The sequence below is a fragment of the Emydura macquarii genome, unplaced genomic scaffold (genome assembly GCF_026122565.2).
Source record: "Emydura macquarii macquarii isolate MOO-44397 ecotype Brisbane River unplaced genomic scaffold, CSIRO-AGI_Emac_v2 contig_1305, whole genome shotgun sequence".
Taxonomy (NCBI): domain Eukaryota; kingdom Metazoa; phylum Chordata; order Testudines; family Chelidae; genus Emydura; species Emydura macquarii.
Genome location: NW_027131442.1, coordinates 881,726 through 1,018,791, shown reverse-complemented (window position 1 = coordinate 1,018,791; position 137,066 = coordinate 881,726). Strand labels below are relative to the sequence as shown.

The following is a 137,066-nucleotide window of genomic DNA, read 5'->3' as shown; positions in this document are numbered from 1 at the left end:
ATTTATTTGCTTCTAGAGGGCGAAACACATCCAATGTCCTGCCTACTTAATGATCATTAAAGGTGAATGATCATTTCTTCTGGACCTCTTCATTTAAGGTAACAGAGGAGAGATTTGCTGATTGTTGTGCTGGAGACAATCAGGTGGTCTGTAACTATACAGATTCAGAAAAACAACGTAGGTTTGTGTCTACAAGGAAACATAGCAAGTGGCAGCTACTGCTGCTTTTGAGAGACGCTATCCATATCACCCCAATGAACAGGCACATGTGAAATGCTAAACTCTGCTCTTTTAACACAAAATCACACAAAAGTTGCCAAATAATCAAAATATCCTTTTTATTCACTGTCTTCTTTCCTCTTAAACCTTTATTAAAAATTTTAACTTGAAGAGACTTATCTCAATCAAGATAATAAACTATCTGCAAGGATGTGTAATTAAGAAGATTTTCTGTCTTTGGACAGTATTTACCTCTTGGGTTAATTAATGTCAATGTCCATCTCAAAACACGCCAGTGTTTGATTACTGTCCCTATGCTGCAGATAAGGAACCAGAGATATTGGCGAAGTGATTTAAGAACATAAGAATGGCCATACTGGGTCAAACCAATGGTCCATCTAGCTCAGTATCCTGTCTTCTGACAGTGGCCACTGCCACTTCAGAAAGGAATGAAAAGAACAGGCAATCATCAAGTGATCCATCCCCTGTTCTCCAGTCCCATATTCTGGCAATCAGAGGCTTACGAATGCCCTAAACATAGGATTGCAGCCCTGACCATCTTGGCTAATAGCTATTGATAGACATAACCTCCATGATCTTACTGCATTCTTTTTTTAACCCAGTTATATTTTTAGCCTTCACAACACCCCTGGCAATGAGTTCCACAGGTTGACTGAGCATTGTGTGAAGAAGTACTTCCTTATATTTATTTTAAACTTGAAATTGTTTATCAATTTCATTTGGTGACCCTTGGTTCTTGTGTTACGTGAAAGTGTATTAACTTGCCACGGTCACATAGGAAGTCAGTGGCAGAGTTGGCCCAAGAGCCATGACTTCCAGCCCATGACGCGAGCCTGCTCCCTTCCAAGGTAACACAAAACAGATTAAAGAGGACTGGTGATAGGACAAGATAAAAGAGGAAGCAACAAGTCAAACGCCCTCCTTCAGACCCATCTCCTTTCTGCCAGACTAGATGATGAAAACAGCTGAGCAATGCCAGAGGTGATCACAGAGTTGGGGAGACACAGGAACGTCACCCCTTTACTCCCCAACGATCTATTCATGTGAGTTCAGGGCTAAGTAAATGTCTCAGCGTGGGGCAGTCACTGCTTTTCCCCACCCATGTGTGTGCATATGTGAATCCACTTTGCTGTATTGGACTAGCCTGGGGAGGACGGAGATGCCCATACCATTCCCTGGTATGAGTGGGGTATGCACATTGGAATTCCCCTTCCAAAATACATTGGATTGTGGAGAAGGTGCCTGCCTCTCCTTTTCTCTAAAGGGATCAAAGTACACGTATGAATCAGCATCCCATTTCCAAAGGGCTCTGCTCCATGTACAGCTTCTTTACCTCTCTCTCAATCGGAATCAGATGCTCTGCTAATTAAAGGTCGCTGTCTCCAAAAACAGCTGTGCATGTGGGAAAGAGCCCTGGGTATCCTTGAATTCCTCCCCCTCCCTCCCAGATATGCCTCTGCTCACCTTGTTATAGAGTTTGATGTTGGTGCCGGGAGTGGTGGAGCCAAAGTGATAGACCAGGGGGGCCTGGACAGAAAAACTCTCCTCTACATCAGCAGGCCGCTCAATGTAGAGTGCTCCCATGGTGCCAGGGATGGAGACTGAGCCTTGACCCACATCCAGCTCCACGAAGGTGGGTCGGCGCCCCAGCCGCACGGCGTAGTTCAGCAGCAGCCGGCACACTGTCGACTTACCCACATCCGTAGGCCCCACCACCATGACCCGGGGCCCCCGCTCATCCTCACGCTCTGCCTGCCGCCGCATCTGCTCCAGAGCGGTGTGGGTGTTGAGGTACAGCAGCATGGGCGTGTCCTTCGATATGTAGGCCACCTCAGTGCGGCCGCTCAGCTGCACCGTGCAGCCATGCCACGTGAACACGGCCACCTTGGCACCAGCATCAAAGGTGAACTTCTTGTTGCGGGTCAGCTCAGTGCCGAAGATCTCTGCCATGCCTGCCAGCAGTTCCAGCTGGACAGTCTGCGAAGCCTCCACCTCAAAGCGAAGCTCCGTCTCCCGCTCCAGCTCAAACTTGGCCACCTGCTTCTTCTCATCCCCGGCCTCTTCTGTCATCTCTACCTCCGTACAGGCCTGAAACAGACACAAGGAAAGAGGTCACATCAATGGGAGTATAACGCTCCCCCATCACCCCGCCCCAGATCCTGCTATACTCAATACCTATCTCTGGTCCCCGAGGCCAGTACTTCTCAACGACTGGTCCGTGGACCGGTGCCAGTCCCTGGGATCTCCCTGACACTGTTTAAGAAGGCAGCAAGCCAGTCGCTGGTATCAGAAAGGTTGAGAAACACCGGCGGAGGCCACTGACCACTAGAACACTGGGCCACAGAAACAGGGCGGGAGCAGGGATGTCCCCGCTTTGCCACCCCAGATACTGCCAGGGGAGAGAGCCCTGGGCACCGCAGCATCAGCTGGGAAACCAAGGTCCCTCCCCCCGTCCCGCTGTGGCCAGGCCCCTCCTCCCAGAGCGCCCCCCCCCAACCCGGAAATGCCCCACCCCGTGGTGCCCCTCAATCACCTTAGAGACGGCAAAGGGCGTTATTGGGTGTCGTCATGACAACAGCACGGCGCTAAGGAGCGGGCGCGAGAGGGGCCAAACTCAGCGGGCCCCCAGAGGAGTCACCCACCTGCTACTGCTGGCTCCCTGGCTGTGGGGCGATATTAAACCGACCAACCACAGCCCAGGACAGCTGAAGTTACGCGCACGTCCGGCGCGCGGCGCCGGAAGTTCGGCGAAGCATAGTGGCACAGTGCCTGACGGGACGGGAGAAATGGCCGGCCCCGGAAGTTCCAGGGAAAGAGCGCGATACCTGCTGGGGGATGTAGTTCACCTGTGTAGGCCGAACCCGGAAGTAGGGGTTGGGACGGCGGATGAGCCCAGGGCCTGCCGGGAGATGTAGTTCCCAAGTGTAGGGCGAACTACACTGGGGCTAACAGCCCTGAGTCTGCTCTGAGGCGGGGAGCGTAGGGTCCGGCTGAAGCCCAGTGGGCTGGTCCCTGGTAGGGCCACGCGTCTGCCCAGCTTTGCGCAGCACCAAGAGTGAAATTGTATGCAAATAATTTAAGGATTGATTTGCATATACGCAAATAACATGCAGGTGGCTGCAAATTTTAGCCCAAGTTCGACACCCCCTTGCCCAAGCAATTACAGGGACGGGACATGGAGCCCCACAAAACTTGATAGCAGTGAGGCGGGGGTGGGCCAAGCACATGGGGGCGGTGCATGATTGTGTATGTGGGGGGTTGCTTGTGGGTGGCTGAGGTGTTTGGGTGCAGCCTGGGCCGGGTGGGAGCTGAGACATCTGGGTATGCTGAGGTAGCTGAGCAGGGGCTGGAAGAGGAAGGGGGTCTCTCTCAGGGCTGGACTCAGTCTGGCTGGGGCCTTTCTGAGAGCCAGAGTCTGGCTGAGGTGTCTCTCTAGGCGTCTAGGCTCTGTGGAGGGTGATGATTGTCTCTGTGGGGCTGGGCAGCCTGGGACTAGTGCTGAGTCCGCCACCTGCTCCATCTTCTCTGCTTGCTACCTGGGCCAAATACCTAAAGTCTTGTGCCACTGTAACCTCCGGACCAGGGTGCATGACATTCAGGGTAGGCTGTGTGCAAGCATGGCAGGAGGGCTGCCTGATGCCCGAGTGTCACACAAGATGCCAGATACCTGGCAGCCTTGGGGATGTGCTAAGTTATCTGCTGTTGTCCCTGGGGGATGTGGGGGTGCAGGAGACGTCACCCAGCTGCTCATCCCCAGGGCCTGGCCCTGGCCCTGGTGAGGAACAGAGGGTGTGCATATCTGGGGGTGTCTCTACTGTGGGAGGGGGCAATGGATTTGGGGCCTAAATTGGGGTTCTGGGCCATGTCTGGAGGGGCACAGAGCAGGGGTTGGGGAGAAGGGGCACAGACCACAGATATTTATGGCCTGGTCTCCACTGGGATTTGCCCTAATCTCAACCACAGGTGCAAACCCAGATGCAGACAGCCAAAGCTTCTATTTGGCAGTGATTGGGAAAGCCTCCACTTGGAGTGTCCTGGATTGGGGCACCCCTGGCTTGTGATTTGCCACAGATCCAGGGTGTCAATGTTCTGGGGGAGCAAAAACTATATGAGTCAGTCTTGGGGCATGTTGCAGATCAGAGGGTGCCAGTGTTTGGGGGAGTGGCATGCTGTGTGCATGCCACTGTTTGGGGCTGTCACAGATTTGGGGTGCTGGGGTTTGGGATTCTTATTGTGCAGCTGGGTGTCTCCAGCCAAGCAGATCGCTGTTGCTCTGCAGTGGGGGGCGCCCGGCTGGGGGCGGTAGGGGGGCGCATGCTGGCGTGAGAAGCCTGCAGCTTTGCAGCCCGTGACCCCGAGCTGTCTCTGGCTCCCCTCTCTGTGCGTCAGAGGCGCATTACATGATTTATTACCTGTGCGTCCCCGCGCCTCCCTGGGGCGCTGCTGGCCCTGCGCCCCCTCCTCCTCGCTCCATCTCTCCCCCATGTTCACCCTTTTTCCAATCACTGCGCCCCCCCGCCCCCCACACGCAGCCCAGCCCCAGTGCCCCCGGCCCGCTCCCTCTCCGCCCCGTGCTCCCAGCCCCTTTCTGACGTAGTGGGAGGTGGGGTGGGGGGGGCGGATGACTCAATGTTATGATGCGGTTCCACAACACACAGCCACATTCAGCTCCAGCCCCAGCCCCAGGGCCCCATTCGCCCCCCAGCCGCGGTCGCCCGGCCCCCTGAGCCGGCCCCCTGAGCCGGCCCCCTACGCCCCGCACTGCCCCAGGGCGATCCGCCCCCCCCGGAGGAGCAGCCGCAGGACAGAGGGGCGAACAGACGGACGGGACTCTTGGGACGAGATTTCAAGGTGAGGGGCGGCGGTGGGAAAAGGGCTGCACGGAGAAACTTTGCCCTCCCGCCGCAGCTGGTCCCGCATTGGGTCTCTCCCCTCCTCTGCATCATCCATCAATCCAGCCTCCGCCGTGACAAGAGCCCAGACCTCCCGTCCCCCCCCTCGCCCCATCCCATCCCACTCGCAACTTTCCCACGCCAAATCCTCCTTCATTTCCCTTCTGTGCGGGGAGCTCATCTCTGGGAACCCCTGAGATCCCCCCCCTCCCCCAGAGGACACCTTCCTCTTCACACCCCCATCGGGTCTGTGTCCCATATGTTTTTCCATGGGTAGGAAAGAGGGGAGGGACCATGGGGGGGTTTGCCACCGGGCCGTCCCAGTTTGTTAGCCCGTTGTCCACTCGGGAGGAGGGAGCATGACAGTCATGCGGCCGTTGGGGGCTCTCCCTCAGCCTGCTGGGTCAGGCTGGTGCCAAACTCAGGCATGGGTTGTTTTGAAAGAAGTTCCTGGCTGCTACCAGCATGGGGCGCTGTCTCTGGGCTGGGGTTGGGAGCTGTGGAGCCTTGGGGCCCAGTGCTGGGAATGGGTTTGTCCCCCATCCCAGCAGAGGGTGCTCTCGTCAGGGCAGTGACAGTGGCATTGGGAGAAGAGACCCCATGACTAGGACCGTCCCCTTGTTCCAGTGGGGAGATGCTATCTTCAGCACAGGGGCGTAGGTGGGTCAACCAGAGACGGGGCTCCCCAGGACTCTGCATTTCCACTCTAGCTCCAGCAGGGAGTGTTTTCTGGGTTGGGGGGCAGTGTGGGGGAGAAGAGAGCTAGTACTGAGGGCAGAACGTGGGGATGTCTTCCCTTCCCCAGCAGAGGGCATTCTCCCCAGTCTCCCAGGCCAAGGGAACCAGAGGTGGCACTGGCCGAGGGGTGAGGGGGCGGTCCCCCTTCATTGCCATCTTTTCTCTTGCTCTCTGCAGGTGACTCCCCTTTCGGCCTGGTTCTCATCTGGGGGGGCCCCGGCTGTGCAGCCCCCCCAAACTCTTCCCACCCTGAAACACGGCTCTAGCCAACCTGCTTCGCTGCTTCACCTGCGACCGACTGTGTGGGGGGTGCACGGCGCCCGCCCCCCCGCCCCGCCAGGGCATCGCCCTCCAGCCCGTCATGCCCAGCTGTGACCCGGGACCGCCCGCCGCCTGCCTGCCCGCCAAGACTTTCCGCAGCTACCTGCCGCACTGCCACCGCACCTACAGCTGCGTGCACTGCCAGGCCCACCTGGCCAGGCATGATGAACTCATCTCCAAGGTACAGCTGCTCCTGCGCCAGCCACCATGCTTCCCACACGGCCATGCCCCTGCCACTGTGAATTTCCACAGGGCCATGCCCTGCCGGTGCCCAGCTGAGGACCCCATCATTGTGAGCTTCCTCACAGGCATGCCCTGCCGCTGCCCAGCTTCCCCACTGCAGTGCCCTGTTGGTTCCCGGCCAGTCCCTGGGTGCTGTGAGCTTCCCCACAGCAGTGAAAGAAGGTGGGTGGTGGGGGCCAGGGTTGTTTGGGGGTGGGGGGGGCAGGGTATAATTCCTGTCCTTTGTCTCTGCAGTCTTTCCAGGGGAGCCATGGCCGAGCCTACCTGTTCAATTCTGTGTGAGTGCCCCTCTGCGATTCATCCCTCCATCAGTTGCAACGGGGGCGGGAGTACGGGCGTGGGGAAGGAGGGAGTCTGCAGCCAATCAGAAGAGAGCAGGCAGCAGCTAGAGCTATATTATCAATCGTTATCATTTATTAGGTGTATTACAGTAGTGCCTCGGCCACCCAGCTGTGCAGCAAGACCCTGTTGTGCTAGGCGCTGTACAGACCCAGAACAGAGATGGTCTCTGCCCCAAAGAGCGGATAATCTAGGCCGTCTCTATTCTACACGACCCAAGAGGGGGTGACTGTTGGCATCTGAACTCAGAGGCAGGAGGGGCCCTGCCCTGTCCCGAAGGTGGAGTCTCTGGAATGGGGTCTCCTTGGTGGTGAGTCCCAGGGTAGAATCACAGCAGTTGTCAAGGTGATACATAACTCCACCTCCATGTGCCTCACTCTCCGGGCCCCCCTAGAGCACACCCCATCCCTTGTCTTGGCACTGTTCCCCTGCAGAGAATTCCCTGTTCAAGCTGGCAGTAACTTGTCAGGCCCCCTCCCCAAGACCTCTTGCGCTGGGGTCTTTCCCCCTAAAGATTTCTCGTGTGGGTTGGATCATTGTCTCCAAGCCCAGGGTCCTCTCCAGGGCAATCCCAGTTAGGGGCTGAGATTGTAATGGGCAGGTGATGAAAATCCACCAGAGCCACATCACTGTCAACTCTGGCAGGAGGTCACAACCTCTATCACTCAGCCAATGGGCCACCCCATTGCCAAGAGCAATGGCTATTGACCTGAAGTATCTAGGAACCTTCTCCCTTGTCTGGTCCATGGCTTTCAGGTGGCCATAGCCAATGACCAGACATGACCGGGCAATCTCGAGTAGGAGTAGGGAGGTTATTGTACCTCTGAATTTGGCTCTGGTGCAACTGCTGCTAGAATACTGTGTCCAGTTCTGGTGCCCACGCTTCAAGGATGTTGGTAAATTGGAGAGGGGTCAGAGAAGAGTCACGAGAATGATTAAGGGATTGCAAAACCTGCCTGATAGTGATAGACACCAGGAGCTCAGTCTATTTAGTTTAATAAAGAGAAGGGCTTGATCACAGTCTATAAGTACCTACCTGGGGTCCAGAAACTCTTCGGGCTAGCAGACACAGGTCTAACAAGATCCAGTGGCTGGAAATTGAAGCTAGACAAATTCAGACTGGAAATAAGGTGCACATTTTTAAACAGTGAGGATAATTACCCATTGGACCAATTTACCAAGGGTGCTGGGGGATTCTCCATCACTGACAATTTTAAAATCAGGATTGAATGTTTTTTTAAGAGATCTGCTCTGTGTCGAACAGGAATTAATTCAGGGACGTTTGCTGGCCTGTGTTACGTGGGAGGTCAGAGCAGATGCTCACTACAGTACATGGCAGAGAGGCACCAGAGCTGGGCAGACTAGGCCCTAAGGATTTAGGGTCCCTGGGACCATGGTTTGGGTGCTACCTCGGGCTGTGGTTGGCTCCTTGCTGCCATGGCTCAGTGGCGCAGCTGAGCTGTTCACTCTGCTGGGAGTTTGTCTGCTTTTTGCATCAGAGACTGATCAGGCTGGGCTGCGGACAGTTTCCTCCATTGCATAGAGACAACAGACATGCCCTGTATTTGCTGGCTAGTTCTCATGCAGCTTTGCTTAGTGATGGGCAAGGAGCCTGTGGGAAATGCAGCTACCTCTTTGCTGGCCAGCAAAAGGCACAAGGGTCTATTTTTGAAAGGGGTTGTTAGCGCCTTCCTTTGGGAAGGGTCAGCTGCCTTCCAAGCACTCCCTTGTGGCCAGGGGTGGCTCTGCAGCACCATCCCTCACTTTCCCCTCTTGCGGGCTCTTCAGTAAACGCCACACACAGGATCCATTCTGTTCAGACACCCCTCCTTAGAGGCTGTCTTTATTAACATCAGTGTGCAAACCAAAACTCACCAAAGTCCCAGAATAAAGTCATCTCTGTTCCCTGCTCTTAGCAGGTCACTCCCAGGCCTGCCTCGCCAGAGGGATCTTTTTTTCTCCCCTGGAGCATACTCTCAGCAGCCTTTTCCCAGACTTCAGTCTCGCCTGGCTGGAGTCTTTTTTCGTACCCAAACCCTTCTCCTGGTCAGGGGCCGCCTGCTCATTGCAGCTCTTCTGCCATCTCTACCACAACATCATCTCTGTTTTTGGCTCCCCCTTTAGCTTCTTACAGAGACCAGCTGCCCTCTAGCAGGCCCTGTTAATGAGGCACAGATGGGCTGGACCAGTTGCCTCTTAAAGGGCCCAGTCCAACCAGTGACAGAGGCTGAGATGCCAGCTGGCTAGGCTGTGTGTTAGGAGACCCTCTTGAGAAGTTAGCAGCCTCCCCAGTTTTCATGTGGGTCTGTGGTCAGGAAGATTATTGGTGGGGGGGACGGATGACAGGGTGCAGCTTTACCCACATGTAGATCCGACACCCAGCTCTGCTCCTGACTGGTCTGATTTCAGGTTGGGGTACAGAGCTGGACATGCTCAGCTCACCATAGCTGATCCCTTCCTAGGGAAGGCTGCTCCCATTAGATCTTACCATTGACCACATGGTGGCACTGTCTCACATGCTGGTGTTGGGCTGATGGCTGGAGGGACCCTTGGGTGAGTTCACTTCCTCCCAGACAGAGCTCCAAGAGGCTGCTCCTACCCAGAGCCTGCTGCACTAGCTAGTTCTCCCCCCACCCCCTCCTTCCCTCTAAGGTCTACATGAAGCCACGGGGGGAGGGGGAGGAGAAGGGGCTGCAGCGTCCCCAGTGCATCAATGAGACTCGGCTCTGCCCCGCATCCCTGAGCCTGGCTTCCATAGCCATCCACCCCTGCTGGGGTCTGACCCAGTGAGGCAGGGAAGGGGAATGGTCATTGCTCAGCCTAGATCAACTAACCTTGGATGTGGGGCTAGGAGGGGCCTTGGCCAGAGAGGCAGCACCTGCCCCATTCAGCAAAGGATGTGTGTTGTGGCAGCCTTTTGGCACAGCGACAGTCTTGAGGTCCTGTTGGATCCTCCTTAATTCCCTGGTCACCAGTGCTGGCTGCAACCATCTAGACTGGGCCCTGGATGAGCAGGTGGGCCCAGGTCTGGCTGCAGCACCGGGCCGCCTGGCAGTTGGCTCTCCAAGAGATGCCTCTTGCCAGAGACCCCAGCGTGGGGACTAAGATGTGCCAGATGGCGGGTGGCTGGAATGGGAAGGTCACGATGGGGTCAGGGCTCTCTTGGCACTGGGGCATACCCATGCCGGCTGCCCTCTGTGGGTCTCTAGGGCACCCCGTGTAGTGGGTCAGGCTTGTGGTTAATTGCCCAACCCAGCTGTGGTTATGGGGCAGGTTGCCAGATTGCAGTGGGGGTGTGGGAGCTTGCCTAGGCCCATGGCGCAGGGACAGTGTCTGGGGACAGTGGCAATAGGGCCACCATGATGATCTCCTGGGGAATCTCCTTGCAAGATGGCCAGAGCCAGCCCCAGCTGATCTGCAGCGACTCAGCCTGGGGTTCTCCCTCCAGCTCTCCGGGCTCTCCCTTCAGGTGCACAGGTTTGTGTGTGGGTAGAAAGTTAGGTGTTGGCAGCAGCTGGCTCCCCTAAGGAGCTCATGGGGGGAGAGAATGGGGGAGGACTGGGACCTTCTGAACTCTGGCATCCCCCTGTCCACCCTCAAACCTCCACAGCCTCTGCCCCCACTCCAACCAGTCCTTTCTGATTTCCTCTGGAGCCCATCCCATCCCAACCCTCCACAGCCTTTGCCCCCTTGAACTCCTGCCCCGCCAGCCTGTCTCCTCCAATTCTCCCTTGAACCCTTTCCTCCATTGAGCCCCTGCCCTCCAGCCTGTCCCCTTGGAGCCTTACAAGTCTCTCTTCCCCCACCTGGGTAAGCCCTGAGCACAGACACCAGCTCAGACCCCCCACCCCACTTCATTGCAGCGTCACCAAATTGCACAATATTTTCTTTTAAAGCCCCAGCTTCTGGAGTCCTGGGATTATGAGGATCTCAGCCTCCTTTTTTTTTAAAAAAAATGGGCACTCCTAGCTCTGCTGGGGAGGGATAAAAGCTGGGGCAAGGGGTTTTTAAGGGGTCCAGCCAGCTAGTAAAGAAAACCCGACAATGGCTTAAAACCAGGCAATATTTACCACTCTCTTGATTTGCTTTGACACCCAGTGCCTGGTGTGTGAACACCTGAGGCTGCTCTGGCTTTGTGTACATAGCACAAAAGCATGGATGTGTATGGAGATCGTCCTCAGCACACAGGAAGGGCTGGGCTCCTGTGCTTTGATCACAGCTGGGCCTGGGGATTAAGCCTGTACAGTCTGGTTTTGTACGGGCGTATGTTTGCTAGGGCACCGTGGGACTCCCCCACAGCTGCCAGAGGTCCTGGCAGCTGAATTCCACCCTCCCCCCCGAGGTGCGGCTGTGGGGAGCCAGGTGTGGGAGGCAGTGTGTGACCCTGTCCCATGCTGCTGCTCTTTCTGGTGCCAGGGTTAACGTGGGCTGCGGGCCAGCTGAACAGCGCCTCCTGCTCACTGGGCTCCACTCCGTGGCTGATATTTTCTGTGAGAGCTGCAAGACCACCCTGGGGTGGAAATATGTGAGTACTGCCCCAGCCCCGCAGGAATCCCTCACATCACAGCACCCCTTGCTGAGGAGGGTGGGGCTGGGCAGTACAGGCTCCTCCCCCTCCCTGGTGTCACAGCGCCCCGTGCTGGGAAGGGCAGGGCTGAGTAGTGCAGGCTCCTCCCCCTCCCTGGCATCATAGTGCCCCTCTGCTGAGGGTGGGGCTGGGCAGTGTGGACTCCTCCCCCTCACAGTACCCCCTGCTGGGGAGGGCAGCACGCCCATGGGGACAGGGCTGGCTTAGTCCCTCATCTCTCTCTCCCCTCCCCCAGGAACAAGCCTTTGAGACCAGCCAGAAGTACAAGGAGGGGAAGTTCATCATTGAGATGTCGCACATGGTGAAGGACAACGGCTGGGACTGAGGGGGGCTGCAGCCGCGCCCCTAGCAACATGGCCTCCCCCACCCTGATCACGCTGCCACCTTGCCCATCCCAGTACGAGAACCCCCCTGCACAAAGATCAGCCTCGGGGAGCAGGGGAGGCAGGGCCCTCGCCCCACCCCCAGCCTATCGGAGTGTGCACAAAGCACGGGGCCCCCCAATCCTCCTGGGGGGTCAGCACCAGGCATGGATTGTGAGGATGGCCCCGGGGTGGGCATCCTGCTGGGCTTTGAGCCTGCAGGCACCCACCCCCACTAGCACCGTGGGATGTAGATTCCACTTGGGAGCATGACTCCTGCTGGTAGTGCCACCCTCTCCTCCTGTTGGGGGGACAGGGAATGTCTCCCCCATTAGCCAGAGCCTGCCCTTCCAGATGGGGAGCAAGGAGACAGCTCCTTCTGGCATGGCGCTGAGGGGAACCTGGTGGGGGGGGGACAGTGCCCACCCAGGTGTGAGTTGAGCGGGGGGGGGGGAGGAGGGTGAAAGCAGGCCCCCTAGTGTGAGACATTAGCTTCAGAGAGCTTCCCCACTCTTGGTGATTAGAATCAAAGCCAGCCCCCCTTGGCATAGGGTGTTGGGGTGGACGGGGAAAGGTCAGAGTTGCCCCCCCACAGCATGAACAGAGGGGCAGGGGAACAGGCTTAAAGCTGGCCCCCTTCCCCATGTGAGGCTCTGGGTGGGAGGTCAAGGGAATCAGGGCAGCCACCCCAGCCTGGGGCTCAGTGGGAGGCAGGGGGGCAGAGGGTTGGAGCCAACTCCCTGGCCTGGAGCTTGGAGTGGGGACGGGGGGGGGGGAGGGAGACAGAGGTGGACCCCTGGCCTAGAGCTCGGGGATGAGACAGTCAGAACTGGCCCCCTGGCTTGGGGTGAGAGGGTGAAAGATGCCCCTCTCCCCTGGATCCTGAGGCTCAGAGTGGAAGGTGAGAGGGTTGGAGCCGGGCCCTGGCCTGGGGCAGGAGGGTCAGAGCTGGCCCCCTCCCTGTCCAGGGGATTGGGGTGGCGGGGTCGGAGATGGCCCCACTGGGTCTGGTGCTGAAGGTCAGAACCAACCCCGCTGGCCTGGGATCTTGCTGTTCATTTCACTGCTGATGCGTCCCAACCCTGGGCCTTCTACTGCACTCCTCCATGTCTGCTCTGGGCCATTTGGTTTAGGCCTTGGTGATTCCTGGGCACTGTTGGCCTCTGCTCCCCCTCATTGCTGCCACGGGGCCCGACCCGGGGACCCCACCACTGTGGCACCAGCACCAGCGCACGCGGGTTTTGTATTATAAATAAATGTGTGTTTTTATAGAAGGTGGAGAGAGTCTGTTATTGGGGGAGGAGGCCTATTCCCCGTCTCTGTCTGTCCTTCTGGGCTCCAACACCACCCCTCTTGAGTGCTGGTCCACAGAGCCTTGCCCAGGAGCGGCACCCATTAGTGGGTGAAGCTCATCCCTGGCCCTAGTACCTGGGCCTTTTTGGGGAAGGCTCCTGCCTGGTCTCTGCCCCACAAGAGATGGGGACACTATGCTGCCCCCTCTGTGCCCACTAGGGGGCACCAGCACCTCATCCCATTCCACCTGGGAGCATGACTCCTGCTGCTAGTGGCCTCTCACTCTGCGAGAGGGGAAGCAAGGAGACAGCTCATTTTGGTGCTGAGGGGGACGGGAGAGCAGGGTGGCCCCTGGGATGCAGGTCTCCGCCTGGCTCATCCAGCAGCGCTGCCACCGCCTGCAGGCCCCACAGCCCCAGCTTTGCAGCCTGGCGGGTTGTGGGGGTGGGTGCTGTGGTGTCTGAGGAGGGTGGAGCCCCAGTCACCTCCAAGGGCATAGGGGAATGGGCCTGAGAGAATCATAGGGGAAGATGGATCAGAGCCATCCTACTGGCAACACAGCCCCTCCCATTCCTATCAGAAACCCACACCCAACCTCATCCCAGCACCCGTTTCTGGCATGTGAGGCCCCTCCCCACACCCCAAGCACCGTAGCCCCCACTGGTGTCAGAGAAGCCCCTGCTGGCATCAATGGACCCCCAACCTCACCACCCCCTGCTGGCAATAGAGCCCCCCCCCAACCTGAGCACAGCACCCAGCATCAGAGCCCCTGTCACATACTAGGGTGTAGGTAGTGCAACCTAGTAGATGGAGCAGGAGTCTGGTTTAGTGGGCAGAGCAGAACCAGAGGCAAAACCGGACTCATGGTCAGGAAACAAACAAGGGCTCAGAGCCAGGAATCCGAACAAAATCAAAGATGGCACAGCGCGGTAGGGAATAAAATGGGGCAGCAGGCTAACTGACTGCCCTTGGGGCACAGTAACTCAACAATAAAGTCCATGGAGAGGGTGGAGCAAGGACGTGAAGGTGTGGGGAAGGGCTCAGGGTTTGGCTCATGGTTTCTTCGTATTGGTGCAAAGGTTGCCCAACTATTGTTGGTTTTAACAGTGGTTCATAAGGTCGGCCATCAGAAGTACCCACCCATCAGGATTGAAGTTTTAAATTGTTTGAAATGTCCAGCCATGGGTGAGTCAGGGCACAACTTTAGCATCCTCAGGCATGGAGAAGCAAACGCTGCAATAAAGGGGGTTCATGTTGTAGATGAAACTTTGAATCTGGGGAAGTATGGGTGGTTCTTAGAGTTCAGCATATTGGAAGCAAGGGATGGATAGTAGTCATCAGGTGATCAGTGAGAGTTCCACCGACAACGAGGGAGGATTTAAGGACGGGTGAAAGCTTCCTGCTCCACTTCATGCTATTCATCGTTGTGGGAAAGGCAGCTGCCATCATTCTTAGTCCCTGGACAGCACATAACCATGAAGTCAAACTGGGGGAGAAAAGGGCCCAGCAATTCTGACATTGGCTGAGTTCTTGTATTGCTCCAAATTCTTGTGTTTGGCCCAGACTTGGACAGGGCTGGAGGCCTCCTAAAGGAGGCGCCTCTATTTCTCAACAGCAGCCCTGATGGCCAGCAATTCTTTGTCCCACATCATAGATTCTCTCAGCAGGAATCAGTTTCTGTGAGAAAAAGGTGCAGGGATTTGCATTTTTCAGGTTTTGCATAAAGTTGATTTTAGTGAAACTGATCAAGAACAGTGCATACTTGGTGGTCATGGAATTCTTGAGTCTCTGAAAAAACAAGAATATCATTTAAAAAGTCAATGATATTCAGACAGAGGCTCCCAAGCCACAAGTGGCTTTTTAATGTGTCTCCTGCAGTTATTTACAGCACGTGATATTAAAACACTGTGATTTAATTAACCAGTCTAACTTATTAACCAATCAAGATGCTTTTACTATGTTACTAACCAATTGTAGTTGATAAAATAAAAATACTTTGTCAGTCATTTTGCTGTGAGAATTATATATATATATATATCAACTAAATATTTCCCATCATACTATTTAAATATGAATACTTAATACTACAGTAAATGAAACAATGAATTCACACTACTGTGGCTCTTTTGGGTATTGCTGATCGTTAATTTGGCTCCTGAACCACTGAGGTCTGAGTATCACTGATCTAAGTAAAACAGCAAGAGTTTTGTGGCACCTTAAAGACTAACAAATTTATTTGGGCATAAGTTTTCATGGGCAGAAACCCACTTCATTGGATGCAAGTATTGATCTAAGTAGATGATCATGAATTGGTTGAGGAGGTCTCTGAAGTCATCATTCGTGAAATGCTGGAAAGTAGCAGGGGCATTCCATAGACCAAACAGCATGACCAATTATTCAAAATGGCCCTATCTGGTTCAAAATGTCTTTCATCTCATCAAGGTGTCCTGCAGTGGCTCAGGAGCATGAGTATCAACCACAGGGCAAACTGTTAAGAAGCAGGGCAGAAACCATAAATTGGCTGGGAGTTCTAAACTTAGATTTCGCCAACCATCAAGTGTAAATTCCTCAGGCACTATAACTGCCTTAACATGGAGTCACCGACAGTCCCCTCGTGTACTCTGATAATATCTTGTCACCTCTGTAAGCTTGCCTTTGTGAAAGATGGTTCCTTACACCAAAAATCACAACAATATTCAGGTTACTCCTATTCCCAGAGGACCAGTCACTTACCCAAGGTCAATTGTACCTTAGATCTCACAGCAAAGACAACCTAAAATAAACTATCTGAAGATTTATTAACTAGGAAAAGGAAATAAGAGTTATTTACAAGGTTAAGGCAGGTAAACACACACACAAATGAGTTACTATCTTAAGTTTTAAAAGGTAAAAGAGCTTGCTTATTACAGAAGCTTCTATGTCCTTAGGGCTAATCCAGACAAACCACTGGAGACCTTTTGCTTATGTTAGTAATCCTTGCCACCTCAGACTCCAAACAGAAGATACAGTTCCTCCTTCTTAGGGCTTTTTACTCCTTTTCCCCCTTCTGCTTCGAGTTGCAAATTCAGCAGCAGGTCTCCTCTTCCTGGGGTGGGGGAGAGTAATCAACAAAGTCTTTTGTTCTCTGATGTTCCACAACAGTTCATCTGGTATTTCACACTTGGTAATGCTTCTCTCCTGTCTGGTGATTTACAGTTATGGAGAAAACACTTAAAATAGTGCCTTATAACATGGGATACAGGTATTATAAGTGAGATTACTGCATGTAGCACCACATTTTTATGATTTTAATACCTATTTTAACAACAATAACATACAGGTGAGCCAAACTAGTTCCACCTATGTATTTGTCAGTGTTCAGTTGAGACCTAGGGGTCTGGGCATGACCTGGCACCTAGTCTGCCAGCGTCACACATCCCCCTGCCAGATTCTGACAGGATTTATGCCCCATGCAAGTCTAATTTTGTGAAGACCCAACCCGTACGGACTCTTTCCACAAGTTCATTTATGAAAGGGGGCATCGATCGCAGACTGTGATCTCGTTAAAGGATCAATAATCAACACATGGTTGAAGGGGGACATACTGCGTGGCTGCGAAGAAGGTAAGTGCTCCCGCTGGGAAAGATAAAGGACAATGTACCCACAGGCGGTGGATATAAGAGACTTAGGGAGGCTAAGCCTCCCCAAACAGCCACCGCCACCAGAAGCTCCTGCTCAACCTCTCTGCCCTGCCCTGCCCACACTCCACCCTGCCCCTGCTCCCACTTGGCCCCATCCCCCAAAAGGTGCGAGTGGCAGATGGGGGGATCTTGGGGGATGGGTCCTTGGGGGGACCAGCCTTTTCAGGGGTTGGTGCTGGGTGGCCACAGAGCATCGGCTGTCCGCACAGGACCAGAGGAGTGTCCCACCCTCAGGGGCTATCAGGCCAAGCAGCTCTGGGAGCAGCGAATGAGGCTAGGCCGTGACAACACTTGAGGCAGGGCACTTCCTGGGCAGCTGCAGCAGGAGAGAGCCAGGGATGCTGGAGCTGCACTGGGGCAAAACCCCTGTGACGCTTGCCTTCCCCGCTGTCTTGGGAGAGCACCTGCAATTGGTCTCTGACCCAGGGTGCTTCGGGAGCACCCTGCCTCCAGAACCATTTGCAAACGCTTACCCTCTGCTGCGCCCCCAGTTCTTTCCTGCTGCAGCTACCCAGGAACTGCCCTGCCTCAAGTGGTGTCACGGCCTAGCCTCATCCCAATGGGTGTCTGCGGCCAGACACTGAAATTCCGCTCCCTATTTGGCGATGGACCCGATTCCCTGCCAGAGGGTGTGAAGAGCGGCTTCTGCGGTACGTTCTCCAGTAGGGTCCTTGGAGACACCCACCATTGCCTGTGCAAAGCTCTCACGCTGGATCCTTTCAGGAGAGGGGACCCCCACTCCAGAGCCCCTCCTCTGAGCAGGCTGAGCACTACTCCTATGTGGGACAGAGCTGTGGGGCACAGCTGTGGCCGCAACACGAACGGGACATGATGTTGGTTAAGGAACCCATGAAACTTGGCACAATCCCCATCGAGCTTATTGGGGAGGGGCAGCTTGGGCTCACAGAAAATGGATGCGAGGGCCACAGGGGTAGGGGATGCTGCCTGGGCTGGTAGCTGGGCCCAAAGAACCACGTTCTGGTCACACAGCCTAGCTACCTGAGCCTGCAGTCCGTGCAGGGTCCCAACAATGCCCGCAAAGGTGGGGTGGGCTCCCGCTGGGGCTGTTCTGGAGGGGTGCGCCAGGCTGCGCAGCAGAGCCCCTAGTGGGTTTCTCAAACGGCCACATGCCAAGGTATAGGCAGTGTGGACTAGTGGTCAGAGCAGGAGTCTGGCCTAGTGGTCGGAACAGAATCAGAGGGCAGAACTGGAAGCATGGTCAGAGCCAGGGACCAGAAGGCAGGCAGAAGGTGGGGCCGGAGCAGAGCTGGCAAACAGCGAAGCGGGCCTGGCGCAGCTGTGGATTGCATTGAACAGCCATTATGCTGCTGTCAGGACAGGGCTTAATTGGTGACCTGTTGGCTCTTCTGTCCAATCAGGGAGCACAGTCCGGGTTTATTGAACCAGCTGAGCTCATTAGGTTGCTAGGCTACTGAGTCCCAGGCCAACTGAGTTCCTGATACCCCTGCCCCGAGCGCAGCACCCCTTCCCAACATCAAACCTCCCCCGCCACAAGCACAGCACCCCCTGCTAGCATCAAAGCCCCCTGACCTCACCAAAGCACCCTCCACTGGCATCAGAGTCCCCCTCATCTCACCACAGCATCCCCTCCAACCCCTAGAAGGGATGGCCTGTGTCCCCCTGCAGATCCCTGCTTGGCCCCACATTGGGAAGGGTGGTATCTGGGTCTCCTTTCCTGGTATCTGGGTCTCCCAGACCCTCAGAGGTGGCGTGGTAGAGGCGCTGGGCCAGGCGCTGCTGGCACCGCCCGCCTGATGCCCTTTTGACATTGCACTGCTTGGCAGGGGCTCAGACAGTAGCACAATGTGAAAAGAGCCCAGGACGACGGCGTGGTGGTCGTGGGGATCTGCCCGCCGTATCCCTCATCCCCTCTCCTCCTCAGCAGCAAGGGAATCACACCTTCCCGCCCACCCCCAGAAGGCAGGGCTGGGGGGCCCAGGGCAGAGAGGGCCTCTCACAGGGGCAGGATGGGGTACTGGAGTGACCCAGGCCAGGAAGGGGTCACAGAAGCAGTAAGGAGCGAGTCTCTGTTTTCACAGCTCTCCGTACGTTCCTTTGCTGGGACTTTTCAGCAGCAATGGCTCAGGAACCAGAGCTGGAAAAGAGAAAGGAGCCTGGGTCATTGGCACCAGAGCCGGAACCCCTTACCCCTGGAAGGCCCTCTGTGCGCCTCAGAGCTGGAACCCCCAAACAATTCCTATGTGCCCCAGACCCAGAATCCACCACCCCCTCTGTGTGCCTCAGTGCCAGAAGCTCCCCACACACCCTTCGGTGTGACCCAGAACTAGAATCACCCCCTCTTGTGTGCTCCAGAGCCAGACACCCCCACCCCTCTGTGCTACACAGCTGGAAACCTTCCCTCTCCTCCCCCGTGTGCACCAGGGCCAGAAGCCCTACACATATATACACACACACACAACACACACACACCCCTCTCCCTGCTCCCGCCTGTGGAGGAGGGTGTTCAGTCCTAGGCCACTCTGCTGAGATCCAAATCCTACTCTCTATTCCCCTGAACAGGCAGTCCTGTTCCCCCCCGTCCCGCCCCCCGCAGGCTGGATCGGAGCTGGCACCCCTAGAGGAAAAAGGATCCATATCCCATTCCCCTCCCCAAATAATCTAATCTAAATTGATGATATTCGGTGGTAACCACTAACAGAAATATTCTTTACCACTCTAAATACACTGAGCAGCATCTCCTCTTCAAGGAGCTCATGTCTCCAAGAGGGAAAATAGCAACAAATCCATTCCAGCCCCCAATCAGACTGGAAGCAAAGAATATCTGCACATCAGCAGCATTATTATAGCAAATCTATGGAGCACTGAAGAGCCGGCCTGGTGTATTTCTTGTCTCCTACTCCCTCTAGTGCTCCTTCCCCGACACTGTATGCTGAACACTACAAATGGAGCGAGATTTCATAGCAATAATCAAATCTAGTTTCAATTCAAAACCCAAAAATCTGTCTACACATTAAAATTTGTAAGCTAAAAAATGTCTCCGAATTGGTTGAGACTTGACCTAAAGGCATCAGATTAAAAAAAAATTAAAATCAACCCTTTTGTCTTCCCATGAAGAAACATACTTACAAAGAGTTTTCACTCCCTGTTTCTTTTGTTAATGTCTCCTAATTGCCCCCAGGCCTAGCTAACCAATACTTTGCCACCCACCGCAGTCCCCTACAAAGCTGTTTCACAGAAGTTGGCTGTTTTCAACTCCTGGTATTTTGGTTTATTTGTTTGGATCTATTTGATGGGGGGGAGGGGGTAAAGCTTCAAATTCTCTAATCTTTGACCCACTTCAGTTTCTCTGATAACAATTTAAAAACAAGGGATTTTCCCTCATTCTCTTTTCCTGAGGTTCTATGATCATTTTCACTGCCAGTTTCTGAAAAACCTGCTGAGAAATTTGTTTGGACCTGTTTTATGTTGTTCTTTTCATTTGTTACTGAACAAAACCTAGGATTTCTGGAGAGATGGAATTCCTCTCAGATAAACAAAAGCATTGAAAAATCACAAAGGAATCTGAAAAAAAGGAAGAGCAAAGAACAACACCTCCCCTCCACACATGCATGTACGCGCACACAAACACACACACGCTTTTGAAACCACATTAATTTCAGCTAGAATCTTTCCTTTCTAAGCACTGGCAATGTCAACATTCTCCCTGGAGACAGAACCTGATTATCCATTTTCTAACTGTAATTAACATCCAGATACATCCCCTAGCGGAAAACAGTCCTGCCTAGAGGGATAGACAAGGGGACTTAGTGGTCTACTTACAGTTTTTCTACATGGGGAAATTTATCAGCATTACTATAAGAACGGTTACATGGGGTCAGACCAATGGTCCATCTAGCACAGTAGCCTGTCTTCTGACAGTGGCCGGTGTGAGATGTTTCAGAGGAAGTGAACAGAACAGGGCAATTTCAAGTGATCCATCCCCCTGCCGTCCACTCCCAGCTTCTGGCAGTCGGAGGTTTAGAGACACCTGGATAATTATCCCAATATAGTTGTACCACTATAACCCCTCATGTCGACACACTCATTTGGAATAACAGAGGTCTTTTTCCAGTTTAGCTCGTATCCCTTTGCAAGTGACATAAGAGCATCCCCATAGGGAATTATACCAGTATAATTAACCCCTGAACCAATTTACCAAGGGCCATGGTGACTTCTCCGTCACTGGCAATTTTTTAAATCAAGACTGGATGTTTTTCTAAAAGACCTGCTCTAGTTCAAAGGAGAATCATTTCAGAGACGGCTTATGGCTTGTGTTGTACTAGGGGTCAGAGTAGATGACCCCAGAGATCCCTCTAGAATAGGGGGATAGGTCTAGAATCTATGACCTAGAACAGTATAATGACACCAGCATAGCAACGCCAGGACCTTTCCCCCTGTAGACAAGCCCTTTCAGCTCTACTTCCTCCCATCCACCCCGATCCTCAGAAGTCTTACCCATTGGTAAGGGAGCCTTTACCAGTAACAGACAAAGCTTGAAGCCACCAATTTGTTCCTTCCCAAAGGTGAGATTTGATGCCACATCTGCTGTTTCCAAGACAAGGAGCAGCAAGGGTCCTAACTGTACAACTGTATTTCACTGAATTCCCCTTCTGGGCCGGTCCTCCGCTGGTGTGAATGGGCCACAGTTCCAAGGGAGTCAATGGGCCAGATGGCCAGCTGGTGTCAATCGGCACAGCTCTGTTGAAGTTAATAGTGCCTTGCTGATTTACACTGGCTGCAGGTCTGACTCACTCTCTTTGTGCCCTGTTTGTCAGCTAGTCTGGTGCAGGCCCCTGCGTCAGCCAGGTAATAAAGAAAATGATATTTTGTATCAACTGATCCAGGGCCTCTTCCATGAGATGCCAGTGGTTTCAATTCCCACCCCATGGGGTCAGGCCTTTGGAGACAACATTGCCCTTAATGGCACCTTCCAACCAAGGAACTTAACACGCTTCAGTGTATTTTGACTCACAATCCCCTTCGGAGGGGGCATCATTTTGCAGCTGGGGAAACTGAGGCACAGAAACGCCTTGCCTGAAGTCACCCAGGGAGCTGGAGCAAGACAAGAGCCCATCTCTCAGCTTGTGCTTTAACCGTCCTTTCCTCCCCCCAAGACACCTTCCTGGGTATTTTCGAACACCTACCTCCCTCTGACTGTTCCTACTCCGATCTGCTGGACTTGGGAGGGGAAACGGGAGAAAGTCACTTTAAAAAGTCCCTTTCCAGGCAAGCTCCAAGCCGTCTCACCATCCCTTCCAGGTCCTCCTTGCTCCCAGGGCCCAATGAGTCAGAATTTCACACCCGGGAGTGGGCTGAGCAGGCAGCAGGAAATGGGATTTCTCACAACGAAATTGACCAGCATCCCTTGGAACTGACAAAAAGACCAGACCAACAGGATCTGTGGGATGCAACATGCAATGTTATCTTCGGTCTTCTGGGGCCAGGTTTTCAAAGATATTTAGGCACCTAAAGATGCAAATAGGTGCCTCGTGGGGTTTTCAGAAGTGCCTAACTGCATCTCCTGACACCTGAACCCCTCTAAAACTCTGGCTCTTGGTTGCTAAGGCAGCTGTTAGTTTAATTACCCCGCCAGCCAAAAACTATAGTAATTATTAATCTCATGGTAACATCTAGCAGCCCCAGCTGAGATCCAGGCCCCATCATGCTGAGCGCTGCAGAGACACACATTGAGAGACAGTCCTTGATGAGACGAGCAATACATGACCCACTGGTCAGTGCGTGTTACTAGCTCAGACGGTCCCTGGTTCAATCCCCAGGTGTGCTGGCTGTCATGAAAGTGGGGACTTAGGTTAGACGCATGAGTCTCTATCGCTTGAGCTAAGGAACAAGCCTCGGTGGTTGCGGCTATAACAGACTCCTATTCTCACTGGATTCTGCACAGTGTGGACGTAGCAAATGTGATGCACTTACAGTCAAGAAGGACAAAGCAAAGATCATTATCCCTGTTCTGCAGAAGGGGAGGCAGAGAGAGAGAGAGAGAGAGAGAGAGAGACTGTGATTTTATCCATGGTCATATAGGGAATCTGCGGCAGAGACTGAGCCCAGCTATCCCAGAGTCCCACCCTGTGCCCCAATCACTTCGTCTCCCAGTCAAACCTTTACACCTGAGCCCCCTATACACTACAGCACTATATTGTATTACAACCTAAAAACTACAACACGAAGCTCAGTTGTTCTCCTTTCTGGCTCTCTGAATAGCCCTTGGCTGCAGAATCTCAGCACCTGGAGGGGATAACCCGGGGATCCAATCTCGCCCCCAGCACTTCCAAGCCAGGGCAGCATGTGAAGCTGATGCGGGTCTGGGATGGGCCTAGAGCTGCTCTGTAATAACTTACCAATACCGTATACTGAGCTGGTTAGAGGGCTGTTTCCCGTATGACTATACTGGGATCGTTTAATAGGGGGCTGCCAGGGAAAACAAGCAGGAAGGGAAGAAGAACGGCTCAAGATGAGCTGCCTCTCAGCTAACACTTGAGGGCTGTTACAGAACAAAGGTGAGTATAGGAGGACAACATTGGCTTAATCTCCTACTGTGCCTCCAGGACGGATTTTGTCCAGCAGAGGCAAAGCCCAGGAACTAACGAGAACAAAGGGACAGTGGCTAGATGAAACGGGAGTCTCTGTCACCAGGGCGGAGTTCTTCAGGGAAGGAGTTCTTCAGGGAGACAGGTGTCTGAAGAAGTTAGGCCTGCCCAGGCCATCCTCCGGGGATGGGAAGTCATTAGGGTGAGACATTTTAAAGCACATTTTAAACCATTCTGTGTGTCCTTTTCTCTAAACGCTTTGCTCCTACCATTGAAGTAACAATCTTTGGTCTGTGAAGGCTGTCCAGGCCCTATACACGCCTGTCACAGCCTCCCGAAGGGAAGAAGCCTGGGTGCTGAACCCAGTCGGACCTGCTTGGTAAGCACGGTTGATCCACAGGGGATTGTGGCCCAGGATCTGGTCTAACATTGAGAGACTCACTGGATTTCACCCCAAGAGAGGTAATAACACAAGGCCCGAGACCAGAGAGGAGGCACCTGGAGAAACTAGACGGGGGCTAGCCCAGCACTCATAACTGTGCCAATCCCTTCTGCCTCTCCTGGGGCAGGATCAGGCCTCCCGGCCCAGCTGCGAGTTTCCCGTGAGCACACTCCAGCCCTCAACCTCCTGGCTGTATTTGTTTGAAGTCCTTGGCACACACATGCCCACAGGTGCCATTACAAACCTGCCTGAGGGGGTGGGGAGGGTAGAATTGGCTGCCCGGCACCTCCAGAGAAAGAGGCTGCGTGAAAGCAGACTCCCAGGCTCCACCGTGATTGGGATGTCCTCCCACCGCCGAGGTCAGCGACCTGCTGGTGAGGCTGGACTTTGCGCTCAGATATGGAGCAAGTGGACGTTGGGAAAACAAAACCAAAAACCACAGCCGGGGGGGGGGGGGGGGGAGCACAGCCACATGTGTTCAACAATCAAATTTATCCTGGGTCACAGAACCAGGCCAGGGATGAGCAGGATTTACTGGGTCAGCTGCTCCTAGGTTTGCTCCCCTCCCTGTCACCTGCCACACACACACATACACACACACTCCAGTGACGAGAGAGATAGAGGCACATTCTAGCTCCACGCAGTCCCCCACAGCAGCGCCTGCAACTCGTGCTCCCAGGAGAACATCATGGCAGTTTTCCTTCAATTTCTAGGGCTCAGACCTGAGCTGGTGTGAATCTCCATTGCTCTGTTGGCTTTAATGCATTCCTGCAGAGGAGCTGGCCTTCGCTTTTAGGAATAATCATCATCAATAACCCCTCTGCCCCCACTGGCAGAGAGTGTGGCTCTATGTCGCTGGTAATGGCTGGAGCAAGTACAGAGGTTTAGGAGTCCCTGCACTCACAGAAAGGGGCAGACAAAGCCAAGAAGTCTTCACAGCAATTCACAGGCTTGTTCCCATAACCCTCCAAATTCATCCTCAGTTTGTCACAAATAAGATCTTCACTTGGAATGCTTTCTGAGGCCAGTACAGAACGGCACCAGGGGAAAAGCTTTCGGAATCAAACCTAAAAAAAAAAACAGTTGTAGCAGGCGGGAATATTTTGAGGTTAACACAGATCCTCCTATCCCACAAGCTACCCTGGTTTCGGAGCTGTCCTTCTGCTAAGATGATTGCTCCGTGGCACACGCTTTCAAAGGGCTGACAATTATACAACCGCACTAGACCCAGATTGAGAAGAAAATGCTAGCAATTGAGTTAGGTCAGGAGCTGTTTCATGAATATGGGCAGAAGTCAGTAACGGTAGGAACAAACCCCAAACCGTTGGAAGCTGTACTTCTAATCTAGGGTCTAGTTCCTCCAGGGTCCTGGGCAGCTTCTAATGCCCTTTGGTCCTGCCACCCATCATTGTTGTATCTGGATGTATTTCAAAGCAATAATGGGACTGAATATTGATCTATGAATCACTGCTGCAGCTGCACTCCTCTGGGCCAGGGCAGATCACATAACCCAGGATACAACGCTTGAGAACCAGGCAGAAAGCATTCTCTGGCTGTGGTAAGAATTTCCAGAGATCAAGCGAATCCAGAGTCTCTGTCTTTAGGAAACACTGTGACACTTTCCTCTTCAACAAAGCCTTTCAGCCAAGATCCAATGGTTGGACGTTGAAGCCAGAAAAACTGAGACTGGAAATAATGCGTACATTTTTAGCAGAGAGGGAAATTAACCATTGGAACAACTTACCAAGGGTCATGGTGGATTCTCCACCACTGCCATTTTAAAATCAGGATAGGAGATTTTCCTAAAAGATCTGCTCTAGTTCAAACAGGTATTAATTCAGGGAAGCTCACTGGCCTGTGTTATACTAGATCACACTAGATGATCACAATGGTCCCTTCTGGAGGTATAGTCTATGAATGAACTGTAAGCATGACATTCACAGCACCGACACCCCCTTCTGTCCCTCCCAACCAAAGTGGAAATGAATAAATTCTTTAAATAAAACTCAAACATCAAAACCAACCCGCTACCCAAACAGTTTTGACATCGTAAAGTACCAGAAAGTCCATGAAAACTATTACGGACTGGGCTACTGTTATTGATTTTATGTGAAAGGCATCCAGATACAACAATGATGGGTGGCAGGATAAAACAGACAGAGACTGGCAGGGTGTGCAAGGCAGCACCGCAGCTTCAGAGGGCAACTGGAAAATTGCAAAGAGCACCTGCCAGGTATGGTAAGGGAAGCTTTCTTTAGCAGAGAGGCTTGCAAGACTGCAAAAGGAGAGTGCTGAAGGAAGAGGCAAATCAAGTCAATGTGGCTCCAGATGCCACGTGTTTCCCAAACCAAATCAATCAAGCTCAAATGGAGAAAATGAGCCAGACTTACAGCAGGTGGCAAGAGCAATTCTAAGTGGGCAGCAAACCAAAACCTCCCAGTCACCTCCATGCATCAAACCTCAGTGGGACCACAGAGATGAATCAGCTGCCTACGGCGGGGCTCCAGAGAGCGTAGGCCGAAAGCAGTAATTAGATATCTGAGAGCAACAGCTATTTGAGGCCTACAACACTGAGATCTAACAAATGAGAGCAACCGTGATAGCTTAACAGCCTGGGACTCTATTACTGTCACTTAAACATCTTAGTATCCTGGGTTTCTAGGGCTGTAATTGTGTTTATAAATGCATGGGAAACATCCTGCATTAACATTCTGAAACACCTTGGAGCTGTTGTTCGTCAGAACTTATGTATGTTTGTTTGGGAACATCCTGAGGCCCTTTCGCTATAACATGTAAGTGTCTGATGCCTATCAAGAACGCATTTGTTGCGTAAATCAAGGAACCTCCATTGTAAATAGGTCTTTGTTAATGAATGTCAGTGGAATCCACGTTGATGGTTAATTCTACCCTGGCCTCTGTTTTCTTTCTAAGATTGTAGTTCTTTTGATTACTAGAATGTAGTATTCGGTAGGTAGGTGATCCCAATTAGTGAATTTGGGAATGTTTTGTTAAAAGTAAAAAGTTTGTTTGTGTAATTGAGAAGTGAATGCAGTTTGAGTTTGTAAAAGATAAGGAGATGGAGAGGCAGCAGCCCTAAATCTCCATGGCAGCAGGAGGGAGGGAAGATGCTTTGTTTAAAGTACTTTTTGCAACCCAGGTGGCCGAAGACCAGGGACCACGATAATCCCGGAAGACAGACAAGTTAACACCCAAGGACAGGAACAAGACAAAGTGTAAAACAGGAACGGAAGGATAACAGAAATCTGTCATGTCTGCAACATCAGGAGTGATTCATAATCACATCAAACGCAGAGGCAGCACGGCATGACAAAAATCCATAGACTTACACGGGGACTGGCTCCTATAAAACTGGAGCGAAGAAATGGAAACTTTGGGTGCGTTCTGCAGGAGTAGTTCATCCAGGAGCATCAGATTCGCGACCGACAGAGCCCGGCTCCACTCTTGTTCAGTTCACCTCGCCAGTGGACTGGCTCGAGCAACTCTGACGCTGGTAAATATATTCTGCTTGCAGAACTCTGTCTGTGTGTGTGTGTGTGTGTGTGTGTGTGTGTGAGTGTGAGTGTGAGTGTGAGTGTGTGAGAGAGAGAGAGAGAGAGAGAATGTGTGTGTGTTGGCAATTGCTTTTTGAAATCTCTGTATTCACAATAAATGCGGCATATTGCCTTGTCCCCCCAAATAAGATCCCGCTGTTTATTTCATTTAGAATTATAACAAGAGCGCTGCGTTCTATTGCACGAGGCCAATTGCGCACTAGGGAGACAATTGCCCCGACCCCTGCAGGCGATCATCCGAAGAGCTGCAGCAGGAAAGTGGATGATTGTCGTCTTAGTGCACAGCTACAGTGAAATTGTGAGACCCCCAAAGAGAAAGGGGTCATCAGGTCACACATCATGACCCCGTGGTGACGCCTCCCCGAGGAGCAGAGACACCTAGTCAGAACCAAGGAGGACGCTGGCTCAGCAGACACTCAGACTGCTACCGACAGGAGTGACGCACAGACGCGGGTGATGAGAAACAGCAGGAGCAGTGAGCAGAGGCTCTAAGTGCCGGATCCAGCTCAGCAGCGAAGGAAGAAGCAGTGGCCGTGTGACCAGGATGCCATGGAGATTCGTTAGGAGCTGCGCAGAGGAAGCCATTTGTAGCACAGAGCAATTCACTTTGCTACCCAACCCAGGAACTCTGCTGGGTGTGTTTGTGCCACCGTCTGGCAATTTGCCTACGCGTTACATACATACATACAGCCACAGAGCTCTCTTGTAACAAGGCTTAGCACAACGGTTCCCACCCTGTGGTCCGCGGACCCCTGGTGGTCTGCAAGGCTTCTACAGGGGGTCCGAGGAAAAGAAAAACAACAGCATCCTCACCGAGGAAACGTACGATTTCAAATAAAACTAGTAGCATGGGGTGGTCAGCGCAATGTTTGAAAAGGGGTCCGGCACACTCGAGAAGGTTACACTGGGTACGCTGGCTTAGAGGTGTCAGCTACTGACACATGGCCTGTACCCTGACTTCCACCCTAGAGGGCTCTCCAGGGAAGGGAGTAATGGACAACGCCCCCTGCCTAACACCATGGGGGGCTCTAGCCCTGCTCATGGCCGCTAGGAGAGTGCCAGGCCCATTCCAGGGACTGCAGGCAGCTATGAACCACTCAGGCTGGGAAGCTGATGGCAGCCAGGTCAAAGGATGCCTCCCTGCAGGGCTTAGCAGTTCCAACTGCAGGGAGCTCCCAGACCTGGTCCTGCGCCATTTGAAATCCCTGCCCAGGCAGTTCATAAACCCCACGGGCACAGAGGGAGCTGCTGGGATGAGGGGAGTGGAGGAATTTATCATCTCTGTGGGGGCTTCACAGGCTACCCAGACCTGGGGGGCTCTCGCCACTCCTGCAGTTTACAAGCTTTGATTGAGTCCTGGCCAGGGAGCTGTGGCATCTAGAGGCTCCAGGAAGCGCTCACAGAGCCAGCCAGTCAGTTGCTTTAGGGACAGGTTGAGGGGGAGCAGAAACCGGCCTGGTCCCTGATATCAGCTAGAGCAATCCTCTACGCCAGGGGCTGGGAGCAGGGCCCTTGGGCCAGCTCCACACCAACCAGGGATACCCCCTGGGAGGGGGGATTCTCAGGGGACTGTTTTTTCCACCTCACCCTAAGACCCTTTATGCTGCCAGAGCAGGGCAACGGGGCCTGAACATCAGTGGAGGGGCAGCCCGAGCCCTCATAAGCCTAAGCCTCCTGCAGCAGTGAAACCCACCTCTGACTTCCCCTGCCCCCTTTGGCAACTAGCTGACTCGGCTGTTGGGAAATTATGGTGGGCTTATCTAAGGTGGTTACTTAGGCAACTTCCTTGCCTGAAGCATCAAGTGGCCCTGTGGGGTGGGGGAGAGCAGCCTGTGCCCCAGGGACCGACAAGGGAGAGTGAAACAGAAGGAAAAGAGCAATGAAAGGGAGAAGTTTTCTGCAAAGGGCTGGAATCAGAGCCTGAGAGATGCGGGGGGGATGAGTGGGGTGGGACGAGGGAGGGAGACAGAGAGAGAGCTCCTCAGCCAGCCTTCATTCCTTCACTTCTCTCCCCCCCCACCACACAGTTACACACTTACTTTGTGGCTCTGGTACAGTAGTACTGACCGAACTGGCTGGTGGCTTGTGGGTGAATGGGGAGGAGGGACAGGTGTGGAGGTGGGGGGATGGGAAAGGGCAGGTGTAGCGGTGGGGGAGCAGAGTGCAGTGTGGGGTGGCAGGCATAGAGGCAGGGGTTGGGAGGGCTGGGTGGGGTGGCAGGGAGACTGGGTGGGGCACAAGAGAGAGCAGAGGGATCCCAACACCTCCCCCACCCAGTGCTCTCCCATTCCCACTCCAAGGGACAGGATGGGGAGCCCCATGGCCCTTCTCCCCCTAGACACATAAAGCACCACCACCCTATTTAAAACACCCCCCCTCGCCCCGTCCCCCATGCAAAGCAGATCCATCCAGCCCTGCACCATTACTCCCCGCCCCCCCCCCAAAATGCAAAGGAGGGATGAAGTCGGGAATGCGGGGGGGGAATAGGGGAGGATGGAGAACGAAGGGGCAAGGACGGGGGTAGGGAAGAGAAGGCAGGGAAAGGAGATGGGGCGGGAGGGAGGCGCAGGGTTGAGGGAAGCTGGGGCCAGGGATATGGGGGGGGGGGTTGGGAGAGGGGGACAGCTGGGGGCAGGGTTGCAGGGAAACAGAGGCAGGAGCGGGGGCAGCGTTGTAGGTGGGGAGCAGCGGGGGGGGGGGGGTCCTCCAACTCAGCGATGCTCGCGCCAGTCCCTACCTCGCTCTCTCCTCTCCATCCCGCGCCGCGCTCCTCCCCCATCACCACAGCGGCCCGTGTGAAACTTTCGGCCTCCGCCTCCCCCCCGCGCTGCCCCTCCCCCACGTTCTCCGCCGTCCATCTTGAATATTTGGGATTCCTGAACTAAGTCTGCGGGATCCGCTCCCATTGGCCGCCCCGGCCCCTCCGGGACCAGCAGCCACCTCCCCCTTGGCAACTCCCCCCCTACACTCTTCGCCCTCCTTCCCACTGCCCATGACCCATCATCTCCCCTCCCAAAGAGATTCCCACCAGCCCCCTCCATGGGAATCGGGGCTACCCACAGCTCAGCCCGCACCCCCAGTACAGAGGCTGTGGGGTTTGGTTCCAAGACGTCCCCTCTCCCCAGCCCGCATCCTGGTTCCGATTCTCCCTGCCTTGCACCAGGGGGCATCTTGCCCCGTCCTAGCACAAGGCCTTTGCCCATGGCAGGCTGGTGACCCACCCCGCTCTGGTCTGGGAAGGCCAGGAACCCAGGCCCAGGGGGGATGCGGGTGGGCTTTTCGGTTCATTGGCAGTTTAGAAAAGTATGGGGGGGATTTTGCATTGGCTCCTAGCGGATCCAGAAATTTGTGGCCCGTCAAAAGAGTTTTGGGCCAAAGGAGACGTTTTGTTTCGACCAAATCGAAAAGTTTCGTTTGTTTCTGCAGCTTGAAAACATTTTTTATTTTGAAAAGGGTTAGAATCATGGAATTAAATTAGAGGGAAAGGATGCCTGGGAACCAAACCTTGTTTTCAACTGAGAAATGAACCCAGTTAATTCCAAAAACTGTCCCAATGAAATGTTTAATTCTTTCAGGTTTTTTCCCCTCTCCCACTGAGCAATTCAGCAAAACCAACACAACTCTGTGAAGCAGTCCAGTGTCATCAAATCTCTATTTTTAGCCAGAAAAAAGTTTCATCTGCAGAATTTCTCTCAGCTGCAGTAGGGACTCTCACACTTGGAGCCTGAATTTTCACAGTGAAGGCAATTAACCACTAGAACAATTTCCCAAGCTTTGTGGCGGATTCTCCATCACTGACACTTTTTAAATCGAGATGGGATATTTTTCTAAAAACTCTGCTCTAGAAATTATTTGGAGGGCAGTTCTCTGGCCCATGTGACACAGGACGTTGGGCTAGATGATCATGGTGGGTGCCTTCTGCCCTTGGAATCTCTTTCCCGGCTCTATAAAATTGCGGTTCAACTCTAAATTCACACCCTACCTTATTCCAGAATGATGTTCCTGGATAGACAAGCCCTCCCTGTCATCCTCAGCCACTCCCTTTAATTCAATGAGACTTTATTGGCACAACGGGCTGGATGAGTATCACCAATGAATAATAAAGCTCTGCTGGCAGGCTGGGGGCATAGTAGGAAAGGTGCTTGGTAATGAATCTCACACACACACACACACACACACACACACACACACACACACACACTCACCCCCTTCCTAGTGATGTTAAGGGATTATTTATGGGGGAGGGAGGGTGTGAAGATGTGGTGTTTTCTGAGGTTGGAGTGAAGGTGGATTGGGCTGACTAATCAGAGGTTGGGAGGGTTGATTTTTCCTTCAAAGCTAGGTCTTGGCTTCATTTTCCAAGCTCCTGCAAAGAGTCCCCCTGAGCCCTCCCCCTACCAGGGCCCATTCCACCAGCTATGTCACCTTGTGCAGGATGTGCTGTAAGATGGAGTTTGCTGGGAGCAGCTGAGGGAAGACACATTGGCTCTGGAGAGGGGGAGCCCGAGGGGTCTGGGGGCATTTGCCATCCCGGCCCCCATGACTTGCTTCTCAACAAGAGACCCAGCCTAAGGAAGAGACTCAGGGGAAGCAGATTGAGGGGCCTTGTAAGTTTGGGCCAATCACTTGTTCTAAAAAGGCCTCCTGAAGCGCAAAGTACCAGCTGCCCTCTGCCATCTCTATCCCAACCACATGACATTGCAGCAAAAGCTGCAGCCACCTCCCCATTCTCAGACACACCAGTTTGAGAATCTCCACTAGGGCGCATCTCTGTTTTTCTCTCATCACCTCTTTAAAAAAAATTTTACAATGACCCTGGCCCATAACTTTTTGGCAGCCGTCTGTCTATCCCTCAAATGATGTCCCCCTTTTTTATTACACTTTAACTGTCAGGTGCCCCCTTTCATGACTACCTGTGCGGCTTCAGAGCCAGGCGCTGGAAAACTTATATTTTTCACTGTATTTATCAAGAGCTTTTGCATTTTTTACATGGTTTCTAGTTATTCTTTCTTCCAGAACCCTGGAGAATACAGCGCCCATCAGCTGTCTGAATGAAGTGTCATATTCGCCTATCCGCTCTCTCAACAAAGCATTCCCACATCTTTTTAGAATACTGAAGAGCTGCGTCAAACATATTGAGGTAGGGACCTGGTTTGTAATAATTCTCAGATACCACAGCATCAGGGGAGCTTTCAGTCCTTGGTTTTTGATTCACAACCCCTAGAGCGCATGCTCCGTGATTATGAATGTGTGTGTTTTCGCTCCATTATCTCAGGGCTTGGTGTGGTGTCAACCTCTGAAAAACTGGAGGTGTGTTGGTGCTTTTTACCAGAGTCCTTGGGCTTGACATATCTGAGCTCGGGACTTTCCTGATGCTTCATCTGGGCTCCTCTGCTGTTTTGAGCTGGCGGTGTCGTTAAAGTCTTGGAGAAGATTTCTGGTTCTTTGGAGGTGTCCTTGGAACTCCAACTACAACAGCGTCAGGAAAGCAGGCCGTGCCTGATTAGGAAAACAGATGTTCCAATTTAGCATCAAATATAACATTTTTAGAAAATGTAACTTTACCACACCAGCTCCATGTTTGTTAAAAATAAAAAGCACATAAATATATTTACTGGACTTCATCTCTCTGTCAGTCACGGACGGTGGTTAATTTTCCTCTTTCCTTTTTCTTTTGATCTTGTTTACCCCCAGGTTTAAAGATCTTTCACATTTTTACCATACTGTAAAGCAAAACAACATTATTATAAAATGGTTTTATCAGCTTTTAAAATAAAACACTCATTGTGGAAAGATTAAACCACTTTTTAAAAAATATCTATTTCAGGCTGTACAACAAACATGGATTTCCATCTCTAGTGTATCCCAGTTTGCCACTAAGCACCCAAAACCAAAATGTGTAATAAAATATTTTTTAAATCCCCCCAACCATAACTATCTCTACCCCAGGCCCACCAACAATTAAAACATATTACCATGTGCTCAGACTAAAAAAAGAACCAGGTAGTTTTAAACACACCATAATATTTTTCAGGAAACCCATTGCTTAACTTAGCTCAAGGCCTGCCTCACAAACAACAATTCAAGCATTAAAAAACACACCACCTTTTGCACAGAATAAAAAAAAAAAAATCCCCACAGTCAATTTAAACACATAAAATAAACCCTGACCTTACCAACTTTTTTTTAAAAAAACCACCAATTTTAAACACAAATTCAAAAAACAATTGCAAATATTTACCTTCCATCACAGGGTAAAGACAAGCTGGCACATGTGTAGCTGCTGCACCTTTTGAATGAAAGAACAAGCATAATTTGAGTTAGTATGATACCACAAATGCATCAAACCCACAACCCCCTGCAACCTATTTAATACCCAGGTTTAAAAAAAAAATTAAACAACATTAAACCCCAACTACATAGTTAAAAATAGGGGGTTTTACCTTGCCCTGGTGAAAGGTTGCTTGAAGGTGTTGTTTCCATGATCAATAGATCACACTGCAATAAAGACATGTATCATCCTTAATAAGGATAGCATGAACAAAAGAGTAACATTATATAATATAGACATTTTTCAGCGTTAAGAATAAGCAACATAGCTAATCCAGCAACAGTTCAAAATAGTGTCTGTTAGGAGAAAGGACAGTCTCCAAAAAAAAAAAAAAAAAAAAGCTGAGGTTTTTATATCATTCTGAGTCTTTCAAAGTCCAGTTAGCAAGGTGATTTGATAACCACACCTCTTAATTAATGGATACCCAACCCCACATGTTCCCTTTTGTAACCCGCACACCTGGTTTTTGAGAGCTGTACAACTGGGGAACTTTTTTTTTTTTAATTTTTAAGTTAAAAAAGCATTGTCCTGTTTGAATGAAACTGTAGGGCCTTCTTATAGTATTAAACAGTTCTTAATGTTACTTTATACCCCCTTGCAGATATCAATGAATGGCTTAGGGTTTTTTGGGGATTTTTTTAATGCTTAAAAGTTTTGAAATAAAAATGGGTGTACCACAGCCATAGTAAACACCCATAGCTTTTAAATGTTTGATTGTTCTTACAACACATTTTTTAAATAAAAAATATGTTGAAACCTTAAAACATTTTAAAAATAAAATGGATGTACCACAGCACGCACTCTACAAATAACATTGATTGTTATTACAACAAATGCTTTTTTAAAAATATGAAAGTATGGTGGAGGCTTTGATTTTTTTTTTATTTTGGTTGTTGTTAATAAAATATTTTAAACTTGTCATGACTTTGAGTTGCTAGGAGAAAAAATGACTTACCAATTCCTGAAGCTTTATTTTTTAAACTGTCCAATCGCGTTCTGCAAACTCCCAAGGTAATATTTAAAGTATCCAATAGCTTTCAGCCATCTCCCTTACTGTGCATGAGGCCCAGCAGACCTAATTACCTGATAACTCTAGCCCCTGGTAGAAACAAAGGTTGGTTCCTTGGAATTCAGTGGTTTGGGGGTGATGAGTTAGAGCTATTGTACTCAGACACATGTCTCAAACATTCCTGTTTTTTACAGATTTTTTTCCTTTTATTTTAAACACTTTTTTTTTTGGTTTGTTTTTTCCCACAGGTTTTCTACTACACACATTTCAGCTTTTTGCTGTAAATACACAAAGACACAATAGCTGGGTTCTCACAAAAGCGTTTTTTATTTAAAAGACATGCAGCCACCTTGAAACATTTATGATATACATATAAGTCCCACACAGACCATCTTACATTAACGCAGATAGTCACAAAACCCCTTTTCAATACTTTTATTTACAGTTAACAAGCTTGATATCACGTGTAGGGCCCCTTGCTAGTCTCTAACAATCCTTTTGGATTTCTTACAAATAATCTGCTTCCTAAGTAGGGCTCTGTAACTGTATGTACGGACCAGATGATCCATATAGTGCTCTAAACAGGCATCCTCCGGTTTGGTCATTTTCTTTAAAACACTGCCGAGGTCTTGACCAAATTGCACAGCCTTTACCAAGGTCACCCATGTGCTAAATGTTCTTGAGTTAAGCAGAGACATTGCGTAACATAACTTATGGCAATAACAGAGTTCAACAAGCTTTCAAAACATAGTTCAGCACACAGGTCCTGAAGCTTGCAGTTTATATCTTCTGAAGTCCAAGTCATGCAGTCATGGTCCTGTTGGCCTGAAGCGTCTATGACACAATCCTCACAATCTTTGAAAAGCTTTTCCCTAAGACAGTGATTAAGGGTAGCATAAACAGCAACATGTACAATAGCCCGCATGACTTTTTTACGTTCACGACGTGGTACTGGCTCAATTCGTTCCATGCCAAGACTCCTCTTAAACTCCATATAGGCATCATCCTCGGGGTCATCTTCTTCATCGATTTGTATCAGTGTTGAGCAGAAGCAAGACGATTCATCCGATTCATCTATGTTGTCTGATGCAACATTGTTTGGGGTCACCTGGAAGGCATCATCAACCTGTCGAGAGATTTTCAGAAAAGAAATAGCTGTAAGTCTCTACTCCTTGGCTTTTGTTTTTGTTTTTAGATCTACATGACCCGAATTGGTTATTAACCCCATTATGCTCCCCACCCATGCTCGTTCCTTTACCTGTGTCTCATCTTTTCCTTTGGTCTGGCCCACTGACGGCTCCTTGGGGACAGACAACATGAGGCCGTCAGGCTCATCGGGCTGGCTCACGGTCACTCGGGTTTCAGGTTCCGGCATGTCGAATAAAGGCAGGGCGGGATTGTATGTCAGGTGACCAGGTGGGGCTGGACTTCTGGTGACAGGTGGGCGGGAGCTTAAGGGTCAGTGGGCGGGGACTAAGGGTCAAGGGGGCAGGGCCTCCCAGGGCGGGACCGGATGTCAGGTGACCGGATGGCGTGGGACTTCCGGTGGCAGGTGGGCGGGTGGGGCGGGACTTCTGGTAACAGGTGGGCAGGGCTGACATTTGATTGATGGTAGGTCCCTTGTACTACTGGTTCGTTTGCAACATGTCAGCTAGCCCATTATTATTATTGGCTGTTTGTATTGTGGTTGCTTTTAGGAGTCCCAGTCACGGGCCACAACCCCATTGTGCTAGGTGCTGTACATTATTTATCAGCAAAACATGAAGAGTCTTGGGAAACCTTAAAGACCAACAAATATATTTGGGCATAAGCTTTCGTGAGGAGAAACCCTAAAAACAGCCTAACACGGCTACCCCTCTGGAACTCATAATTATTTATTAGGAATATTATGGTAGCATCCAGGAGCCCCAGTCATGGCCAACATTGTGCTAGGTGCTGTGCATTATTTATAAGGTGTCTGACTGTCACTCCTAGGAGCCCACAGTCATGGCCCAGGACACTGTGCTAGGTGCTGTACATTATTTATTAGGTGTATGCCGGTCATGCCTAGGAACCCCCAGTCATGGCCCAGGACCCCACTGTGCTAGGCGCTGTACAGACAAAGAGCAAAAAGAGGATCCCTGCCCCTAAAAGCTGACAGTCTACATCCAACCCATGTTCAGACCATAGTGTGGACATGGCAACCAGGAGTTTTAAGAGGTGTTAGCTGGTGGAGGTAAATGCTGGCTCCCCACTGAGGATTTACACTGACCGGCCAACCCCTGTTCAAATTGCAATTGCCTGGCCAGACAAGGGCTTCCGCACACGCTAGCTAACCCGTGCCCCAAGCCCACTTCCCCTCCTCATGCAGACATGGCCAGTGGAGCACCTCAGAGTGTCTCAGCTCCATCCCAGAAACGGGAGGGCCAGAGGAGGTTTTGAGAAGCAGAGGGAGCTCCAAGCACAGGGACGGGGGGTGGAGCTATTGAATGGGAGCTGGGCTCTAGGGCGCAGCCAGCCTCTAAGCCACAAAGGGTACGTCTACACTGCACTAGAACCCCCTCGGCTGGCCCTGGGCCACTGGGTAGGGCTTGGGCTGCTGTGTAGATGTGAAGCCTGGGTTCTGCGACCTCCCCACTTTGTGGGGTCCCCTCCCAGACCCTGAATGTCTCCACTGCAATTGTATAGCCCCGCAACGCAAGCCCGGGTCAGCTGATCCGGGCCAGCTGCAGGGGGTCTATTGCAGCATAGACATATGCAGAGTGGCCCACTGGCCCCAGAGCAGCTCTGGCTTGTGCCCCTTGATGCCATCACCCATGTAGGCACTGCAGTACCAGGGGGAAGGGATCCTCCAGCGTGGTATACCCCCAGCCCCAGTCTGGAATGCTCCTTGCTCTGGGGTCGTCCACCAACTGGGGGGGCTAATGTTCTGTGGGGTAGCTAGCACCCAGGGGGCATGGGGCAGCAACTTGCATACGCTGCACCCCACATCAGCTTCCCAGAGGGCGGCTCCTCTGGCCAGGGATAACAGCCAGAGCCCTTAACCCTGAGCCTGCCAGACCGGCTGGGGAGGGGGAAAGGGGGTCTGCAGACAGAGCCGCGTAGGCCTGCCCCATAAAAACAAGCCAAGCCCCAAACCATCAGCCCCCTGATATCCCAGACCTGCACTCTCCCCACACCCAGATCTGCTGGTGCCTCTCACATCTGAGCCCCAGCCCAGATGCTATCCCAGCTCACTGCAGGCTTGCTCTCCAGCACTGTCATGATCTGAGGCGGGAATGAGTGGGACAGATGGAGACAGACTGAGGGGGGAGGGAAGGGAGGCTGTCGGGAAGAGGGGCCATTTCTCCTTTCCCCTGGGCTGGGGTGGCAAGTGCCAATTTCCTGATTATGTCAGTTGGGAAGAACAGCCCAGCCTCCTCAGGCCTGCCAGTGCCCGTGGGCCAAAGGGGAAGGGCAGCTCCAGATCTTGCCCCACTCTTACCGTCAGAGAGAGCCCCGGGGTACGGTTCTGCTTCCACTTCCTTTAGCAAGGAGGGGAGAGGTCACGGGAGCATTTCAAGAGCCCTGGCCCGGGCTTGGCAAAGGCCTGAGTCTGGACCAGGATAGCCAGGGGCTGTGGGTCAGGACTGAGGGGCACCAGCAGAGTGAAGTGATCGGGAGCCCAGGGCTGGGCTAGCAGGGGGCTGTGGGTCTGGATTAAGGGGCACTGGTAGAGCTTGGGGGGGGGGGGGGGCAGGTCCTTGCATTCATATCCCACTAAACCCTGCACCCCCACCGAACAACTTTTTTGTGAAGGAGAGGGCAGATCCCATCAGGCCCTCCCGCGCCCCCTGTTGCTGTGAGGTAGGTGACGGGCCCCAGCAGCTCCCAGATGGGCGGGCGGGCGGACGGGTGGGGCCAGCACTGAGCTCCCAGCACTGACTCTCTGGTTACGTATTAGGGATGCGTTGGCAGCTGGCCGGGGCCTGCACCCAGAGGCGTGGTCGGGGAAGAGGAGTGCTGCTCAATGCTCAGGGAGAATAGTGCCCCAGGGTCCTGCAGACCCCACCTGACGGCAAGCCCTGCACTCATCGCCCTGGGGAGCTCCAGCCAGCCCCTGGTCTCTCTACTCAGACTGACGCCCCGACACCAGCGGGGACCCAATCCTCTACCCTGGGGCCAGATGGGAGCTGGCGCCCCCTCGAGGGGAATAGCTCCTTCCATGGCCCATCAGCTGCTAGGTTCCCTGGAGGCTATTCGCCCATTCCGCTTGCCTGCCAGCAGAGGGGCAATGGCAGAGGACTAGCCCTGTCTGATTTTCTGGCCCCCAGGAGATGGGTTGCAGAGTGGGTTCTTTCCTGACCACATAACCAGCGGGGACTCTCTGGGTACAACTGTACTGCCTCGCCCAGCTCTGCGCAGGCCGCAGAATCCCCTTTATTATGCTTATCTATTCCCTCGCCAGCTACTATCTGCCTTCCTCCGGCGCCTGGGACAACCCCGTCTGCTCCCCCAGGATCCTCAGAACACCCCTATCTGCTCTCTCCCGTGGTCCTTGGAAGGCCCCCATCTGCTCTCCTCAGCAATGTTTGGGATGCCACATCTGCTCCCCTGCTGGTCCTTAGTATGCCCCCCTCTGCTCTCCACCCAACGTCCAAGGTGCCCTGTCTGCGCCCCCGACACCCAGGAGGCCCTCGTCTTCTCCCCCCGTCCTTAGAATGCCCCTGTCTTCTCCCCCTGACACTTGGGGTACCCCCATCTGCTCCCCTTGGTGCCTGGGACACCTCCATCTGCTTCCCCTGGGTTCTCAGGATGCCCCCATCTGATCCCCGCCCAATTCTTGGGGTGCCACCATCTGTTCTCCCTGGTGCATGGGATGCCCCAGTCTGGTCCCCCTGGTTCTCAGGATGACCCGGCCACACCCCACAAGCACACAGGAAGTCCTCATATGTGCCCCCCAGTGCTCAGGATGATCCTGTCTGCCTCCCCAGCACCTGACAGCACCCATCTGCTCCCCCTGGTCTTTGGGATGTCCCCATCAGCTCCCCCTGGCTCCTGAGATGCCCCCGTCTGCTCCTCGGGATGTCCCCGAATGCTCCCCCAGTCTGTACATTACTGATGCTTGTGCTGTTGGCTGCTGGCTCCCCCGGGACTCTCACACAGTGGCAGCATGTCTGCTGGTGGGTGCAGCTGTGGCCTGATGCCCAGGCTCATCCCTTTAGCTGCCTCCCTGGCTCATCCCGGCCAACCCCACCACCATCCATGGGTGATGCCCCAACAGCTTCTGCAGCTACTTGCTCCACCTCCGCTCCTGGGGCTTTCTTTGTAGCATGGCCCTGATGAACTGGGATTTCTCAAGATTCCGGGGAAACTGGTGAGTCACCTGGCCTGGAGGGTATGATCTGAGCCAACAGGGGGGATATAAGGGCCCCAGCCACGCTGCAGGTAGATGGCCACGGCATTTTCTAGGATTGCCCTGAAGGACACAGGATGAAGCTGCGTGAGTAGGGGCTGCTGCAGGGGGAGGAGGGCTGTGTTCCACTACGCTGGTGGCCAGTGTGTGCCCCAGCACCAGTTGCACAGGCTGTCAGTGTGAGGAGTTTGTCTGTGCTCAGCTGGAGGGGAAGGGTTCACCCCAGTATTACATAGAGGCTGGGCACCCTAGTGGAGCAGGGGCTAAGGGAGGGAGCTTCCACTTGGGGTTGCGGGGGGTCAAACAAGCTCAGCACCATGGAGGCACGGGACTCAGTTCTTCCTTCAGGACGCAGTTTTCTCCTCCTAAACTTTCATGCATTTGATCCATTGTTAATACAGGGCATAGGGCTGCAGGTCTGGTACCAGCAGAGCTGTGAAGGGACAATCCTGGGGCTGGGCTAGTAGGGGGCTGTGGTTGGGATTGAGGGGTGGGAGAGCATCATGACTGTGCTCTGGGGTGGTGCCGGGGCTGTGTTCCTTCCTTCCTTCCCGGTGCAACAGGCAGGGATTGTCCTGTGCAGAGGAGCCAAGGCTGGCACCGCTCTAGGACATCCATAGGCAAAGCAGCTGCCCTGCTCTGGGTAGGTCAAGTGATCTCACCTTGGCTGGGGGAGGGGCTGTGATCATGCAGGATCCCATTGTGGTGGGATCTGCTCTTTTCAGGGAACCCTGCTGTGGTGAGCCCATGCCATCCCTTACTGAGTGGGGCGGGCGTGGAGGGGGGGTTTAGCCCAGGACAATAGATCTCATGGAATAACCAAGAGGTACCTCTCTTACCCCCCAAGGTACAGATGGAGGGCCTGTTCCTGTGGGAGCAGCTCAGAATCAGGCCCATGTTCCTTCCAGCTCCCTGGAGTGGAATGTGTGCTGTGGGGAGGAAGGGGAGCAGGTCTGGTGAGTGAATTCCTCATAGCTGGTGCAAATGGAGCTATGGCACATTCACACCAGTGGAGGATCTGGTCCCATTGACTCCCATGGAACTCTGGGACTCTGAAGGCCTAAGTTCCACCCCAAGCTTTGACCTTGGGCAAATCGCTGAAGCTACCTTGTGCCCCAGTTTCCCCTCGGGTTGTAGAGCGGAGAGAACTTGCTGTTGTCTCATAGACTCATGGACTCTAAGGTCAGAAGGGACCAATATGATCATCTAGTCTGACCTCCTGCACAACGCAGGCCACAGAACCTTGCCCACCCACTCCTGTAATAGACCCCTGACCTATGACTGAGTTATTAAAGTCCTCAGGTTATGGTTTAAAATACTTTAAAGTACAGAGAATCCACCCGCCAGTGAGCCGTGCCCTATGCGACAGAGGAAGGCGAAAACACATGAGTGGCTAACTCCATTTCTGATTGTGTCCTGCTCTGATGCTACAGCTAGGTGGATTGTGAAAGCACCTAGAGGGACATGCACATAAAAATTACCCAGACCAGAAAGCTAAGATGCAGAGAGAATTCTTCCTTCTCTTTCCCAGAATCACCTGAGTCCAGGAGGCGGGGCTTGAATGTAATTCTAAATGACTTAGAAAAATTAACCCAGAATAGATAGATAGGGATAGAAGTAGCTGGCTAAAATCTATTTCTCAGCTGATTCATCTTTCCCCTTTTTGCCACTCAGAAAACCAGGGATTACTGTCTGCATGTGTCTCTCATCTACTTTATCTGACTACAGCTCCATTCCACATTTGTCAGCAGCGTACTGTGGCTGCACGAATCTAATTGATATAGATGATAATAATCACTGCTATTATTTTGACAGCACCCAGCCATGTGCTAGACTAGATGCTGAGTCATTACCTAAATTATAACAACCCCTGAGGTTGCTAAAACCAAATGAGATGGAAGGAAAGGAAAAGGAATTTCTTTCTTTGTTTACTTTATATCTTTCAGGGCTTTATGTCTGCTAGTCAGTTTCACTCCTGCATTGTGAATCAGTTTCACTTCTTGCAGCTGCTTCCCTGTTTGGTTGGCTGTGAATGTTTAGGATCCTCTTCCATGAAATCCCTTCACTGATGAATTTTCCACAACAGCTACTCTGATCCTTGTTGTGGGGGGAATGAGCAAGATGTCTTTTAAAATCAACACAATGAGGTAGCCTGAGTAAAAAGGTTTTCCTAGATTTTAAGGCCAGAAGGGATCAAGCCCAACCTGCTACAGGCCAGAGAACCTCACCCAGGGATTGTGCAATAGGAACCTCATTTGCACTTGCTTTCCTCTGGCTGAGGACAAAGAAATTCCTGGATTAGGGATGGAAGGAATCCACAACATCTGCCTGGAGCAACAGAATGTTAATCCAGGATTAGAAGGAAGGAGGTGGAAGAATCTCCCTCCTACCCTGCAGACACAAGTTATTATGATAGAAATCCACATGAATACATAGCTGGAGCTAGAATTTGCATCCTTATGCCTGTAAATCACAGGCCATAGTTGCAATTCCCTAATTCTCTGTGTACATCCTGCCACTGTGGGCAGGATCCAAGCATAATTTTTTCGGGCCCAGTACAAGCTTGTAACACGGGGCCCTCCCACACACATCCCACAATACCTCATCCCATACATACAATCTCATGAGCCATGAACATTTTTTTTCTCATGGTAATGGGGGTTGCAGCCTGGGGCGGGCCCTGGTAAAGTGTACCCTTTCCCCCCCTCCGCCATCCCCCGCATGTGGGGGCCCTGACTGTGGGCATTTATTATTGGGCTTTACAGAGGGCTTGGTTGGGGAGGTCTCTGGGGCAAACGTAGGGCTGGAAGGGAGCTCAAGAGGTCATCTAGTCCGTTCCCCCATGCTTATTCAGGACCAAGTGTGCCAAGCTCATCCCTGGTAGGTATTGGTTTAACCTGTTCTTAAAAACCTCCAAGGATGGGGATGCCACAGCTTCTCCAGATGACCTGTTGCAGAGCATCACTAGCCTTAGAGGTGGAAAGCTTTTCCCAGGGTCTAACCTGAATCTCCCTTGCTGCAAACTAAGCCAAGTGCTTCCTGCCCTACTCTCCGGGACATGGAGAACAAATAGTCCCCATCCTCTCTAGAGCAACCTTGGACATATTGATGGAAGGGAGCTGCATGCAGTGGGAGGAAGGAGATGTATCTGAGGTCTCAGGGGTAAGGTGTTGGTGAAAAGGATGGCTGGAGGGATCTTTTGGGCCTAGAACCATGGTGGTTAGGGGGGTGCAGGCAGATGGGCAGCAGGACAGATTGAATCAAAACCAGCCTCCTTTAGCCCATTTCCTACTGTAAACTCTAAATGTGGGATATGGATCAACCCTAGATCAGCTTGGATGAGTGGGGGGAAGCAAGGGAGCACTTTTATAGCCCTGCCCTCTTTCCCAGCATTCCTTACTGTCTAGCCTACAACTCCCATCAGTCCTGGGAACTACCCCTCCCATAATTCCCTGGGTACAGGCTAGCCTCCCTTAAAAGGCTAGTTAATGTATCCTGCCCTACTATTCTTCATTCCCCTCCCTGCCTGATTTAATGTGTGTATGCTGGGGGGGGGGGGGGGGGGGAGGGGAAGAGGTCCCTAGGGGCCCCATTTGGGAGTGATGTCATCAGGTCCAGTCAGCCAATCAGAATGTGACTTTGGACCATGTGTGTCCCCCTCTGACAGTACTGGGAGGTGACCCCAGTGTGTTGTCCCTCCTCATGCAGGACGGAGCGATGTCTTCTCCCTGATCTTGGTGGTGGATGTGCTCTGGTCCCTGACCCAGGGACTCCCTGGCCCTGCGTGCAAGTCTGAGAGGCCCAATGCCCAGAACATCGCAGGGCACCTGAAGAATTGTATAGAGCACCTACATAACCTGCTCCTGGTATGAAAGAGGCTGGCCCATCCCCCCATGGGCCCTTCCCCACGGGACCCCCCACGCTGGCCATCTTTCCCCCATGGGCCATCCACTCTACTCAGACCGTCTCCATCCCCGGGACCATCCTGCTCAAGCCCTCTCTCCCCCATATGCTCCCCATCCCTGTAAGAGCCTCCCTGTGAGACCCCTCCACCACCCTTGGCCATCTCTTCCCCTGGTCAGGCCCTCCCCACCCTCATGGGAACTCCATCCTGGCCGTTTTGCCCCCCATGGGGTCCCCACTCAACTCAGCTCCCCGTGGGATGCCCACTCTGACCATCTTCATTCCCATGGGGCCATCCTGCTTAGGCCCTCCCCCCACATTTCCCTCACCCTGCTCAAACCCTCCCAGGGACCCCACACCCAGGCACCCCCATCCCTTTGTCATGCGCCTCTGCTCTTGCAGGAAGAAGGTTACAATGACGGAGAAAAGAGGAGCAGCATCTGCCTCTCCAGGAGCAGCGAGGCCAGTGATAGGGCCACGCAGCTGGTAAGGAGACATATGGACCTTCCCAGCATGGGCAGGAGGTGCTTGGGGACTTGGAGGGGGACAAAGCTGGGCCCCCCTAGAAGGATTGAGATCTTCCAGCCTCCTGAGGGCTTTCTCACTCGGGTAATGCTGGGTCGCTGGGCTCAGGGGGTTGCACCTGGGATCTGCCAACCTGCACGTCTCCTGCCTGAGTTAAGGGGCCCTGCTGCATTGGCTGGGGCAGGCTCACCAACCTGTACAGGCAGCCCCGCCCTCACTAGAGAGGACAGAGCCCTGCACTGCATGGGGGGGTGGGTTACGTTTCCCTTCCCCTGGGTCCGGCTGGCTGCCACACTCCCACCCATGTCTCTCTCCAAAGGAAGGAGGGACTAAACACCCTGGGGCCCGATTCTCCTGTAGGTGCCTCCTCGTATCAGAGCCTGCCATGGGGGAATCGGTCAGAGCCCTGGCTCTGCTTTGAAAGGTGTATTGCCTCAGCGCCTTTGTCACTAGGAGGTCAGGGAGGCCTGAGGTGAGGACTGAGGAGGTGCTGGAAGGCTCAAGACCTGTTACAGCTAAGGAGGCCTCGTTGTGGCATCACCACCCTCTGTTAGCAGAAGGGGAAACTGAGGCACAGACAGGGGTAGGGACTTTCCTGAGGCCACATGGTGAGCTTGGCATGGAACTTAGGAGTCCTGGCTCACAGACCCACTAACTAGACAGCACCTTTTTTCGAACCATAAAGCAGGAGCAAGATTCCCCTGGGCTGCTAGGGCCAGCCAGGGCTCTGCTGTACCAGGGGCTGTACAGACAAAGAACAGGGCTGCGGATCGGGTCTCTTCTGAAGCCTTCTGAACAAGGGTGGGGGCGCTGACCCATCTCCTCTCCAATGCCCCAGGACACGATCAGCACCCAGCTGTGCCAGTATGACACCTGCTTGAGTCACCTGGCAAACAGCGTCTGGGTGACCAACCATATGCCAATCAACATCACCCGCAGAATGGACATCTGCCAGGTCTGGCTCTCCAACCTCAGAAACACCATCAACAAGATGAAGGTAAAAGAGTCCAGCCACACCCCCTCCCTGGGACCATGCTGTCGCCTGCAGATAAACCACAGGAGAAACCATTGCTGCCTTTAGATGTGGGGGAGGTAGATTTGACATGTCTCTGCAGATGGTTTATTCTGCATGTAGTTATCACTCGAGGGTTGGCATGGAGAGTTTTGGTGCCTTGTGGATAAGGCCCAAGGCTGGGATCCACGAGATAGCGGTTCAATTTTAGGCTCTACCACAGACTTCCTGTGTGACTTTGATCTCAGTGCTGGATTAATGCAGCCCAGGATACCCGTCTCCCTGTGATGCAGTGGTGATAAGGTCTTCTCTTGAGAGGTGGGGATATGTCCTGGATTTAATTTAGCCAATGGGGTCGGTCTCCATGGGAGATGGGGAACGTGGGCACAAATAGTCTGTGATCATGTAATCAAAGCCTGTATCAAAGCCAGGCCAATGGAGTTGAATTAAGGATGCAGGGGCAGCTTTAATTCTGCTATTTCCTAACTTTTGAATGATGGACTTTGTGACCTTTATCTTTTTTTAGTGGAGCTTTTTTGGATGTAATTTCCTGTGATCTTTACAAATCCCTGGGGGGCGGGGCGGAGGGAACTGATCTCCCCCAGTGGAAGCCACATCCACCCCAGCCTGGGTCATCAGCAGGGTTGGAACGTTTAGATCCACCGCGCAAAGCTCTGCCTCTGGAGCTCGCGGAGTAAGTGGGTGCCGTCGTAGGCTGTTATCTCCTATGAAAACCAGGCACTAAGAACATAAGAATGGCCCTAATGGGTCAGACCAATGGTCCATCTAGCCCAGTGTCCTGTCTTCCGACAGTGGCCAGTGCCAGGTGCTCCAGAGGAAATGAACAGAACAGGGCACAATGATCCATTCCATCATCCAGTCCCAGTGTCTGGCAGCCAGAGGGTTAGGAACACCCAGAACATGGGGTTGCATCCCTGACCATCTTGGCTAATAGCGATGGATGGACCTTTCCTCCATGAACTTGTCTCATTCTTTTTTGAACCCCATCATACTTCTGGCCTTCACAACGTCCCCTGGCAAGGAGTTCCACAGGTTGACAAGGGGGCTGGGACAGTAGGCCAGTGGGTTTCACAGCTATTGGATGGCAGCAGAGGAATGGTGAGACTCAGGGCACCTTGGTTCCACTGCAGGCTCTGGAGGGAAGTGTGATTCAGTGGTTATAGATCCTGCTGCCCTGTCCTCCTCTCCACCCTCTGACTCCTGCAACTCCTTCACCCTGTCCACTCTCAGGCTGCTTCCGCCTCCCCATCCACAATGCCTAGGCACCAGCAGGGGAGCACTGGGGGTGCAAGAGAGACAGGCTCCCTGTTCTCAGTTCCAGCACTGCAGTGGCTCCTGGCAGCCAGGAACAGAAATTGCCAGAAAAGTGCTGCTGAGTCCCTGCTGCACTGGGCTGGAGCATGCTCAGTGCAGACAGAATTGCTGGAGATTTTAGCTGCCTAACTCTAACAGTCTCTACTGAGCATATGCAAGGTCTATAAGTAGGTTGAATTTAGGTGAGTTTTCTCAGGCACAAAGGACAGCCTCCTGCAAGTGCTGCTCTAACCACTAGACTATCCGCCCCTCCTAGACTCAAGAATAGAAACCAGAAATGGAGATCGCCTAATGGTCTCCCGCTGTGTGACCTGCCGTGAAGGCTGTGCTGTGACAAGAGCTGGGAAGATAACAGATTTTTCAATTCATTGGACACCCTGAAAAGTCAGGGAGGAAAAAAATCTGTGTCAGGTTGGCCCCAAACGAAACATTTCTGAAATTTGGGGTGGATTGAAGAATCAAAAAAGTTTGTTTCAGGTCGAATCATATGTTTCGTTATGACAACGCTGAAACATTTTGTTTTGATTTTGACCATTTTAAAATCTTTTTGAATATTTGAATAAAATGAAAGGGCCTTTTTAAAATGAAAAGTCTTTTTAAACTGAAAAATCAAAACATTTTGATTTTTTGAACATTTTTTGTGTCCCCCTCCTTTCTCCCCCCCAACACACACACTCCCCCGAACAAACAAACTGGTGAAACCAAAATAAATTTGTGAAATATTTCCGGCTCACTGAAACTGCTTTTTTTTTTCCAGATGAAGAAAGTTTAGTCTGAAAAATATCACCCAGCTCCAGTCAATGCCCTTAGAATGGCTGATTTAATGTTATTGCTGTAGTGCCTAAGAAAGGGTTCTGTGGTGGAGATCTAAAGACCAAAGGTTCAAGCCCCCCATTCTAGGAGACTTCATGGGATTCTCTTTTCTGTTAATCTCTTTTCCCTTTTTATAAACCTGGTTTTTTTCATTTATGTGACACAGACTTGCCCTTTCCAAGCAGTTTGATGGTTGGTGGAACGTTATGATCTGTCAGTCATGATGTGCAGCAGAATCCAGGTATTCTGTAGCTTGAGGGCTCTTGGCAGGGAGACCTCCTGATGTTTCATTCTCCCTCTTTCTTTTTGCTCTGCCTAGATGCCCCTGGCGGCACTGAAACCATCCCGTTGCGAAGTGACCTGGCCTTCTGCCAGCACCCGTTGGCAGGAAATCACCATCAGCTCCCACCTCTTCAAGGAGTTCCTTGAGTACCTGAAGAAGCTGCAGTTCCCCTGTGGCTGACGACAGACTTGTGTGCAGCTGTTGTGTGTATGTATGCAAAAGGCAGTGGCGGGGGTGAATGTGTCGACTCAGAAGTTGGTGTGTTTGTGCATAGCTCTGTGTATATGAGTGCATGTGCGCGAAGGAACAGTTATGAGAACATGGGCCAAATTTTCCAAAGTGCCTATGTGACTTAGGCACCCTACGTCCAGACCCACAAAAGTATTTCAGCTCCTGACTGCCATTGATTTCAACAGAAGTCCCCCTTTGTGGCTCTGAACCTAGGTCCCATTTCTGAAAGAGAAAGACACAGGTGCTCAGTTGAGACGCTGGCTCCTGAGGGCCTGAATCACTTTTTGAAAAGAGGATTCAAGAGCCTGGGTCACTCAGCTGCTTTGGAAAATGCACCCAGCGCTCCAAGCCTGGCTGGAAACCAAATGCACATTTGAAGCGAGGAATGTGGCTCACGAGAACAAGAGGAATACCTGCTCCTTTGCCCATGGGCGCGTGACTTTGCATCTCTAGATCTGTGCTGCTAATAATTATATTTAATATCTATTGCCTCTCTCACCTTCCCACCTGGGTGTGGCCCCCCCGAGGTCCCACTAGGTGGCTTTGGTGGTGAGTATATTTTTAAATAAAACACATGCCTTTTCTAGTCCTGCGGCCATTGAATATTTATATCTCATCCCTTTGGCTCATTTGCATACAACATGCCAAGCGACTGAATCGCTCGATATACCACAGTGCAATATACTCAGCCTTCCACTTGGCCGATCCAAGCACTGTGTGCAAATTCCCCCTCTCCCCCGCCCCGAAGCATACCACTGGAAGGCTGGGCCAATGGGTGGCGCCCCCAGCTACTGTTAGGTGGACTATACCACTTGGAGGGTGGGGCGGGGCAGGACATGGGCTGCCCCACTGGATATGGGGATTCCTTAGGAGAAGGAGAAGGATGGAGTGTGGGGCAGTGAGGTGTAAGGGAGGCATCTGCTGGTGTTACGGAGTCTCTCATTTACATGTATGTAGAAGATCACTGTGGGATCTTGGCCTAGGGAATCCTTGCAGTCGGGTCCTCCCAGGGGAATTCAATGTGACAAAAACTTGTGCGGGAATCACTCGATCTGGATCATGACACCCTCACGGCATTATTTACCCTTGTGCCCCTACCTTCCCCACTCAGGAGATAGCTAGATATGGGTACTGACTCCTTCACAGCCTTATTTACCCCCTGTGTGCCTATATTTCCCACACAGGGAGGTAACCAGACCAGTAGAATTACCCCCAACCACTCCATGCCATAGCGTTTGCCTTCATACACACCTTCTGGCTGCAGGCACTCTGGAAGGTGGGAAGGAGAGGCCAAGAAGCCAATGTTTTCAGAATGTATTTATTGTTGGAAGACATGGAGGCTGCTGTGAGGGGGACAGAGTCGAGGGGGTGGGGGGAAGGGACCCCAACAGATCAGCTCTTCCCTGTAAATTTCAGACAGTCCGAGCTGGAGGAGGTTGAGATGGTCACAGACGACAGAGAAGTGGAGAGAGGGAGGAAGAAAGGTCATGAGGGGAGAAGAAAGAGAGGGAGATGGAAGGAAAATCCAGTTTCTAAAGAATCCGAGGTAAGGGAGAGAGGAAAAACTGTGATGATGAACTGACGGGGAGAGTGGGACTCCATATTGGGAGATAGCTAGATAGAGACTACATATTGGGGAATGCATGGATAGATAATAATCCCAGCTCTTCTACCGCTCGTTCCATCACTAGATCTCAAAGTGCTTTACAAAGCATCGCAGGATCATTATCCCTATTTTATGGATGGGGAAACTGAGGCACAGAGCTAGCCGTGCCTTAACCAAGATCACCTAGCAGTGGAACCCAGGTCTCCAGGAGTCCCAGTCCACTGTGCTCACCACTAGGCCACGCTGCCTTCCAGATTTGTCCCTGGATAGATGCTGCGCATGGGGACTGATAACTCAATAGACGGGAGTACATGGGGATGTATGGGCGGTTACATATAGAGGGAAACAGAGAGAGAGAGAGAGAGAGGGAGGGAGATACTCCCCCCACCAAAGCTTCTCAGCCAAGCATTGCTCTGTGGGGTGCTGTGTTCTGCACCCCGTGGCACCAGGGCATGCCAGGCAGTTGGCACCGGGCGTGGAGGGGCTGCGTCACACACTGGGGTCGTTGACATGACCCATGAAGACGGGGAAGCTGAACTCGTCGTTCCACAGCACGAAGAGGAAGGGCTGCTGCACATCAAAGATCCAGGCGGTGCGCGCCACCGACAAGACCGTGGCAGCTGCAGCCTCCACCCCTTCCTCGTTCAGCTCCAGCACAGCCCGGTGCTGGGCGCGTGTCACCTGCAGGTCCTCCGTCTCCGATATGCCACACAGGTTAGCGTCGAAGAAAACGCCGTAGTCTGGGAAACGGACAGAGATGGAGGAGGTAGGAGCCACCCCTCTGTGCCCAGGAAGCTGCCCCAGTCCTGGAGATCTCTCCAAGTAGAGACCCGTGCCAGAGACCAGCCATGGAGATGGGCCGTTTGGAACCAGGGGAGCCCATGATATGTCCAGTGGCCTCATGGGACCAACAGACATGGGATAGCTCAATCAAGGAAACGGGTCTCTCAGAACCAAGGGGCTGCGGGGCGCAGGGTCCACAGTGTGTCCAGTGTCTTCGTAAACCCCCACCCCACCCTGCAGCCCAGCCCCTGCTGTCCCCATCCATCACCAGCCCGGCTCCATACTTACCCATCTCCCCCAGGATGTCCATGAGGTCTTGGGAAGAGTCCAGTTTCAACCTGGGCAGGCTCACCACGGTGGGCTTGAAGGGGGAGCCCATCAGCTTCTTCATCACCGCAGCGAAGGTCTCTTTGGTCAGCTTCTGCTCCACCTCGGCAAGCGTCTGGGCCAGGTTCAGGGGCATGATGACCACCAGACTCATGTTGTGGGACAGCTGCAGCCGGCCAACCTTGGGGGGAGGACAACACAAAGGCTTCTCTGTGCTGAGGTCCTGTCCTGAGCCTGGCTCAAACATCCCCTTCTCCCATCCATCCCTTCATGTGCCACTGCGGGGCCCTCATCTCATCCTCCCAGCCCCCTTTTCCTGGCATCCTTCCAAAGGGGCCTCCAAGCCACTCGTGCACGTGAACCAGCCTCATACCACTGACTGGAGTCTTGGCCAGTGGGGGATCAGACCCTTGTGCTTACCCCTACACTGCTCCACCAACTGAAACCCCAGTGAGTCAGAGAACAGGCCTGTCATGCCTTTGCCATCCCACTCCTATCCCTGGGATACCATCCATTTCACCCACAGGCTTTTGTTCTCCCTTTTGCTTCCCCATTTTTCATTCCGCCTATTCCCACACCTGGGCAGTTAGGGCCAAGCATCACTTTCTCATCCAAACATTTCTTCCAAAGAGAAACAGCATTTTTCAACCACGTTTCCTCCAAAATTTCCCGCCAAACATATTGTGGGACAAAAAAGTGGAACACGAACAATTTTCCAGTAAATGGTTTTGGATTTCAAAAGCCAAAAATGTTTCCCACTGAGTTTATTAAAACTGAAAACCAGTATTTTTTTGCCAAAGCCAATTTTTTAAATAAAAAAGTATTTCAAACCAAAAAACACTTCCTTTTTTTTATGTGCAACTGCTTTTTTTTTTTAACCAAAATCTGTTTTAGTCAAACTGAAAACCAAATGTATTTCTTACTAAAATTTTTCCCCAATAAACAACTGATTTTCGTTTTAACAGAAAACTAATTTTTTAACCAAAAAGTAACTAGATTTTTTTCCTATCAAAAACTTGTTTATGTTCTACCCAAAAATCAGTTAAAAAACGCCAAAAAATGTTCTGAATGAAAACCAATTTTAAAAATTAGTTTCTTATCAGAAACTGATTTTTTTCTAAACAAAACCCAATTGTTCTACAGCACTAAATTCAGTTTTTTAATGCTGAAAAACTTATTTTCTTTCTAACCAAAGAAATGGCTCGCTGAAAAATTAAAATTTGTTAGTTTCTCACTTACAAAAACCAAGACCAAACAAATAAACAAACTGCCCCTGCAAAAAAAATAAACAAACAATTCCTGCCTCCCAAAAAATCCAGAAAAATGTGTTGCCTGAAGTCATGAATAAAACAAACATTTTTGGACATTTCCCACAAAAAATCTTGGTGTTTTTTGACCCGCTTGGTACACAGTGCTAGAGCCTGTTGGAAATGTGGGACAATAAGGAGTTGCAGTTGCCATTCCAGCCATCTCTCTTAGGGTCTTATCCCAGCATCCAGGATGAGCGTATCTGAGCACCTTCCATGTAGAACCAATGCTCTGCTAAAGAAAACACTTCCCAGGCAATGACTGACTGGACACATGCTCTGGGGAGCCATGGATATTGGATGCCACAAGTTGAGAGTCCTCAGCTTGAGATCTCCATGCCCCCCCTGTACCTTGGGCCTGCTATTCCGAGATGCTGGCTTCACCTGGTTGAGATGGGAGGTGGGAGGGGGACTGGGGAAATTTGGGGAGGGAGAGGAATGTGGAGTGCAGGGAGGAGGTGCAGGGGACATCATTAAGTGACGCTATGGAGGAGGTGTGAGGGGGTGGAAAACAAGGAGAAAATGGAGGGGAGAAGGAGGAGGGGGAAAATGGAGCTGCAGTTGGAAGGTGGGCAAGGCAGGGGTCAAGACAGGAGGCGTGTACAGAGCACCTGTAGGGGGTTACCTTGACCTGCAGGCTGTGGTCAGTGAAGGAAGCCAGCGGGTACTTCTTGCTGATCATCATGGGCACCCGGATGGGGTCCTTGCCCGGGCGGTAGAACGTCTCAGCCTTTGTGTTCTTCACTTTAAAAGTCATCTTCCACTTGGCTGGAGGGTGAGAGGGCAAGGAAATGCAGCTGGGGGTGCCCTCAGTGCAGGGATGTCACAGGAGGTATCCCAGAGTGTCCCTCAAGGGCGGGGGACTTGAGGGGATGGGCAGCCTGGAGGAGTCCCTCGGGGCAGGGAGCTCAAGGTGGGCTACCTGAGGGCTTGGATATCTTAAGGGGCAGGTCCCTGGAGGTGCATGTATCACAGGGGAGAGTCTGTCAGGAGGGGGAGGGGAGTGAGGACTTGGGGACAGATGGAGCATGTCCCTGGAGACTCGGCTATTTGGGGGGGAGATGGGTCCCAAGGGGCCCAGCTATCTCGAGGGAATATAGGGGGGCAGGGGAGCGGGTCCTGGGCATGGCACGGCACAGTGCGCCCCTCCCTTACATTGGAAATAGACAGCGTTGAGCAGCACCAGCTCGGCGTGAGGGTCCAACTCCTTCAGCAGCTTCTTGATCTTGCCATGGGTCACGTCTGCCACCCACTTGTTGATGTGCCACAGGTCCTGGGTCTCGTTGCCGCTGAGCACCCTGGGCCGGCTGTTGTAGAAGCGCTTCGACTGGTTGACGAAGGTGTCATTCAGGTGCAGGCCTGCAAGCAGGGAAAGTGCCACTGCTGACCTGTGAAGCCCTCCAACCCGCCTTGGCCACCTGGGTGTCACCAACCTCACCTTACTCCTCCCCCCTAACCATATTGTGAACCCTCTTCCTGACCACAGGAAGTTGGACAACTCCTCGCCCCTGACTGTGCCTCAGTTTCCCCATCTGTAAGATTTCCCCCTCTGCTGAGCAGCATTAGCTGTCAGGAGCCTGCAGGAGAAATTGTGATGTGGAGTCTAGATCTGTATTTCAGTGTAGCTTGTCTATTTACACCCTCTCCACCTGTCCTGGAGTGGGGTGGTCACAAAGAGCACTCAAGCCAATCCCCTCTTTCAGAGATCCCAGTCCAGACTCCAAAGCCCATTTCTCAGGAAGCAAGTCTGTCCCCAGACTTGCTCCAGTTAGAGACATTAAGGCATAGAGCAAACTCTCCTAAAAAGAAGTTGGATTACAAAACTAACAGCAATACAGCATGTCTACAGAGCCTGAACACTTGCTCGCGTGCTAATGAAAAAGGAGCTTGTAAGACTCTGTGCAACAGCACCACTTTGGGAGTCTTGCTATGACAATACTGCCCTCCCTGAAGGCATGCTGCCAGGGGGAGTTGGGGGGCAGGGGGGTGTTCCAGTGCTTTGAGATCCTCAGAGGGAAAAGCAAAGCAATGGTGTTTCTCTGTGGACCCGAGTGCCAATGTGAAGCCCTCCCAGCCACTCACCTTGGCGGACGAAGAGCTTTGAGGCGATGCTCATAGCCTTGGATTTGAGGAGCTGCCCCAGTGGAGCATGGAGGCAGACGAGATCTGGGGGGTAGGCCAAGATGGACTCCAGCCGCTCTTTGGTTTCGCCCCGGGCCCCTGCGTGAGAAGGACAAGAATTCAGATGGGAGGGTGAGGATTGGCAGGACTGGTGATAGGGGCAGGGTCTGCTCTTGCAAGGGGCTGGCATGGGATAATGGGTGTATGGGGAGCATTGGGAGCTCGGCTGGAGACTCATCCCCATGGGATTGCCTCGTCTCGGGTTTCCTTGCTTGGCCGGGCCTCCCCGTCTTGTCAGGGGCTCCCAGTACCATTGGTAACATCATCCCATCCTAACCACCCAGTAGGGTTAACTTGGCCCATGGCCAATGGGAGTGAACTCTCAGTGCACCATCGGTGGGGCAGTCAGAGCTTGGCATGGCCCTGTCAAGATGGGAGTGAGTACTGGGGGAAGATTGAGTGGGTGAGTGAAGGTGTGTGTGATCAGTGTTTGTGGATGTGGGCGACGGCCGTATTTGTGAGGCTGAGTGTGTGGGCGATAGTTGTGTGACTAGCTCTGTGTGTGTGGTGATTTTATGTGTGCAATGGCTGTGTGTGCATGCATCAGATGGCTATGGGTGTGTGAGAAATGGTTGTGTCTGCGCATGCCATGATTGTTGAACAATAGGTGTGTGCATATGATGGATGTGTGCATGCAATGGTTGTGCAGGTGTGTACATGCATGATGCCTATTTGTGCATGTGATGTTTGTGTGCATGCGTCCAGTGACTGTATGTGCAAAAACTGTGCATGTGATGGTTATGTGAGTGATAGTTCTCTGTGTGTGTGTGATGGGTGTCTGTGTGACAGCTGGGTGCGTGTGCAATGGGTGTGTATGAGATGGCAGTGTGCACGTGATGTGTGGATGTGTGTGAGATAACTGTGGGTGTGTTAGTGTGCAGTGTATGTGTGATGGTTGTGTGTGTGCGCATGATGGGTTTGTGTGTAATGGTTATGTGCGTTCAATGGTTGTGTGAACATGGTGGGTGGTTTGTGTGATTGCTTTTGTGAGCATGTGTGATAGGTGTGTGTGCAATGGGCATGTGTATGATGTGTGTGCTGTGTGTGATGGATGTGTGTGCACTCTGGGTGGGTGCATGATGTGTGTGTCTGTGATGGATGTGTATGTGATGAGTGTTTGTGTGACAGTTGGGTGTAGGTGCAGGCATGATGGGTGTGTGATGACTCTGTGTGTGTGATAGATGTGATAGCTCTGCGAGTGTGTGCATAATGAGTGTATGTGTTATAGTTGTGTGTGTCTGTGCTAGGTGTGTGTATGATGGTTGAGTGGATGTATGTGCGTGTGACAGGTGTGTGTGTGACAGCTCTGAGTATGTGTGACAGGTGTGTATGTGTCATGGCTGTGGGTATGCGTGATGGGTGTGTGTGAGTTGTGTGTGATGGCTGTGAGTATGTGTGATGGGTGTATATGTGACAGGTGTGTGTGTGTGTGTGATGGCTGTGGGTATGTGTGATGGGTGTATGTGTGATGGGTGTATGTGTGACAGGTGTGTGTGTGTGTGTGATGGCTGTGGGTATGTGTGATGGGTGTATGTGTGATGGGTGTATGTCTGACAGGTGTGTGCGTGATGGGTGTATGTGTGACACCTGTGTGTGTGTGTGATGGCTGTGTGTGTGATGGGTGTATGTGTGATAGTTATGTGTGTGTGTGACAACTGTGTCTATGTGTGAGATGGCTGTATGTGTGACAGGTGTGTGTGTGATGGCTGTATGTGTGTGATGGGTGTATGTGTGACACCGGTAAGTGTGTGTGACAGCTGTGGGTGTGTGATGACTGTGGGTATGTATGATGGGTGTATGTGTGACAGGTGTGTGTGTGTGTGATGGCTGAGTGCATGCGTGACAGGTATGTGTGTGTCGGCTGTGGGTGTGTGTGATGGGTGTATGTGTGACAGGTGTGTGTGTGTGTGATGGCTGTGTGTATGTGTGATGGGTGTATGTGTGACAGGTGTGTGTGTGTGATGGGTGTATGTGTGACGTGTGTGTATGTGTGATGGATGTATGTGTGATGGGTGTATGTGTACACCTGTGTGTGTGTGATGGCTGTGTGTGTGTGATGGCTGTGTGTGTGATGTGTGATAGCTTGTGTGTGTGTGTGTGTGATGGGTGTATGTGTGTGATGGGTGTATGTGTGACACCGGTAAGTGTGTGTGACAGCTGTGGGTGTGTGATGACTGTGGGTATGTATGATGGGTGTATGTGTGACAGGTGTGTGTGTGTGTGATGGCTGAGTGCATGCGTGACAGGTATGTGTGTGTCGGCTGTGGGTGTGTGTGATGGGTGTATGTGTGACAGGTGTGTGTGTGTGATGGCTGTGTGTATGTGTGTGTGTGTGTGTGTGTGTGATGGCTGTGTGTGTGTGATGTGTGTGTGTGTGTGTATGTGTGATAGTTATGTGTGTGTGTGTGATGGTGTGTATGTGTGTGACACCGGTGTGTGTGTGTGTGATGGATGTGTGTGTGTGTGTGATGGCTGTGCATGCGTGACAGATATGTGTGTGTCGGCTGTGTGTGTGTGATGGGTGTATGTGTGACACCTGTGTGTGTGTGATGGCTGTGTGTGTGATGGGTGTATGTGTGATAGCTATGTGTGTGTGTGACAACTGTGTCTATGTGTGAGATGGGTGTATGTGTGACAGGTGTGTGTGTGATGGCTGTATGTGTGTGATGGGTGTATGTGTGACACTGGTAAGTGTGTGTGACAGCTGTGGGTGTGTGACGGCTATGGGTATGTATGATGGGTGTATGTGTGACAGGTGTGTGTGTGTGATGGGTGTATGTGTGACAGGTACGTGTGTGACGGCTGTGGGTGTGTGTGATGGGTGTATGTGTGACAGGTGTGTGTGTGTGTGTGTGTGTGTGTGATATGTGTGACAGGTATGTGTGTGACGGCTATGGGTATGTATGATGGGTGTATGTGTGACAGGTGTGTGTGTGTGTGTGTGTGATGGGTGTATGTGTGACAGGTATGTGTGTGACGGCTGTGGGTGTGTGTGATGGGTGTATGTGTGACAGGTATGTGTGTGATAGCTGTGGGTGTATATGATGGGAGTATGTGTCACAGAGTTGTGTGTGATGGCTGTGGGTATGTGTGATGGGTGTATGTGTGACAGGTATGTGTGTGTGTGTGACGGCTGTGGGTGTGTATGATGGGTGGTATGTGTGACAGGTGTATGTGTGTGTGTGATGGCTGTGGTATGTATGATGGGTGTATGTGTGACAGGTGTGTGTGTGTGTGTGTGTGATGGCTGAGTGCATGCGTGACAAGTAAGTGTGTGTGTGCTGTGGGTGTGTGTGATGGGTGTATGTGTGACAGGTGTGTGTGTGTGTGATGGCTGTGTGTATGTGTGATGAGTGTATGTGTGACAGGTGTGTGTGTGTGATGGTTGTATGTGTGATGGGTGTGTGTGTGATGGGTGTATGTGTGACACCTGTGTGTGTGTGATGGCTGTGTGTGTGATGGGTGTATGTGTGATAGCTATGTGTGTGTGTGACAACTGTGTCTATGTGTGAGATGGGTATATGTGTGACAGGTGTGTGTGTGTGATGGCTGTATGTGTGTGATGTGTGTGTGTGTGTGTGTGTGTAAGTGTGTGTGACAGCTGTGGGTGTGTGACGGCTATGGGTATGTATGATGGGTGTATGTGTGACAGGTGTGTGTGTGTGTGTGTGTGTGTGTGTGATGTGTGTGTGACAGGTACGTGTGTGACGGCTGTGGCTGTGTGTGATGGGTGTATGTGTGACAGGTGTGTGTGTGTGTGTGTGTGTGTGTGTGTGTGTGTGGGTATGTGTGATATGTGTGACAGGTATGTGTGTGACGGCTATGGGTATGTATGATGGGTGTATGTGTGACAGGTGTGTGTGTGTGTGTGTGTGATGGGTGTATGTGTGACAGGTATGTGTGTGACGGCTGTGGGTGTGTATGATGGGGGTATGTGTGACAGGTGTATGTGTGTGTGTGATGGCTGTGGGTATGTATGATGGGTGTATGTGTGACAGGTGTGTGTGTGACGGCTGTGGGTGTGTGTGATGGGTGTATGTGTGCCAGGTGTGTGCGTGTGTGTGATGGGTGTATGTGTGACAGGTATGTGTGTGACGGCTGTGGGTATGTGTGATGGGTGTATGTGTGACAGGTGTGTGTGTGTGTGTGATGGCTGTGGGTGTGTATGATGGGAGTATGTGTGACAGGCGTGTGTGTGTGTGTGATGGCTGTGGGTATGTGTGATGGGTGTATGTGTGACAGGTATGTGTGTGTGTGTGATGGGTGTATGTGTGACAGGTATGTGTGTGACAGCTGTGTCTGCATGTGCGATGACTGTGTGTGCCACTGCTGTGTGTGCGCTGCCCTTACCTAGCAAGAGTTGCGAGAGCGCCAGTGCCACGCTGAGGGGCGAAAAGACCATGTTGGTTCCAGAGCCCTTCACTTTGGCCGCTGTCGAATAGAACTTCAGTGCAAAATCTGTTAGCGCCGTTGCCACTTCGGGGATCTCCGTGGCGTCATCCCCACAGGTGTCCCAGGGGTTGCTGGGCGGGCACCGCTGGGGTGCTGTGGTGGGTGCCGTAGTGGCCTCAGTGGTGGGTGCTGCAGTGGGCTTCTTGGTTGGCTCTTTGACTGGCTGCTTGTCACATTCCTTGGCCGGCTGCTTGTCTTGTTCCTTGGCCGGCTCCTTGTCTTGTTCCTTGGCTGGCTCCTTCTCACATTCCTTGGTCGGCTCCTTGTCTTGTTCCTTGGTCGGCTCCTTGTCTTGTTCCTTGGCTGGCTCTTTGTCACTTTCCTTGGCCGGCTCCTTGTCTTGTTCCTTGGTCGGCTCCTTGTCACTTTCCTTGGCCGGCTCCTTGTCTTGTTCCTTGGCTGGCTCCTTGTCACTTTCTTTGGCCGGCTCCTTGTCTTGTTCCTTGGTCGGCTCCTTGTCACTTTCCTTGACCGGCTCCTTGTCTTGTTCCTTGGACGGCTCCTTGGCCAATTCCTTGTCTGGCTCCTTGTCTAGCTCCTTTGCTGGCTTCTTGACTTGCTCCATGGCTGCATCCTTGGTACTCTGGAAGCCTGCTCCATGTTTATCAGGGACCCCTCGCAGGTCATGCATGCTGGCAGTGTCATTCACCTCCCCTTCTCCCTCTGCCATGCTGGAGGTGGCTCTGCAGCCTGCACACTCCTCTCTCCCTGGCCCCGCCTGCACCACTCCTTGCTGGGTCTCCTGCCCCTCCTTCTCTCCCCCCTCCTCCGTTCCCTTCCCCAAGGCTTGTTCAGGGCCTTCCCTGGTCTGCAGTGCTTCTTCTTGCCCGGTGTCGTCCTCTTGGTGGGTATGGGGCGGAAAGAGGGTCCCTTTGTTGGCCTCCTCGCCTTCTGTGGGTTCATGGCCAGCAGCTTGTGGGGGGGACTTCGCAGCAAGGAACAGTTTGTCCCCTTTTACCCCATCCATCCAATCCCACTGTGCCGACACCATAGCGGAAAGGAGAAGGCACCATCAGATAAGGAAGACCCAAGGCCCAAGGGGTGTGATGGGCTCAGGGACACCAGCACGCAGGGCAGCATCAAGGGGAATTGGACCTGGTACCAACTAAGGGATCATTCATTGCCACATGCCACTCAGGAGCTGCCTGAACCTCCCCAGCTAGGGATTCAGCTGAGCGGGTAGTCCCCAAGGGGTGGAGCTACAGGGAAGTTTCCAGGACGCAGAACTCTGGGAAAGTTGCCAGGAGGTGGAGTTTCTGGGAGGTGGAGCTCTAGGGGAGTGGGTGTGGCCAGATCACACCACACTAGTCAATATTCTTTGTTCGAAAATGCTTTTCAACAAAAAACACCTCTTTAATCATAATGGACATTTCTGGTGTGGAGGGGGGAATCTCCATTTTTGGATGACATTTTGGGGTGGGGGTGAGGGGTTAAAAACCCAATTTTTCAGTTTTCAGCCACCAAAAACTGAAAAAATTTCAGAGTTCAGGTGACAATGTTCAATGAAACCAAATATTTCTTCCCAGGTGGCTAAAGCTTTTTGCTTTCCAGTTGTCAGAAACCAAAACATATTCCATCACAGAAAGCCATCATTTTTTTCCAGTTTTAGGTTTTTGCTGAAATACATGACATTCTGGAAAATGTTACTGTGTTCGGCAATTAAAACAAATAATATCTCAGGTGCAAAATTTTCAATAACCCCCCCAATTTTTGCCCAAGCATGTGAAAATTTGGGGGTTTCCAGTGCCTTAAGCCCCCGATTTGGGGAAAATGTTCTAGTTTGGGTGGCCAAACATGCAATTTATTTTCCTTTTGTTTGTTTGTTTGTTAATAAAAACCCGAAAGGGTTTGCAGAAAAATGTAGGCAAATACGAAAAATTGTTTTTGACAGTTGTTTAGCTGGTTTAATAAACCAAACACCCTCTGTGTCTAGAGTGCTGACCATCCCCAGAGGGGCATTTAGCAGTTGGCGTAGCTCAGAGCAGCAGCCAACCTGTTCCTGTCTGTGCCAGGGTTGGGGCAGAGCTGGGCAAAGACCCAGCATGCTAAGCTGTGCCCACTGGCTGTGGCCCTGTACTCTGAAAGAGTGGGACTTCAGGCAATGGAGCTGGTGCCTGGCTCTGCTATGGGCTTCCTAGGCAAAGCGGGTGTATGTGGGCAGGTGGTGGCACCAGGCCAGGGGATTCATGACTCGGATGAGTCCCTACTCCTGGCCATTTCCCAGTTGTGCCCACTCAGGAAGCGTCTTTCAGGGCTGTGGGTCATCTACAGCTCCCTCTGACATTAATGCTCAGCACCTCTGTATCTCCAGCCCTAGGGGTCCTTGGAGCATTCATCTCCAGCATTCAATGGGTTAAATTTCCCCCTCCCCCCCAGGAAGGAGAGGGCTCCCCCTGCAGGGAGGATGGACTCACGCCTGCGAAGGTCACCAGCCACAACAGACTCAGCCAGGTCTTCATGGCGCCGACTCCTGCCAAAGCAATGCCCAGAAGCCAGTGAAAACCCTGTCCCCCTTCGCCCTCTCCATGCCCGGCTGCCCACAATGCCGGGCCTGGGTGGGACCCCCCAGGCATCCCCACCGAAGCACACTGCCCCCTCCTCAGCCTGCTCCACCCAATCCCCTTCCCATTGCACCTCCTCAGCTTCTGTCTGTCCAGCCACCCCCTCTGTGCCTGTCTGTCTGACCCTCAGTCTGCACATCTGTCTGTCCACTCCCCCTGCCTGTCCATCCATTCCCTTGTATGCCTGTCTGTCTGTCCCCTATCTGTGTCTATCTGTCCAGCCACCCAGTTTGTGTCTGCCTGTTTCTTCATCTCAGGGCCTAACTGTCTGTCTCCCTCAGCCCCCTCGGTCTCTATGTCTGTCTGTCCATCTGCTCCCTGTGTCTGTCGGTCACCCATCTCCCTGCCTCTTTCTGTCTATCCCCCAATCATCCTGCCTATCTTCCCCTTCTGTGCCTCTCTCAATCTGTCTTTCCCACCCTTCTCTGTGTCTATCTGTCCCGCACTTGTCCCTGTGTCTGTCTATCTGCGCACCTCTCTCTGTGCGTCCGTCTTTCCACCTCCTCCTCTCTGCGCCTGACTCTGGGTCTGCCTGTCTTCCCCTCCTGTCTCTTTCGCAATCTCTCATCACATGGCCTGTGTGGATGCTAGCTTCACTTCCAGCAGCTCCCCACCCCTATCGCTGAAAGCCAGGGGCCGAAAAGCTGAGCCAGGAAGTGGGAGGAAGAGACACCAGATGGAAAAGAGAAAAAAGGCGGCAGACAGAGGCGAAAAAAAGGCTGCTGTATGCCTCATGTCAGACCCCCGACCCAGAACCCCACCTGCTTCCTGCGTTCCGGATCGATCAGTGTCCAGACCCGAACCCAGGCACTCAGGGCGCGGAGGGAGCCTGGGGAAGGAGGGGGGGGGAGCATAGGACAGAGGGGACGCACCCATTGGCTGGCTCTGGCATTGGCTCCGTTAAAGATTAAGGATGATTGATTCCTGGTGTGATTTCCCGTAAATCAGGGGGAGGGGGGGGGGGGGGTGGCACCAGCTAGGCCAGGGGAGGCACTGAGGGGGATCGTCCAACTCCGTCAAAGGTGCCAGCTGGTAACCAGGGCCTTGGCCCCATCCCTTGTGGGCACAGCCCCCTCCCCCGGGGCAGCTACTGGGGTCCAGGCTGCTGGAACTAGAGGTGCTGGGGGTGCAGAAGTATCTCCTGGCTGGAAGTAGTTTCCATCATATACAGACAGGGTTTACAGTTTTCTTCAATGGCTTTCAGCACCCCCATGATAAAATTTATTCCCACACCACTGCTTGGGTCCCATCTCCAGCGGCGAAGCCCTCTGGACAGTAACTGAGCGTGAGGGGGTTAAACCCCTGTCCTTGCTTTACAGCCATGCATGTGTATTTCAATGCTAGGAGCCCAATTCCTGTTCCCCCAGTGTGGAATGGGGGATCAGGATCAGACCTGGCTCTCACACGAGTGAGCCTTTTCAAAGCCAGGGTTTGTGGACAGGGCAGGAATCTCTTCTGCGCCATCCTCCGACACGCTTCCCTCTTTGCCCGTCACTCCCCACTTCTCCATAGCAGCTCAGCTGCCCAAGAACAAAATGCTGACACAGCATCACAGGAGCAGATCTGATCTTGGGGCATGAGACCTTCCTGCAAATTCCAGGCCTGGGCCTAGTTTCGGTTCTATGTGGATCGTCCCAAAAATGGGTTGCTTGTAAACAAACAGCAGGCCCGAGTCTGTGCTCGCTCCTGGCCCTGATCCAAAGGATGATGAGTTGGTGGGAAGGCTCTGGATCAGATCAGTGTCTCTCCAAAGTCAATCCGGATTGAGCTCAGAATCCAATCTGAGGCTGGATCCTGTGTTTATGCCATGGGTCCGACTTTCCCTGTGCACTTGCTACTTTGACCCTAATATAACTACCCTGATTTTGATGGCCTTTCTTTGGATTTACCCCAGTGCAAGAGGGATAACTACCAGGTTGCCTGGACCAAGCTTTCTGTGGACAGGGTGTTTGTAGACTCAGTCTCTGGAGCTTATGGGGAAAACATCTCAACAATGTAAGAACAGCTTGAAAGCAAGCATGAGTGCGATAAGGATTCTGGCCTTATCTAGACACAAAAGCTGCACCCTGTTAGCCGTCCCTGGATAGTTAAAGGAGTGGCTGCAATTCTATCAGCATTAGGGTGTGTATACCAGTATACTGTGTGTATACTGGTATAAAGGTGCATACACTGGGATAGCTCTTCCTGTATAGGAAGGGGAATAAACTACACTAGTATAAGACACGGTTACACCAGTATAATTGTGTTTACACTAGAGGCTATACTAGTATAACCATAGCAGGAGAAAATCACACCCTTAACTGACAGTTATACCCATGCAAACACAACGCTGTATATATAGCAGGTCTTGTTCAGGAGGGAGACATTAGCACATTAAACCTTGTGGAAGCCTTCAAGAGCTCATAGAGAACCACAAGACATTTTTCTTTGGATCTTGAAATAGTTTGTGAGCACCTGAAATATAAGTCCCCTCATGTCCCCGGTTTTATCTGTATACCTGTCTGATGTCTGTTTCTTCTGGTGAAACTCAGAAAGCCTCGTCGTTTCGTATAAGTGCCCACAGTGGAGTACTGAGGGGAGGGGTGGGGGTGGCAAGACCCCCAGCACTGGCCTGCGTGGGTCACCAGGCCCGCCCTTCACCACGCGCAGGAGGCGGAGGACACAGGAGCTCTGAGGGGCGCCTATCAGTACCTTCTCTCTCCCCCCCACCCCCAATGCATCATGAAGAGCTGTCCCGGCACCCCTCCAGGCCACCCTCCCTCCCCGGGGCAGCTGGGGGGGGACAGCACGGGACCCCTCCTGCCCTGCGTGTGAGGGGAAGAGGAGGTGTGTGGCCTACGGTGTTCCAATTTTGTTCTGAAGAACTTATTTATCAATTGGCTCGCCCTGACAGTCCGTCTCAATCACCGGAGTGAAGCTGAAGCAAAATGGTTGTTATGGAAGTATTTTGTGACTTCAACAACATTTTATTTTATTCCTGGAGAAGACATACTTAAGTCTTTGGCTAAAAGATGCATTAAATGGGCACTGCAGCCATATGTTATTAAGGAGCATCCTTCCATTTCTTCTTCTAAGCATCTTCTCATCTTTGCCACATTTGCAGCATTGAGAGAATAATACCAAACAATGAAAATATTCTCTCTGTGCCTTTAAGACAGTGTCTTAACTAACTCCTCTGTCTTGCTTGGCCCAGCTCCACTACCACATAAGCACAGAACAACAACAATCCTGTCTGACCTCTGTCTTTCTTTGCACATGTGACTTTAGTCTGCTGAGAAACAGAAACTGAAACTGAAAAACCAGAACTTTCAAGAAGCAAGAGTTGCAGTTAGGCTGGACAGACTAGAGTCATTAATTCATGTTTATGAGACTGTAAGTGTAGGTTTAGCATGTTTGTGATGAGATTTAATTGTAACTGTTATTTTTTAAACGAGAGAGAAATTTATTATTTTATTGATGATTTTTAAAAAAATTAAAAAAAATCTGATTTAAATAAAAAAAAGTCCAATTTAAATAAAAAAATCCGATTTTTTTTATTAAAAAAAAATCATTGATTTTTATCCCCCGATAGTAGGGCATGCACATCTGCCTAGACTTTTTGAGGCTCAGAACATCTCTCAATAATCTGATTATTTATCTTCCACTTACAAGATGTACTGATTGGAGCCATTTTTAGTCCTCTTACACCTAAAGCTGTTCCCTTTTTGTGTTTCCATGCTAAATAGCAGAAGTCCTTTTCTGCATAAGCATATATTGCTTTCCACCTCCAATAGCTAGTGGATAGGAAAGGGTCACATTTAAGGGGGGGTAGTGGTGACACAAAAGTAGTGTTCCCCTTCACCTACAGTTAAAGCATATATTGCATTCCACACTTTTCCCAGACAAAATATAAGATGATGGAGGTTCATGTTTTATTTGTGGGAAGAACACAATAAAACTATTACTGCCTTCCTTTCTCTGGTTCCCCTTTCCATATCTTGAGCTGGGAGCTATGGAACCATTTTTTTTAGATTTTCTACATTTTTTATCAGAGAGCTCCAGCTCATAAATAGTGGGACCTGCTTTATTAGGGATGGGTACTGGACCCATCTACCTTGCGCTTAGTGCATGTCCGGTCTCAGAGTAAAACCGGTACATCACTCTTTCTCCTACAGCCCATTCTACTGTCTTCAGGTTGTCCCCTAACTGCTTATCCATTCTCTGGATACTGGCTTTTCGTTGGTGGGCAACACATTTCTGAATCTCAGTAATATTGTCCAACAATTTGCACATGAACTCATGCATTTTGAACCTTGTCTGAAGTGAGTCTGGTGGGACCCCATCTTCCACCCACCATAATTCTGATGTCCTCATTTTCCTCCTGGTGAAAACCTGGTGGGGGGTGAACCCATGAGACCCCATGGTCGATCTATTGGCCATAAGAATGAAGGGCAGTTTAAGGTCCCAGTCCTTGCTGGATGTACACACCAGTTTTCTCAGGTCTGTCTTCAAAGTTCTGTTGGATCATTTGACCAACCTGATGACTGTGGGTGTCCGGCGATGTGCAGTCTTTGCCGAATCCCTAAGGCCTGGCATGGGTTTTTCGTGACCTCCCCGATGAAGCGGGGCCCTGGTCAGAGTCTATACACTCAGGGATGCAATACCTGGAGCATACCTCATTCAGTAGGGTTCTCGCTGTTGTCATGGCCATGTTATTTGAAGTGGCGTAGGCCTCTAGCCACTTGCTAAAGGAGTCGATAATCACCAATATATATATTTCTTTCCTCTTCCCATTTGGGGAAGGGGTCCTATGTAGTCCATCTGGATACGTTTCCAGAGACCCACTATTGCTTGATGTTTCAATGGCCCTTTGATTACCTTACTGTCAGCATTTTTGCTGGTGCAGTTCAAGCATCTGTTTATAAACTGTTCAATGTGTCTTGATATAATTGGGCCACCATACCACTGCCAATAGCGTCTGCAGTGTCTTCTCTTTACCAAAGTGGCCTTGGTGGTGTGCCAGCTGGATCATCTCTTCTCTCAAACAGGTAGGTAGGAAAAGGACTGGAACAACCTCTCTGTTTCTTTCTTTACTGCCAGGACTACTCCCTCTTTGTTCTTGAATACCCTCCCTCCCTGGTATTCCTGTCTGTTGAGGATGTCCTGCACTTCTTTATCTTTCTGTTGGAGCTCAACAATGTCTGAGATGTCATTTCCCTTTCTATGTCTTTGCATACATATGGTAATATTATGTCATTTGATTTTTCCCATATTGTCTCCAGGTCCAAACATGCTGCTTCTTTAGCCAATTTGTCTGTTTGCTGGTTTAGTCTAGAAGCCAACAAGTCCTTTCTCACATGGGCCTCCACTTTGTGTAAGTAAGTGTTGGCAGTACAGTCTTTGGCCACTTTCCATTAGAGTGGATGACTGGTTTCCCATCTCTGGTGGTCATGCGCCGTTCCAATCACACTGGCATCCAGTCAACGAGGGCTCGTAGGACCCCTTCTGAATCTGCCACAATAATTAAATCTTTATATGGGTCAGCTTCTAACACCACAGCCACTACTGCCACCACTTCCATGGCCTACACTGATAGTGGTTTTATTGTTCCTTGCAGCATCTTGTCATTTCCACTTACCGTAGCGTCTGGATGGATACAGACAACAAATAAATGAAGCCTCAACTTTTGCCTCCACGATTTGGGGAAGGGAAAGAATCCCTGGGAGGTGGGATTGTTTAAGGGGGCTACGGCATACAAAGATCTGTGTGACAGGTGGGAGGATTTTGTGGCAGGGAAGCCGCGACCCTCCAAAAAGGAAAGGAAGAGGGCATTGTGGTACGGCTTGAACATGGTTGCCCAAGAGCTAACCACAAGCACTGAGGAGCTGATGAGCCAAATGGACCAGCTCCAGGGGAAAGTATCACAATGGGAGGCTTGGATTGCTGAGTTACAAAAGGAAAAAGAAACCCAGGCAGCTGAGCAATTGAAGAGGGAAGAATGGTAGAGGGTGAAAGACCTTACCCAAGCCACCCAACTCAACAAGTTGGAGGCTCAGGTTTCGGATTTTCCTGTCTTGTTTCTGTAGGCTGTAAGCTGTTTGTGGTAAGGGTTATTTCGCTATATGTGAGTACAGCACCAGGCACGGTGGGGGCCCTGATACCTGATTGGGGTCTTTGCGAGCTCCAGAATAGAAATAATGTACAATAGTGGAAAGTGAAGCTAACCCTTACCACAAACAGCTTACAGGCTAGAGAAACAAGACAGGAAAAGGCTGGGAGGAATGCGGAGGTCTAGCCCATCAATATTTCCTTTCCCTGTGATCACTGAGATCAATGTGGGAAGTCTAGCCCCTTAACACCTCCCATCTCAATGATCTTTGAGATCAAGGGGGAAGTCTAGCCCCTCAACACTAACCATCATTATGGTTCCTAAGAGTAATGAGAGAGGTCTAGCTCCATAACATTTCCCATCTCTGTGATCCCTGAGAGGAATGGGGGAGGTCTAGCTCTTCAATACCCCATCTCTATGATTCCTGAAGAAGAACGAGGGAGGTCTAGCCACTCAACATCCCCACATCTCTGTGATCCCTGAGTAGGGTTGACACCAGTTCAGGTTTTCCCAGGATTGTCCCTTTTTTTGGTAGCTGTCCTGGGAAATCTTTAAGTTTGCCCAGAACATTAAAAGTCCTGGTTTTTCTCAGTTGCATGTTGCCCAGCCTGCTCAGAGATGTGGAATGGCATCTGCACCACAGAAAGATGCTGCTGCAAACCAATGGGCAGCCAAGGCCAGCAGTCAGGTAGCCAATAGGGTGGGCTCCAGGGACAGGGCTAGCTGCAGGGATAGACTCATGGTTGTGGTAAGCAGTGAAAATAGCAGAAAGGCTGGGGTGCTGCAGTGTTGGATTGCCCCTGGATCTGGATTGCCCATGTAGTAAGCAGCAGGGTGCCTGGGAAGTCCAGCAGCAGGGGCTGATGGCCTTGGGCTCAAAGCAGTAGGGAGGTAGAGCATCGGCCCCTGGGCCCGTCCTAGCCAGGAGTCCTGCATATCCCTCCCGCTAGGGAGATTTGTCTCTCTTTTAATTTTTTGTACCTCAGAGGTGGCAACCCTCTGAGATCAGTGGAGGAAGTCTAACGCCTCAAACCCTCCCAACTCTATGACCCCTGAGAATGAGTGGGAGTGTTTTAAGCTCTCAACCCCCCATCTCTGTGACCCCTGAGGAGGCCCGGGGGCACTCTAGCCTCTCAACCCCCCATTTCTATGACCCCTGACCCCCCATTTCTATCTCTGTGACCCCTGGGGAGGCCCCCCTCAACACCCATCTCTGTGACCCCTGAGGAGACCAGGGGGCTCTAGCTCCTCAACCCCCCATCTCTGTGACCCCTGATCTCTCTGTGACCCCCCGGGGGCACTGAGGACCCCTGGCCAGGGGGCACTCTAGCCTCTCAACCCCCCATCTCTGTGACCCCTGAGGAGGCCCGGGGGCACTCTAGCCCCTCAACACCCATCTCTGTGACCCCTGAGGAGGCCCGGGGGCACTCTAGCCCCTCAACACCCATCTCTGTGACCCCTGAGGCGGCCAGGGGGCACTCTAGCCTCTCAACCCCCCATCTCTGTGACCCCTGAGGAGGCCCGGGGGAACTCTAGCCCCTCAACACCCATCTCTGTGACCCCTGAGGAGACCAGGGGGCACCGGTGACCCCTGAGGAGGCCCGGGGGCACTCTAGCCCCTCAACACCCATCTCTGTGACCCCTGAGGAGGAGGGGCGCTAGCCTAGCCTAGCCCAGCCCAGCCCCGCCCCGCCCCGCCTCTGGGTGGGCGGGAGGCTCAGGCGGGCGGGTGGCGGCTCTAGCCCGCCCATGCTCGATGGTGCCCGGCCCCGGGGGCGGCTCTTCTCTAGCCGCCGCCCCCAGCCCGGACTCGCTGCTCGGCGCTGGGCTGGGCCGGCCGGCGGCTGCCTGGGCTCGGGCCGGGAAGATGGCGGCGAGCAGGAGAGTAGGCAAGGTGCGGGGTGCAGGCCGGCCGGGCCAGGGGTCTCTGGCCCCCTCAGCGCCCCCGTTTCGGGGCTTGTCTCCCGGGCTGGGTGCCGGGGAGGGGCGGAGTGGTGGGGGGCTGGGTGAGTTGTGGGGCTGGGGAGAGGCGGGGTGAGTTGGGGTGATGGGGGGCTGGGGAGAGGCAGGGTGGGGGGCTGGGGGAGTTGGGGTGAGGTGGGGTGGGGGGCTGGGGAGAGGCTGGGGGAGTTGGGGTGAGGCGGGGTGGGGGGCTGGGTGAGTTGGAGGGCTGGGGCCTAGGTAAGAGGGGCTGGTTGTCGAGGGGGCAAGGTAGGGCTGTGGTGGGAGCTTTGCATTACTTTCACTTTTGTTTGGGTGCCCCCAGCTAGCCAGGGGGGTGCTGGACCCACCCCGGGTCACTGACAGACACCCCATGGGATGCGGGGCACTCCCAATCCCACAATGGCTCCGAAGGCCCCTTCCCCATGGAATGAGGTTAATCCCTTCGTATGTTGCATTCCCCCCCCCCCCTCGTCCCACCTGCCCCTGCCCTTGGCTTATCACGTGCCTGGAACCGGGGGCAGGATCAAAGGTGCTGCTGTGATATCTGTGTAAAAGGGAGTCACCAGCTCCGGTCTGCATCTGGCCGTCCAACCCCATCCAAGTGGAATAAAACCCAGATTGAAAAATGTGACTTGTATCAAAATCACATCTGGGGGTGGAGTGACCTAAAGAGAAAAGTGGGGCTCTGGGTCCCTCTAGGGTGAGGTTTTGGGGGCTGGCACAGAAGTTCACCCTTTGTGCCCTGGCCAGGCTCAGGGACAAGTGCCCCATGCTGACTCTGGTGGTGCCATAAAGGATCCAGCCCATATAGCATCTTTACAGGGGGCGGATTGCCATGGAGGGGGAGCTGTGCATGGGGCAGGGTGGTGTTTAGGGGTCAAAGCGGGGACACACTGCAGGAGTAAAGGAAGCGGTTACTTTTAGGAGTGACATATAAACATAAGTGCTGGGACCAGGCAAGTACTTTTACTTTCTATGGCTGCCTGGGAAAGTCCCTGGCTGGTTTCTCAGAAACCAGAGGCGAGGATGCATAGGGAGTGTCAGGCGGAGCTGCCTGGGGCCAAGGGAGTGGACTCTCTCCTCTGGAACGACCTGATCTAGGAGACATCCCATCACTCCGAGCAACCAGGCCAGGGGCATGGGGTGGGGAGCCCTAAAATAGGGGAAGGCAGGGGGACTGAGTAACCATAGGGTCCCTCCTGCCTCTGGGAGTTGGGATGCCCATTAGGGGGAAGTGAGCAGCTGGGTTGCTAGCAGCAGGAGGCTCCGCAGTGCTGGACAGACACATTTATTTGCCTTTGGGAGCAGGAAATGAGTTTGTGCGCACACCCCGTTCCTCACCCCACCCCATTTCAATGAGTTTCTGAGAAAGGAGCCTGGGCTGGCTGCAGGGATGGGCAGAGGCCAGCTCAGCACTTGGTTGCTGGGGCCCTGCTGTGGGGAAATAACAGATGAGGGAGGGTGGCTTGCAGTGGTGCCAGCTGTGGGGGCTTGAAGGGTGGGGAAATGTCACCTCGGGGCATTTGGACTTGCTTAGTGCTCCATGGGCCCCAGAGCTGGGGGGCCATGGCTGGATCGCTTTTCAGCAGTAGCCCTATGCTAAATCTGTACGGCTGCTGCCAGAGCATTGCCCTGTCTACGGGGTCTCAACACTGCTCAGTTTTGCCCCAGTCGCCCCTCAGTCCTGACGTTTCAGTGAGTGATGTTGCAACCTGGTGCACAGAGTCACACCACAACTCAGATTTGGCCAGGCCGCCCCTCCGGCAGCTGAGTCAAACAGTGTTGCGACCTGGTGCATGGGAGTCTGTTCGTGTACGGCAGAGTGCAGGGCAGTCTGGGACTCCTGGCAGCACCCGTTTATGCACTCTGTGGGTAAGAGGGGAGACTTCCTGGGCAAAGGAGATCCGGGGTCATAGTCATAGAGTTTAAGGCCAGAAGGGACCACTAGCTCTCCTGTGTATCACAGGCCCCCAGCACCCCGCCCACTAAACCCAACAAGCAAAACGAGATCAAAATATTACAGCCCATAGGAGACTGGACTACTAGGTGCCGCAGGCAGAGAATAGGAGGGACTGAGGTGCGCCAGTGTGTGAGACCCCTGCAATGGCAGGGAAATGATTAAGTGAGATATATCCAGATAATCCTAGCAAACAGCTCTCACCCCGCAGTGCAGAGGAAGGTGAAAAAACCCTAAGGTCATAGCCAGTCTGACCTGAGAGGAAAATTCCTTCCTGAGCCCACCCATGGCATTCAGTTAGTCCCTGAGCACGTGAGCAAGAACCAGTTAGCCAAGCACCTGAGAGGGAAAATGCTTGGTGCTGCCTCAGAGCTCTGGCCCTCCCTGCCCCATCTCCAGCTGTGACCATTCCTGATGTTTCAGAGGAAAAAGACATAAAACCCTTTCCAGAATAGATAACACTGGTGGTAGATATGCCAATGGCCTGTGATGGAAAGTTAGATGTGGTGGGTTCTGAGTTACTACAGAGAATTCTCTCTTGGGTGTCTGGCTGGTGAGTCTTGCCCACATGCTCAGGGTTTAACTGATCGCCACATTTGGGGTCCAGAAGGAATTTTCCCCCAGGGCAGATTGGCAAAGGCTCTGGGTTTTTTTTTTTGTCTTCCTCTGTAGCATGGGACACAATTCACTTGCTGGTGGATTCTCTGTACCTCAAAGTCTTTAAACCATGATTTGAGGACTCTAATAACTCAGTCATAGGTCAGGGGTCTATTACAGGAGTGGGTGGGTGAGGTTCTGTGGCCTGCGTTGGAGGGCAGGAGGTCAGACTAGATGATCACATTGGTCCCTTCTGATCTTAGAGTCTATGAGAATACGTTGAGGGAGAGGTGGAGCCCTTCCTGACCCCTGCCAGAGGCTGGCTGAAACCCTGAAGCATGAAAATTAGGGACATGACATAAACCGGAACTGAGCCCCAGGGCTGCTGAAGTCTGTCCCCACCATCAAAAGACCACTGTCATACAACCACACTCATAAATTTACCCAGTGGAGGGGGTGACAAGTGGGGAACAGAGCACATCCCTGCTTTGGTGGGGGTGTCAGGAACCGAAATCCCCCTTCCTCTCTCCCCAAAGAAAGATCTGAATTGGTGCCACTGGTGGCTTGGCTTGTGCTGCTACATGGGGATTGATGGGATTTGCTGGGGAGATGGGAATCTAAGACCTATTGGAGTGGCAACTCTAGGGAGCACAAGGCTGGGGCCGATTGGGGGGCAGCTCTGAGGTGGGGGTGGCGCGTGGTCTCTGATGGCTCGGCTCTGCCCCACTGCAGGAGCTGGATGAATTGAAGAGGTCTGGGTCCCACTGCTTGAAGGACATTGAGGTGGACGACACCAATGTTCTGCTGTGGAAGGGGCTGCTGTTGCCGGTGAGTGTGGGGACTGGGAGCTGGCGGGGAGACATCAAGGGCTGCATGCCCCCACGGGGTCTGTGCTGGGTTCAGGTGGGGCGATGCCCCAATTCTCCCCAGGGATTAGTGTTTGCTGGCTCTGTAACTTCCTGTCCTCTCTCTCCTACCCTGTGTTCAGGACAATCCTCCGTACAACAAAGGCGCTTTCCGAATCGAGATCAGCTTCCCTGCCGAGTACCCTTTCAAGCCACCTAAGGTGACCTTCAAAACCAAGATCTACCACCCCAACGTGGATGAGAAGGGGCAGGTTTGCCTGCCCATCATCAGCGCTGAGAACTGGAAACCCGCCACCAAGACGGATCAAGGTATCTGCCCCCTCGTGACATATACACACCCCCAGGGAGCTAGTGGGGTGGGTCGTCCAGAAGCACTGGGCCTGTGGGGTCTGGGGTGTGACTGCAGGGGAGAGTGAGGATGGCAGTGTGGGGCCATTGGTGTGCCAGGGCCAGCGTGGGTGGGTGAGGATGGTGGGGTGACTGATGGTGCTGGGGGCTAGCGTGGATGGGTGAGGCTGGCACCCTGTGGGGTGGTAGCTGGTGTCGGGGGGGAAGCATGGATGGGTGAGCCTGGTACCCTGTGGGGCAGTAGCTGGTGCTGGGAGGCAGCGTGGGAGTGTGAGGCTGGTGCTGGGGGACAGCGTGGATGGTATGCTGTGGGACAGCTGGCAGTGCTGGGGCCAGCGTGGGGCAGCAGGCATACCCTGCCCCACTCTGTGCCGCGCTGACCCCCTCCCTGCCCCTCCATGCAGTGATCCAGGCCCTCATCGCGCTGGTGAACAAGCCCGAGCCAGCCCACCCTCTGCGTGCTGACCTGGCTGAGGAGTTCACCCGTGACTACAGTCGGTTCCGTCGCAACGCCGAGGATTACACCCGCAAATTCAGCGAGAAGCGGCCCTGCGAGTGACCCCACCCCTACTCTGGCGCCTCCTTCCTGCTCCTGGTGGAGAGGACTCACTGTCCCAGGCAGGGGTGGGGCATATGCACTTAATGGGTGAGATCTAGTGGGGTGGGTGGGGCCAAGGTGGTCCCTTCCACCATTGCATACTGTCATGGCAATGCACCTCATGGAATTATGGGGCATGTGCCCCACCCCTGCCTGGACTGAGGGGGCACCCAGCACCTCACTGTAGCACTGGTATCACTAGTGGGGGCCCTTCAACCGAGAGGGACCGCTGAAGCCCAGGATGGTGGGGCATTGAAGTGTGGGGAGGGGGTTCCCCCTTCCCAGCACTGATTGACTCCTTTCCTCACCCCATCTTCATTGGGGACTCCCCTGTCCTGCCCCCCAGCCCTGCCAGGAGCAGTTGGGCTGAGAGCTGCTCCCCTGGGCAGCGAGCTTTAAGCCACAAATCCTGTCCTCTATGTTGATCTTGTTTTGGTTTGTCACCTGGCACTTTAAAACCTCAACTGCAAAAATCTGAGGGTGGGGGTTTGGGGGGAGGAGCAGCCCCAAATGCCTTCCCTGCACCCAGCCCTATGCAGACCAAGTGATTACAATGTTGGAGGGAGTATGGAAAAATGCCCACAGGAGCCCTGGAGCTGGGCAGATGAATGGGGCTCCTTGCACGAGGAGAGTTCAGGCTGGAGGGCAATTTGGGTTCAATCCTATGACGACAAATGTTTTTAAAAAGAGTCCTTTTGTTTTTCGGGAGGAGCGGGTTGTGGGTGGGTGTGTGTGTGTGTGTGCGCGCGCGCACGCGTGAAATAACATCCTTTTTCTGGCCAATAAAAATGGACCATTAATCCCTCCGCTCCTATGTGTGCTGGCCTGCGCAGATCCCGTCTCGGCTGATTCCAAGGCAGTTGCCTTCCCCTTTGTGGCCCGTGGCCCGGTGTGGGGCCATTCCCTGGGGACATGTGAATATCTCTAGAGACTCTTCCTCTTTCCTGCTCTCCCTGCCCCATGCACTTCCACTCCCCCACCCTCGATGTGGGATTGGTGCAGATGCCTAAGGATAAACCATTCCTATTTCCCCACGTGTTGGGAGCCAGGCAGGGGCGGAGGGAGGGAGGGCGAGCCAGTCAGCCAGCCCCATAGGCGGGTGTGTCAGAGCCCCCGGCAGCTTGTGCGATCACACTTTGCCGCTTCCCCTACCCACCTTGGTATGGTCCACTCCTCCACTTCCTGTCCTAACCCCAAGTCAGCTCAGCACCCTGACCCTGCACCTCCAGGTCTCTGACGGCCCTTGAAAAACTGGTGCCCTGGAGCCAAGGGAAGTAGCTGCTGTGGGTGCCGCCATCCATCTATGCTCCTGGGGGGCGGGGGGGAACAGCAACGATCTGGAGCTAATAAGACTCTGCCACTAGGGGGCAGCCCAGCACTATGGGGCCAGTAATTACAGGCTGGAAGGGGGGGAGGGTGCTGTGCTCAGGTGCATGATTTCTGCTAAGCGCCTGCTGTGGGACCTGGCAGCTCGGCAGAGTTGTGCCAGGGCCCTGAGCAGAGGCCTGCACTCGGGCAAGGCCCTTCACAGCTGGGAAGGTCACTGGCACCCAGCAGGAAGGCAGCCCCTGGTTCAGTCGCTTTGGAGCCGGGCAGCTGTTGTAGCTGACGCTGTGGGGGTAGCCCTAAGTGGAGGGCGCTTGGCTCTAATGGTCCCTGGAGGTGCCAGGGCCGGCCAGGAGACCCACTCCCGCCGCAGCCAGCCGAAGATGCTGGCAGGCATTGCAGGGCCACGCTGCCAGCTGGGATCCCCGAGGAGCGCTGGCCCCGGCACCTTGGTGAAGTGTGCTCATCTGGCGTTGACAGCGGGGCCGAGGTGACTTCCTGCTGCCGGCGGGCATGGATCTGGCCTGGGCTGGGTTGCAGCCGCAGTCTCGTCTGTCGGGCCCTGGTAGAGGAACGCGGCCGGTGCCGATGGACCCCTCAAACTACCCGAGCCAACCCCAAGAAACCGCTTGGAGCAGTTCTGCTTTACTGGATCAAATTCACTGGCAGGACCTCGCGCACTCATGAGCTGCGGGCTTCTGCCCTGCTGGAGATGGCTGTGGAGGGGGACCAGCGGAGGAGATGACATGCCAGTGGCACGGGCCAAGCTGCGAGCTCCAGGACAGACCTGTTGGGGGAGAGGGAGTGGGCAATGCGGGGGTCGGAGGCCCAAGGAGACTGTGTGGCTGCAGGCAGGCTTGCTTCGGGAACTCTGCCTGGGAGGGTTCCCCGCCAGCTACCCCCCCCCCTTCAGTGCAGCGCCGTGTTGGTCACACCTGTGGAAAGCCTGCTCTGCCTCCCACCAGCTGGGGCAGCCTCAGCCCAGAACTGCAGGGGCTGGGAGAGGGGCCTCGGGTATCCTGGCCTAGGCAGACCTGTCTAGCAGCAGGCTCCACTGCTGATTGTTGGGCATGAAGCTGAGCGGGGCTTCGGGGGAAGAGAGGGGAGGCTCTATTGAAAAGGGGCCACTGGAAAGAATCTGTCATGAACCCCCCTCCCTCCCTTCCATACCTTGGCAGGGGAGAGATGATGCCCTGGGACCTGGCCTGCTATGCTGCCCTCCCCATCCCCTGCAGGTTCCATGGAGGGGAGGGCCATGGGCAGCCACGCTAAGCCTCTTGCACTTCTGGCTGGGGAAAGAGAGGAGACAGTTCCTCCCTGTCATGCCCTGGGTTTGGGGGGTGGGCAGGGCCCTTCTCCAGAGCAGGCTGCTCACCTCTGCCCCGCCCCCAAGGAGCATTCAGATGGGGAAGGGCAATGAGGGTGATGTAGGCCAGGCTGACTGGGAAGGGGGTGCCCTGTCCCGCATGGACCTGCAGGGAGATTTCCCTCCCTACCCTTAGTGATTTGAATGGGGTTATGGTTTTGCCCAGGTTGGGGCTGGAATCTACACCCTGGCAAAAGCTCTGAAGGGGCCGGAGTGGGTGCAGTTCCCCTGCCCCCCATATCTAGACTGATCTGCCCCTCCAGAGGGGAGTCCCTTGCTCCTGCATGGGCAGTGAGAGGGGGAATGATGGGAATGCGTAGACCCCTTGGGATGTGGGCGCTCCCACCCCAGGTAGCCCCCCTGCTGTCCCTTGTCCATGCTCCCCCGTGCCGGGCTGCACATCCGGGTGGCCCCTCCTTACCCATGCCGTCGGACGCTCTCCCTGCTTCCCGGGCTGCCCCCGGCCGGCTCCTCCCCCCACCTCATTTCTTCTTGGTCTTCACCAGCCCCTTGTCCACCAGGCTGCGGTACAGCTCCTGGATGTAGGTGTAGACGCACTTGGAGTCCGGGACGCTCATGCGCACCATGTCTTCGACCTCCAGCAGTGGGGCACAGTCAGCATGCTGCCTGTGGGGCGAGGGGCCGAGGCGTCAGCATGGCAGTGCTGCCCTCGGCCAAGGTGCTTGGCTCGGCTCAGCCCAGGGGCTCTTGGCTTGCTCGATGTATCCCCAGGGTGGGGCCGTCCCACTGATCTCCCCCCCACACCAAAGACCCCCTACCTGGAGCCCCAGCCTCTCTAGGGAGCCTGCAAAGCAGGGCATGTCTGATGCCAGGGGGCAAAGGAAATGCCTTGTCCAAGGGGAACTGGCCCAGGACGTGCCTGTCATAGCAGGGGATGGGGTGAAGGGAGAGGAACCTCAGTTTGGTGGCCTGGAGAAGGGCTCGGAGTCCGGTCCAGGCTGGAGGGTGCGTCCCAGGAGCTGCTTCCAGGCCTGTCCCGGCCATGCTGTGCCTTGGCCTGGTCCCGCGTGAGGTGGGGAGTGAGGGGCAGAGCTCCTGGGACCCACAGGGTGGCCAAGCCCCAGAGGAAGAATCCTGCTAATTAGCTAATGGCCTCAATACTGGGTGTGGCACCCAGCCAGGCCGTCTACAACATCTGACATGAGGTGGGCTGCCATACCCAGGCCTGCCTGGCATCACAGCGCCCACTGCTGCTGAAAGCTGGGCTGGGCATTGCAGGTTCCTCCCCATCTCTGGGGTCACAGCGTCCCCTACTGGGGAGAGCAGGGCTGGGCAGTGCAGGTTTTGCCCCTCCCTGTGGTCACTGCGCCCACTGCTGGGGAGGGCAAGGCTGGGCAGTGCAGGCTCCTCCCCCGCCCAGCATCACATGTGCCCCCTGCTGGACAACTGCAGATTCCTACTCTGCCTCCAAGCCCCAGGTCTGACAGGTGGCAGAGGCCCCTCACTGGGGGCAAGGGGGGGAAGGCACTCACTCAGCGGTGGCAAAAGCGAGGGTGAAGTTCTCCCTGCGGTTGGCCGGGTCAAGGACCGCGTAGTCGAAGGCATCGGGGAAGAACTTGTGGACGAGGGCACAGAAGGCCAAGCCGCTGCTCCAGCTGGAGGAGAAGTTCTGGATGTCCACGTGCTGGGAGCCAGGCAGCAAGGCAGGGGCAGAGGGAGGGAGAACCAGTCAGCCCTATGAATGTTGGATGGGCTACCTCCCTCGTCCTGCCTGGCCTCCACCGCCTCCCCAGCCTCTTGGTGGGCACTACAGGGTCCATGGGGTGCCCGTCCCCATGGACTGCCCACCCCTCCCATGCACTAGGAAGAGAGGCCGGGGCAGAAATCCAGTGGCTATGTTCTCTGGCCACCTCCCACGGTTGCCTCTCCTGGGCTGGCCATGCTGGAAGGGCGACAGCGCTGTGGCCCAGCGTGCCAGGCACCTGCAGGGCTCACGGGGCTCTGTCCTGCTCTTCCTCCTCTCCATCTTGTAGTCAGCACTGGTGATCCAGAGCCTTGGCGCAAATCACTGTGGGGGGCAGAGCCGCAGGCCCAGGGATGGCAGAACCCCCTTGTGCTCTGCACCTTGTGCCAGCTGCCCGGCCAAATGCTTCCCGGCTGCTATTCCGGCTGCCTCCCCCCTGCCATCTTGCCCCTCCTCCCCCAGGCCAGGATTAGGCACCACCACAAAGATCTGGGTCGTTGTGTACCCAGTCGGGTGTGCCCCTGTTGGGGTGAGGGATAGTGTCTAACACACACACACACCCTGCCCAGGGCCTGCTGTGTGTCTGAGTGGAGGGGGCTGCAGGTCAAATACCCCCCTCATCCCCACCAACCTCTCACCTCATAGCCACGCGTCTTGGCGCGACACCACTCCAACAGCATGTTCTTGATGGCGTTGACGCCTCCAGTCTTCTTGATGCTGGGGGCAGGGGCACTGGCTGCCCTGCAGGGGGTGGGGGGATGGAGGGGACGGTGTCACGGAGAGAAGGAACGACCTGAATTCTGCTGCAGAGCCCCAGAGCTGGGGCAGAGACTGGCCATGTCCCCTCCCTCCCACAGCCCTGGGTCTTCCCTCTCTGTCCCACCAGCCCACTGAGCCTGTGTGGGGCCAGGAGCTAAAGGGGTTAACTCTCATGGTACCCTTGGTGCCACAAGAGCTGCCCTGGGTGCTTTGCCCCTAATGTGCAGTGGCAGGGAGTTCCACAGGTATTGGGTGCCCCTCCCTACACCCTCTTCTTGACGTGTTGTTCTTTAATGCCAGTAGGCAGTCCCCATTGGTTGACGGACCAGGGCCAATCCTCCAAGCTCTGCCCTCTCATTTGTAGGCCGGCCCATTCCGTAGCCTCTGGGATCACGCACCCCCCGAATTTCTCCACAATGGCCTTGCGGGACTGGGCTCTGGGTGCCAGGCGGGGTCGGGTCAGCTCCCTCCGATCCAGTGCCGGTCTCTTCGGCTTCTCCTTGGGGGGCGCTGCTCCCTCGGGTGGGGGGCTCTGTCCGCTGTCTTGCTGGGCTGTCTGTCCAGTGCTGCGAAGAGAGGGGCAACAGATCAGAGAATGGGTCAGGAAGAGAGGGGGTGGTGTGTGTGGGGAGGAAATCTCCCCACCTCTGGGTGTGTGCCAACCCCTCTCCCCCAGCCTGGCACCATCGGGTGCTCTTACCTGGCACTGCCATCCAGAGGCGCTTCTGGGCTTTGGGAGGCGCCTCCTGAAAGGAATTCACAAAATGTTGACCTTAAAAATAGTCATCACAGTGGGGTCAACTGGGGATCTGAGCTGGTGGGGATGAGCTGGGGGGGGGGTGACCCTGTGTGAGTGGGTCTATGTTGGGGGCTGACCCTGTGTGTGTGGGGGGGCTGTGCTGGGGAGGGGGTGACCCTGCGTGAGTGGGGTGGTGGAGCTGGAGGGTGCTGTGGGGGTGTCCCCTCCCTGAATTCTTCCACCAATCTCACTCCCTCATCCCATAGCCCTTACCTGGCTGAGGGGCCCCGGTCTCCTCCCCAAAGGCAATGTCCCCTGTGGGGCTGGCCAGCACCTCGTCAGGGGAGCTGGGCACAGGCTCACCCCACTCCTGCTCCTCGCCTCCCATCTCTGGGGACAGTGGCTCCTCTGAGGTGCTCCCGCGATGGTCCTGGGGGAGAACAAAGCCCTTTAACAGGACCCACCCCCTGCTCCCCAAATCCCACGAGTCCCAGATGCCCCTGGTGGCCCTAGATCCTGTCCTTCCCACACCATGGCCTCCCCGCCTCCACATGTGAGATTTGAACCCATGTCCCGCCAGGGGCTTTCCAGGGGGCTGAGTCCCCACAGTCCATCCCGAGCCCTGGGAGCTGCTCCCTGCACACCCAACAGCCTGCGCACACTTGTGCCTCCATGGCATTGGGAAGGGCACGTGGGCACCTGCAGCACCTTCTGGGCACACTCGCCCACTGGGGAGATGCAGGGGGAGGGCTTCCCTCCTTCCTCCTCATTGCCCCGTCTGCCCTGGGGGGATACTCACCTCTCTGGCTCCAGCATCACTGGCCCCCTCAGCTCCAGCCTCTTGCTCCTCAGATCTCCGCTTCTCTGGCTCAGCCCCGCCAGCCCCCTCCTGAGGCTCAGACCCAGACGTGCCTCCTGCCGCCTGCCCTTCTGCCCCAGCCCCCTTTCCCTCCTCTGCTCCAGCCCCAGAATCTCCTGCCCCTCCAGCCTCACTGTCCCCCTTAGCGTTGCTCCCAGAAGCCTCTGCTCCCCCGGCCTCACCGCCCCCCTTAGTGTCGCTCCCAGAATCCTCTGCTCTCCCAGCCTCACTGCCCCCCTTAGCGTCGCTCCCAGAAGCCTTTGCTCCTTCAGCTGCACCGTCCTCCTTAGCGTCACTCCCAGAATCCCCTGCTCTCGCCTTCTCCCCCAGCCCATCCCCGCCCCCAGCTGCCTCCTTGTCTCCAGTTGCAGCCGCCCCTTCAGCCTCCTTGGCTGCAGCCCTGGGTGCCTCTGTTGTCAGCACAGGGCCAGGAGCGCCTTCCTGCACCTCCATCTCTGGAAAGAGATAAGAGGCGTGGGGGTCAGAGGGACAGAAGAGACCTGGATCGGGGTTGTGAGAGGCCCCCAACTGGCCAACCCAGGGGCCAGCCTCCCAGATCTCTCCCCAGGGCTCTGTCCACCCCCACATCTGAGCCCCACCATTCCCAGGTCTGGGAGGAAAGGATGGGGCAGGGAGGCATCAGATCACCCTCTGCTGGCCATACCCTGGCGTTGTGGGGCCTGCGATAGGGGGGCTTATATCAACTCCAGTGAAGTTGTGTTTGTCTGGAACGGAGAGTGGGAATGCAGCATGGGGGAGAGATGGGGAGACCCTAGGGTGGGGGCACACAAAGCAATTGGTGCAGGGGAGAGAGATTGAGGGACCCTGGGGTAGAGCGGAAGGGAAATGGCAGGGCACACAGAGCCACTGGTGTGGGGGAGAGAGTTGGGGACCCTGGGGTGCGGTGGAGGAGAATGGGAGGCACACCCGCCCCCGACATGGGGGAGCTGCAGGGTGTCCCTGCAATGGAGGGGGATGGAGGGTCACACCAGGGACCTTGTGGAAGAGGGGTATGGAGAGGTCCTGGGAGCCCCTGGTTCATGCAATGAGCTTGGCCAACACCAACGAGGTGTGACTCTGCAGTAAATACTGCAGGACCTACCTAAACGGGGGAGAGCTGGGGAGGCAGCCCGGGAGAGGACCCTTGGGGTCTGTGCTGTCAACCCTTTCCAGAGGAATGGGAGGCCAGACTGGACCCTGGACCTTTAAAACAAGGGGGCAACCCCGCCCCCATCACCAAGTAAACAATCCCCAAACAACAGAGGCTGGAACAGGCCTCTGACTCAGGCACTAAACCTGCAGGGGGGAGGGTGCTCAGGGAGGGGCCAGGTGACACCCCACCCCCCACCAGCTAAATATACCCCTGACATTTACCACTCTGCCAAACCTGGGGGATTTGCCAGCTGCTGCCCCGACCCCCCCACCCTTCCAGTGGTAAACTGCCTGCAGCCCTGGCTTTCCCCCCAGCTCTGCCAGTGCCTCTCGGTCCTGACTAGCCGCCTCCTGCTAGCCCAGCCCCAGCTTCCCCCCAACCTCCGCCAGTGCCTGACCAGCCGCCCCCTGCTTGCCCAGCCCTGGGCTCCCCCCCAGTGGTGCTCAATCCCGACCCACAGTCCCTGTTATTCCAGGTCTGGGTTCTCACGAGCTGCCTTTGATTCAGATGGTCTCCCCCAGTGCCTGAGGGAGGGAGGGGACAACTGGGGGTGATTCCAGGAGATCCTGAACCATGGGCCCCCCTCTGCACCCTGAGCTCCATAAGCCAGGCCGGTGGTGTCTCCAGTCTGACCCAGCTCCCTGCCTAGAGGATCCACCCCTCCCACTGCTCTGGGCCCTCCCTGGAGTAGGGCTGGTGGTCAGGGCTGCACCCACCTGCTGGCTGCTCCGCGGGGCGGGCTGCTTCTGGGCTCAGTCCCCCGTCCACCCTGCGTTTTGTGTCACTGCTGTTGGCACCTGCCCCAGGCAGTGCAGCCTATTTTTACCAGGAGAGGAACAGGTGCCACTTTCATTCATGCTCTCCGCCCTGCCAGCTCTTCTGGCCATCCCCCGGGGGGGGGGGGGGTCCACTCTAACAAGGTTACACGGGTGAGACCCCCCGCAGGAGGGGGGAACCCCACCAGGCAGGAATTGCAGGGGATCCTCATGCTGAGAGGCAGCAATTGGGGACAAATGGTCCCAGGGAATCCTCCACCCCTCCCCCCCCCAGCACCAGAAGACCCCAGGACAGTGCCCCTGCTTCAGGTGCACCAGCTTTCTAGCTTGTCACCGCAAGGCTGGAGCTAACAGAGCCATGGGAGGTGGCAGGGGGACCCTGCTATCTGGGGGTCTTTGTCCCCTGGGGCTAAAGGCCGCTCCCTAGTGTGGGAACCATAGGATTGTCATCACCCATCCCCCCAGGATTGTCATTGCTTAGGCAGCTCTGCCCCCCTGTAGCCAGGCCAAGGTACTACAGGTGTATCCCCCCCTCCCGGTGGGTCATCCTTAGTGGGGACTGAACCAAGTTCCTCTAGCCCTACATGCATGCACCTCTCCTGCCAGAGCTAAGGGAGTCTGCTCTGTTAGCCAAGGCTGGAGTATCTGGCCCAGCCACCAGTAGAGAGGGGCAGAGCACTGTGCTGCATTGGGTGGGGGTGGGTGGCATTTCAGCCCCAAGCACTGGGCAGGATCTCCCTTCTGACCCTGTGAGCTGCAGGCGTTTGGCTGCTGGATAGTGCAACAGGGATTTGGGGGTCACGCCCCACTGCCCAAGTGAGACCTGGCTTTGCAGCCAATCAGGAAGGAGATTGCCCCCCTCCCCTCCTCGTAAATGTGTCCAGGGAGCATCTAGGCCACTTAATATTGCACAACCGGCCTCAATCCCCAATGGCAGGCACCTCTGGGACCTGGCATGCCAACCTGGCCAGATGCTGGGGCGCTAGATGGTCACGCAGGCATCATCCATGGGGCAGAAGGAAAAGATGGTGTAGATCCCACCTAATCCAGCCCCCCACGACAGCTCCCTCTGCAGCTGTTCCCTGCCTCCCTTGGCATCTCATGCTCAGCTGTGCCCGCTGCCTCCCTTCTAAAGGCAAAGGCTATGCGCTCTAGTGGGTAGAGCCGTGAACTGAGAGTCAGGAAAGCTGGGTTCTGTCCTGATTCTGAGCTTGGGCAAGTCCCTCTTAGTTTTGTGCCTCAGTTTCCCCATGTGTAATATGGGGGTGGGGTGTGACAAGTCAGGCACCCACATTGCTGAAGATGAGCTGCCTAGCTGTGTATTTAGCGGGAAGCTCAGACCATCGTTGGCTCAGGGCAGACGTTCCTTTCCACATGAAAACGGTAACAGAGACAGGCGCTGCCGTGGGGACACTGAGCCCAGGGTTTTCGTAAGTGATGGGCATGTGGCAAGGCTGGCAGCCAGGCTAGGCCATGTTCTTGTGATGTGTTTGGGGGTGATCGGGCAGGGCCTGCTACAGCGCCGCTGGCTGTGGAGTTGGTCCCAGGTCCCGCACTGCGATGCCACTGCTTCTCCCAGGGGCCCTTGGCAGGGGCTGGTGACGCCCAGCATGATGGTACAGGCTGTGCCCAGGCTCTGCTCCTGCCCTATTCCTTCTCTGGGTACAGGGGACTCTGGGCCTATTGCACAGCCCCACCGCCTGACGGCCCTATCACTCCACTGCCTGACAGCTCCCACCCTGGTCACCCCAACCTCCTGCACTCCCCACTCCACAGCCCCACTGCCTGCTGGCTCCCTACAGCCCTTACCACCCCACAGCTCCACCGCCTGACAGCCCCCATCATGATCACCCACCACCACCTGACGGTTCCCATCGTCACCACCTCCTCTGTCATCCTACAACCCCACCGCCTGACGGCCCCCACTGTGATTACCCTCCATCTCCTCCCCTCCCCCCAAGTCCCTGATCACCCCACACAGCCTCACCGCCTGACCAGACCCCGGTGATCACCTCCCACCCCTGGACACCCCCACTCCCAGCTGATGCCCCGGAAACCCTGCTGGGGCCCAGCCTGAGGGGGCTGCCGCGGGTGACCTGGGGGCAGGTTTGGGGCTGCCCCCAGGGGCCGCTCTCCCCGTGGGGCTGAGCCACCCTTCCAGCTACTCTATGGTCATTGTTACTGTTAGCTCTCCCCCTCCCCATCCCGACTCGTCGTCTCCCGGGAGTCCCGGCTTGTCTAGCAACAACACAAGATCTCTATGGTAACATGGCTGCGCGCCCAGCATCCCCGTTTCCCATCCGATATATTCTATCCTAGGTCCTCCACCAGCTCTATGATCTAACGAGGTTTCCCCGCTTTCCCCTCTAGCTCCAGTCTCCTGGCAGATCTCTATGGTTTGGAGCTGGCCCCTCTCTAGCCTCTTGCCCGTTTCCTCCTGCTCCCTTGCGCTAACTCTATGGTAGCTGAGTCAGCCAAATACCGGAAGTGGTTCCCCCCTCCTCCCCGAACCCTGACTCTATGGTAGCTGGGAGGAGAGAAGGGCCCGCCTGCCTGTTCCCCACGTGTTTCCGGGCGGCTGCTGGGCGGGGATCGTTGCGTTACTTTATCTCTGGGCGAAAGGGGCCGGGCCTGACCCCGACGGCTCAGTGACAACCCTCCCCCCCCGGGGTGAGGAGCGGGGTCCCCGCACAGGGCCCTAGGCTGCCCCCGGCTGGGGGGGGGGGTCTCCGCTCTGGAACGTGCCCCCCTTTGGGCCTGAGACTCCCCAGTGCGTTGGCCGTGGTCGGTCGGCCCCGCTCTGGGGTGGCGTCCCCCTGGGTGGTGTAGGGGGAGGCCGACCTGGGGGGTGCAGGTGGGAGGGCAGAGGGCTGCTCTGGGTGCTGTGGGGGATACTGGTTGTTTCTGGGGGCCACCTTGGGTGCCGTAAGGAGGGGTGGGGGTCACGCTGGTTGGGGGGCAGCCTGGGGCGCTGCCTTGGGGGGTGCAAGTGGCAGTTCTGACCGGCTCTCTGTGTTTCCAGGAGCAAAGCGCTGACCCCTGCCTCAAACACCAGGGACTCAGTGCTCCGGGCGTGATGGATCCGCTCAGGGCCCAGCAGCTGGCAGCCGAGCTGGAGGTGGAGATGATGGCCGACATGTACAACAGGTAATGAGCCTATCACTACAGCCTCTTGTCAGGGGCAGGGTGGCATCACCCCAGAGTGCAGTTTGCTGGGTAGTCATAGATTTGAGAGCCAGCAGGGACCATTGTCGTCATCTAAATTGGAGAGCGTCCAAGGAAGAACCATGAGAATGATTAAAGGATGAGAAAACCTGCCTCCTAGGGATAGACTCAAGGAGCTCGAGCTATATTGCGTAAGGAAGAGACGGTTAAGTGATGACTTGATCAGTTTGTAAAGTACCTACGTGGGGAACAAATATTTAACAATGAGGTTTTCAGTCTAGCAGAGACAGGTCTAACACGACCCAATGGCAGGAAGTTGAAGCTAGACCAATTCAGAGTGGAAATAAGGTACCAAATTTTAATGGTGAGTGTAATTAAGCATTGGAGCAACTTACCAAGGGCTGTGGTGGATTCTCCATCATTGACAAGTTTTTAAATCAGGATAGGCTGTTTTACTAAAAGCTTTGCTCTAGGTATTATATGGGTACAGTTCTCTGACCTGTGTTATACAGAAGGTCAGATTAGATGATCACAATGGTCCCTTCTGACCTTGGAATCTATAAACTCTGCTGGGTGGAGGAGTGGAAATGGGGGTGGGAGGTTGGTGTGCTCTTAAAGCATACATGATGCCAGCAGCCAGCTGTTTGATCCATAGACCATTGCAGACATGCTTGAAGCTGTGGCTGTGCTAAACAGACACCAGGAGCTCCGTGTGTCCCCCATTTTCCACCTTTGTTTTCCAAAGTTCCCATAGAATCAGTAGTTCTCTGGCCTATGTTATACAGGACAGGAGGTCAGACTAGATTATCGCAGTGCCCTTCCTGGCCTTGGAATCTATTAATCTAGTCCCAGGGGTTGGCAACCTGAAGTGGCACGCTCATAGTGCCCTGGCTGGAGCGCACTGCTCCGCACCTGCCACAGGCACTGCTGCCAGAATGGGGGCTGCAGACCCGCCGCCGACACTGGCGCCGGCACTGGGAGAGGGGTGGGGGGAAGATTGGGCCCAGCCCTTTGTTAAGGTTGCCGACCCCCGATCTTGACTGACCTCCTGAAGAACACGAGCCATAGAACCGCCCTGAATTAACACCTGCTTCAAGTCCAATAGCTCCTATGTCTGCTCCATTCTTGGACGTACTTCCAGGCCGGGGGTGAGGGGCATCAGCAAAGCCACGTGTGTATGTGGAGCCCAGGGTTGGGCTAGCAAGGGGGCTGTGGGTCACAACAAAGAGGAATTGGCAGAGCTGTGGGTGTGCTGGAGCTGAGGACTGGAACAATAAAGGACCATGGTTTGGGATTGAGAGGAATTGGCAGAGCCCAGGGCTGGGATAGCAGGGGCTGTGGGTTGGAATTCTGGGGCACCGGCAGAACTGTGTTCAGGGTATGGAGGGGACCCAGGGCTGGGATAGTGGGGCGGCGGGGAGGGTCAAGATTGGGCTCACAAGTGCGCCTGTGAATTCTCATGCTCTCCCCCTCCTTTGTGGCCCAGAATGACCAACGCCTGTCACCGGAAGTGTGTCCCTCCCCACTACAAGGAGGCAGAGCTCTCAAAGGGGGAGTCCGTGTGCCTGGACCGCTGCGTCTCCAAGTACCTGGACATCCACGAGCGCATGGGCAAGAAACTGACAGAGCTCTCCATGCAGGATGAGGAGCTGATGAAGAGGATGCAGCAGGGTGCAGGGCCGGTGTAGAGACTTCCTCTTTTTGAATACGGACAGCATACATGATGGTCCCTGTGTCCCCCAACTGCATCCTGGACTCACCCCTGTGGCCCCCATCAATAAAACCTCTGCAGTTGTGTATGAGCTAGGTCCCTGCCTGCAAGGAGATTTCAGAGAGCTTGTGCTGGGCTATACCAATGGGATGTTCCCCACCTTGCTCCATCCCCATGTGGATAGGATCCCAGTTCTACCCTATCCAGCATTCATCAGGCCAGTCCCGAGGGGTCTAAGAGCCCAGTTCTGTCTTTTTACCACATCATGGGAGGAAAGGGTTAATCAAGCTCCCTTCCTGCATAGGGAGCAGTTCTGCAGGAGGCCAGGTTGGCATGTGGGTGCTTTTGCCTGTGCTAGTACCCCAGTGTGGTTCTAGGGGGTATTGTGCTGCTGAGGGAGGGGTGTATCTCCCTGGTGAGGTGTAAAACTCAGCCCCACTTCTGTTGTGCTCACTAAATTCCCTTGGTGCTTTCACTTTGAGTGCTGGTGTGTGAATGGCAGGGTCCTGATCCAGTTTGGAGAATCTCCCTCCCTCTGCAGTTTTCCTTTCACTTCTTGTCCCAAACTCCTGGTGGAGGAGTGTCACTGTTCCCCTTTAATCACCTTCCACCCCAAAGGTGGCTGCAGGTCCATGCCTGTGTGAAGAGTTTGTCTCTTATTTCAATCAAAGCATCCTGGCAAGCACTGTTGGCTGATGGTGCTTTGTATGTCCGCCAGGGGTCGTGCTGTGCCCTGCAGAACACGTGGCCCTTAATAGCCTTGTCTGTCTAATGGCTCCCAGCTGTAGTATTTGTTTTACAATCCAGGATCTTAATTGGGTTGTTTCCTCTTCTTTGTCTCATTCAAAGTGCTGACCGCAGGTTAATTACATGGCAGCTCTATTTAACCTGAGGCTGAATTCTCCCATCCCAGCTATTTAGAGATCAGAACTAGATTAAAAGGCACCATCTTGGAGTTATTTTTAATAGGCCTGACTTGATCTTTTGGATGTTTTGTTCATCTTAGCTGTGTGGTGGTTTCATTCACAGGCCTCTTTGGTGGGGAAAATGCCAGAGGAATGGGCTGTAATAATGAGGAGTCATAGATTATAAAACTGGAAGGGACCGCTGTGTTTATCTAGTCTGATCTCCTGTGTAATCCAGGCCATTGGACTTCCCTGAATTAATTCCTGGTTGAACTAGAGTAGATTTGTGAGGAAAAGCATCCCAGCTGGATCGAAGAATTGTCAGTTATGGAGAATGCATGGCGCCCCTTGGTAGATTGTTCCAGTAGCTAATTCACTTCACTGTTCACATTTTGAGCTTTATTTTCAGTCTGAATTTATTTAGCTTCAACTTCCAGCTGCTGCATCTTGTTAGATCTTTGGCTGCTAGATTGTGGTAACACCCCTGGGTGCTGGGGGCTTCCCAGATATCCAGGAAGGGATAATTCCTGCAGATAGATGGACACCTGCGATAGCGGGATAGCAATACAAACCAGGCACTGTTATTGATAGCAGAAGCAGCTGTGTCTACACACACGCATTTTGCCCCTTCAGCTGTCTCTGTAAAGTTAATCCCTTGCCTCCACTAGAAAGGCTTTGCCGATATAGATAAACTGGTAGGGCTTTAGCTGGGATGGACCTTCTAGCAAAAGCGTTCTTTTGCTGCTATAACGTAATAATAATTCCTAGCTTTTCTCTAGTACTTTCCATCAATAGATTTCAAGGTCCTCTACGACAGTGTTTCTCAACCAGGGATGCCTGTAGCCCAGAGGTCTTCCAGTGGGTACATCAACTCATCTAGATATTTGCCTAGCTTTACAATAGGTTACCTGAAAAGCACTAGCGAAGTTCATACGAACTAATATTTCATACAGACCATGATTTGTTTATTATACTGCTCTGTATGCTATATAAGTGTTCCTCAACCGGGGATCACGATTTATTTTATAATTCTATGATAAAAATGAGTGAGTAATTTTTCAGTAGTAGTGTGCTGTGACACTTGTAAGCAAGTAGTTTTTAAGTGAGGTGAAACTTGGGGTAGGCCAGACATAGCAGTCTCCTGAAAGGGATACAGTAGTCTGGAAAGGTTGAGAACCACTACTCTACAATGTAGATGTGATGACATTATAGGAAACATACTACCACATGCTGAATCCCGACGCCCCTCACACACACAATCTCATACACCCCATGCACAACGGGTACAGACATCCACCATGCTCAACTCCCCCCCCCCCCCCCATGCACAACCATACAACATACACAACCACAAGCAAACCATGAACACCCACAGATATCCACTGTGCACAGCCACACAGATCCAACCACAAACACAGCCATACATGCACAACCCTACCCCAACCATGCACAATGTGTCAGATCCACAAGGATTGGTGGTAGGCCTCCAGGTTTGGAACAATCGCTTGAAGGATCTCACTCTTCTTTCAGGGTAGGTCACATGGCCTCACCGCCTCTTGCGACTCGCCCTTCTGCCTCACCCCACGAGTTCTGTTCAGTGAGTCCAACTGAGATAAATGCCTGGTAAAGACTTGTCCATTCTTCAGGGATGAATGCCCCTCGGCAAGAATTTTCAGTGACCTTTGGGGCAGCGGTGTGAAAACAATCAGCTTTCTTAGTCACCTGGAGAAACTGAGGCACGAAAATTGCTGTTCTGTCAAATCGAAAGAGCATGTGGGCTGTAGGACAGCCTCTCATGTGGCCCCTGCTCACGTCATTGAACAGACCAGACCTAAGAGTGGAGGTGAAACTGCTCTGTATGGTGTATTGGAAACTGTGAGCTTGATTGATGAGAAACCTGTGTGGAAAGAATCTTGACCGTGCCTGGGAGGGCAGCTACTGTGGGGATGAGAAAGGTGCAGTGGCATCTACTGATGACATTGGTGCATTTGAACTTCCCCAGGTCACTGGTTAAAGTGACCCTGGCTCAGTTTAGTCCTGAAGGGGGGAAAAGATGTGATGAAGTGGGAATTTTCTGTAAAGGTTTTTGACTCCCACCATGAGTGCCTCAGTTTCCCTTATACGTTGCATTGTTACCCAGTGCGGGAAAAGGGCTGTTTGCTTTCAGGGCAGGCTGGGTTCACTGCACTTGGCTGGGCTCTGGGCTGACCAGGATGGACCATTTTGACAGCGCTGGGCGACTGTCACTGCAAATACTTAGTGAGAGGCATTAAGCCCTGAAGAGTGGACAGGGATCTGCTGGGAGTCTGTCCTGGCTGGGCTCATCGCACTGAACTCAGGGGGTGAGGCAGGAGGGCTGAAGTCCTAGAGGGTCAGTCAGAGGAGATGGTGAGGCCAGGTGACCTGCACTCAAGGAAGGGTGAAACCCTTTGGGGGTCTGGCACACTGAAGGGTTCCTCCAAGAGACTGTTCCAAAACTGGGGGTGTAGCACTGAGCCCGTGGATCCATGTCACACAACCACACAGGTACAGACACACGCCATGCACAGCCACACCACGCACAACCACAAACAATGCACAGACACATGCCTTGCACAACTACACACACACTACCGCAACTATGTGCACATACCGGACAATCACACATGAGGAACAACCACACACGAGGAACAACCATACATAGGCACAATCTCACACGCCACCACATGCACCCATAGACATATGCACAACCTCACATACACAGCCACATATGCACGTGTACATGCAAACACCATGTACCCCCACCCATCCATGTAAACCATATGCATACACACACTACGCACAATTGTGCGCATACAACCAGTTGCACAACTGCACACACACACACATACAATCACACACACAGCCCTACACCTACAAACTCACAACCCACATCTGTGCATGCACAGCACAATCACACACACAAGCTGGCCAGGGAAGTGGGGCACCTGTGGGCAGCAGCACCTGGGGAGTTAAAGATAGAGCTGTAGATTGTGTTTGCACAGCCCGACTCATCCCAGCAGCTAAAGGCTGATCAGTGGCCAATGGGAACTGGGGATGGGGGAGGGCTCCAATGGCTCCAGGGGGCTGTAGGGAGTGAGAATGCCCTCCCAGAGCGTGATCCTGGCATTTCCCAAGGGCACCTCCCCATTGGTGAGACCTGCCTACTACCAGTATACGCTCCAGCCAGCTGGTCTTCCCCTGTTCTCTCTGCCCCACTTTCTTCTATCCCATTTGGAAATCTCCACTCGGTTCTTCCCCACATCGCTCTCCCTCTGCTCTCTCCTCCATCCACTCCTCTCATTCCTTTGTTCAGTTCATTCTTTCCTTTTGGTCATCCACTCTTTCATTCTTCTTTCTTTCCCCCTTTTAATTGGTCTTTCCTCCTCTAATGCATTCTCTTCCTTCTTTTGGCTGTTCTTTTGTTCATTCTTTAATTTTTTTTCTCATTCATTTCTTTTTTCCTCTTTTCTTTCTTTCCTTCCTTCTTTCATTTATTCCATCTTTCACTTGTTTTCTCTCCTTTCTTAACTGGTTCTATTTTTTGCTCATTCTTTCTTTAATTCATTCTTTCCTTCTTTAGTTTCTTTCACTCATTCTGTCTGTCTTCCCTCCATTTGTTCTTTATTGCTGCTTCTTTCTGTAATTTATTTTTTCACTCATACATTCTTTCCCTCTTCTGTTCATTCTTTCTTTCATTCATTCTTTTTTTGCTCATACTTCCCTTTTTTAGTTTTTCTCTTTTGTGACTTCCGTCTTTTGTTCTTTCTTTAATTCATTCTTTTTTCATTTACTCTTTCTTTCCTTTAGTTCAGTGGCTCTCAACCTTTCCAGACTACTGGACCCCTTTCAGGAGGCTGATTTGTCTTGCGGACCCCCCAAGTTTCACCTCACTTACAAACTACCCGTTTACAAAATCAGACGTAAAAATACAAAAGCGTCACAGCACACTACTACTGAGACATGGCTCACTTTCTCGATTTTAACTATATAATTATAAAATAAGTCAATTAGAATATAAGTATTGTACGTACATTTCAGTGCATAGTACACAGAGCAGTATAAACAAGTCTTGGCTGTATGAAATTTTAGTTTGTACTGACTTTGCTAGTGCTTTTTATGTAGCCTGTAATAAAAATAGCCAAATATCTAGATGAGTTGATGCACCCCCTGGAAGATCTCTGCCTACCTGTAGGGGCACACGTACCCCCGGTTGAGACCCACTGCTTTAGTTTGTTCTTTCATTTTTTCCATCTTTCATCCATTCTTTCTTTCCCTCTTTAGCACCTTCATATTTCCTTATTTTCCTTGTCCCACTCCTGGTCGGTCTCTCTCTCTCTCTCTCTCTCTCTCTCTCTCTCTCTCTCTCTCTCACATACACACATGCAGAGTTGATGCCCTTATAAAGCAGACACACACATGCACTTTTCACTTCCTGCACTGCACAGAAGCGCTCTTTAACTCCTGCTCAACCGTTTGTAACCCCAGTTGTTGGCAAACAGCAGGCAAAAAACAACCCACTTAACCAGTGGATTGAGACAGAGGGAGAGTTTGCACGACCCCTCCCTGCCCCGGGCTCACCAAGCTGGGCCCCTCCGAGCCCCAAGCCCTTTCTCCAGGAGGGTAAGTTTGCACGTGGGGTGCCAAGGGGGAGCGGTGTGAGGGGAGGCGGTGGCTGGGGAGAGGGACAGCTGGGCCGGGGTGACTGGAGCGTGTCACACGTGTGTGACTAGGGCAAAGCAACCCTGATCCAGTCCACGTGGCAGGGTGGCCACGCCAGTCCAGGCCCGGCCGTGTATTGACTCTGGGATATTTTCGGGGAAGGGTAGGGCCATGCTGGGACGGGAAGAGAAGGGGAGGGGGGCTCGCAGAAGCTGCTGGGTGGGGGAGGCTGTGTTGAAGAGGGGGATTAAGGGGATTACAGAGCTGGGATGTTGGGGTAGGGGGCACTGGAGGGGGAGACCCCTGCACCCGGGGTACCCCAGAGTTCTGTCAGCCATTAGGGAAGCTCCGCTCACAACAGGAGAATCCTGGCAGCTGGGGATGGGTAAGGTCCAGCACCTTCACCCCTACCAGGGGTGTCCTGGGACAGTACAGGGGCAGGGAAAGCCCCTTGGGGGCATGGGTCAGTCTAAAGTCTGAATTTCCCCCAGGGCAACAATCTTTGGCTGGATCCATCCCCCTGTCAGGGAGCGATGGGGATCCCCATCCAGGGGGGCGATTCCCCAGTTGGAGATCCATCCCCCTGTGGAGAAGCAGTGGGGCACTCAGCCATTCCCCCGGGAGTCCCCTTTGAGACCCTTTCCCCACCTAAATTCCTCTTTCTTAATGTCCTCTCATCCCCCCCCTCCCCTTTGGGGCTTCCCCGCTTTGGAGATTTGTAAACTCAACAGAGTCCCTAACATAACTTTTCCCCTCCAGTTGGAAGTGAGCCCCCCCTGGGATCAGCCCTGGCACCGGGCCAAAGGCAAGCCTGGCTGGGATGGTGTGGATTTCCAGCCCCTCATCGCTTCAGCCTCTTTACTCCGGCTTCCAACGTAGTGCCTCCTTTCAGGGAGCGTTGCCCATGCCTCCCCCCACCTCCCCTGTCTCTCTCACTCTCTGCCCCCCAGCCCCGGCGTGGGGCGCTTGTCTCTGGGATCGAGTTGCTCTGTTTGGATTGGGCGTTGCTTTCCCAAGTGAAATCCCGTGTTGGTATTTCAGAGAGTCACAGATCCCGAGGCCAGAAGGGCCCACTGTGACCAGCTCGTCAGACCTCCAGGGCCGGCCTGACCAAGTTTGCGTTTGAACTACTAGAGAGACAAGGTGGGTGAGGCAACACCGCTCATTGGACCAGCTTCTGTGGGTGAAAAGGACCCTCTTGTGAGCTCCACAGGGACCAGCGCAGCTCCGGCGACCTTGCAAACGGTGTTTGAATTAGAGCAGATCTAGAAAACCAGCCAGTCTCCATTTCCGGCCCAGGTGGACTAGCTCTCTGGGCCCTGGTGGGTTAAACTTACATCCCTTGCCTCGCTGGGCAGCTCCTGCTGGTTTAATAGCACCTGGGACTTTCAATAGGAAGAAGCATAGCCCAGTGGTTAGGGCGCTAGCCTGGGTCTTGGTAGAGCTCGGTTCAGTTCCTTGCTCTGTCAGAGACCTGAGGCAAGTCACTTGGCCTTTCTGTGCCTCAGTTTCCCCGTCTGTGCAACAGGGATAATTGGCCTGTGTGAGGATACAGATGCATTGGGGTGCTTAGCCACTGTGCTGGTGGGGGCCAGGTAGGTCTCTAAGAGGGACTCTGTGCTGTTTATTCCCTCTTCCAGATTGGTATGGCAGAGGTTAAATAAGACCAGGTCCCTGCAGCATCTCCCTCCTGTGCATTGCCATTTATTGAGAGAGGAGAAGGGCAAGGAGGGAAAGTGGGAGGGGCCAAGCCGGAGAGGGGCGGAGCAAATAGAAGTGGGCGGGGCCAAGCAGGAGAGGGGAGGGGCAAAGAATGAGCCAGTTGCTCTGTGTCCCCAGCCTGTGGCCCATGTGGAGCCGGGATGGCGCTGACACTGCAGCGGGCGTATCACCGGCGGTGGTGGATGGCGTGCACCGCTGTGCTGGAGAACCTCTTCTTCTCTGCCGTGCTGCTGGGCTGGGGCTCCCTGCTCATCATGCTCAAGCATGAGGGTTTCTACTCCCACCTGTGCACAGGTGAGAGGGGAGAGGGCAGGGCAAGGGAAAGTGGATGGGGTGGATTGAGAGAAGGGCGGGGCAAAGAGAGAGTGGGAGGGACCAAATATGGAAGGGGAGGGGCCAAACAGGATAGGAGTGGGGTTTGATATAAGAGGAACCAAGCAGAAGAGGGAAGGGGAGGGGCAAAGAGAAAGTGGGAGGGGCAAAGAGAAAGTGGGAGGGGCCAAGCAGGAGAGGCCGGGGGGTGATATGAGGAGCGGAGGGGCAAAGGAAAGTAGAAGGAGGAGGCAACCAGGGGAGGAGTTGAGATGAGCAGGGGTGTGGCCAAGCAGGGGCGGAGCCTGAGATGAGATGGGGCGAAGCTGAGATGGGGAAGGTGGGGTAGGGACATGTGGGAATATTGGGCATTTGGGCATGGTGGGGGCTGGCTGGGCTGGTTCTGGCCCTTGTCCCAGGCGGGCGGGGCACGCACTGTGGGGTGGTTGGGTCTGATAGGGCCTGGGTTGCTCTGCCTGCCCTGAGACATCTGTGCTCCTGCCAAGAGAGACAGCCAGCCAGGGGAGAGATAGATGGACGGCGAGGGGGATTGACTCTGTGCCATGACATGGGCTCCCCCAGCCCACCCCAGCTGCTTACTGCCAAGCTGAGCCACACCCCCCTCAATGGGGACCGACCTACCAGCCCGTGCTGGGACTCGTCCTGCCTTGGCCCTCCAACTCTCGCCCCGTGGGGCTCCGGGGAGCCTGCCGCTCGGCGCAGACCCTGCCTGGCGCGGCGCTGTAAAGCATTCCTGAGCCGGGGCTGGGGCTGGGATGCCTCTGCCTCACCCTCTGCCCCCCGTGGGATCCAGCTCCCCATGGCAACCCCTGTCCCTCCCATTCCCCCTTGCCCTTTGTCCTCCCATGGGACCCTGACACTGAGGACCCTCTGCTCCCTCTGCCCCCCATGGGATCCCTCCCACTCCCACTGAGAGCCCCCCTGCTCCCCCCTTGTCCCCTGTTCCCCCCATGGGAACCCCGGCCCTCCCCCTTTAGCTCCTGTCCCCCCTGGGGCTCCTGTAGCCCCCACTAAGAGCCCCTTCTTGCCCCCTGCTTCCCCATGGGGCCCCTGCCCGGCCATGTAATAAGAGGCAGGTTCAGCCCCTGGGATGAGGGGGGACAGGGTGGGGGAGGGGCAGGTCTGATGCTGCGATTTCCCCCCCCCCCCCAAAGGTGAGACCGGGACGAACGGCTCGGTGGGGGGGCTGCACCCCCCACACTGGCCCAGCTGCGTGGAGCAGGAGGAGATGCTGAACCTGGGCTTTACCATTGGCTCCTTCCTGCTGAGCGCCGCCACCCTGCCCCTGGGGGTGCTCATGGACCGGCTGGGGCCCCGGCCCCTCCGCCTCCTCGGCAGGTGTGTGTGTGTGTGTGTGGGGAGCCTGGCTGGGGCACCTGGGGGATGGGTGTCAGGAACCCCCTAAGGGGGGAGGCAGGGCCCATGGAGATGGGAGAAGGGGTCCTGGGGGAGGAGGGTTTGGGTTGGCCAAGAGGGGGGCCCAAGGTAAAGGGAGGGATGTCCACTGGGGGCGGCCCAAGGTGGGAGGTGGAGGAGGTGCCCATGGGGTGGGGGCACTGGGGAGATGCCCATAGGGAGATCCCAGGACGGGGGAGGTGTAGATGGTTTGGGGGTGCTGGGGAAGATGCCCATGGTGGGCTGGGCCCCTCGGTTGCTCTAATTGCTGTCCTGTGCCCCTGTAGTTTCAGCTTCGCTGCCTCCTGTGCTCTGATGGCTCTGGCTGCCTACAACCCCCCAGGTGAGGTGTGGGCTCCCTCCCCACAGCCGGCAGCTCCCCACCCGCCTTCCTCCTCCCAATGGCACCCACAGTCTCCCCACCCTCCATTTCCTGAACCCCATCCATACTTCCAACCACGCAGTCCCCCATCTCCATTGCATCTCCTGCGCTCTCCTGTCCCCACCATTCCCCCAGCCCCACATCTCTCCGTTCTCCCATCCCACCGTAGCCCAGACGCATCCACTCTCTCGTTCTCTCTCCTCCCCAGTTCTCTCCCCACTGATTTTCCTTGGCCTGTCCCTGAACGGGTTTGGGGGCATCTGCCTGACCTTCACCTCGCTGACGGTGAGTGCAGGCTGTGGGCCCCAGGGGGTGGGGTGTGCCCAGCTGTGTGGGTCAGGAGGGAGTGTCCTGCCCCCCTGGATAGCTAGCTGGAGGTAGCAGAGGGTGGGACGGGTACCATGCCAGCCCTCCCCAGGGTCACAAAAGGTCTTTGGTCCCAAGGCTTCCCCTTGGGTGCCCAGAGGGGTACCTGGGTACTGAGGGGGCAGGGGGTATGGCAGGATCCTGGCGCCACATGGCAGGGGACTGACTAGCAGCACCCCCGCCCCCCACAGGCTGGCCCCCTCCTTGCTGGGGGGGGAGCAGGGAGTGATCCCCTCACCCCCACCTAAGCATGGCAGCCTTCTCAATTGGGGGGGAGGGGAATTTAACCCTCCCTTTCCCCCCCCAAGCTTTTTCCGGGGCTGCAGGGGAGAAGGAGGTTTAACCCCTTGTGTGCTGGCAAAACGGCACCTGGGCTGGGCTGGCTCGCCTGCCCGTTTCTGGGCCTGCCGGGCTCCCTGCTGGGCCCCGCCTTGCTGTGGAGGACTGCGCCCCAGCTTGGGTCCCCATGTGTGGGGAGCGGGGTGCGAGTCGGGGTCCCCTGTGCCTGCTGGCAGGGGGTTCTGTGCCTTCTCTCACCATCTCCCAGGGCGGGGCGGAGGCAGGGTGTGCTAGTCACCTGCCTTCCATGCCCGGGGCACCCAGCATGGCTGGACGGGGCTGGTTGCATGCGGGCAGCGCCAAGCTCTGAGCCTGGCACAGGAGGGCTGTGTGTGCCTGTTTGGGTCGGGTGGCAGCTGGCACTGGGGGCGGGGGACATGTTTGTGCCATGCTGAATGCGCCTGTCTGAGTCTGGGGGATGGACAGCTGGGCGCTGGAGTCCCGGGCACCTGGGGGCGGCAGGTGGGTGGGAGTGTAACTGCTGGCTTTCCATCGGGGCTGGGTTCCGAGTTGGTAGCGCTGGGCCCCAGAGAGCAGGCTGGGCCAGCCGGGGGTGTTCTTGGAGGCCGTATCCCCATGCCCGATGTAGGGCCGGGCATGGGCCCACATGCCACCCTGTCCATGAAGGCGTGCCAGCACCGGGTGCCGGCGAGCCCTCGGGGCTAGGCTGCCACGGTGCTGAGTGACCTTGGCAAAGGGACGGGAACTGCCCTATGCGGCTGGGGGTGGGGCGTGGAGGAAAGTGGGCGAGCACCGCAGCCTCTTGCGTGGGGCACTGCCTGGGTCTCACGGGGGAGGGGAGGCTGAAGAGGGGAAGGAATCTCTCCATCCAGCACACGAGGGGTTACTCTCTGCCCAGCCAACGCCCCCCTCCTCCAGGCATGGGGGAGTCGGGTTGCATCCTGGCACAGGCATAGCCCACCCACACCTGCCAGCAGCCATGTGACCTTGGCAGGTAGCCGGGCAGCCAATAGGAAGGCAGGATGGCGGGGCACACCCCTCTGCCCAGGGCTCCGGGCGAGGGAACGTGTTGGAGCCGGGCTGGGGCTGCACGTGCTGGCCTATTTACTAGACCCAAGGTGCCCTGCCTGCAGCTGCTGGATCCCCTGGGGGAGGGGACCCTGACCTTGCCCCAGAGCTGGGATCCGGCCCTGACCCTCCCACCCCATGGCACCTCCCTAACCCTGCATCCGGGATCCTGCCCCAGGGGGAATCCAGGCCTTGTCTCCCTTCCCACACCAACGCTCCCCTAGTGAGACCCTCCCTCAGCTGGGGTCAAAGGGAAAGGTTGTCCCCCCCCAGGTCTGAGTGGGTCTGTGCCCCCCCAGGGCAAGTCGGGCCGAGCCGGGCAGTGAGGAGGGGTGGGGTGATTGGGAAGGGGGTTGTCGCCCCCCCCAAAGTCTCTCCTCTGTGTCCTCCCCAGCTGCCTAACATGTTTGGGAACCTGCGCTCCACCTTCATGGCGCTGATGATTGGCTCCTACGCCTCCTCGGCCGTCACCTTCCCTGCAGTCAAGGTACGGGGGGGATCTCGATGAGGGGGGCGGCCAGGCTCAACCCCCCCTTCCTGCCCCAGATCAGTGGATGTCCTGGATTTTGGGGGAAGAGAGGGGAGCTCACGGGCACCTATTAGCGCCCTTGGGTTACATGGGGAGAAACCAGAGGTACTAGGGTGACCCCCACTCAAGATGCCAGCCAGAACCTCCCTGTCCCGTCTGCCCCCCACCCTATCTGTGTCCACCCCCCGATCTCCCTGCTTCCCTGCTCCCAGCTGATCTACGATGCCGGCGTCTCCTTCATCACCATCATGCTGACCTGGTCTGGCCTGGCCTGCCTCATCTTCCTCAACTGCCTGATCAACTGGCCCAAAGAGTCCTTCCCGGCGCCCGAGGAGGCCAACTACACGTGAGCGAGGGTGGGGGGAGTGCCAGCGGGGGGCACTGCCGGACATAAGCGTGGCTGTGGGGAAGCTCCTGGTTACTCCAGTCCCAGCCCGTCTCACTGGAGGGTGCTTTAGGAGGCGGTGGCAGGTCTCCCCCAGCAGGGGGTGCAATGGGGGGGCAGTGGCAGGTCTCCCCCAGCAGGGGGCGCTATGGGGGGCAGTGGCAGGTCTCCCCCAGCAGGGGGCGCGATGGGGGGCAGTGGCAGGTCTCCCCCAGCAGGGGGCGCAATGGGGGGGCAGTGGCAGGTCTCCCCCAGCAGGGGGCGCAATGGGGGGGCAGTGGCAGGTCTCCCCCAGCAGGGGGCGCTATGGGGGGGCAGTGGCAGGTCTCCCCCAGCAGGGGGCGCTATGGGGGGGGCAGTGGCAGGTCTCCCCCAGCAGGGGGCGCAACGGGGGGGCAGTGGCAGGTCTCCCCCAGCAGGGGGCGCTATGGGGGGCAGTGGCAGGTCTCCCCCAGCAGGGGGCGCTATGGGGGGGCAGTGGCCGTCTGTCCCAGCTGGTTCTCCTCTCACAGGCCTTTCCACCGGTCAGGAAGAAGATCAAGCTGAGCGGGCTGGCGCTGGATCACAAGGTGACGGGCGATCGCTTCTACACCCATGTCACCGCTGTGGGGCAGCGGCTGAGCCAGAAGGGGCTGTGTCCCCAGGAAGGCAAGGAGCTTTGCCCGTCCACACAGGACCTGTGCCATGGGGTCACGTCGCCCACCGAGCGTGAGTGCCACACCGCCCCCTGGGCTCTGGGTGCCAACTGGACCTAGCCTGGGGTGGCCACAGCACCCAGTGCCAATGGGGGCAGAAGGGCAGGGCTCGTGGTACCTTGCGAGGGGCAGGGTCTCTGGCTGGGAGGTGCAGGCGGGTGCAGAGCTCTCCTGGGCTGTGGGTGGGGGGCATGCAGCTTGGGGCAGCACTAGGCTGCGTGTGGGTGGGGCTCTCCCAGGCTGGGGGGGTGGGGCTCCGTGCTGTGGGCGGTGCCAGCTGTGACCCAGGCCTGCTAGTTTGTGGTCTGGCAGCTGCTGGGGACTGTGCAAGGCCGGGTGCCGCTTGCATCAGGCAACGGCTGTGTGGGCAGCAGGGCGCTGCCTGGGTCTTTGGCTCCACCTGCTGGAGGTAATGAGGAGCTGCACCTTCTCCCCTTCTCTTCCCGGCCAGACCCATGACAGGATGAATGGTTCGCACTCTGGGGCGGCCCTGACCTACGTGGGGGGCCGAGCAGGGTGACCGGATGTCCTGATTTTATAGGGACAGGCCCGATATTCTGGGCTGTGTCTTATATGGGCACCTATTATTTCCCCACCCCCTCTCCTGACTTTTCACACTTGCAATCTGGTCACCCTAGGGCCAAGCCACAGCAAGGGGGGCAGGCACGCTGCCAGCCCCCTGTGCGGCTGCTGGACTGGAGCTTAGGAGAACTCAGGAGTCCTGGCTCCCAGCCCCTCCATTCCACCCCTTCCCCTCCCAGACTGGGGATAGAACCCAGGAGTCCTGGCTCCCAGCACCCAACTACACACCACTCCTGCCCCTCCCAGGAGCCAGGGGTCCAACATTGGTGAGATTCACCAGTTCCCACATGCGAGAGCACAGGTGGGGGGGTTTCCTCTGTGACAGAGGCTCCTGTGGGCCCCATGTCTGTGTGTGGCGGGTGGCATCTGAAGGTAATGGGGTCTCCGGTGGGGGAGCATGGGGCCAAGCCTGGCTGAGGATGTGGGGGTGATAGGGTGTCTGGTGGGGTGGGGGGGTGCAGTCGTGTCTGGTGGAGAGGTGGGGGATGTCTGGGGCTGACAGTGACGTGCCCCCGCCTGCAGGCTCGGTCCCCTTCCGCCGCAGCGTCTGCTCACCCATCTTCCTGTGGAGCCTAGTCACCATGGGCATGACCCAGCTGCGCATCATTTTCTACATGGCGGCCATGAACAAGATGCTGGAGTTCCAGGTGACGGGCGGCAGCCAGCACGGTGAGGGCCCGGCGGGGCGTCACGGATCCACAGGGTCTACTCCATGCCCAGCCTCTAACCAGTCCCTGGCCCCCAAGGCCCGTAGGCTCCAAGGCTCCAAAACTGGCAGCTTTGGCCAGCAGCCGCCTTTCCCCTTTGTTCTTCTGCTGGGGCCTTCGTGCTGCTTCCCAGCCAAGGGCTGGAGGAACGTCTCCCTCCTCCTAGCTGCAAAGGATGAATGTCCCGGCCATTGGGGTTCCCACTGTCTTACCCGATTCTCCATTGATGTGGGTCGATTTCTACCAGTCCTTTGACGACCCGTTGGTACCACCCCAGCCTGCTACGGGACGTGCACGCCTCCTGGCTCTTGCTCGGCCCCAAGAACAGCTTTGTTAACCTTTTGCACTCTTGTGCAGAGCAGTGCAAAGCACGGAGGGAAACTGAGGCACGCATAGGCCTCATAAACAAAGTGCCAAAATGCCCACTTGATCACAAGGGGATGTAGGCCAGGACGGGGTGTTGGGGGGAATGGAGGCTGCTATCATGGAGCCACAGGATGTGTGCTATGCCCTGGCTTTTCCACTGCTCTCCAAGGATCCCCTTCAGCGAGCAGACCTACAGAGGGTGCCGCTCTTTCTTAAGGGCAGGTCACGAGGCCTCCCCACCTCTGGGCTCCACTGTGAGCTCTGCGCAGCCGGGCCTAGTGAGCCAGCCCAGGCTCCTGGCCACAGAGCTCCCCGCAGCCAGCTCTCGGTCTGTTGTCTGCAGGCTGAGTTCGTGTGTCTGCCTGCGAGATAGTCCTGGGAGTCGCTTGGGGCTCTTACTGGCTTGGCAGACCCTCCATCGATGTGCCAGGCCTTTAAGGACCCATCTCAGACAGTTATGGGACCCAACACCCCATGCCCCGAGAACTGCTTTTTAACCCTTTTGTGCCCAAAAGTAGTAATGCAAAGTACAGAGGGAAACTGAGTCAGGCACACAAATCTCTCAGAAAATCACCACTTCATCGCAGGAGGGCACAGGCCAGCAGGGGGAGCTGGGTGTGTGTGTGTGAGGGGGGAGCTGGGGTAGGAAGGGGGAGGCAGAGGCCAGCAGGGGGAGCTGGCTGAATGTGGGAGGGAGAAGATGATGGGGGGACATAGGCTAGGGTGGGGAATGGGATCTTCTCTCGAGGCCCTTTATCCCCTGTCTGTGTCTTCCCTTTTCCCCCCTCCGTTGACCCCAGTGTCAGAGGAGCAGATGGAGCAGGCCGAGGACACAGGTAGGAGCGGCTGGGAGATACCTGCCGGGTTGGAGGGAGGGGGGTCACTGTGGGAGTGGCCCAGATGCCTGGCCCCAGCCCCCAGAACATACAGAGCTGCCAGGAGACTGGGGAGGCCTGGTCCCTGATGGGGAAAGGAGTGGGGGTGCAGTTTCCCACATGGGGTGGTGGACTGATACCCTCCCCCAGCACCGTGTGGGTATAGCCTGGGGGGCTGGGTTCCCCGCATAGGGCAGAGGGGTGGGGCCCGGGTGTTGGGTTCCCCTCCTGAGGGGGAAGGGCCTGGGCATAGGGGCTCCTCCCTGATGGGGATTAGGGGGCGGGGACTGGGCCAAGGGGTCTCTGCGCTGATGGGAGGGGCAGAGCCGGGTCTGAGGGTCTCTCCCCAGTGGGGCTGGGGGCAGGACCTGGGCACTGGGTTCTCACCCTCTCCCTGCTGCACAGTTGGGTTCTACGCCTCCATCTTCGGGGTCATGCAGCTGCTCTGCCTCGTCACCTGCCCCTTCATCGGCTACGTGATGGACTGGCGCATGAAGGACTGCGTGGACGGGCCGCTGGGCACGGGCCCCACCGCCATAGCTGGGTGAGAGGGTGTGCCCGGGGCGTGGGCGCTGCCAGGGGGGCTGGGAGTGCGAATCCTGGCGCTAGTGGTCGGGCCGTGGGCCCCGTTGACTGGGGCTGGTGACTCTCTCCCTTGCTATTCTCAGGGCCGGGAAGTCGCCTGCCAAGCCCCGTTACCGCAAGATCCAGAAGCTCACCAACGCCATCCGGGCCTTCACCTTCACCAACCTGCTGCTTGTGGGCTTCGGGGTTACCTGCCTCATCAACAACCTACCTCTGCAGGTACCGCTGGTCCCCCACCCTGCTCCCCACAGAGCCCCCGGCGGGTGCTGCCCCGTGGCACGTCCGGGTGGGGGCTGCCCTGAGTCTCCTGCCCTTTCCTATCATGCCCCAGGGCGGGTGTCATTCTCAGCCCAGCCCATCTGCTGCTGACCCCCCCCCGCCCCCCCGGTGCACCCCACATTTTGACGATCCCCCCCTCAATCTTTCTTGCTCTCTCCGCAGTTTTTGACCTTTGTCCTTCACACCATGGTGCGAGGCTTTTTCCACTCCGCCTGCGGGGGTCTCTACGCCGCTGTGTGAGTCGTCCGTCCCGGCCTCCCCGCGTGCCCCTGCTACACACCCCAGAACCTGGAGTGCTGGCCTGGGAGGCCCACGGGGGCCTGGCCCAGCAACCGGGGCCCCGTCTCCCTGACGTTCCTGGGGGGGGCCAAGCCCCGCTGGCTGAGGCTGATGGCCTTTGGTGGGGTTGGTCCCTCTTGCTGGCCAAATATACGGGGGGTACAAACCCTGCCCCCACGGCATGAGGGTGGCTCCCTTGCCCCATCTGGCTGGGGCGTGGGGCAGGCGGGAGGGGAGATGGGGGGTTGCCTCCTTGATCCCACTGCTCTTCCTGACTGCTGGGGCCATGGCAGAGGTTTGGGAGGGGAGGGGGGTCACTCATCGAGGGGGAGGGGCTCACGCCTAGGACTTTGGCGGGCAGAGCCCTCACTGGCCGCTTGGCCTTTGGTCGGCAGGTACCCATCCGGTCACTTTGGCACGCTGACTGGCCTGCAGTCGCTGATCAGCGCCGTCTTCGCTCTGCTGCAGCAGCCGCTCTTCATGGCCATGGTGGGGCCCCTGGCTGGTGACCCCTTCTGGGTGAGCGAGGGGGCCACGGCCCAGGGACAGCCGTGTCCTGGGATCCCCTCCCTGCAAGCCTCAGGCTGGGGAAGCCGGCACGCCGCCCCCGCCCCGTGGGGCTAGCACTTGGCAAAGAGACAGGGCCATACCCGGGCCTGCCTGACCCCCGCCCACTCTGGGGCACATCCACCCAGGGGTGAGGGAGGCTGGAGTGTGGATCTGAAATCCGGTGCTCTCTCCTCTGGCTGGGTGGGGGGCTCTGCAGAGACTCCTGGTCCCTGTTAGAGCAGAGGTTGCCATTTGCCCCAGTTGAATGCATTAGCTGAGACTGCGGAGGTGAGGGGTGGGACTAGACCCAGGCTCCTCCCACCATCCTGAACGGGGTCACGGGACATCCCTGGCCCTGGAGAAAAGGAGCATCTTTTGGTATCTTGGGGGAAGGAATAGGATGGCTCAGGGGGCAGGGAATGGGACATGGGGCCTTTCCCCTCTAGGAAGAGCTGGCTCGGATCTGGCCCCAGGTTGGGGGCACTGGCTGGCTCAGAGGGTTTGGAAGGGGACAGGGGGTCTTTCCTGGTATGGGAGCTGGCTCTGATCTGTCCCCAGTGCGGGGATTAGCTGGCTCAGGGCATGGGAAATGGGACGGGGGCCTTTCCTCTCTAGGGGGCGCCACCACTGATCCAGCTCCAGGATAAGGGCTGACTGGCTCAGCGGGTGTGGGGAATGGGTCACGGGGCTTTTCGCCTCTAGGGAATGCTTGCCCCTGGGCCTGCTTGCGGGACAGGTGCCTGCGTCCAGATTGGCAAAGCCGCCCAGTTGGCGTTAAAAAGACCTTGAAGCCTGAGTGCCTTGCCCCACGGGGAAGGAGTGCAGGCCTGTGGAGCGGGCCCCTTTCCCAGCATGCCGTGCAATTAATACAGGGGTGGAGAAGGAACATATTTTGGTGGCTGAATCACTGAGTGGGTAGCTCAGCTGTGAGATGAAATCATTGATTTTTTTTCCCTCTCCCCTCCAAATCTCTCTCCCTTGCCTTGCATCCCCCCCCCCCTCAGGTCAATTTAGGTCTCCTCATCTTCTCTCTCCTGGGTTTCCTGCTGCCCTTCTACCTCTGCTACTTCCGGCGTGCCCTTCTCCAGGACCAGGCAGCGCCGGGAAAGATGCCGGACCTAGCCGAGGGTGCCCAAGTCAAACTCCAGGACGGCATGGCCCTCAATGGCGTGCTGAGCGCTGACGACACTGCGGCATAGGGGGGCTAGGGAACGGGGGGGGGAGCGTGGGTGACATAGAACAAAATGCCAGATCCGCTCATCAGACGATTGCTGAACAGATGGGATGAGACACTAAGAGCAGGAAAAAGAAACACTTGTAGGTTTCAATACGCGGGAGCCATGGAAATAGCCGAGCTGCGTCGAATTTCTAATAGTTTATATATGTATATATATATATATAGATAGATGGAGAGTGAGAGCTCTATGTTTTTGCAGGGAACTTTATAAAGCTCTATGGCTGTAAATAGCTCACCAAAGATCGGGGTGCACTCCCAAACCCAAATCAAGATGCACCCTTCTCATAAAGATCTCTCCCTTGGAAAGGGGTGTTGGGTCAGAGCATTAATAATACTAATTTCTAGCACTTACCTAGCCACTTTCACCTGTCAAACCGTGGTGGGTGAGTATTGTAATCCCCCCCCCCCCATGTTATAGATGGGGAAACTGCCTAGCTGCCAAGCCCTGTGTTTGAATCACAACTTCCCCATCCCTGCCCTGACTGATCATGATTTTGCCAATCTGCTAACAAAGTTTCCTCACTCTGTTAGGAGGACCTACCCTGTTGGCCCACGCTGGGTTGTCGATAAAGTTTCTTTCTCTTCTAGGACATCCCCTGTCTGCCAACAGTGGGTGTTGATAAAACTTTCTGTTTCTTTTAGGACATCCCCTGTCTGCCAATGCTGGGGTATCAATAAAGTTTCCCCTCCCTTCTTGGTCCACCCCACACCAGGATACCCTCTGTCTGCTAACTGGGATGTCAATAAAGTATCCTTCTCTTATAGGACACCCTCTGTCTCCTGACACCAGGGTGTCGATCAAGTTTCCCCTCCCCTATTTTTATAAGCTATCTCGCTGTGAACAGTGGCTTTGGGTGCCACCCCACTCCAGCAGAACGAGGCTCCAGGAGATGTCTGGGGTGAGTGGCTGCCAGATGCATATTTCTCAGGTGCTCCGATTTGTCTCCTATTTGGGAGAGAACAAACGTCCACATCCACAAATGGTACTAAGAGTGGATCAGTTCCGAGAATGGGTTCTGAGTCAGGCTGGGGACCTAGGGTGATGGGTGCAGGGGCAGGGGTGGCAACACCAACAGGAGGTGGATGAAATTGCAGGCTATCGTTGACTTCCATCACTCCAGCCAGCTCTGGGCAATCACAGCTGACCACCTTCTGGTGACATGGTTGCATCCATTCTCTGTGGTGTTGCCCCCTTTCCCAGAAGCCAGCGAAGGGGTGAGCTGGGCAGCGAAGGGGTTAGTTCCCTCGTAAGCCCTGCTGTCTCTCCCCTTCCCCATCGCCGCTGCTCCCTAGCCCAGAGGATATTTAATTTATTGTTCTGCTTGTATGTTTCAGAGGAAATAAAAAGGCAAATGTGAGACCAGGTGGTGTCTGTGTCTAGGTGATCCAGACCCCCACCCCAATGATATTCCATCTCTCTTGGGGCTCCCAGAAATTTCATTAGCGACGTCTAATATTCAGGGGCTCAAATCTTGGCCCAGAGCAACTGAACTGAGGGACTAGAACGGGCAGCACGCTTGGAGCTGGAATTCAGTGTCTGCCCAATGCAGGGCGATGGAAGAATTTGAACCCCATGGCCCACTTGATGCATCTGAAATAATTGCAGCAGTTCAGAAAGGGGCTTGGGCGTCGTTGCAGGCAGAGAGTGGAGAGCTCTGCCTGATGGGCAGCTGCCGTTGAAGCCGCAGGGATGTGAGGATGCAGAAGGAACGTGATAGTGAATAATAGTGAGACTATTATAGTGCCTTCGTATCAATTGATGGTGCGGTCTTACCCGGACACCGTGTGCTGCATGGCTCGTCCCGTCTTCAGAAGGATATTGCAGATCTAGAGGGGTTCAGAAAAGGGTGACAAGAATGACCTGGAGGGCCTGGAAACACTCGCCGATGATGAGAGATTGTAAAGATGGGGGCTTGTTACCTTAGAGAGTGGATGGATGGGTGGTGGGGGAGTACAGGATCGATGTCTATAAAATACTGTCTGGTCTCGAGAAGGGAGAGCTGGAGCTACTGCTCTCCATGTCTCCTGACATAAGGGGACAGTGGGAGACATGGAAAGGGGGCAAATGCCAACCCATACAGTGGAAACACGTGTTTTATACGACACACTGGTAGCAGGTGGAACTCCCTGCCACAAGACTGCAGCAAGGCTAAGAGCAGGGCTCCAAAAAGGGACTGGCTGTTTCTATGGCTAACGAGACTCGTCCAGGGGCTAGTGAATGCTGTCTACACTGGGGCGGGCATATTAGATCTCCGGCTGCGGGGTTCAAGCCTGTCTCGGATTACTAGTGATGAAGATGAGACCCAGTGTGGGGGGCAGATTACCCCACATCTGCTCCTGGAGGGGTTCTTACACTTTCCAGGGCAGCCTTTGGTTCCAGCCATTGTTAGAGACGGGAAGCTGGGCTTGATGGCCCAGGCCCTGGGCTCTGCCCCAGTCTGGTGGGCTCCGTAGTCCTGCATGGTGACTGGCCGTGCCACTTGCTGCAACCTCATGACACCCTGGGATCACCCCGTCAGAACAGGGTTGGGCTTGGTTAGTACTGGGATGGGAATGTGGTGCAAGGCACCGGTGTGTGTGAGAGAGAGAGAGATGGAGCCACACATTCTGTGCCATGCTCTGGCCTGGAAGCCCTCCCGTGGGGGGATCCCTTCAGTGTGCCAGGCTCCCAAAGGGTTGCACCTTTGCGCTAGGACAGGCCACGCGGCTTTAGTGCCCCCGAGACAGAGCTCTGAGCTCACAGGATAGCATGTGCAACACATACTGCGGGCAATCACATTTCTGGGGGTTGGGGGTGTCACTGGGGTTGCCATTGTCTGTGTAGGCTCAGCCAGTCCTTGGAGTTGGTGTCAGTCCATCCTTAATGAGACCTTCAGACCAGATCCCTCCATGCAGTTACATGTGTTGAACCTCGTGGGTCTCCTGCTTTTTACACTCAGTGTGTAGCTGTACAAAGCACAGAGGGAAACTGAGGCACACATTGAACCATAAAGATATTACACAAATTCCCATATTTGTCACAGGGGCTCATAGGGGGTGCTGTTCCCTCCCACCCAGTGCTGGTCCCAAAGCCCCGTTGGGGTGCTGGGGATGCTGTCCTACAGAGAGCGCGGTAGGGGTCCAGTAGGGGGCGCTCTCTCCCCTTTCAGTGCTGGCCCCAATGTGGTCCTATTTGTGACCCGGGAAGTGGGCGGGCTTCACTGCAAAAGGCCCCCACCCCAGCCTAAGGGGAGGAGCCACTAGACCCCGGAGGCAACTAACATCGGGGGACAACTAATGAAAAAGCAGGGAGGGGCGTGGCCCCAATGTGGTGTTAGGGAGCTCTGTGCTGCTTTAGCTTCTAGCTTTCAGATGAGATTTAAAAATGCGGCCCGGACGAGGTGCAATAATGGAAGAATCTGTTGCACTTTCCAGAAGAACAGAAACATTAACTCACTGTTCCCTCCTCCCCCCCCAAACGCCAGTCCTGTGTTTACCTTCTGCCTCCTTTGGCTTCCCCATGAAGCTTTGTTTCGACAGCACTTTGGTCTGCATTTCTTCTCCTACGTTGTTCTGGGGTGTTAATAACAGCTGCTGCGCCTTCCCCCAGAGGTGGCTGCATATGCATGCTGGGGGGCATGCGGCTTCTGTAAAGCGCTGTGGGGTCCTTTGGCCTGAAATGTCAGTGGTACGGAAGTTATTGCTGCGTCCCCTTTGGGGCCTGTCCCTCTTGGTGGAGTGGAAGTCCAGCGCAGTGTGATTGCCCGGAGCCGGGGTTGTATTTAGGGGCACAGTCCCCTGTTGCGGCACCTTCAATATCTCAGCAGCCCGCTGGGCTGGTGCCACCCTATTAGATTTGACTCGGAGCAGGGATAATCATTCGTGTCTCATTGGGTTGCCATCTGGCTGAGTTTTGACCAGCCCGGCTGGTTTCTCTACTCTCATGCTGGTCAAGAGCTGTAATTTGCCAGGTTTTTTTTTTTTTTGCTGCTGCATGGACCATCCATTTCCCGGCTGCGCCCCAGCCCCGAGAGGAGCTGCCGTGGTTTGGCAGGTGGCTGGCGAGGTCCCTGCACGTGGCATGCAATGCACTCCTGGCTATGAAGGGCACGCCACCCAGGTCCCGCTCTGCGGCTTGGTGGGCTGCGTCTGCACAGCCGTGGCAGCTTCTCTCAGTGCCAGGGACCGGCCGGCAAGCATGATGGACCCGCCAGCTGAGTATGGGGCTTTGGTGGGGGAAACCGGGTTCCTGGAAGAGGACGGTAGAGGACTCCCTCATGAGTTGAGACTCCTGGGATGGGGTGGGTGGAGGGGCTCGTGGCTGGGAGGGGGGGGGCGCCTGCAAGGGGAAGAGAAGGGTCAGGCTGTCTCAGACTACAGGGGTCTGTGTCTCTCCAAGCTCCATGAGCAAATCCCAGCCCCTGTGATGTCCACAGCCGTCTCCCAACGATGCTGGTGGGTCCAGGACCGCCGTCTGCACACGCTCGTGTGGCTCTGTAGGAGACAGCTGCGGCCGGGCGGCTGCATAGAGGTGCTGGGAATCAGTCGCGTAGTAGCCTGTGCACACTGGGTGGGGTCTCCTGGACCCATCGCCCCTTCTGTCCAGCTAAGCAGGTCCCAGCTGCAGCATGCAATGTCCAGGGAGGGCTGGGGGTCTCTCTGTCACACTCATGCTCTCTCTCTCCTGCAATGCCATCCCCAAATAGCCATCCCCGACACCGCCTCGACCTGCGCCTGTGGCGCTCCCAGACCCCGCTCTGGCCTGCTACCGAATCCCCCTGCAGATACTGACTGAAAAAGGAAGGGGAGGGGGTTAAGAGGGTCAAGGGTTGGAGCGTGGATGTGATACACGGAAGAAGATTAAAGCGCTGGGCTGTGGGCCAGGACTCCTGGCTTCTATTCCTGATACTGACCTTTTGGATGACCCTGGGCAAGTCCCTTCCTGGCTCTGTGCCTCAGTTTCCCTGTCTGTAGAAAGCGAATAATGGGAGGGTTGCATGGGTTTGAGCTGTGGGGCTGGAACAGGCTAGGGAGGGGCGAAGGGAAATATGATTTATTGGCTGGGGCTGAGGCTAAAGGCTATTTCCGTTAATAGATACAAGGTTCTTTCTTTCTTTCTGATGTTCTTGTCTCTTGTCCTTTCTGTAGCCCAGCGCCGCGCTGGTGGTGGCCATCTCAGTTCAGGCCAATGGATGGCAGGAAGCTGGAGTGGGAAGCCTTCCATGAGCTGGGGGAGGGGGCTGCTATTGCTTGGGCAGGAGATGGGCAAAGCCGGCGGGTGCGGCCAGGCCCCACCCATGGCTTGGCTGCTTTGCCAAGCGCAGGGCCAGCAGGAAGGGAGCTCTCTGCGCTCCTTTCTGGTGCTGCTCAGAGGAAATAAGCCCACCTGAGAAATCCACCTTAGCGGTTAACAGCTGCGCTACGGCGCAAAGCTCATGCCGCTCCAGGGTTTAGTGCCCTCGCCTGCGGGGAGGGCGGGTGACACAAAAAGGTTCAATGATGAGTCATTGGGAGGATCTCAAAGCACTTTGAAAATACCCATGGAAGGAGCCTCCCCATTCTGCCTGCCGTATGGAGCTCCTCAGGGGCCAGCTAGGTGTGCCGGAGCCAAAACGAGAACCCAGGAGTCCTGACCCACAGCCTGCTCTAATCCCTAGACCTGATGCCCCCTCCCTCAGCTAGGGATAGAACTTAGAACCCAGCCGCCTCTGCTTTAACCAACCAGAACCCACTAATCTCCCAGAGCAGGAGAGAGGACCCAGGAGTCCTGGCTCCCCAGCCCCACTGCCTGCTTGGAGCCAGGCTAGAACCCAGTCCTGGCTTCCAGCCCCTCTCCTCCCCCTCTGACCACTAGATCGCACTCCCCTCCCTCCGGCTGTGTTTCACTGGTCCTTGTGCCCACACGGAGAGCTGGTGCGTTTTGTGACCTTCCTCATCCTGATCCCACGCGGAGGTGTTTTCGGGTGCTGAGGTGCCAGGGATCCCGGTCCGGTTCTTCCTGTGGCTGTTGCTCCCCTTGGGGATGGGGCACAGATCCAGTTGCCCAGGGGCAGAGATGACCGCCTTTGGGGTGGCAGGGGAGGGAGCAATGGCCTGTGAGTGGCTGGCTGCCCAGTGAGGTCTCTACCCCCAGCATCAGCTGGGCAGGGGGGCTTGGCTGGTGCCTGTGCTGAGTGGGTGAAGCTGTGGGTGCAGGTGTTACTGCAGTGCCATGCCCGGCCCAGCCATGCTGCCCATCCTGGGTGGGCCATCCTTCCACGGGCACAGGGGGCAGCCGCGCCATCAACCTGGGCAGCGCAGAGACCGGTTGGGGCAGGTGGTGGTGGTGGGAAGGAGGGTCTGACCCGGCAGCTTCCGGCTCAGCCCAAATACCCAGAGGACCGTGCCACTCGTATGGGACAGACTGCCCCGGGGCATGGCACTGTGCCACCCCTTCCCGCTCTGCAGCAGGGTGGCAACCAGGCCATCAGGGCAGGCCCTCTGTCCTCACCCACCCAGCCAGAGCCCAGGCTAATCCCTGCGGGAGGAAGTAATTCCCCTTGCTGGGAAGATTATTAGCAGAAGCCGGACTGCGCCCCTCCTAATCCCGGAGCCTGAAGGGGGGGCCATGGGTCTGCGGCGGCCTCCTTCTAACCCTTGAGGTGCCAGGCCCACCAGATCTGGGCGTGGCCAGGCAGGGACCAGGACTGGCATCGCCTGCTCGGCCGTCGTGCAGATGGGCACCGAGCGTGGCCGGGCGAGACAGGCAGCACTGGGCACTAACTCCTAGGGCACCAAGCCAGGCCCCCGTGCCCTTGGGGGTCAGATCAGCCTTGGTGGTGGGTTTCCCCCACAGCAGCATGGCCCCTCAGTGCTTCATCCCACTCTGTCTAACACCCATGCCCTGGGGTGCGGAGAGGCCACCCCGTGGACCTTAGGGACCCCTGATTGCTCACTGCAGGCCTGGCTGGGAGGGCTGGCTGGAGAAGGAGGGTCGTGGCGGGAGGGAAGGGCCCTGATGTTGGTGTGTGGGAGGAAGGGCTGGACTCCCTCTCCCCCAAAGTTGGCACGGGGGCAGCAGGCAGCGATGAGCAAATGAAGATGCCGGGCGGGGCTGGAAAAGGGAAAACAACCTGTTTTTTGCAGCTAACAGGAACAGATGGTGCGAAAGGCTGCATGTTGGGGGGTGGGGGGGTGGGGGGGCATGGCAAAGGGATCATGGAAGAGGACTGAAGGCAGCGGACATGACTGAGCCCCCCCCCACTTCTCACCCCACTGCCCTTCCCCGAGAATCCAGGGGGCGAGGCTGGCTCCCCCCCCCCAACATCCCCACTGCCCCAGGGACATTATAGGGGTCCTCGAGCGGGGCACCTGATCCCTCTGGGCACTGCCCTGCCTGTGGGCACTGGAGGGGGGGCCCTGGTGCAGCTCTGGCAGGAGACAGACCCTGTCCCATATATACGCAGCTCCCTCCATGGGACCCCCAGCCAAGTCCTAATGGCGCTTTCTGCCCCTGAACCCCCTATGGTGCCCTGTCCTGGTCAGGATGGGGGGAGTGCAGCACCCCCTCTGAACTCTCTGCTTCATTGCACCCCCTTCCCAGCGAGGGGTACCCCCCACCAGCCCCTAGCAACACAGGCCAGGTGCTAGGACTGGCTGCAAAGGCTTGGGCTTTGCACCATCGGAGGGGGGGGCGGCGTGAGCTGGGGGTGGGGAACCACATAGGCGGGCATGGGGGGGGGGGGGATGGGGAGCAGGGGGAGGGCAGAGAATGAGAACAAGGCAGCATCCCAGAAGAAGGGGCAGGGACACGGGCCTGTGTGTGCCAGGCGAGTACTTCAGGGGCTGCCAACCCCCTCTTCACCCGCACAGGGCCATGGGGGGGGAGCACCTGCCAGTGTGCCCTGGGCTCATCCCGCCTGCCCAGCACATCCGGCACTAGCCAGCCCATTATGTGGCCGGGTCCTGGGCGTGCGCATCCCCCAGCAGCTCTGGCTCCTAGCGTGGCCCTGCCTTAGCTCCCGCCAGGCCCGGGTCCTGGGTGATGGGCAGGGAAGGGAGGAGATGCAGTTGCCCTGGCCAGTTTTATCACCTTAGGTGTGGGGGGGGGGAGGGGCCCGCTGGATTCAGGCCCAGGCACTGGGGATCCATGCCACAGCCCTGGGATTCCTGGCTTTGCACCCACCGCCGCATGCAGTGGAAAAACAAAAACAAGACACAAGTTCCTCGTCTTGGGGGAAAGCATCAGACCGTGACCTCGGTGTGAGCACCACGCTGATGCTGCCTGAGTCTGCAGAGAGACTGAGCCTGTGGCTTGGAGGGGTGTGAGCAGCCCTGCGTTAACTCTAGTGACCTAGGACCGTCTCTCCTCCCCCACATGCCTGCCCCCACCCCCTCCAGCCTGTGCCTCTCCCCCTGCCCACCCCACATTGTGCAGGCAGGCACACACCAGCGAGGGGCATGCTGGATGCATGGGGTGGGCACTGAAGGTCATGGGGGGGAATCAGGTGTCCAACAGCTGAGTCTGGTCCCCTCCCGCCAAAGGGAGCTCCCTTTCTATGACCAATGCCCCCCCGGAGTTGAGAGTTTTTCCCAGGCACATCCCCGCCCCAGCACGGGAAGGGTTAACCCCCCATTTCCTGTGGGCGGGCAGGTGTGTGCCTGGGACAGCAGAGGGGAGGACAGGCCAGGCTGGGTGTGCAGAGCTGGGCAGGATGATAAAGGGCCTGTCCCCGGGGAAGGGAAAGAGCTGAGCCCATGAGCCCCGGGGTCACCCCACAAAGCGAGGGGAGGAGGGCGGGGGAATGGAGAGAGAGGGAAAGGGGAGGGAGCTAGAAGGGCCCCTGGGCCGTGTGCTGCGCAGGCTGGGTGCTACTGCTCTGACCCTCCGCCACCTTGTTACTTGGGGGAGGGAAATTGTTTCTCTGTGTCCTTGTGTAGGGCAGTTACAAGCAGGGGGCACAGAGACAGGATCTGGGAGTCCAGAGGCAGTGGGGGGCACACAGACAAGATCTGGGGGGCCCAGGGGATGGAGGGACACACAGATGGGAACTGGGGGCCCAGAAGTGGGGGGGAGGGGCATTGAATGAAGGAGGCAGCTAAAAGTGAGTGACAGGCATGTGTGTGTGTGTGTGTGTGTGTGTGGTGGGGGGGGGGCGCGCAGCTGTCTGGCTGTGGAGGGGGGAGGGGTGGAAAGGCCCAGCTGCATGGTGTGGGGCAAGGTGTATGGCACCTCTAGTGTTTCGGAAGGTCTGACGGGCCATGGGACATTAAACATTCATACTGGGAACCTGACCCCCTGCATTGTGTCTGCGCAGTCACTGACATGGGTCACCTTACAGACTTCAGCTCTGCCAGTCTGCCCACGGTGCTGTGCGCTTCCCCGAGCAGTGCCCAGCTGGGACCTCAGAGCAGTGTACTTTGCCACAGCAGTGCCAGCCTGCCCACGGTGCTGCGAGCTTCCCCATCACAGTGCCCATTGAGTGTGTCTATCCGACTGTGATGTGTGTGTGTATATCTGATTTCTCTGTGTGTAGCATGAGTGTATGCACATCGGTGCGTGTGTGTCTCATTCTGTGTGTGCAGTGGTGCGTGTGGGAAGTTCCTTGCATCCCAGGGACCTGGCGCTCGTGGGTCTCGCTGAGTGGCTGGAAACTGGGTCAGCAAGCTGCTGTGATGTCACAGTCGGTGCCATGCTTGGTGCACAGGGGCCCGGGAATCTGGGCCAGACACAGGGAGAGTGTGGCTGTAACCCACCCTGCCAGTGCCCCTCTACCCAGATAGTGCTCCCTGCTGGACTGGGCAGAGCCTTGCCTTGTCAGAGAACCCCTGCCCAGAGAGCGCCACTCCCCACTGGCAATAGGACAATCCGAGAATCCCCATTTGCTGGGAGCAGTACAAGGCCCATGACACATAGCTATGCACCCCTCCAGCAGAGGGCGGTGGTGGGCTAGCCAATGGGTTGCCCTCAGTGCAGCAGATCCTCTCCAGAAGAGAGGAGGGAAAAGCAGGCCTGGTCCTGGGAAGCAGGGTCACAGAGAGGATCAAGGACAGGCAGGACAGATGCACACTGGGGTGGAGGGGGTCGACTCCTAGTGTAGTGCATTAATTGGTCGGGCGGGGAATTGGGTCTGTCGCTGAGGGCCTGTGTCTTTTCTACCCTTTCGCTTGTTATACTGGGCACACAGACACATGGCGCACACCCAGACATGGGCGCATGGGGCACATCCAGACGTGGGCACACACCATGTGCTGTCCTGTTGCAGTTGGTTTCTTCTCCTGCCCAGGCTCTGATACATGATCATCTCAGGGCCTGGCTCCCCCAGACGCCAGGCTCCCGCCTAGATGCCTGGATTCCGGGACCAGCAGGGACAACTGTGATCATCCCATCTGACCTCGTATATAAGACACGCCAGAGAATACCCCACCCCCAATCATCCCCAGAGCAGAGCTGTTAGAAAAACATCCCCTCTTGCTTTAAACATTGTCAGTGATGGAGAATCCACCACAAGGCTTGGTGAGTCGGTCCAGTGGTTAATTACCGTGGCTTTTAAAAAGTTACGCCTTATTTCCAGGCTGAATTTGTCTCGCTTCAGCTCCCAGCTGTTGTGTCATGTTAGAGCTTTGGCTGCTAGCTGAAGAGCTCGTTGTTAATGGTCTGTTACTCTGTTCCCCACGTAGATAGTTTTAGGCTGTGATCAAGTCACCTCTGCACCTTCCCTTTGTTAAGCTAAATAACCTGCCCCCCATTTGCCTTTCTCCTTCCATCCTCCCTCTGTCTGGGCACCAGCTGCCTCCCCCAGCTCCATGTGCTTCTTCTCCAGCTCAGAAGCTGGGTGCATTGGAGCATTTCTCCCCGCCTACTCCCCATAGCTGCCAGCACTGCCCCACGCTGCTGGGTTGAGAAGAGGTGCCATGGCTGGGCCCAGAGGGGTACAAGCCGGCCCAGACTAGCAGCAGCCAGCGCCAGGGGTTTATTTCAGTTTATTCGCCCCAGCTGACCTGACATGGGCTCCCGTCTGCCCCCTTCACTGAATCATCCCTCTGCCATAGGGCAGGGGAGACCCACCCCCCAGCACGGGGGAGGCACCATGCTGCATCCACACCAGGAAATGTTTTGAGGGTGTTCTGCCCCCGCCCAGTCCCACCAAGGGCCCCAGTCCCTCCCTATGGGAGCTATAGGGTACCCCATCCCCGTGCCAGCGTGGCTCTACGCCCCCGCCCCCAGCAGAGAGTCACATGGTGTTGATCAGCACCCCGGCCGGCCCCACCAGCTGACTGCCTGTGGGGATCCCTGCTGTGCAGTTGGCTCCCTGAATCGTGTCCCGTGCTCTCTAATAGCCTTATGGCTTTAAGATACAAAACCATTTAAGATGTTTATCTTTTGCTTTCCTGCTGCTTAATCCCCTGATCCTGCCCCTGTGAACAGCTGTTCAGGCCATTAAATTGGAATTTCACTAACGGGAGATCGAGTGGCTGCCCAATGGGTTGTGGCAAGGAGGCCAAATCCCCCCCCCCAGGGACCCACGGTAGAGGCTGCCCATCTCCCCCTGGCACAAGGAGTGCAGGAGAACATTACGATTTGTAGCACCCGCCAAGATCAGGCCCCTGTCAGGTGGGGCGCCGTGCGCAGCCAGGCCCTGCGCAGACCTCCACTGAGATTGGGGCCCCCCTTGTGCCAGGCAGCTCTGTGAGCTTCCCGCCGCCGCCTTGCACGGGGCACGAACACGTTGAGGTTGGCAGCTAAAGGCTGTGTCCTGGGTGCCAGCGGCTGGGCGGGTACTGGTGAGCCCCCATTGGCCCGCGGCATTGCGTGGCTCAGAGGCAGTGGGTTCTGTGGGTCGCGGGCGGTGGCTAGGAAGATCTGCCAGGGGCAGCTCTGGGGTGCGACATGGGATCCAAGATCGCCACTGGTGCAGGGCATGAGGCCTGCTGCACTCTCTTCTGGCAGTCCTTGACCCCAGCTGCAAGGTGCTCTTCCTCCAGCCTGACCCACTGATTTAAAGGGCTGGCCTCATTCTGCCCGGCTGCCTCACCCACCACTCCCCCTCCCCCACGCTGCTGCACTTGTGATCACAGCAGTTGTGCAGGAGAGTGCCACACCACCGGGGGAGATGGGGTGAAGAGGACATGTGCGGGGTGGGAGTGAATTTGGGGCTGCCACTGGCTGCCAGGGCAGGAGCTGGGCAGGCCTCCCTTATCGCTCCCCCCTGCTGCACTGTGGTTGAGCTCCAGCCTCCCAAGCTCCACCCACCCCCCAAACCAAGCCCCACCCCCAGGAGAATGAGTATCTCCCCATCCTCCTGCCGGTTTCTCACCTCACTTTGATCAGCAGAGCCATGTTCCACTGGGATGGCACCACAAGTGTCATCAGTAGGCTCCAGAGTTGACGGCTCCCCTGTGATGAATAAGGGTGGCTAGTAGCCATCCCGGAGCCACTGGTTCAGGCTACCTGCAAACTCAGGGACGCAGCGCTCCCTCTGCTTAGATGCCCCATTCCCAATAGCTTCCCACCCAGCTCATTTCATCCTCCAAAGTCAGGTGTGCGGGAACAAGGGAGCAAACAGAGTTAGGAATAGGCCAGGGGTGCAAACCAAGGTCCAGGAGGAAACTGTCTTCCCCTCTCCCTCCCACCATCGCAACTGACAGACCTGTTTGCACCTGGAAGGGCTGGAGCCTTCCTCACTCTTTTCAATGGACGCTGAGCGGCCAGAGCCTCCCCCCAAGCTCCCGGCACTACTGGGGGCCGGCTCCCTCCCACCCACAGCCCAGGGAGGCATCTGCTGGGGTGGCCAACAAGGGGCCACTGGGAGCCAGGGGGCTCACACCATCCATGCTGCCATGGGGCATCTGAGCCAACCCCAGCTTTATCTCCTCTTGTAGACACGAAAGCTGTGCCCCTTCTTGGCTTGCTGTGCCACAGCCAGTGCCCCCTGGTGCCCCCCGGCTGGCTGGCTGGGCTTGCTCGAGGCTGGGCTCTGCTCTGCCGCCGTAGCTAGCGTGGTCTGTGTGAGGACCCGCTGGCCAGACCCCTTTGAGCCTGGGTGGGGATTTGGGTAGGAGGGGTGGGGGAGATGCCCCCATGGGTGCCTGTGGAAAAGTGGGACCCCTGGGTGCGGGCAGGGGAAGGGAGAGCGGTGCTGCCCCATGGGAAGGCTCCATCGCGTGATCGCACGGGCTTGTGCTGCTGTTCTGCAAGAGGAGCAGGGCGAAAGGGCCATGCATATTTCATGAGGTGAATGACGTGACCTGGAAAGGCAGAGCCTCCCTCCCTCCAGCGCAGAGCCAGGCCCTGTCTCTGCCTCCACAGGTGCGTGGCCGAGAGACCCGGCCGGGGCCCCAACTCCTGACCCACCCCACTCAGCAACTGATCCCTAATCCCCACCTGATCAGCCCTCTCACTCCCCCCCCCCCCCACTCAACCTCATGCCCCCCTGAACCTCTAGTAATGGGGAGACGAAGAAGTGGAGAAGGGCAAGAGGGCGCGAGTGAACATGGGGTCCGCGCATGCCCTGCCACTGAAGTTAGATGGTGGGCAGGGAGCTTGGGGCAGCAGTCCCCCAGTTTATGTCAGTTGCAGGGCGATAACTCTGGGACCTAATGATGGTTAGCAGCCTACGCAGCTAAAAGGGGAACCCCCTCCAGAGCAATTGGCGCAGGCTGGCTGCAGACTCAGGTAGCATCATGCAGGTGTGCTGACTCTGTTCCAGGATTACCTCTTCAGCGATAAAAGCCTGCAATGGGGGTGGTCAGTAGGGGGCATGCAGTTGGGGCACCCCTTGGTTGGGCCTGCAGGATTCTCCCCAAATCACTGCCCGCTCTCTTGGGTGTGAGCGGGGAGGAATCTGTGCCAGCTGGCACGGGGAGCTGGCCAGGAGGACATCTATCCTGTCAGGACTCAGACCTACCAGTCTTGGGTCTTGTCATCCTCCCGCCCTGAGCTAGGATACAGAGAGCGAGCCAGAAGCCAGCAATCTGAGTAGCGCCGTGCCGCCCGGGCAGGGGCAGGCGCTCTCAGAAACAGAACCCCGACTCGGTTGCTGCTCCCACGCTCAAGTGACTAAGTCCGACAAACCGGTCTAAAATAATAGAATTTTTTTTAATAAATCATTTTCCAACCCTTTTTTTTTTTTTGCTTGTTGGGGGGAGGGAGGCGGGGCGAGCAGCAGAAAAACATCCAGCATCAGACATGAGTGTCGGTGGAGAGGGGTCAGAACTGCAGAGTGGGACTTTTGGGGGGGGGGGGGGGGAGGGAGGAGAACCCACCAGACTTAGGGGAGGAAGGAAATGAACTTTCTAGTCCCGTGCCCAGTCCAGGAACATGGAGAAGAGGAAGGGAGAGGTGTGTGTGCTTGGGGAGGGGGGGAGGAAGGCATGGAGGAGAGGGAAGGAGGGCCTGAGCAGGAGAGAAGCACTGTGGGGGAGGGTGGGGGACTAGAGGGTGGGTGCAGAGGGGATGCTGCTCCCTCGCTCCCCCTTGGGAGACTGCAAGGGCGGGTTGTTAGTAGGCTGGAGGGAGGGTTAGAGGGGTGCAGGCAGTGAGCTTGGGGGGTGAGCAGGTTACAGGGGGAGTAGGTGGGACAGGGTGGGGTGGCAAGTGCGGCTTGGAGGAAGTGATGGGACGGTGAGGTTAGAGGAATGTGGGAGTTAGAAGGCTGCAGGGGGCAGTGGTTGGGAGAGGGTAATGGGGGGATTAGAGAGGTGCAGGGGGAGCAGAGGGTTGGAGTGGGGGGAAAATCAGAGGGGCACCAATCCCCTCTTTCTCCAGCAGGAGGCTGGGCTTAACTCTTGGAGGGCACCCTGCAGACCCCTGTAGGGGAGGAGACATCCAAGAGCTGGCACACAGGCAGGGGGGGCGCTATAGCCAGGTCACATCCCGCCTGCACCCCACCGGGGGTGTAGGGAGGGGTCCCTGAGCAACATCCACAGGGGGTGGGGGACTGTGATGGAAAGGTCCATTGGGGGTGTCACTGGGGGTTCCCTGGAGGTGTGGGGGGTCCACTGGGGAGGGAATTTGGGGGTGGCAGTGGGGGGGGGGCTCCCTGGGAGGTCCCATGGGGTGTGTGGGGTCCTTTAGGGGCACACCCTCTTCTCACTGGTGGGCTCCCCTCCAAAAGCAGACAAGGAGCAGGAACACGTGGGGCATCGGGAAAGCACCCGTGGTCCCAGACCCACCCTCCCACTAGCCAGCTGCCCACAGAGGCAGGTGGGTGGGAGGACACCAAGGCCCTGCAGGCCCCCCGCCAAAGTCTCAGTCCCGGAGGGGGGAGGGGGCAGGGCCTGCCCCCCTCAGTCTCAGTGCCCTGGAGAGTTACTTAGAGCCTCTTTCCCCCCCCTCCCCTCCGCCGTCTCTGTCCTCGCTCAGTTCGTGGCAGTTCCGTGGGGCTGGGTCAGAGCCAGGGGGGCCCCAGCAGCAGCAGTAGGAGAGGGGGCAGGGCTGCGGGCAGGGTGCCTGGCCGGCAGGCCCTCGAGTCCAGCGGGGAGCAACCGGGCCCAGCGCAGCCCTCTTTGAGCCGGCCTTCCTCACTGCCGTAGCCGGCCCAGGAGTCCACCTCAGTGGGCGAGTCATACTTCGGGCTGCGGATATCGCTGGCCGGCAGGTCCCGGTAGAAGGAGGAAGGGTCGGCGGGGGGCGCCCCAGCCTCCCCCAGCCCGTATAGGTGGTTGGAGGAGCCGTTGCTCCAGGGCCTGCCCGCCCCGGCCTCCCCAGTCCACTTGGGCTTGGCGGCCCCCGCGGGCCGGGCCGGGGCGTGGTTGGCCGGGGGGCAGTCCCGGAAATCGGCCTGGCTCAGGTAACGCAGGTCCTGGCCCTGGCGCTCTGGCGGGGTGACGCAGGTCACGGCCGAGCTGGAGACGCGGGCACGCTGGAACCAGGCCCACAGGGAGCTGGCCCGGCAGTCGCAGGCCCAGGGGTTGTTGTTGAGGCGCAGGAACTCCAGGGAGGGCAGCTCGGCCAGCGTCTCGCCTGACAGCGTCGCCAGGCTGTTGTCGAACAGATAGAGGATGGTGAGCTTGGCCAGGTCATGGAAGGCCCAGCGGTGCACCGAATGCAGCCGGTTGACGTGCAGCAGCAGCCGGTCCAGCCCCCACAGCCCCCGGAACACGTGCTCCGACAGCACCCGGATCTTGTTCCCGTGCAGGAAGAGGTGGCTCAGGTTGGCCAGGTCCGCAAACAGGTCGTCCTGGGAGATCAAGGAGGAAGGATGGAGAGAGGGGTAGCAAGGAAGGAAGGGAGAGCGGAGGAGAGAAGGAAGGACAGATGGACGGAGGGGATAGAAAGAAGAAAGAACGGAGGGGAGAGAGAAGAGAAGGGGTAGATGGAGAGAGGGAGGAACAGACAGAGGGGGAGGGAGGAAGGGAAGGAAGGAGACGGGGTGATGGAGAGAGGGAGAAGGAAAGCAGGAGAGGCAGAGCGATGACATGGGGATGGAGGGGTGGGGGTTGCAGGAAGGGAGGGGGCGAGATGGCAGCAAGAGGGAGGCAGGTGAGTCAGACATGATAAGCTTTGCCCTTGACCCTCTGCCCTCCCACCCCCCTGGGCTGTGTGATCTCTGTGGGGCAGGGCACTCCATGCTGCAGGCAGTGACGTCCCTCCCCACCCCAATGCAGGCTGCGGAGGCCGGGCTGCTCCTTGCCGTGAGTGAGCCGCAGCGCCCGGGGCCGGATGGACTTGTGGTTTGAGAGTAGCTGGCTGGCAAAGCACCAAGGTGCCCCTCTGCTCCCCCCAGCCTGTCCACAGGAGAGTGGGGGGAGGGGAGCTGCATCGGCTGCGCCCAGCGGGCAGCCGGGCTCCCGGCGAGGGGACAGGTGGGGATCTTCGGCTCAGCCGAGAGAATCAGCCCCCAGCCCAGCAGGACTGGAGCTGGCACCCGCTAGAGGGGAAAGGCCCCATCTCCCATTCCCCACCCCTTGAGCCACCAGTCCCCCTAGCCCGAGACCCAGCTGGCTGTGGGGTTCCTGGGTGCAGGGGCTGGCGTGAGGGGCCTCTGCCTGTCCGTCCTGGCGGCCGTGTTTCCTGCCCCCACCCACCTGGAGGTAGAGCAGGTTGTTCTCCTGCAGGTACAAATACTGGAGGCTGAAGAGGCCGCGGAAGAGGGTGCTGGGCAGGCTGCTGAGCTGGCAGCGGTAGAGATGCAGAGACTGCAGGCGCTCCAGCCCCCGGAAGGTGTCAGGGTCCAGGCTGCGCAGGTTGCGGTTGTCCCCCAGGTCCAGCTCCTCCAGGGCAGGCAGGTGGCGGAAGGTGCCGGGCTGGATGGAGGAGATGTTGTTGGAGTACAGCCAGAGGGTGACAGTGCTGGGCCCGAAGGTGCCCGCCCGCAGTGCCCCGATCAGGTTGTTCTGCAGGAAGAGGCGCTGGGCGTGGGGTGGCAGCACCAGGGGCACCGACGAGAAGTTGTTGGCCTGGCAGCTGACCGTGGGCGGGGAGAAGTAGCAGGTGCACAGCATGGGGCAGGTGGGCGCCCCCTGGGGCAAGACCGCCAGCAGGGCCAGGAGGCAGAAGAGGGGGGCAGCTGAGCCTGCAAACAGAGAAGCAAGGAGGTGAGGGGGGAGGTCACTGAACTGGTGCCATCTGGCACATCAGCTCCAGGCTGGGGTCCCACTGCCCCCAGAGCCCCCCTCCACCCAGTTGGGGCCACCCCCCACCCTGGATCCCAGCAGGCCTGCGAGCCCCTCCCCCAACCAGCCAGGACCACCGCCCAGCAGGAGTGGGGGGGCCATGCCCCTGCCCCCCCACGTGCATTCCTACCCAAGCAAACATTTGTGTGATCCCATGTGCAACGATTGGTGGGAGAGGGGGGAGTGTTCTTTGGGCACCTCCCCCCACGGAGTTCCCATTCCAGGGGCCCTGGGCAGGTTTCCCAGGCCCAAGGCCATGGGTCCCTTGACCGAGGTGGCGACCGTTCCCGCGGGCACGTGTGATCTCGTACGAGCGGTTCTCCGCGCGGGGCGGCGCTAGCTCCTGTGCGGCGTGGGCTCCCCGCGAGCGTGTGTCCCATGTGCAAATGCATGTGCCCGGAGCGTGTGTAGGTGGGTGGCTGACGCCAGAGCGAGTGACACAAGCTGCTGCCTTCCTGTTCACACCACCTCCGCCTCCTCCTCTCCCCTTCCCCACTCAGGGCCAGCACGGCGCACGTGCCCCGCTCTGTGCAACGCAGCTCCAGCCACACTCCCACGGGGCTGATCAGCAGGGGTTGGTATGGAAGTGGGGGGCCTCCTTTCTGGGCTGAGAGTCTCACTCTGGGGGAGCTCACTCACGTGGGCATGAACCCCCCACGCATCCCTCGGCTTCAGTCAGGTACAGGACAGTCACAGAGCTCCGCAAAGACAACCCCAATCACCCCATACTCCGGGCATCCCTAGATCTCTGACTGCCAGAAGCTGGGACTGGACGACAGGGGATGGATCACTCGATAATTGCTCTGCTCTGCTCATTCCATCTGTAGCACCTGGGATTGGCCCCTGTGGGTAGACAGGATACTGGGCTGCACGAACCCTTGTCTAACCCTGCATGACCATTTCTATGAGCATTCTCTGCCAGCTCCACTCCCTGTCTCTCACCGTGGGGCATCGATAAAGTTCCTCCAAACTCTGTACAGGGAACTCCCGGCCTCTCACCATGGGGTGTCGATAAAGTTCCCCCAAGCCCTGTATGGGGCACTTCCTGGCTCTCTCTGGGAATTTGAGGAGCCGAATTTTGATCCTTTAATCCTGCTCAGAGGATTAGACAGTGTCCCCTTAGCCGTGGTCCAGCAGTGTCCTCTTAGCAACCCACTGGGGCTGGCCAGAAGTCCAGCAGTGCCCAGAGCTTGTGGGACTGTTCTGTGCCCCCTCCCCCTCCCACCTCCTCCCACCCAGTGGCTGTAACCCAAGGAGCCTCATCCATAATTCAGGCCTGTGGCTCTCTCTAAGTGTAGGTTGAAGGGGGAGGAGGGGGAGGAGAAGGGCTGGAAGATTCTCGTCCTACCCCCCTCCCACGCCTGCATGGCCATCAGCATGGCCTGGGCCCAGCAGGGCAGCTCTCTCCCTCAGGGTGGGCTCATCTCCCTCAGGGCCTGCCCCATTCTCTCTCCCTGCCCCAACCCCCCACCCTTCCCCCTTCAGACCCCTGCCCCAAGCTCCCATACCTGCCCCAGCTGGGCTGCCCTGCTGCCAGCTGCTGGGCAGGGGTCCCTCACCGGAGTCTGGCTCCTTCAAGAGAGGCTGGGGTGGCAACCCTCACCCAGCCCACACCGCCCACGCCCCCTATGCATTTCACCAGCCTTCCTGCCTCATCAGTGCCTCGGCTCCCCCCACCCCAGTGGGGATGGTGCGGCTGCCACCTCCCCCCTTCTGTTACCTGGTGGGCTCTATGCCAGCATCTCAGACTCCTGCCCCGGCATATGCCCCATGGTGCCTTCCCCCAGGGCTGTGGCAGTCCCTCCCTTTCCAGGTCTCCGGGTCTTCAGCCACTTTTTTTGCTCTTTGGAATGACCCAGGCTCCGGCTATAGGTAGCTCCCTCACATCTGTACGATCCCCTTCTTCCCTCTGCTGAGGGCTGGGGCAGCGCCTGTGCCCTACCGGCTCATGCTTAGATGCCCATCTGACCAGCCAACAGGAGAACCACCGACCCAGGAGGCGGGGCTGAGGGAGCAGGGTACTTGGCTGTGGAAAGAGGGGATCAGGGAGGCGGGTATAGAATCTGGTGGGCACGGGGTGGCAAAATTCACCCTGTGGGGCCAACGCTAGGGCAGTGAGCCCCAGGGGTGGGGGAGGTCGAGAGGGGACCAGAGGAACGGGAGAGGACATGGACGGGCAGAAACTGCAGATCTCAGGCACACAGGGAGCAGTCCGGCATCCCACTGAGGTGGGGATGGAAGGTGGGAACAGGGTGGAGGTGGCTGCTGATGGGAAGGAGGATGGAGACTGTGGGGCTGAAGGCTCCAAGGGTGAGGGCTGGTCCCCATAGGATCAGACGCTTAGACATGGGGGGAGGAAGGAGCCCTCAGAGGAGGCAGCCTGCAGGCAAGGAAGGCTCCACAGCTGAGAAGAGAGTGAGGATGAAGGCTCTGAGGAGCAGAAGGGGGGGGGAGAGGGGCAATACCTGAGGAAGATCACCCAGCAGGGGAGGCCTTGGGCTGGTGACGCAGCGAGTGATGCAGGCGAGGGGCCTCCGTGGTGTCGGGAGCCACTCCGGGCTCATCCATAATTTAAGACCCCCCAAAATAAGCCACGCCGGACACTCTTGCATACATGCAATGGCTATAAATGGTAACGGGCACCTGGACCAGGCCAGCAGGAGGCAGCACCGCCAAGCCTACCCTCACTCCTTCCATCCCTCCCCACCCCGGGCGTAGGCAGCAACACCAGACCCTCCCCTTGTGCGCTCAGCTCCTATGATCCCTGCTTCTCCCTCTCATATCCCCCCAGCCCATCCCTCCCCACCTGCCCCCTCCCTCGCCCCATCTGTCCCATTCCCCCTCTTATGAGCGGAGTCAGCGCTGGAGTCACCAAATGCCCCAGAGAAGAACATGCTCCCTCCCAATCTACCCCAGAGCTGTTCGGAAGGGGGCACAGCTGGCACCCTTCCCCACCAGTCCCCAATTGGGGGGCCTGGGAGAATCCCCCCAGGCAGCCAGTCCCCCAACTCCATGGCTCAATCAGAGCTAGCACCCCCTCCAGGGGAAATGTGCAATGTCCCATTTCCCACCCCACAGCCAGCCAGCCCCCCTGCCTTGGGGCTGGATGGGAGCCAATGCCCCCCTAGAGGGGAAAGGCCTCAGGTCCCATTCCCTGGCCTGCCCCCAGGGTGACTAAGCAGATGGGTGTGTGGGGAGGGGTGTGGCACCGCCGCTGACCTTGGGGGCAGGGAGTGATTGGTTCCCCCATTCCCTGTGTGTGTGTGTGGGGGGGGGGGGTGCAGAGGGGTAGAGGACAGAGCATGCTGGCTGACCTGCTCCAGCTCTCCCCTCCCCACATCACACTGCCCTGAACACCCCCCACCTCCTGAAGACAGGGCACTAATAATCCCTCCTTCCCACCCCACCCCAGGGCTTGTCTTATTGATGCACCAAATGCTGTGTGTTCTGCTGCCCCCCGGCACCATCCTGTCCATGGCCAACCTACACTGTCTCATCTTCCTTTCCCTGGCTACCCTCTTCCATGCCCCCCACCCCCAGGGTGCTGGTGTTGCCCCGCCCCATCCCATCACACCAGCCCCAGGGAGCTGTACCACCACTGTCCCTGCCCCTTGCCCCAGCCCCAGCTGGTTTATCCCCCACTCAGCAATGTCCTGCTCCCACCCCCCACCTTCACTGTCCTGTCTATGCCCCTCCCGAGCACTGTGTCCTCCCTCCAGCGGGCACCACATCATCTGTGCCCCCCCAGCACTGTTCCCCCTCCACGTGGCACTGCCCCCCCAGCACCAACCTAGCCCCCCCATGCTCCCAAGCCACCAGAGGCTCCCCGAGCTGACCCAACCAGTCCCACGGGGCCCCGTGGGGGAAGCCGGAAAGCCAGCTGGCAATGGCAGGCTTACCTTGCAGGAGGCACCCCCGCCGGGGCAGCATGGTGCCAAGGTGAGCGTGGAAGGGCAGACGCACGGAGCCGGGCAGGGGGCAGATCCAAGCCTAGGTGCCCAGCACCGATCCAGCGGGAACGGGGTGTTTTGCCAAAGGCCAGCGCGCCGGGGCTCAGCGCCCACGCATGGGGGACCCGGTCGGCGTGCGGAGTCCGCAGGGCTCACGGGTGCCCGCTGCCCGCCGGTGCCCGGGGCGCTCAGCCCGGCGGCGGTGCCCGGGCAGGGGGCGCTCAGCGCAGCGCGCTCTCCGGTGCCCGTGCGCGCAGTCCGGTGCGCGGCTGTGCCCAGGCGCTCACGGCCAGACGGTGGAAGCAGCCGAAGCTCGGCGCTGCGCCCCCCCGGAGGGCACCGTCCCGGTTTATCCCCCACTGCGCCGCCGACAGCGAGCGCACGGCGGCCTCATGCCGGAGAGAGGAGGGGAGGCGGGGCGCTGCGCTCCTGGCTCCCCTGCGCTGCGCTCCCGGGCCGCTCGCGGGGAGGAGTGAGCCCTGCGCGCCGCGCAGCCTTATCCCGGCCCGGCGGCTCCTCCCCCCTGCCGCGGGGCCGCCGCTTAACCCGTTGCGGGGCCGGGCTCCGCCCCGGGCCACCCACCGAGCTCCACCAAGGGGCACTGACTAGCCCCCTCCCCGTTCCCCAGCCCAGAGCCCCCGATGCCAACCAGGGCGGGGAGCGGGGCAGCGGGAGAGCTCGGTGGGCTGGGCCGGACAGCGACCCCCAGCCCACAATGGCTTCGGTGGGCATCCCCGCGGGGCGCCCCGTGTCCCATTCCCCGCCCTGGTGCCGGATTAAGGCCAGCGCAGCGCCCCCTAGAGGGGAAAGGCCCCAAGTTCCATTTCTGGCTCCCCCCTCCGGGGAGCCAGCAACCCCCAGAAGGGAAAACTGGCCCGTCCCATTCCCCACCCTGGGGCTGGACAGGGTCTGGCTCACCACCAGCCATCCAGCGGGGGGCTAAAGGCGGGGCTTAAAGTGGGAAGTGGGAGGAGCCAAGGGATGGACTTCCCCCCCCATCCAACCCCTCCCTTGCTCCGGGGCTCTGATGGGCACATCTGGGAGCAGAGCCAGGTGGGAGGGGGAGGAGGAGCCACTGCCAGTGAGCTGGGAATGGGCACCAGCTGGTGCTGGCATTGCCAGGGACTCATCTGCCAACAGGCAACACACTCCCAGGAAACCAACCAGTAACTCTGGCCTTGTCTCCCCTCCCCTCCTTCCCTTCTCTGTACATCTTGCCACTCTGGGGCAGTTCAGAAGTCATTTGCCCAGCTGATGCCATGCAGAACTTGCCAAAATTCACATTGCCAGCTGCCCCCAGTGGGATCCGTGTCCCAGAACACCAGGGCTGGGATTCACGTTCCTTCCTGCTCCAGTGGGTTGCACAGCCCAGGGCACATAGGCCAGGATTCACACTCCCAGCACCGCCCCCGCCCCCGCCCCCCCCCCCCGCCCAGCCCTCTGTGCTCTGAGGGGAAGGGGAGGTTGATTGACCATGAGCTGTTCTCTCTTGCTGACAAAACACAGCAGGGCTCTCTCTGCCCCACCCTTGGCCATGTCACCCAGGGCTGGGCAGAGGGCTGGGTTGGCGGGCTATGCCAGGCTACTGCGGCACAAGCTGGCGCAGGGTTTGTTTGCTGCGCTGCCTCCGGCGCAGCTCCCAGGGAGTGAAATATCACAAGATGGAGAGACAGACGCTGCGGGTGCGGGTGGGCGGTGGGCGCTGACTCAGGGGGCTGTCATCCGCTGCTGGCCATGTGCTCCGTGCCTGGGGGGGACCCACAATGCACCAGGCTCAAGCACGAATGGGCCACACAAAGTCTGGGTGCTTGCCAATGCCCTCCACACCCCCTTAAATTGGGCCCCAACCTTTCCCACATACCTAACCCCCCACGGTACCCTCACCCCACAGAGCTACCCACCCCCTTCAGCATACCCCCAACTCCCCTTGCCTCCCTGCCAAAGAGCTACCCCACTCCAGCATACCCCCACTCCATGTCTGGGTCCCAAGGGATTAATTGTCCATGAAAGGTAAAATCCCCTGGTTCCCAGTACTCCTCAGGAAGCATTCTGTGGGGCAGAGATGAGCAGCCTATGTCCTCACCCCACAAGCAGAGACTCATGCTGTATGCCCCCTGTCCCCCACATGGGGGGCAGGCTGTGGAACTGGGCACCACAGGGGCAGGGTAGGGAGTGTGTGGTGGGGGGGACCCGCAGCTTCTGGCATTGGAGCCCCTCCCTTGGCACCAAGGCGGGTATGGCCTGGGCTCTGCGTGGATAGGAAAAGCCCCAGCGCCATGTCCCTCTAACATCCTAGACTGAGAGATAACACCCCTGAGGATCTATGGCTCTGACCTCTGGCCCCAGGGTCAACACGAGGTGGGAGCTGTGTCCCAGTTCCTGCGCTAGACAGACAGATGGGCATGGGATAGACCGATAGAAAGACAGATGGGGTGTAAGCAGCTAGATAGAGACAGTTCAGAGAGAAAGACAGCTAGACAAGTGTGTACGGGATAACTAGATTTATTGTTGTGTTTGAGATGGATGGATGGATAGATGTGTATGTGACAGACAGTTGATTAGAAAGATTGATCGATCATTAGCTATGGAGATAGATGGATGGGGGCAGACAGCTGAATTCCTTTGCATGCTCTCTAACCTTATATACTCACGTAACCTTCCTTAACCTCATCACCCATACTCAGCTCCCACCTCACTGCTGACAAGTTACATAGCAAGAAGCCCCTGTGCCCTGCTACTGATATGATGTACACAACTCAGTGCTGAAATGAAGCAGACCGGATCTCCCTGGGCGCACATGCACCTCTCCTGTGATCATGCATGGGGGGGGGGGGCAGTGAGAGGGGCTCACGTACACATCCAGAGGGACGTACACATCCCCCCAGGTCACCGCATGTCACAATCACAGCTCTGCCAAGCTGCTCCAGCCAACCCCTCCACCATTCAATAGAGTGACACCTCACCCAGTGACTGCAGCCGAAGTGCATGCAGAGAATTGCCAGGGACTCCAGCTGGCTCTAGGGGACAGAGTTAAGGATGTGGGGGCGTTTACCTTCACGCTGTAGCGCCTGATTTTCAGAGGTTTAAGTTTAGCTGAATTTGATGATCTGGAAGAGCACGAGATAGCACCTGGCAAGCATCACACTGCATTAATGAAAATGTTTGCTATTTAATAGATAGACATAGATAGATTAGCGTGGAGTTAAGATTAAGAGCAGCATTCTGTTTACAGCTCAACGCTGGTAAGTGCTCTGAAGTCCGCACGCACTCAGATTGCCTTGAAATGTGACAATCCTCATGGGGGCACCGAGTTCAGTTACTGAGCCAAACATGGGGCTATTTCATAGACCCATAGAGTCCAAGACCAAAAAGGGACCAATGCGATCATTTCATCTGACCTTCTGTATAACACAGGTCAGAGAGCTTCCCCAAATCATTCCTAGAACAGATCTTTGAGAAAAACAGCCCATCTTGATTTAAAATTTGTCAGTGATGGAGAATCCACCCCAAGGGTGAGACAGTAGTTCCAACGGTTAATTACCCTCACTGTTAAACATTTACACCTTATTTCGAGCCTGAATTTGTCTGGCTTCAGCTTCCAGCCATTAGACTGTATTATATGTTTCTATGCTAGACCGAAGAGCCCATTATTATATAATTGTTCCCCATGTAGATACTTACAGACTGTGATCAAGGCACCCACTAACGTTCCCGTCGTTAAGCTAAATAGATTGAGCTCCTTGAGTCTACCACTATAAGGCATCTTTTTTCTTTTCTTTTCATTAAGTTTTTATTATTATTATTATTTTTTTACATGTATAGAAAAAACAAACATAATGAAATATACATAAACTTTTCATAATATATTAACCATTTTCTACCTAACCTTAGCTATACAGTAAACATTTAATGAGGCAGGTTTTCTAATCCTTTAATCATTCTTGTGGTTCTTCTCTGAACCTTCTCCAATTTACCACCATCTCTTGGAAGATTGCCATTCTAGCTGGTTAGTCTGTGAGATCTGAGGCGATCACAAGGCAATGTGGCTGCAGATTGACCCAGGGGGTTCTGAGATAAAGCCCCTGTCCGCCTCCCTTCCCCCGAAAAAAATCTTGTCTTAAAGTTGACATGTTTTCTGGCAATGTTTTTTTTTTTTGCACATAGCTGGAGATCAAACCAGGGCTGAGATCATCACACCAGGGTCTCAACTGCTTGAAAGTTGCCTCTACAGCAGGGAAAGTCAATTATTTTTTGTCAAGGTCCAAATTTCTTGGTCAAGGTACAGTCAAGGTCCAGACCAGAGAAAATAATAAGAATAATGATAATAATAAGTCAATAAAAAGATTTTGGGGTCCGTTCAAAAGCATCTGGCAGTCTGCATTTGGTTCACGGTCTGCCTGTTGACTACCCCTGCTCCAGAGTGCATGGTACCCCCAGCCAGTGGGGGGACATCAAGTTACAATGTTATTAACTAAAGGGTTTGCTTCTTCATTTAGGCATGTGCCTAGCAGGGCTAAGACTCATGCCCTAAGTGGATAGTACTGTGCATGTGTGGAGAGAGAGGCTAAGGGGGCTGAAACACAGCTATGCTTTGTCGTATGTGAGTGGTTCAAGGAGGTGTGTTCTGACTACTAAAACTGTGCCGCACCCCTCCCCTAGGAGTTCAAATCTGAAATGAAAAAAGGCAATTTGCTCCAACCTGGCCAAGGGGTTTTTATTTGGGTGAAATGTAACTGGAATGCTGCCACATATTCAGAAAGCACTAGCACTATTTTTTACAACAAAAAACATGTCGATGTTGGCTGGGAGGTGATGGGGGTAGACGAATAGGTGGGGATGGGAGAAGAAGGTTTGGGGTGAGTGAGGGGATGGCGACTCTGGGGAGAGAGATACATAAGGATGGGTCAGTAGGAGAGAGTTGGTAGGTCAGGAGAGGAGAAGGGGTTTAGGTGGAGTCAGAAGGAAGGGCTCGGGCTCAGGGAAGAGGGATGCCACATTACCTTCTCATGAGTGCCAGGATCTAGGGTCTACCTCTCTTTGGGGGTCTGAGCATCTCTCCCTGTCTTTATATGTGTCCCAGGAGCTGGGGATCCCCAGCTTCTGTGTGTGTGTGGGGTTTGACCCCTCCCCCCCATCCATGCCTGCCTCATGTAAGCCAGGATAAGAGGGACTTGGCCCTCTTGGAGTGTCTGAGCCCCTCTCCCTACTCCCCCATGTCAGTTGGAATCAGAGGGGCCTTGTCCCTCTATGGGGATTTGAGCCTGTCTTCCTGCCTCCCATGTGTGCCAGGATCAGGGGAAGCCCTGACCCTCCGGGCATGAAGCTGAGAACAGGCAAAATGGGAGCATGGCCCAAGGACACAGTGCTGAGGAGCTGAGACTGGACATGTTTGATGCATATCACAGGCTTTTCAGTCCCAGGGAGCTGGGATGGTGGGGACACCCAATGACATGCATGGAGCTGCTGAGACCTCTGTTTTAGCCTGTTGTCATCTCCATGTGGCATTCTCCTTCACTGAGAGCATCACACTGAGAGGAATGGGCCACGTCCCACTGCTCTGAGCCTGCTGTACTACAGAGAGATGCATACAGCCCCTTCCCTCAGAACTTCTTCTAGTATAGCAGATCACCAGGTCTACTATAGTTAAGGTCCAGTCCAGCTTTCAGTTTAAAGCTCGACTCTCCTAAGTGGTCTAAAATCTGCCCAGCAACTCATATTGTCTTGATCTTTGGTGTGCTTCATGTGCATGAGGGTTAGGATTAATGATCTGAATTTGGGGTCATTTGACTTAGGGGTTTCCAAGACACATTTCACAAAAGAGCATTCACAAAGTTCTTCCATTTTCTTTGGTGTGCACCTGGCATGTAAAATGCTAATGGCTTAATGGGATGGACAGTGGAAATTGTGGGGAAGGGGCATGTGTTGCGAGAGAATGTGGGGCTCGGGGAGGGAGGAAAGAGACACACCAGTCGTCTGTCACAAGCCTAAAGTTCCTGTAACCACTATGTAATAAATCTGTCAAGTTCTTGCACCATGCACCAAATCTGAGATTCCTTTCACCCACCAGCCTTTTATCAGCCATACACTCCAAACATTTCAAAGCATGACCATTATCCACTCCCACTATAACAATTTGTACAGAGGGAGTGTGTGTGTGTGTGTGTGGGGGGGGGGGGGGGGGGGGGGGGGCTGCATAACGGTCACATAGCAACTGTGTGACCTAATGTGGACAAGGGCGGACAGGGCCGCAGACAACTGAGCTCTGTTCCTCACTGCCGCTGTAGGATGACTTTGCCCACATGTGACGGATGGCTGGGAAACAGCAGCTGATGCCACACGCATCAGGAGTTGCTCAGAAGGAGTCTTGATTTGGAAGATCTGTGCCTGACTGGTGGATTGGGATGGGCTGAGGAGAGCACAGAAAGCTAATTAACCCATTATCCAAGAGGTGGGAAAGGCACAGGAAGGGTGCACCTGGCAGATTTTTCAGAGCCAGGAGAGATCTCTCAGGGGAAAGATACCTTCTGTCTCCCCTGTCCTTGGCAGAGTGAGCTATGGATTGGATGATATTGTAAATATATGACCGCACAAGTTTCTATAGGTGGTGGGGAGAACATGAGGTGTTTAACCAGAAGAAGGTCTCTGAGTGGTTTCTTTCTTGAAAAGAGACAGGAGTAGGACCCTGCCCTGTCACACTAAGATACTTTGCCTCCATGCCTCAGTTTCCCCATCTGTACAATGGAGCTAATGATGCTTCCCTCCTTGAAATTTCCTGAGCTTGGTATTACTATCATGAACTAGCCATAGAAGTGCTTGAACTGCACATCCATGTGATAATTACAACTGCCTAAAGAACCACTGTCTTCGACCAATAACATTTCACTTTCTGTTAAAAAAAACTAGGAAATGAAGTGGCAAAAAGCTTTGTTAACATTGCCTGTTGGTATCTTATGCCTTCTTGAATGTCGAGTTCTGCAAAAGCAAACCTCAGTAACCCAGGAAATCCAGAGTTAAGGTACATGACCATGCAACCATAATTCTGCCCCACAACACCCATAACACATACTCACACTCTGCCTTTTCCTTTGCCTTTGTCTAGAAAAGAGGTGACTAAGGGGGGATATGATAAAGGTCTATAAAATCACAAATGGGGTGGAGAAAGTGCATAGGGAAGTGTTATTTATCCCTTCACATGACACAAGAACCAGGGGTCACCCAATGAAATTAATAGGCAGCAGGTTTAAAGCAAACATAAGGAAGTACTTCTTCACACAACGCACAGTCAGCCTGGGGAACTAGCTGCCAGGGGATGCTGTGAAGGCTAAGAGTATAACAAGGTTAAAAAAGGAACTAGATAAGTTCATGGAGGGTTGGTCTATCAATGGCTATTAACCAAGATGGTCAGGGATACAACCTCATGCTCTGGGTGTCGCTAAATCTCCAACTTCCAGAAGCTGGGACTAGATGACAGGGGGTGGGTCACTCAATAATTGCCCTGTTCTGTTCATTCCCTGTGAAGCTTCTGGCGCTGGCTGCTGTTGGCAGACAGGATACTGGACTAGAAGGACCATTGGTTTGACCCAATGTGGCCGTTCTTATGTACTGAAGAGGAGCCCCTTCCAAATACTGAGCTTGCTCATCAGAGGGAACATCACTGTCCAACCCCTTCTACCACCCCTGAGGTGCATGATGCCATTAACCACTGTACCTTCACTTAACCTTTGTTAACCCCACAGTCCACCCTCATCTCCTGCCTCACTGCTGACAATCTTCACAGCAAGAAGCCCCCGTGCCCAGCTAGAGATGTGACGTACACAACTCAGTGCGGAAAAGAGTCAGACCGGATCTCTCTAGGTACATACTGCAACACAGGCTTGTGCTGGCAGGGATATAACATCTGTGTCTGACCATTTTCTCACTATTACCCTGAAGGGGGTCATGTGGTCTCTGTCGAAAGCGAAAGTCAAGCTGATTGTCATGGTTGTTGCGAGATGTTTGTCCGGGAAACAATTGTAGAGTTATGGAACGTGTAGGATCTCATTTACCAAAGATACTGTGGGAGGCTTCTCCCCCCCCAACTCGGCTTCCAGGCATGAACCAGCCACTAATGATTGGGGGGCAGGAGAGGACTTCCCTTGGGGGGCAGGTGTGACACTTTTGGGGAAATCTGGGGGTGCAGGGTGAATTGCTACTGCTTGCTGCTGCGAAGGCCCCTTGTCTGTACCCACTGTGGGAAACTGGCCCCAAACCATCGGCTGCTGGCTACTCCGGGATCCACAAGCCCTGCTCTCCCTCTCTGCAGCCTAACAATTTACACACCCCAGCCTTTGGACTCCCTACATCGGTCCTTGGGGCAGAGCAGACATAACCTGCGGCTAAATCTGTGGAGATCCTCAGCCCTGCAGCATGCCCGTATGGCCCACAGCGTCTGCCTGATTGCCTGAGCCGTCGACTTCTGGACACCTCAGTGTGCACAGATTTGCTGGCCCTGTGGAAGCAGGGCCCCCTGCGCACTACCTTCTCCTTAGCACCCAGCACTAGCCATGCCTGTAGTAAAACCAATTAGGAGTTTATTTGACAGAGCTTAAGATAAAGCTTCAAACAGAAGTGAGTGGAAGGGTTGGAAACATCTTGTTACAGATAAACCAAAAATAGCAAACCTCGGCTAGAGCTGATCCTTAGTAACAAATTAACTTCAGCTCGCTCCTGCTGGGGTCTTTTTTTCCTGGGCTCTCTTGAGCTTTGTAAAGACCTGAACCGGCCCCTTTCTAAGCTGTGAACACTTGGCTGGGCTGGGGCAAAAGATGGCAGTTGTTCTCACTCTGGGTTAGGCCTGAGAACGCCCCCGCCCTCCCGGTGACCAGTGTCACATCCAGCAGCTTTGGACACAATATTCTACATGTTACGTGACTCAGAAGACTATGTTTATACTATGTCGGCAAAACTTATGTCGCTCAGGGGTCTGAATTTTCTACTCCCTTGAGCGCCATACGCTACACCGACATAAATGCTGGTGTGGATGGCGTTATGTTAATGGGAGAGCTTCTCTCGCCGCCAGAGCTACCGCTGCCCATGGGGGTGGGTTTTTTATGCCGACGGGAGAACTCTCACCCGTCGGCATAGAGTGTTTTCACCATACACTCTGCATCTGTATCAGTATAACTGAGCCACTGAAGCACTGTACATTCCTTTAGACTATTTCCTGTGCGTGCCTCCCACAATAACCATGACAACCAAATAATAGATTTAAAATAAATATAAGGAAGTACTTCTACACACAATGCACAGTCGACCTGTGGAACTCATTGCCAGGGGATGCTGTGAAGGCCAAAAGTGTAGTGGGGTTCAAAACAGAATCAGTTAAGTCTATGGAGGATACATCCATCAATGGCCATTAGCCAAGATGGTCAGGGATGCCACCCCATGTTCTGGGTATTCCTAAGCCTCTGACTGCCAGAAGCCGGGACTGGATGCCAGGGGATGGATCACTAGACAGATGACCTGTTCTGTTCATTCCCTCTGAAGCAGGTGGCACTGGGCACTGTCAGAGACAGGAAACGTTGGTTTGACCCAGTCTGGCCATCTTTAAGTTCTTAGTTTTCAGTAGAGGCCCAGCCCCCTTGCATGAAATGTCATGAAGGTGGTGCTTATAGGGGAAACCTGCCCATCTGGGCATCTCTAAGCTATTCCCTGGGTATACTCATGTTCCCCCATCTGTTGCTAACATAGGTGTTGGGATCATGGCAGGTTTCCCCTTAACAGTGGGATCCTCGTGCCTTTCTGGGTGGTGCTGGGGACTGGACAAGATGGGGCTGGAGTCAGATCTAGCCTGCCTGTTGCTGGGTTCCCAAGTTCTGACATGTCCTAAGTCACTGTGTCCGGCCCTTCCCCTCTCCTGGATGTAAAGAATTCTGCCCCGCTTCGCTCCCAGTTCAGAATGATCCCAAACATGTTCCTCACCAAGGGCTGCTTGAGGAGAGCGTGGCCAGGGCTACCAAGCGTCCACGAGACGAGCAGCAATCCGTGTGCAGGCAGGTGTATGCACATGTATGTGGTG

At 55.5% G+C, this 137,066-nt stretch overlaps 8 protein-coding genes across 11 annotated transcripts in view; 4 read left to right on the top strand and 4 right to left on the bottom strand.

Annotated features, from left to right (window-relative positions):
* Positions 1-2,931, bottom strand: part of CLP1 (cleavage factor polyribonucleotide kinase subunit 1) — a 4,448-nt gene extending 1,517 nt beyond the window's left edge. Inside the window, exons 1-2 of one of the 3 annotated variants that reach the window (XM_067550743.1) lie at positions 2,883-2,931; positions 1,705-2,328 (exon numbers count right to left, since the gene is read on the bottom strand). In XM_067550743.1, coding sequence (XP_067406844.1) covers positions 1,705-2,310 — 606 coding nt within the window. In that variant the 5' untranslated portion in view covers positions 2,311-2,328; positions 2,883-2,931. Of the gene's footprint in view, positions 1-1,704; positions 2,329-2,415; positions 2,529-2,773 lie in introns of those variants that run through there. The other 2 variants (XM_067550740.1, XM_067550741.1) reach the window with 2 other exon arrangements.
* A 1,963-nt stretch (positions 2,932-4,894) lies between these two features.
* On the top strand, positions 4,895-12,991 carry YPEL4 (yippee like 4). The gene is made up of 5 exons (XM_067550610.1): positions 4,895-5,091; positions 6,048-6,372; positions 6,669-6,712; positions 11,190-11,298; positions 11,597-12,991. The coding sequence occupies exons 2-5, from the start codon at positions 6,232-6,234 to the stop codon at positions 11,684-11,686; spliced, it is 384 nt and encodes a 127-aa protein (XP_067406711.1). The 5' UTR covers positions 4,895-5,091; positions 6,048-6,231; the 3' UTR covers positions 11,687-12,991.
* Positions 12,992-49,394: 36,403 nt separating this feature from the next.
* Positions 49,395-62,122, bottom strand: SERPING1 (serpin family G member 1). Of its 2 annotated transcripts, none has more exons than XM_067550607.1 (8): positions 62,071-62,122; positions 61,163-61,218; positions 58,647-59,724; positions 54,198-54,335; positions 53,271-53,474; positions 52,741-52,883; positions 50,770-50,989; positions 49,395-50,438 (listed from the first exon to the last, which is right to left on the bottom strand). In XM_067550607.1, exons 2-8 carry the CDS (start codon positions 61,205-61,207, stop codon positions 50,188-50,190), a joined length of 2,079 nt encoding a protein of 692 aa, XP_067406708.1. In that variant the 5' UTR covers positions 61,208-61,218; positions 62,071-62,122; the 3' UTR covers positions 49,395-50,187. The 2 variants fall into 2 exon arrangements, with proteins under 2 accessions (XP_067406708.1, XP_067406707.1); XM_067550606.1 differs by lacking the exon at positions 62,071-62,122 and adding an exon at positions 61,784-61,873.
* A 7,012-nt stretch (positions 62,123-69,134) lies between these two features.
* Positions 69,135-74,989, top strand: UBE2L6 (ubiquitin conjugating enzyme E2 L6). The gene is made up of 4 exons (XM_067550605.1): positions 69,135-69,291; positions 72,628-72,723; positions 72,884-73,070; positions 73,514-74,989. The coding sequence occupies exons 1-4, from the start codon at positions 69,154-69,156 to the stop codon at positions 73,666-73,668; spliced, it is 576 nt and encodes a 191-aa protein (XP_067406706.1). The 5' UTR covers positions 69,135-69,153; the 3' UTR covers positions 73,669-74,989.
* A 123-nt stretch (positions 74,990-75,112) lies between these two features.
* SMTNL1 (smoothelin like 1) lies at positions 75,113-80,517 on the bottom strand. The gene is made up of 8 exons (XM_067550604.1): positions 80,402-80,517; positions 79,876-80,032; positions 79,564-79,609; positions 79,262-79,429; positions 78,743-78,845; positions 77,893-78,044; positions 76,821-77,026; positions 75,113-75,820 (listed from the first exon to the last, which is right to left on the bottom strand). Exons 2-7 carry the CDS (start codon positions 79,988-79,990, stop codon positions 76,882-76,884), a joined length of 729 nt encoding a protein of 242 aa, XP_067406705.1. The 5' UTR covers positions 79,991-80,032; positions 80,402-80,517; the 3' UTR covers positions 75,113-75,820; positions 76,821-76,881.
* Positions 80,518-85,141: 4,624 nt separating this feature from the next.
* Positions 85,142-87,357, top strand: TIMM10 (translocase of inner mitochondrial membrane 10). The gene is made up of 3 exons (XM_067550739.1): positions 85,142-85,160; positions 85,413-85,537; positions 87,042-87,357. The coding sequence occupies exons 2-3, from the start codon at positions 85,467-85,469 to the stop codon at positions 87,241-87,243; spliced, it is 273 nt and encodes a 90-aa protein (XP_067406840.1). The 5' UTR covers positions 85,142-85,160; positions 85,413-85,466; the 3' UTR covers positions 87,244-87,357.
* Positions 87,358-92,617: 5,260 nt separating this feature from the next.
* On the top strand, positions 92,618-107,003 carry SLC43A1 (solute carrier family 43 member 1). Its single transcript, XM_067550738.1, has 16 exons — positions 92,618-92,812; positions 93,893-93,994; positions 94,691-94,867; positions 96,061-96,244; positions 96,589-96,644; positions 96,892-96,968; positions 98,812-98,904; positions 99,159-99,292; positions 99,861-100,039; positions 101,131-101,277; positions 102,482-102,517; positions 102,962-103,100; positions 103,225-103,360; positions 103,583-103,656; positions 104,095-104,218; positions 105,253-107,003. The coding sequence occupies exons 3-16, from the start codon at positions 94,714-94,716 to the stop codon at positions 105,445-105,447; spliced, it is 1,728 nt and encodes a 575-aa protein (XP_067406839.1). The 5' UTR covers positions 92,618-92,812; positions 93,893-93,994; positions 94,691-94,713; the 3' UTR covers positions 105,448-107,003.
* A 12,723-nt stretch (positions 107,004-119,726) lies between these two features.
* RTN4RL2 (reticulon 4 receptor like 2) lies at positions 119,727-127,249 on the bottom strand. The gene is made up of 3 exons (XM_067550603.1): positions 126,959-127,249; positions 122,472-122,959; positions 119,727-121,624 (listed from the first exon to the last, which is right to left on the bottom strand). Exons 1-3 carry the CDS (start codon positions 126,987-126,989, stop codon positions 120,833-120,835), a joined length of 1,311 nt encoding a protein of 436 aa, XP_067406704.1. The 5' UTR covers positions 126,990-127,249; the 3' UTR covers positions 119,727-120,832.
* Positions 127,250-137,066: the final 9,817 nt, after the last annotated feature.

Coding starts and splice junctions, on each gene's coding strand:
- YPEL4 (XM_067550610.1), top strand. CDS start 6,232: ATGCCCAGCTGTGACCCGGGACCGCCCGCCGCCTGCCTGCCCGCCAAG. Junction 6,713..11,189: donor GCCTACCTGTTCAATTCTGT/GTGAGTGCCCCT, acceptor TTCTGGTGCCAG/GGTTAACGTGGGCTGCGGGC. Junction 11,299..11,596: donor CCACCCTGGGGTGGAAATAT/GTGAGTACTGCC, acceptor CCCCTCCCCCAG/GAACAAGCCTTTGAGACCAG.
- SERPING1 (XM_067550607.1), bottom strand. CDS start 61,207: ATGAAGACCTGGCTGAGTCTGTTGTGGCTGGTGACCTTCGCAGGC. Junction 53,475..54,197: donor AAAGCTCTTCGTCCGCCAAG/GTGAGTGGCTGG, acceptor CCCTGCTTGCAG/GCCTGCACCTGAATGACACC. Junction 52,884..53,270: donor CAACGCTGTCTATTTCCAAT/GTAAGGGAGGGG, acceptor CTCACCCTCCAG/CCAAGTGGAAGATGACTTTT.
- UBE2L6 (XM_067550605.1), top strand. CDS start 69,154: ATGGTGCCCGGCCCCGGGGGCGGCTCTTCTCTAGCCGCCGCCCCCAGC. Junction 69,292..72,627: donor CGAGCAGGAGAGTAGGCAAG/GTGCGGGGTGCA, acceptor GCCCCACTGCAG/GAGCTGGATGAATTGAAGAG. Junction 72,724..72,883: donor GGAAGGGGCTGCTGTTGCCG/GTGAGTGTGGGG, acceptor CCCTGTGTTCAG/GACAATCCTCCGTACAACAA.
- SMTNL1 (XM_067550604.1), bottom strand. CDS start 79,990: ATGGGAGGCGAGGAGCAGGAGTGGGGTGAGCCTGTGCCCAGCTCCCCT. Junction 79,430..79,563: donor CCTCTGGATGGCAGTGCCAG/GTAAGAGCACCC, acceptor CTCTCTTCGCAG/CACTGGACAGACAGCCCAGC. Junction 78,045..78,742: donor CCAAGACGCGTGGCTATGAG/GTGAGAGGTTGG, acceptor CCTGGCTCCCAG/CACGTGGACATCCAGAACTT.
- TIMM10 (XM_067550739.1), top strand. CDS start 85,467: ATGGATCCGCTCAGGGCCCAGCAGCTGGCAGCCGAGCTGGAGGTGGAG. Junction 85,538..87,041: donor ATGGCCGACATGTACAACAG/GTAATGAGCCTA, acceptor TTTGTGGCCCAG/AATGACCAACGCCTGTCACC.
- SLC43A1 (XM_067550738.1), top strand. CDS start 94,714: ATGGCGCTGACACTGCAGCGGGCGTATCACCGGCGGTGGTGGATGGCG. Junction 96,245..96,588: donor CCCCTCCGCCTCCTCGGCAG/GTGTGTGTGTGT, acceptor GTGCCCCTGTAG/TTTCAGCTTCGCTGCCTCCT. Junction 96,969..98,811: donor TGACCTTCACCTCGCTGACG/GTGAGTGCAGGC, acceptor TGTCCTCCCCAG/CTGCCTAACATGTTTGGGAA.
- RTN4RL2 (XM_067550603.1), bottom strand. CDS start 126,989: ATGCTGCCCCGGCGGGGGTGCCTCCTGCAAG. Junction 122,960..126,958: donor GCGGGGGTGCCTCCTGCAAG/GTAAGCCTGCCA, acceptor CTCTGTTTGCAG/GCTCAGCTGCCCCCCTCTTC. Junction 121,625..122,471: donor ACAACCTGCTCTACCTCCAG/GTGGGTGGGGGC, acceptor TTGATCTCCCAG/GACGACCTGTTTGCGGACCT.